This window comes from Perca flavescens, chromosome 3 (genome assembly GCF_004354835.1).
Source record: "Perca flavescens isolate YP-PL-M2 chromosome 3, PFLA_1.0, whole genome shotgun sequence".
Lineage (NCBI taxonomy): Eukaryota > Metazoa > Chordata > Actinopteri > Perciformes > Percidae > Perca > Perca flavescens.
The window spans coordinates 20528787-20672965 of record NC_041333.1 but is presented as its reverse complement, the minus strand read 5'-3'; the positions used below and the strand labels follow the sequence as shown (position 1 = coordinate 20672965).

The window sequence follows — 144179 nt, the reverse complement described above, 5'->3', positions numbered from 1 at the left end:
CCCTCTGCCCTGGACATCGTGTCTGTTGTAACACCTGGTGACTTATAGCTGTGCACTATTTACTGCTGTTGCTTTGCACAGATTAGGCCAGCCCAGCAGCATCATTTTAAGCAGGGACTTCCAGCTCTAAAAAGATTTCCATGATTGCACTTCAAATACATTTATAGTCTTTTTTTTTAACAATATCTGCTTGTGTATGCCAGTGAAAACATGGTCTTTAAAGAGGTCAGGAGGGCTATAATCATAATGGATTTGCTCATTTGTCTTTTTGTTTAAACCTTACATTTTTATAATATATATATATATATATATATATATATATATATATATTTCTTGATATGAGCTTGAATATTTCCATGACAACTGCAAAAGAAGCAGCTGACTCAAAGGCTCGTTGTGAGTTCAGGAAGAGAGAGGAAAAAAGACGGCATGGAGTAGTAATTAGTGTGTACTTTAAAGGCTCTGAATATAACAGGATGGGTATGAAAAGGAACATATGCATTGTCAGCCCTCCTCTCTCTCACTTTCTTTAAAATCACATTATATCAGCAAGACTAAAAGTCTATAGCTGTGCTAGTAGCTAGTGAGACTGTAATGCTAATAACAAAAGACAAAACTGTTGTGGTGATGAAAAATGGAGAGACAACTTTGCAGCCCACACAGAGACAAAAAAATAGCAAACTATGGCCTAAGTTTGATGCTACAGGAAATACTAATAAATTAAAAGAACTTTGTCAGGCTCTGTTTTATGTTAAATACTTGACGTCTAAGCTGTACATTGTGGGCCTTAGCTATTCTTTGAGCTGAGCTGGTACCGTGCTGACTTTAGCATGTTCATATACCAAAAGTTACCATGTTTATATGTATGTTATCAAGTATTTGGGTATTTGAAGGAGCTGGAGGGAGTTTTCTTGGAACCAGGCAGTGGTGGTAGCAAGCAAAGATATAGTGCAGAACGGTTGTGTATGTTGAAAGGATAAGCACCAGCATCATTTATAGACCAAGTTGTTTATATTAAGTTGTGGTATTATATGGCTGGAGAATGTATGAAACACGTGACTATAAAACAATGTCTGTGCCTGTCTGAATGACTATACGGCTCCATTACGTGAGTTAATTATACTCTGTCGCTTTCTACATTTGAGGGCCAACCAGTGGTGCTAAGGCCTAAAGGCTAATATAACAGAGGAGTAAAACAAATCTATAGATGTAATTGTCAAATATAAATCGGCTCACCATTGTGTGATTTTGTGTGAGGACACAGGGAGGTAATTTGCATTTATCGGTGTTTTAAGCACCCATTGCCTAGGATTAGGCAATGGTTATGGTTATGGTTAAGGTTAAGGTTAGGTGCCTTGAAGTCAACTGTGGGGGGGGCTTAAAATACCATTGAGCGTAATTTGCAGCCAGTTCCAGTGGGCAAAATTAATCAAAGAATCACCTTTTTAGGCTTTTAAATTCTGAATAAACCATCATGTTAAAATATCTTTTTTAAGCTGTAATGTTTTAACTAAATTATGTCATCTGTCACACCAATGTTTTCTTGAGAGTGCAGCTGCATGTTCATAGAAAACTGCTCTCAAACTAGTTTCTGAAGGAAAAATAATCATTCTTGCCTGCTGGGTGGTTTTCTTTCACTGTGATTGGTGCCCTGCATGGTGAGTCATTCCCATCTACATGTGTGCTGCTTTAGGGGCAAATTAAATACTTTAAGGCCTTCTTCAAACTCTGCACTGAATGAATCCTTGCCTTACAAGGTTTGCTGAAGTCAAAATTCCATAAACCAAAACACAGAGGAGGGCATCTCTTTCCACAACATCTACTTCTGCTCCTCGTAAACATGTTCTCCTTGTTAAAATACCACACGCCATTAAAAACTCACAGTCAGTGTGATGGAAATTGATCAACAGATTTATGTTATGTGTGTACTGTGCCCTTCACTCAAACTCGTCAAAATCAGATCACATGCTCCTGATGTTGCATGCCATGGCTCAAAAATGCTATGCCATTCTCTAAAATGATGTGTTAAGAATGTGAACAAATGAAGAATTATGAGTATTATTCTGATTATTCGGAACTTAGTTTGCATTTGCATCCATAAAGGTAAACATACACTCACAATGTGTCTCTATCTCTCTCTAAACCCATACACATTGTAGTATGTATTATTTTGAAGCCCCAACATGCTGAGAAAGACACTGTGTTTGGTTGCTTATGTGTGTATCTGCTTGCAAATTTGCATGTAAACGGTGTATAATAATGCAGTCTGCAGTAGCACAGCTCTCAGAATCTGATCTGAGGCTCTAGCATGAATTTTCTGTTTTGACAACTTAAGAATTTAAACCACGATCACACCTCTTAACACTCACATGAGTGCACACACACACACATACACACACACTGTCCCCACATGCATTCGCGGGCATGTGCATGAACACATTCACACAGCAAACGCAAGCAGTGCCAAACAAAGGTATGAGTGCAAATGCATTAGTGCAGTCATGCACACACAGGCTTTTGCACTACAAACAAGTGCGGATTCCCTGTCAGGCTGTTGGGCTAGCTCTCTCCCTTGGCTACACACACATAAAGAGGGAGAGTTTGTGCCCGTCCCGTCCTCTCTGGTCTATTTCTGAGGCGACGAGAAAATGATCAAAGCTATGTGACCAGACTCCAGGAATGACCTTCTAACTGTATCAGGTGTCTCTTATTACACACGCAAATACACACATGCATATACACGCACCTTCATTTCTCTCTTCCACATGCAGGCTCATACACAGGTAAGTTCTCTGATAATTACAGTGGGAAACATACTCAAAAAATGTCTCTATTGTACATAAACTGCATTCATTTGTCTCTGTAGTTCAGCCACATTAGCATCCCTCCACAAATCCCTCACCACGTCTGGAGTGTAGAGATAAATTTAAGTGGAGGTTGCCGTAAGGACCTGTCGGTGTCAAGTATCCCTAGCTTGCACAGTATGTCAGTCATTTTTCTTCACGTCTTTACTTGGTTTCAGTTGCGTCCCCTTCATCTACAGCGCTTCAGTCCAAGCACACACAGGAACATACAAAAAAAAAAATTTATTTCCCATTTCTACACCTTCCTTTTCCCTGCAGCAGCTGATATGCAAAAGATATACTGTACATGTACTGTTGTATGCAGAAAATAATTGGATAAATGGCACACAGCTGTTGCAACAGCAATTGCCAGAGGTGATAGATTCCATGCATCCACAAACACACAAAAATACACACACACACACACACACACACACACACACACACACACACACACACACACACACACACCAAACGGCTTGATAATGTTTCAGTGCCATAATTTACATATTTTTAGTATTTGCTTGCACTAACATCTACATACCTGATATTGTTTTGCTTAAGGGTTAAACTGCATATCTGCCAACATAGTTTTGATTATTCACCGAAAAAGATTTGAAAACATTACACTTGTTGATTTGATTCAAACTATACAATGTATTGCTTATGATATAACAGAGGAAGAAAATAAACACCCCAAATTAGCTAAGTTTTAGTTATGGCCAATTATTGTACACTGGAGTTTCATTGTCTGGTCTCCAGTAATCCACACTGTCCGTTTAATCCACACTGACTTCCTTATTTACGTGCATGAAGAGAAAAGCAAACAAGCCAAGACTCTGCAATTTATGGCTGTGCAGTTGCCTGCTGTGTAATAGAAAATGTCACAGTAACCAAATAAGGTCACAGTAGAGGAATCTACACAGTAATAGGCTGTAAAATGCAAATATCTATCCTTGGTTATCACACAGTAGAAAAGTATTGTGAAACAGCAAATAGCATGACATAAGATGTTGTATCAAGTAACAAACATCATGTTATAGCGTGATGTCACTTGCAGTCTTTCACAACACACATTAGAAATACTTTTGATGGTCTTTGATGTTCAGCCTCTGCAGAAACATGAGGCTGCCAACCGTCCGCAGCCAACTGGGCATCTTACCCACCAATCTCTCATGATGGTCTCTGTTCTTCTTGTTGGCTCCCCTCATACGATCCTCCCACGAGACAGTCGGCTTTAGCATGATCACCTGTCTGAGTGTTTCAGGCAGCGGAACAATGTCTAATGTATAGTTTTATAGATAGATTCTCTGAGTGTGTGTATGTGTGTGAGGGTGTCTGTGTGCAAAAGTAAAGGTCACATCTTAAGCAGTTCTATATATATATTCAAAGGAGATGTGACTTGTCAGTGTTTGCTCAGATTTCGCTTATCAATGCACACACACACACACACACACACACACACACACACACACACTGTACGTATTGAGTTGTAGCTTAGTTGAAAAAAACCTTGGCCAAAAACTCCTTTGGTGTATTACCAGAGAGGTGTTAATAGTTCTAATGGGCTCTGAGCCAGCAACCATTCCTCTCTTTCCCAACTTGTTTTAGGCTCTTTCAAGTCTCTACTGATTGTTTTTGGCTCAACCAAAAGCAAGACCACACATAGATACTGCACCGGTCTGGCAATGTTTTCATCTTCTGACCAAGAGAAATATTACCATTGATGCACACTCACAAAATCTACACTGGTTTCCAACAGTTTCACAAACCTGCCATTATAACTTTAAAGTACAGAAAGCAATTAATCTTTCAGAAATATGCACATTCCTCTCACAAGCAACATAACAAACAGTTCTACTTTACAAATGTATTATAACAAATAACTACTCATGTATTGTTGCATTGGTATCCTCTTCCCCATGTCTTTCTGCAAATCCTCCATGCTACCCTCTGGTGTTCTTTTTCCCTATCTCAGGCCTCAGGTCATGGGTCAGAAAGCACAGAGGTGATAAATGCTTCCAGGTCACCTCTCCTGTCTCTGGAGGTCAGGGAGAGGGTTTCTGCAGTGACAGCAACAATATGATCACTCCGCCTTAAGCACCAGAGCTGAACCTCCTGACCTGCTTGGCCCCTCACTGTCTCTGCTCCATCTGCCTCATTCTGTTGCTTCCAACTACCCCATCTACTAAAGGTATCTGTCAAAATGTACACAAAAGGGGCACACACGCACCACCAAAACTCAAAGCACAAGATAGGAACCCACTAGCAGGTCCTGTAAATCAGGGACAAACAGACAACAACTAAATCAAAGTTTTTAATGTTTTGTGATGCTTTTAACATAAAATGTAATTTTTTTTCACGTTGAGAGTTCCACTTTATTCTGCATTGTTTGCATATAGACCACACACACATTCACATATGCATGCACATGAGCACAGGCACACGCAGTTATCTAAACCAGAGAGATTGAAATGCTTGGTGTTATTATGAGAATGTTAACAGCCCAATCTCCCTCATGCTGATCAGCTCCCTCTCCTGCTTTGAATCAATGTCTTGTACTCTGGCTCCCCGCACTAAAACTAATCTAGTTGACTTTCATAACTAGTATAATCTGATTATAAATCCCCTGGTAGGGACGCCACACAGAACAGTGTGGCAGAGGTCACACGCCGCTTGCTGAGAAATGCCACAGGACTGTGTTCTGACTGAAAAGGTTTTCCAATAAGCAGGAGATTACACTCTGCTGCATGCGTCACTGGAAAACTGAACAATGTGCATAGATTGATCATAATAATTAGATCTACTTTCTTGGCCTTGATTCCCAAGGTGGCAATAATTGTTGATGATTAATTCCATTTGGAAACAAAATGTCAGTTGAAGTTACAATATAGGCCAAGTATTTCTATCCTCTAAAAATATTTAACAATATTCATTGACAAATACAAATTAAATCCAAGGCACTCCTCACTGTAAAAGGTATAACAGCTTTTATTTCAAAGGCTCGATGAATGGAGTTTCCTGTGGCCCAAAAAAAGTGATTTGTAGGTTTTTAACTTGTTCAACAAACAAGGGCATTTTTTATTGTTATTTATGGACTCCATTGATTTTCTCTGATACAATTGCCCCATTCAAAAAAATATACTTTTGCCTATACACACCAAATTATACAGTTCTCTGAGCTGATTTCTGTATATTCAGTGGTAAGTTTTACCATTAAGACTTCCTAATAGTAGCTCTATCTCATGTTAAACTTAAGTACCTCATATCCTTTTCCAGTCCCTTAAATTGACTAATGTTTATGTTTAAACCAAGTCTGACATGGTGTATTTCATGCTACAGCCACCACAGCCCTCCCTGGTTTGTTTAGGTTAGACAGCAGAGGAATGAGGGAGGACATAGAGATGGGGAGGAGTGGGAGGTGAGGGAATGATGACAGGGGAATGGGTGGGGTGGTGAGGGGAGTTTGGACAATGCTATCTGAATTTTAAAGAGGGGATAGAAAAAGGCGAGGAAAAAAGGGGAGTGGTGGTTCGGAGGAGAGAAAGCGTGGATAAGAAAAGAGGAGAGAAAGGTGGCAGAGGGAGAAATTGGGAGCTTGTGTGTGTGTATGGGGGGGGTTGATGGGGCAGAGGGGAGGATAATTAGAGGGAGGAGAGGAGCATAGGGGGAAAAACGGAAGAAGGAACAGAAGTAAAGTGAGAGGAAGGAGTGAGTTTGTTCAATGAGGGAATAAAAGAATAAAGGAGGGAAAGAAAAAGATGCGGAGGACAGATGTGGGGAGAAGGGAAAAAGAGGAGGAGAAGGAAGGCAGGGACCTTGGGGGTTGCATTCCTGAAGTGCAACCAGCCTGGTGCTGCTCTGCTGCCCAATGTAAACACAGGACAGAGAAGTGGACTGACAGCCTGTCACAGTGACTCATGAGACAGAGATAAAGCAAGCAGGGAAGAAAAATGGAGGTGTGTTATGAAAGAATAAAAAGTGCAAAGAAGGAGCAAGAGAGATGTGGTGGAAATAGTTTGAGACAGAGATGTATATACAGAAAGACAGATTACTGTGATGTGTATTTCTATAATGTTAACAATATCATATGTTAAGCAGATAATCCTCTTGTGTCCTCTTTCATAGACTCAATATGAGCATATCCTTTGATGTCATCTCACATCTAGTCTACAATCATTTCCTTTTTCCTGCACTTATTCTCTTCTCCTTCAGTAAAGCAGGGTAACTCATCCTTCCCCTGGCAGGTGACCGCATATTGAGGTCAAAGGGACATCATGTATCCCTGTTAAAAAGGATTGTGTTCACAATACTCTGAATATACATCATATGCTGAATGCATAAACATGGTTTCATTACCAAAACCAGTGGAAAGGAAATCACTTTTGCAGGCTAGCTCACAAATGTGATCAGTCTCAGGGATGTGGTACTAATATTTAGATGTTGTCGTGTACACAACACCAATCAGCCATGACAGCAGTCTGGACTCTGATGCTAGTACCACATCTAGTGGCAATAAAACTGCATTGCAACTGAAAAAAAATACTATATAGCCAACCCACTGCAACAGAATACAAGTATAATTACAAGTTTAATCTATTATACATTTTAGTACCAAAGAATGAAAATAAGATATAGGACAGGATTGCGAAGTTATGTAAAATGCCACATAAACATGAAAAAGTAAGCAAACAGCCATCTGACAAGAGTCTTTCTTACAGATGTAGGAAACAGAAGCAGCCCTTTGAAATGTTTGGTAATTCATTCTTTCATAGGAAGGAGGAATAACAGCCTAAATTACCCAAAAAGTGTAAACAGGGTAAACAACACACAATTTAATATTAAGAAAGAAAAACATGAAATAAAAATAAATAGCAAAATAACAATATTTTACATGAGAACAGTCACCTGAGAAACAAATGTCAGAATTGATAAGAAGACCAAAATATTAGTTTTAAGGGTAACGGTAATTTAATTAGCAAAAACAAAAACCCTTTCCGTTTGTATTTAATATTGCACCTTACCTCATAAAATACTGGAATCTATTGCAGAAAAAATCTTCTGCATTCACATATATTTTCCTTGCCAATGATCATTTCTGATAGACAAAACGAATTGGAGAATAAAACCCTAAACAAAATTAGGGAACCACAGTACATTTCAAACACTTTAAAAACAAAATGAATTGTAGGCCTATACTGGCATGACATGAGTAACATTGACTGTTCTGTTATGTGGAATAAATAAAAAAATAAAACAATTCCACAAAGCCAAACACTAACACAACATAATATTGTAGACTGTGCTATACCTAAGAAAAGGCACAAGGGGAATTTTAAATTGCAACAACAACAACAGTCCAAAGTGAAACTTGCAGCATGTCTAACAGATTCAACTTCTGCCCGTAGAGGTCAGTATAAAAACAAACAAACACCGTTTTTGTTGTTTTTCCTCCACACAGAGACTGTTTTCCAGTATACAACAACAATCTCACCACAACCATTGGAAAAGTCTTTATCTATTTTATTGTTGTTGTTTTTTAGAAGTAAGCTACTCTCAGTTGAATGATGCACTGCACATCACCAGTAAAGTGATACTCATAAGGAATACTTCCTCAAACACTTAAAAGTCAGTGAAATGTCAACAGCATTCCCCAGTGATTCTGATTCACAGACTAGTGCCAATGAGTCACCAAACACTTTGGCAGTTCCTGGCTTGTATATAGCTAGTCAGTCACAAATGTAATGTACACTTGAATGACATATAGTTTTAGTTCTAGATTCTAGAACCAAGAAGAAGAAGAAGTACTTCATGCATCTTCACCAATTCAGCACTCAAGAGGCCTCTTTCCCTTCATTGCTTTCAATGTGGACTGTTGCCTCTGTGGGGAAATTGAAAAATAGAAAGAAAGGGATGGCTAAGGTCAGTTATTACAATATTTCGATATAATTTACCGAAGTTACAACGAACATTTTAGGCAACTGGGAACTGTGCCTCATGGAATATATATATATATATATATATATATATATATATATATATATATATATATACACAAATATTTATATAGTAATTATAAATATCCACTTACTCCTCACAGCCATTTACTCGCCTAAAATCTACTGCTGCCGCTCCTGGAAACCACATAGAAACTGCTGTGACTTATGCCCATTACTGAGTCATTCATACTTCTTTGTATTTTTACAAACAGATAGGCAAATGTAGGTAAAACCACTACATTCTGACAAACTTAATATCTGTCCTTACCTCTCTGTCCCTTCTTGCATCTCCACCACAGCAGCAATACCAGCATAGTGAAAGTGATACCCACCACTGCACAGATGGCTTCAATCATAGGACAGTGAGGAACAGGTGGGTTTTCAATGGGTGCACCTTCAGATGAGAACAATGTTTATCAGTCTCAAAAGCATATGAAGTGGAACAGTTGAGTTTATACCATAACCAACATGTTGTATTTTTTCTTATTGTCAAAAATCCCATTAAAAGACCAAAACTGATAATGTGTGAGTCCTTCTCTCCACATTCACTCATGTCAAGCTCACTGAATAGTTAAGTTTGTGCCATTTTTTAGGCCTTTATTATGACAGGACAGCTTAGACATGAAAGGGGAGAGAGAAGGAATGGCGTGCAGTAAAAGGCCGCAGGTCAGAGTCGAACCTGGCCTCTGTATATGGGCGTGCACTCTACTAGGTGAGCTACCCAGGCGCCCTGCTGAATAGTTTTTGAACAATAATGGAGCTCTATGGTGCAGAAGAATTGCCACATTCCTCACATTCCCAACTGCCACTTTGCCCAGCGTCTCATATCATAATGATGCACTAGCTCTGCATTCACACAATAAGTCAATATGGCACCTTACCGCAGGGTCGGAGGTGTGTTTATTTGTTCTTTTTAACTTAACCACCGTGAAACAATCTGTGTAGTATATAGTTATATGTTGTACAGAATAAAGAGAATGTTTGTATTTGATTAGTCTAAAGCACAAAAATTATGAGAAACGAGAAAGCCAAATATGTGTGATCCAGCCGCATGTGGGCTAAAGTGTGAACAAGCTAAACCTCTTTAGCATTTTACTAGCAAAATTTTAGCGATATGGCTCTAGGGATAGCAATGTCGGTTGGTTGGTCCATCACTTTGGCCAAGATGGGAAAATCTCAACATCAACTAAAAAGATCGACAGTAACTTTTGTACAGACATTCATGGTTGTCAGAGGATAAACTTTAAAAACATATAAAATAAACTACGAAAAATCATTAACTTTTCCGCTCAGCGAAAGAATAGGCTCATCAAGCTATCATCCTTTTAAAGTGACCAAAAAAGGATTTAAATATCTTATTATATATTTTAGTGCAGATTTTTCAAAGTTAAACATAATCTTTTACCTGTAATAGCAAAAATAAAAACTGACCTTCTAAGATGGACTAATCTTTCACTTTCTCTTTTGGACCGTATAGCTATAATTAAAATGAATGTTCTCCCTCGCCTGTTGTATGTTATCCAAATGCTACCTATTTATATTCCATCCAAAATATTTACAAAAATACATAGTGCGGTAGGAGTATTTGTGTGGAATAATAAAAGGCCAAGGATGGAACTTCGAAAGCTTCAACTACCAATCAAAAAAGGAGGACATGGCATCCCAAATTTCAAATTTTATCATTGGGCCGCACAATTAAAATTTATGGCAGATTGGATTAAAAAAAGCCATTTCTGCTTCTCAGATTTAGAAGGTATAGGTCTGGATGGGGTTCAGTTAGAACACCTTCCGTTTATATTTTTCACAAAAATATATACCAAGATTAAGCACAATTATATACTGAAAAATATCTGTAGATCTCTCAATGCTGTTCGTAAATATTTTGGGTTTGACAAATACTCATTATTGGCTCCTATTGCTAATAATCCAGATTTTAGACATACCTGTATTGATGCTGGCTTTAATGAGTGGAGAGAAGCTGGTATCATAAGAATATTAGATGTTTATGCAGATAATGCTCTCAAGTCTTTCCAACAATTACAGTATGAGTTTAATATCTCTCAGGTCCACTTTTTTCGATATCTACAAATAAGAAGCTATCTTATTTCTATTGAATACTATAAACAAGGTGGGAAAATAAATGTGCTTGATAGCATTTTATTAAAGGCAGCTGCATTGAAAAGTAAAACAATGACATATATTTATGACCAAATTACAGATATAAAATTATCAATAAGCTGCATGTGACTCCCTTAACTCGAAGTAAATACGACACATATACAAAATGTTGTCTTAAATGTAAAAAGGATACAGGAACCTATTTCCACTTAATATGGTCCTGTCCTTTAATTGTATCATTCTGGTCTTCGGTTGTTCATGAAATTGAAAAATCTTTTGGGATTAAAGTGCCACTGGATCCCAGCTTGTGTATCCTTGGTGTAAATAACTGTGTGCCGGAAACAAAAATAATGTCCATAATGCTATATGCTGCTCGCCTTTCCATTCTTCATGTTTGGATTAAAGAACACTCTTCTACTTTAACTATTTGGCGCAAAAAACTTTTGTCACTGCTACCTGAAAGAAGGGATAATGTACTGGATGGAACTCTGGATACGTTTGTAAATGATTGGTCTCCCCTTAAAGATTATTTTGGCCATGAATGGCAAGCAATAACATGTATTAATATGGATTGAGAAGAAGAAACCCCCCCAAATAATGTATTTAAATATGGTCTACGGTCTGTATAAAACCTGTGTAGAGAATGTATGTATATATGTATATATATATGCAATGTCTGTGTATACATGAAGTACAAAATTTACACTGCTAACTAACTAAACGAAGGCGTAGTAGACCTGTAAAAATTACTTATTTGTTATTTGCTGGTTTTTTTTTCCTTTCTTTTTTTCTGCTCTTTTGTTTTTCTATGTTAATGGTAAGAAGAAAAATGTGAAAATAAACAATTTAAAAAAAATAAAAACTTTAAAAACTTTTTTTTGAAAATGAAATTTTTCATCATAAGGTAAAATCTGAGTTGGTCCAATAGTAGCTATTTGTCAAATACCTACACAACTAATGACAGGCTATTCCCATCAGCCTCAGCAGTACTTTGTGTTTATTGATAGTTAGTAATTGTTAGCATGCTACCATGTTAAACTAAGATGGTGAACGTAGTAAACACTAGACGTGCTAAACATCATAATGTGCTCAAATCACAGCTGTGCCTAACCTTCTCACAGACCTGTTGGCTTGTCTTGTTTAAGCTTTAAAATCTCTTCACAGAAACTTTGAACTCTTCCGTAAAAGTCAAATATTAACAGGATGTAAAAGAGATGCAAAAAATTCCCTTACATATTCCTTAAACAATAGCCATCAAAGGGGATTTATGCCAAGGGGTTTCCATTGCCTTTCATACTTCCCAAAACTTGCCCATTGTGTTGAAAGCATAAAATATATTTTGGTGGAGAAACCATTGGGACTGGTCTTTTTTTAGTTTTATTACTCACAGACTGAGAACACGTCTGAGCTGACGTTGCCCACAGAGCAGCTGATTGACGTATTTCCATTGGAGCAGTTGAAGTATGCAGTGCTTGAGATGTTGACCATCATGGTTTTTGGATCGTTCATTTCACTGCTGTTCAAAACCGTCCACATCTGACTCCCTGGTACGTTCCACGTCACCTTGTCGACTGGGTACCCATCATGTGAAGCACATGTCACTAGGCAACTAAAGCGATGGTTTTCATCACTGCAATGCACTGTGGGAGCAGGTTTACTGTAGTTGGCTAGGAGAGACAGACAGAGAAAAACGAGCACTGTCAGGAAGCAGTAGGTTGCATTTCCAGCATGTCAAAGGTTCTAAAAATGTTTAGTTCAACAGACCATTCATCTTTTTAATGATAGAAGGCGTTTTCATAGAGCCTCCCTAAGTCCAAGATCACAGACAAATCACCTTTACTGAGAGAGTGATGGATTAGCAAAGGTTTTTTGAGAATTATACTGAAGGGATTTTAAGTCTATTCATATGGTTGTAATAGATAACCTGTTGAGAGTTTAGTTAAAGGACATGCTGGGATGGACTCCAGACTGCTCCGACCCTGAATTAATGGGCTTGGGAATACACATAAAAAATTGGTCTGTGAATGAGATTGCCTTTACCTCAAACAGCACATTGCGCTTTAATAAGTATATTTGACAGTAAAATCAAGGTTTAATACCTGCTTGGCAAAGTATTTCCTGTAGACCTAGCTGGCAAGGTCATATGCACAGCCTACTCCTGTGTTCAAATCAGGCTCCAGGGCATTGACTTTGTCAATGGGAATTGTCATTCCAATCGTTAAAATCTCTATGGTAGAATAGCTCAAACATCTGCGATTGCGCAGGTATTTGATAAGTGGTAACACTACTTTCAGGAGGAAAAACTATTCTTCACCTATGATGTTAGAAATAATCTGACTGCCTAATTCAGAATACTGTCTGTATATGGTAAATGGACTGCATTTATATTGCCCTTTTCTAGTCTTAACAACTACTCAAAGCGCTTTACACACTACAGGCACCATTCACCCAAATCACACACACATTCATACACTGGTGGCCGAGGTTGTTACCACCTGCTCATCAGATAAACATTCACCCACATTCACACACCGATGGTGCAGCAATTCAGGGGGTTCCAAGGACACTTCGAAACGTAGACTGCTACCATATGAGCCACAGCCGCATATACAGTATTTTTCTGGTTAGAAACAAACACTCTGAACAACCTTAAACTCAAACAATCAAATACATTTTTAAATGTCCACACACTCATACGTACATACCTGTGAGATTGAGATGTATGACTTGTTTTTGAGTTGCACTACTGTCAGTGTACTGGAAAAGGCACTGATATTCACCATGATGTGAGACGTTCAAATTGTACATGTGCATAGTTGTCTTGTCGTGATCCATTATGGTGTTCTTCCATGCCAGCTCTGCAATCTCTGATGCTGTTTTTGATTGATAGTAGCCATTCACAAATATCTCAACCCTTTGAAAGTACAAAAATTTTAAATTTGGTTTCGCAGTAGGGCAGGAAAAGGTCACATTTCCACCAACCTCCCCTCTGAGCTGAATTGAAGCAGCACTTTCTGCGGAAAAAAAAAGTAAGTGAGAGTAACGGGTTAGAGCATGCTGGGAAATGAAATTGTCTTCAGGAATATTATCTTAAATTATAGGCAAATTGTGTTTCACAAAACATCTAGGTAGCATTTTTGTAATGTACATTATATGAATAATGCACCATGAACGTTTAGTTGCCTAATTGTGGATTTAAAATCTAAAGGTATGTGAATGAAGTGTAATATGAGAAACAACAATAAAATAAGTAGAGAACAAAAGTTGTTTGCAGTATTACTTAGGTGAGTCAAACCATTGGTTTGTTATGCTTTATGTAATTTAGTAAAACCATTAACAAAATGGTTTGACATCTTTATGATTTGACTTGAAATTTATTTAATTTATTTAACCTTTATTTTACTCCTATTGAGAATACAAGGGAGTTCTGGCCAAGACAGCAGCATAAAAAGTTTCACATAAAAGAACAAACAACAGACTTAAAACAAAACAACAAATTGCATCAAACAGTGGATTAGAATAGAATAGAATAGAACTTTATTGTCATTGTCATTTGTACAACGAAATTTTCATAGTACTGATCAGGCAGGGCGTCATTCTTAAGATATAACCAAAAGTAGTAAAAAAAGAATAAAGTGATACATAGTATCTAAAAGCAGCATGAACAGGCATTCATACCTACATATATACACAGAAGCACAAGCAGGCATACATACATACATACATACACACAGTCACACTTATTAGCAGTGTTCAGTAACAGGACATGTACATTAAGTGGTCAAATAGCCCTTATATACCTAAACGGATACGACACCGTTTGTTGAAATAGGGTTTATCACGGTCTCCCCTAGCTGTAGATAGGTGGGCCAACGCATTTTTTGTGTATGTATCGTTTTAGTCCAGTGCAACACCGGCAGCGCCACCGCTAGTTAGCTTAGCGTAGTGAATGGAATCCTATGTTGCCGGTTAGCATGTTGTGAGTAAAAGTGAGCCAACAAAAGACAAAAAAATTAAAAAAAATGTAAAAAAAAAATAAAACAAATTACCTAATTACTTGCACTGAGACAAAAAATGCGGGTGAGTGTGAAGTTCAGGGGTTTTTGTTTAAGTTTTTTGAAAGCTCCTCTCTTATGACGTAGTAGACAAATCTCAGTTCCTCTTTAGCCTATTTGACCTTTTGTTTTTTGTGTAAAATACACAACTAGTAGTGTCCCTTTCATGTTTTACATAATCTAAAGGTCACTCTATCGAAAATGATGTTACAGTGAGCTTAAGATTTTACTTTTCATTTTCACATTGTGTGTCTTTGGCCACCCAATTAATGTTTCAGTGTTTAAAGCTATAGCTATAGTGAGCAACTATTTTATAATGATGAACGTCTGTTACAGTCAAGCCGTGGCCAAATGAGTTGATACAAAGCTAATTAAGACAGCTCCACAAAACTCTCTCTGTATTTCTCAGTATAGCTATGTTTACAAAATGGTATAGCCCGCTCGAGTGATGCTTTTTACGTCACCGCTGAGAAAGGACAACAGCAGCGTTCAGCTTTGGAGATGAAGCTGGACATAAAAATTACAAGATAATTACCTCTAATGAAGACTGCATTATGTTTTTTTAATCATCCGTGTCCTCCTTGATTTGACGGGTTAAACGCTACTTGCAACTGTGTGTAGGAGGGGTGAGGATGGTGCGCAATCACCGAAGCCTTGCGTCATGTGGACGCGTCGACAGTGTTGTTGTCATTACTTAGAATTGCTCACTTAGATAAACAACTGGCTTCACTGTAAAACCAAGATGAAGGTGTGTTGTTGATGCACTGATATGCTCACCTGTGACAATAGTGACAAAGAAAGTCCCAACCAGAGCCAGCAGCTGGAGGGAAAGCCTTGGGTTTCTTGAAAGATATGAGGAAACAGAACTAATTGTTTACATGGTTACCCAGGTAACAGTGACACAAAGATGCATAGGCCTACCGGTACGTACAATTCAATAGACAGCAATACGTCATACTTAAATTCCACTGGCCCTGCGCCCAGAGAGTTCAGCAGTGTGAAGTCATAAGAGTTACAGATAAAAAAAACGTATTACAGGAAATACATTTCTGGAGCTTCAGTTGATGACCCTTGACACAGGCAGCAATAGCTCCACTGAGTGATGCAGGGTCACAAATAGTGTTGAATGGATATTTTTGGTTGTTTTCTGACAATCCTTTGTGGCTGGCTTACAGTAAGACTTGAATGAAGAGGCCGTTTAAATGAGAAAGTGTTCCGTGACTTGACTTGGAACAAATAAACACTAATTTGCATGACTTCATCACTGTTCCGTGGAAATCATCAGGTGCCCCACCCACATAAAAAGTGCTGATGAGTTCAGGTCATGTTGTTTACTGATAATGACATCATTCTCTAATGCTGTGAACATGGTAGATGTAGTATGCAGACAATTTTAAAATAGACTCCAAATGAGTCAATGTCTACTTCTGCAGGTAATAGAAAATGGCAGGAGTACTTACAGAAAATATTGGCGGTTGCAATGTGATGCCTGTTGAAAAGACAAACAAGTTAATCACTGTGATAGGATAGAATCCAGAATCATATTAGGCCATTGGTAGCCTGACGTGGTCATACTCAGATTCTAGTCAGACCTCGAATGTTGTGGGCGGGGCTAAGTTCGGCTGGCATCCAGGCTAGGCCATTGGGGCATTTTCTCTAAATCTTTCATAAATCTAAATTTCTTTTTTTAAAGATTATGTTTTGGGGGTTTTCCCTTTATTTTTGAAAGTAGATAGACATAAAAGGGGAGAGAGAGATGGGGGATGACATGCAGCAAAGGGCAGCAGGTCAGATTCAAACCCTGCGCCGCTGCAGGACTCAGCCAACATGGGGCAAACGCTCTTACTGGGTGAGCTAGAGGTCACCCTGAAATTTGTTTTTGACTGTTAAAGTTAGTTGTAGTTGTAGTTGCCACCAGGGTGGCTGCAATAGAAAATACGCCCTACCAGTTCTTTTCAAACCACTCCTGATTTGTTTTAAATTGACATACTTTAAAAATGGTCTTGTTTGTGAAATCTGGGTTCATACAAACAAAATCCCATCTTATCTGAAATTTATGACTGGCCCTTCACAGTCAGTCTTATTGGAAAATGGTTTCAGTCATCCTGAAAGGAAACATCCAAACAGTGTTTTCAACAGACACAAAGCTAAAGGAAAGTCACTGTGATCATTATCAGACAGTGCCTTCTAGTATTCTACTATACTGTTTGTGGTAGGCTATTATAGAAACCAAGTGCTGAAAGTATCAGTTAAAGCTAGCATTTAGCTAGACCTAGAATCTCAGGAAATTCCCAGACAGAAACCCATATCTGCATTGTTATAGTTGGAAGCTGTAGTGTAACAAGATAAGGAAAGTACTTTCACAGTCTAGAAACAGGCTATTTTCACTCTTTTGAGAAAAGCTCCTTGTACTTAAACTTTGCTCTTAAAACACAAATTCACAGAATATCAAGTGCTTTGCAATAAAAAAATAACCTTGCATACAGGGAAAACACCACTGCCATGCTTCATAATGATCAGCAGTGTCAACAGAAACCACATCTAAGGGAATTCCCAAGGGCCATCATTACCTAAAGTACTGTACTGTACATGTGGTTTAGTTACAGGAAAAGCAATATGATAAAAGTCATATGAATAACCATGGAATTCTTGATTTACTGGGAGGCTAAAATAAACAACAGGCACCATGTCTTCTTCAGTGTTAATTGACCGGAATATAGACATTTTGATAGAGGGTTTGTTTTCCCTCATTTCTGTGACTCTGTGTCTGTTTGTTACACCAGCACCAATGCTATAGCAATTTCCCCATCTAATATAACAGTTCTTTGCATTAAGTATTACCTTTGTGAGAGCATATGTAGAATTTCTTTGACAACCACAGAGAGGTGTTGATGGAACTCTATGGCAATTTTGAGGCTATACTTTGAGGTTTTTATGTATTGTGCAATACAATGTATACAAGTTAGTAAACTTAAGAGAGCAATGGTAGAGAGCATTGATTGAGCATCATGATTGACTGTGTGTTATGTGTGTTTGCGCTCTTCTATCACTTCTAGCTACTATCACCAACAGTTAAAGTCATAGACGTTTACACAGTGAGGCTGTATTAGTCAGGGGATTCCCACATGATGTAATATGATTTACAAATCATGACTTGCTGGATTGTTAAGAGACAATAAAACGCATGCCTGCCTTCAGATAAGCTACAAAACCACAAACCAGTTCCACACATTCAATGATTATCATCTCACATTGAGTTTCCTTCTTTGTAATGTGGGAGCCATATGACACTTCATGTAGGTAAAATAGAGAGGACTGTAAAGATTTTTTGTTGGGTGAAACCGATTAAATTGATGTGAGAGACTTGTGGCAGTAGAGGTGTGTATTTGTTTAGCTGCTCCTGCTACACCCTTTCAAGATAGACAATACACAGGCTAACTTTCTATTTTCTTTCTGTTTTGGATGACAACAACTGGATGACTGTTTCATAATCAATTCTTATTCCGGGAATACATGTATCCTCAACTCTAGTCACTTGGCCACAATGTCCTTTTACTAAACCAGTCATAGATGAAATCAGCAAATACATGTATTTACACAGGCAGTAGGGATTTACACTCTCAACACACTTGATATAATTTGCTCTCTCTCTTAGTCGCACACATTGTTATACACACAAAGCTGAGTAAATGTCCAGGTTTATTTTTAATCAGCAGCACATATTTGCCCATATCATTCCTCCTCTAAGATAGATCAATCTTGCAGAGGCTATACATATTTTCTGATATGCATGCAGGTTTTAGTTAGTTAGTACTCATGGCTAAAACTACTAGAAACTTACTAGATTTTTGTGTTAGTACTTCAGCTGCAACCTACGATCTAGCAAAACATGTGTAAAGCACTTAAATAACAAGCGCTTCCAGTGAAGATTTTGAAGCTATGAGCCCACAAAAAAATAATAGCCTTATTCACAACAACAAAATTAATTGTTCTCAAACGAAACAAGAAAAAGGAAGAGGACAAGACAAGCTCTTACCATAGTGCTGTGTGTCTGTGTGAGTACTGAAGTGAGTGGAGTAGATAGTCTACACGTACTTCCTCTAAAACTAGATGGGTGGAGCTGAATGAGTCATTTGATCGTTTACAGATACATTTGTATAATTACAGCATAATAGGCATTTTTCACAGCAGGCATCTTGACTTTGTAGTTATAGTAGGAAAAGCACAGGTATGATTAATAATATTAACAATGGCTTCATTCTATTCAATTGCCCCAGTAAGCCATGACAGTGTTATGGTGAGCCAACATGCACGATATCAAAATCCTGAAGCTGAAGCAGCCAAATGGAATTTAGCCTTCATTAATTTTGTTATTTACACCTGTGCTTTTCCTACTGTGACATGCCATGTCTTATGTAAAAAAAAAAAAGGCATGTTGTAACAAATGTAATATTTTATGTAACTAATGTTTGTTTTGGTGAGATTCAACTTAAATATATAACTTACTGTTGAGCAACTTAAAGAGGGCATCCACAGAATTGTGTGGGTGTGAGGGTTGTGTGTGCACGTGGGTGTATTTGAGTGTTGGTGCTACGTTTATGGTGACGTCAGAAGATATCAGGAAGCTCGATGAACTTCCCCCTTGGCTTACCAATTCAGTGTCACCTGACCATGTAGTATGAATTCTTTGGAAAAAATCACTATCATTTAACATGGCAGACAATAGCAGTGTTGTAGCCATAATATTCTGCTGCTATGTTGTTTTTTTTACATGATGTGTATCACATGAAGTCACAGTTGACAGAACTAAGTACATAACTAACAACTAATGCTCTGAAAGGGAAAAGGGAAATAAATATCATAGTTAACCTTAGTTTAATGACACGGTCAGCCACTATTACACAATCTTTGGACATGAGACTAGGTATGTCATAAAATAATGTTCTGTTGTGAAAGCATAGAGTCTTAGGCAAGGCAATAGTAAACATGCCATCTAATGTGTTTCAGGGTAATAAATCATACAGCAGTAAGATGCATAATATAAGATTGTAAGAAAATGTAAAATTGCATTATGTGCAGTTTATTTATCCATCACAGCTAATATACTCTTTCACTTAAAAATAAATAAATTATTTAACCTTTATTTATCCAGGTAAGTCGATTGAGAACAAATTCTCATTTGCAACAATGACCTGTCACATTCACACAGTTACACATTCTTTACACATGCACTTTGTAGTGATTGGTGTAAGAAGGGTGCTACAAAGTGTGCTTAAATGTCACACAATATACGCCGCCTCTAATCAGATTTTCACAAAACGACATTGCTCCATTCTGGCACCAAAGTGGGCACTACGGACATTTATACATAGTATATATTTATACATATTTACCTACATTTGAGGGTGAAGCATCTTCCAAATGATGGTTTATCTATGAAGATTTGTGTGTGTGTGTGTGTGTGTGTGTGTGTGTGTGTGTGTGTGTGTGTGTGTGTGTGTGAGTGAGTGTACAATTACTGTGAACTGTGGCTTTTGGGTTGTAGTGGCCTGTCTATGACATTTTGTTTCTCAAATACAGGTGTTCTGCTATTTTCAAGTTGGTTTGCTCGTAACTACTCTGCAGCTAACCACATAGTGTTTCACATACAAGTTTTGTTCTTCCGTCACATTCGGTAAAACGTCTCTTCACTTCTGTTTTTCAATAACATTGTTTTAGCACACATCTAACGACAAATATTAAGTACTGTAACTATTCCAATTTCATTATTGTTAATCCTGCTTGTCAACAATAAAGATAAAGGCCATGATACTGATTTCCTGAAGCTTTAATTACATGCAGTTAGGTGTGAGGACGCTGTGTGACAACAGAGTTTCCCTTCTATCTATATAAGGTCAGTGACAGAAATGAAACTATCAAGGGAATCCCTATTCTTAAGTTGTTGTTTTTCTGTAACATTCGGTAAAACATCTTTTCACTTCTCTTTGTTTCAGCACTTTGTCTGATGACAAATATTAAATTAAGTACTGCAATTATCGATTTTCATTACCTACTTAATTCATGTTTATTGTCATTCAAAAAAGCTAACTAAACTGACCTGAATATAAGAAGTGGAGAGTGTCTCTTTGATTTTAATATTTAATTGAATATCTACTTTGACATTTGAGGAATAAAGATTTACATAATAAAGTGTTTCTTACCCACATGCATGTTAATGTCACCCAGTGTTAGCGCAGCTCTATTCTTTTCATAGCTCCTTGTAGTTCTCCTTTGATGCTTTTATTGATCTTATGATACTTTTTCCAATGAAGTCAAGGAAAAGTGTTTGGAAAACCAAAGCATTGGTTTCGTTATTATGCATTTGTAGCCACATTTCAGAGTAGGTCTATCCTGGGTGGAAAGCAGGAGAATGTGAATGAGATCAACAGTGATTGCCAACTTTTGAAACGGCTCTGGTTCATGAAGGGATTTTTCCCCATTCAAATCTCACTTGATGTTTCAGAAAAATGCTTATATATAGAGTTGTAAGCCTGCAACCAAGCCATCCAGTACGAGATGAATCCTGACCATAAAACATTTGATTTGGCAATTAAGGCAAAGGTACAAGACTGTGTACATAAACTATCAAAGACTTCAATCATAGATGTACTATATATAGACTTCAATGGTAGCTGCTCGCTAGCTATTTTGTGGGTTCGGTAAACATTTCATTGGTAACAGTGAGGTCCACCAATCAGAGACATCACTTTTATGTTAGGGTTGTGGGTAGTGGGAAATCCTAATTACCAGAAAACTGTGCCAATCCTCGATTTAGCCACAACATATAGGGAAAATACAGTGAACAAGGAATATGGGGGATTTTCCATGTGTATCCCTGACAAATTTGACAAAAGTACCCAGAAAGTAGAGCCTCCTCCTCACTTTCCCTTGACTCACCCCTCTAATTTCCATTTCGCCTTTCACAACACATTTTAGTATATTACTAGATGTCTGGTGTCCTTTTGAATCCATAGACTGCAAATGCTTCCAGTAAAGATATTTAGGACAGAATGTGTTCAGTCACATCAGGAGCTGTGGCATTCTGAATAACGTAATGTGGAAGTTAACACCCACAGGCTTTCTTACATCCTTGCTTATGTGGTGTACAGGAATCTGTTGGCCAGTGGGCAGTATGTGGGAGGAAAGGCTATGAGAGTAAAAATACCAAAAGGAGTTAATAAACAAATCTGCTCTCATTATTCTGGGGGATTTTAAAACTCAATCTTTTATTAAATACTAGCAGCTTTCTTCAGTAACGTTCTGTCTGAAAAGTCCCACCCCCTAAACTGAAGCAAATACCCAATATCTTTGTTAAAAAGAGTTTCACAAGAAAATAAAAAGCACTGCATGGTGCTGCAAAGTCTGCAGTTGGTAACTGTCTATTAGCCATCTATGTGTGTGTGTTATTGTTAATCCTGCTGGTTAACAATAAAGATAAAGATTTCCTGAAGCTTTAATTACCTGCAGTTAGGTGTGGGGACGCTGTGTGACAACAGAGTTTCCCTTCTATCTATATAAGGTCAGTGACAGAAATGAAACTATCAAGGGAATCCTCATGAAGTTGGTGTGAGTGTTAAAGGTCATTCTTTATTATCTGACATTAAAGCCCTGTCTTGAAGGGGGACCCTATGTTAAATTTTATAAATTTTTTAGACCATTATTTCAATTCATTATTTGTTCCTACATGGTGCATATTCCTGAAATACATTGTGTTAAAAATAAAGTATCACACAGAAAACATGAGGCCAGGTTATAAATCCATTATAGAAATACTATACACAATGCACACAGATAATTGTTAATAGGGTCATTTTTGCCCTAGGGCCCTGTGGTAAGTTAACCCGTCCCTGATTACAGAGACATTTTGACATGCCATCATGGGCAAAACACAAGTGTAAAAAATAAATTCACTGACTCCCTGTATGCTGGTTTACTGGACACATGAATAATACAGAGCCATCGTTAATGTTATTAGTATCACATGTGCAACTGTGACAAGTCAAAATGCCTGCTTCGAAAAAGGCCTATTGAAGTTATAGACAACGTGAATATACAATTTATAAACATTCAGAAATAGCCTACAAGTATCTTAAATTAAAAACAGAGAATTGTCTATTATTGTTGAATTAAAAATCCCTGACATGACACAATCTCTTTTTAGAAGCCACGTACTACAGAAAAAGAAACAGGTGTCTTGCTCTTTTTCAGATTTAAAAGTGACTTAGTTTGTATGTCAGCCATAAGATTTGTTACATTCATTCGTAATACATACTGGTGCCATTCAATTACTCTGATACCATGAGCAACTGCCACGACCTTAATGTATTGTGGTTGAGTTAGACTGTGATTGAGTTAGATAATGACAAAGACATCAGGAAGCTTGATGAACTTCCCTGTCAGCTTACCAGCTCAGTCTCACCATGTGGTATGAATTATTTGGAAGCGATCACAACAGTGGTATAGTCTATGTGATATGCAGATATAGAGGAAAGGTCACGGATTTCTGTATACCCACTTACAAAAGCGTGAGGATACGCAACAATTGTTTTGTGTAAGAACTGTAACAGAATCTGTGTTGCGAGTCGCCCAGTAACAATAACAGTAGCTTGGCGGTCATTCTCTGCAAATCTTTTTTTTAATGATACATTTTTTATTTAGTTTTTTTCCTTTTAAAGAACAATAGAACAGACAAACACACTTGAACCGAACCACCACCCTCTCCAACCCCCCACCCTCCACGGTCTCGAGGAAAATAAAGCAAAAACAAACAAACCTAGTCACCCTCCTCTACTTCATGTGATGCTGAGGTCATTAAACTCATGTACTTGTCAACACTCCCAGACCATGTGCAGGAATGTTCCAATTTGTTCAGGTTGACAGAACATGCAATAGGGAATAGGAATGCATTTAGAGACGTATCTCTTCTGAGGTGTCCAATATGTCCTTTCATTCTCTGCAAATTTGAAATTAACTTATTTGAATAACTAAAGGAGATATGAAACGAAAGCAAATTTAAACTACACTCTTTCAGTGTTTTCGTGAGCCTGCCCCGGAAGCTATAGGCTACTGCTGCTTCGGGTGACACTCTGTATTCTATATATTCTTTGCACATTTTGCACTCAAGCCATTCAGCCTTTTCTGTCCTTTCACCAAGGCAAATTCCACATAAGTGTAGGCTACTCGTAGTGGCAATAAAACCTTTTCTGATTCTGATTCTGATTCCCTGCAGCAGATGTTAAAGTTACAGAAACTACACATAATGAGCCAGATGAGGCACTAATGTTACAAAAAGCGTATGGGGTTGTCGCTCTGGGACACGAGTATGAAGCTGGGAGGGAAAAATCTCAGTATACTCACTATGAAAAACTAGACTGCACCCCTGGATCACAATCATTTAACATGGCAGACAACAGTAGTGATGCATCCATAATATTCTCCTGCTGTGTTTGTTTTCTTGAAATGACATGTTTTGGAATTGACGGAACTCAGTAACTCACAAAATGAGAGGGAAGAGGAAACTAAAGGTCATTTACCATAGTTAAATGACATGGTCAGCCACTATTACACAATCTTTGGACATGAGACTGGGTATGTATTACAATAATGTTCTATTGTAAATGCAGAGTCAAGGCAATAGTAAATATGCAATCTAGTCTGTTTCAGGGTAATACATCAATAAATATTCATCCTTTTGGAGCTGTAAATGTAACCACTTGGGCCACTAAGAGCAACTTTAAATTGTGGACTACTGCAGTAAGATGCATAATTTTAGATCGTAAGAAAATGTGAGATTTCATTATGTCAATCAATTAAGCAATTCATTTACTTATCATGTGAAATCATATAAAATACAATTTCAGTAAAAATTGCAATTTGTTCATCCATCACAGCCAATATCTCTAATCTGTCATCTTCCACTTTGTATTGATTGGTCTAAGAAGATGCTACAAGTGTGCTTAAATGCCCGTATGTCAGACGCCACCTTTTGTCAGATTTGCTCCATTCTGGCACCAAAGTGGGCATTACTGACATTTACCTAATACATATTACCTACTTTCTCAGATACAGGTGGTGTCCTTTTGTCTCAAAATTATATATATATATATATATATATATATATATATATATATATATATATATATATATATATATATATATAAATAGTTTTCAGACCATTATTTCAGTTAATTCTTTTTTTTCTTACATAGTGGATATTCCTGAATTAAATTTGTGTTGAATGCTTAAATTAATTGTTGTTTTGTCTTTGTTAAAATGACAAGTTAAATGCATGGTCAAATTTCCCTAGCCAAAAAAGTAGTAATACCAATTTATCTTGAATACATTGAGCTTCTCAGAAAGACCTATGTGAGAAAACCTTACGGAGATAAACCACGGGTAAAAACGAACCAAACATGCCTGGCTGGGCTGTCCATCTATTCTAAGTAAATGGCGTAAGTTAATTGCATAGGGTTGCAGTTCTGCTGTGTCGGCTGTGTCACGTGGTACAATGGATCGTAGTTGCTACGGTACCCACGCAAGCATAATCTTGGAGACACACACACACACACACACAGGCACGAGTAACAGATTGCTACAGCTTCCCTCTATGAATTGCGTTACCGAAAGCTTCGAGTAGACTATTTGGGACAAAACGGTATGAAACCAAGGTTTCTTTTAGTGTGCTAGCGTGCTAAGGTCAAGCCAGCTAGCTAAAATGTTTAACTTTTAACACAGAGGCGAGCTAATGTTAGCTAGCTAACGTTAGTCATAGCTTCGTTATAATGCTGCACCATAACTTTGTAGACATTATTTTAGTCCTTCCTATGTAAATGGAAGAAGCTGATTAAGCATGCTGGTTTTATAAACTAACGTTTCAGCGCTAGCACATTTAAGATAGTAAAGTTATAACGTTAATGAGCTAACAGTTACGTTAGCACTGCCCTACGCATCACTTCAGAGACGGGTTAGCTTAAACGTCAATGTAAGTTACCCAACCATCTTCAGGGCAAAGTAACTAGCAAACGTTAGTTACAGTTGCATAGACAGTGAACCGGGAAACTTGAACTGGTTATGTGATTGACGGAAGCTAAGCTGGTCTAATACGGGTCTATTTGTTTCTAGCTCGGCAGAATGCAAAGTTAACTTAAATAGCGTATTAGGGTAAAGCGTAACCAACGCTAGGTTTAACTGAAAAGCCTGATACGGCCGCTGTTTTATTCTTGCTTGATGCAGAAGTAATTAGCATGGTTCTAAGATGGTTTCACTTACTACAATGAGGAAGGGTTGACAATAGAAAATTCCCAAGTCTAATGAATCTGTAAAAATAACCTTGAGACTTAAAAAAAGATATGTTGTAACTGTTTTACACAATAGCGACCATATTAGGCCATATTCCTCTCTGTGGTTCTTTACAGTGTTGTTTTCTGTTTACTATAGCTTTCTCAGCATCAGTACATCACTGCAGCTGAAAGATGCCCCACGGTTTAGATGATGCTCGCAAAAAGTTTATCCTGACCACAACTGGAAACTTCTATGGAATAAAGCCTTCTTCGTCCCTGGCTGACAGCCCAGAGCTCAATAACTTCTTGGATGATGGAAATGAATTTGTCCTGTCCATCAGCAGACATGACAATGACCTTCACTTGTCAAATAAGGTAACACAAATGTTTAAAGCATCATTACAATGTTAAATTGTACTAGTGTGGAGCAACATATCCATGTGAAAGAATTTCCCTTGATTCAAAATAGCATTTCCTTTACAGTTTTACTGTATTTGTGCAGATCATGTAACTTTAATCATGCATCATACACAAAAAGAAAATTGACTTGACAATAAAACTCTATTTTTCTTATTAAACATGAATCTTCCTTTGTCAGATTGATGCATCGGGGGACAGCAGAGAGAAGGTGTTGGTGTTCTTCAAGCTGCATCCCACAGTGATCACAGAAGACAACCTTCACCAGAGCCTGCTTGTGTCGTCCATGCTGGAGTCTCCCATCAACACCCTCTACCAGGCCATAAGACAAGTCTTTGCACCTGTACTGCTGAAGGTGAACCTGTCTCTGTGTATTAAATACATGCTTTTTGAAAGACGTAGGCTTTGGTAGTAACATCAACCACAAATTAGAGATAATTGAAAACAGATTATTGTAAATAAATACTACATCACCATTACACATACATCATTTCAAGAGTTTGTGGGTGCCCAAACAAGGCAGGAGAAGAGAACAAGACTATTTAGTCTAAAACTTGAGAAAGTTTTTTTCACTTTTATCCAGGATGAGCACTGGCGTTCAGCATTTGACCCTAAGCTGGCAGGCCTGCTAAGTGAGCTGGAGCTTGGCCTAGGCTCAGTGGTCCGCCAGTCTGGAGCACAATCCTCTGCCAAGAGGGGCCGCAAGGAAGAAGATGTCCTCGGTATGCATACATATATTTTTGCAGAAATAAATACACGTCAGGCCCTTAGTGTTTACAGAATGATCATAGGTAAAAGATATAAATATTAAAATATATATAAAATATTTTTCAAATATTTGGATTTTGACGGGACATACAATAATCATGCGATTTGGTAAAATGTCTTGCTAGTATGTATAAAAGGATAGTTAATCCTAAACGCTGGGAGCTGTGGTGACATGCTCTCTCAGCTAAACTGTAATGGATAGCTGCACCTGAATTTATTACTGACTTTTAACCTTTTGGTTTAAGACTATATTCAGTACTGTTTTTGACTAATATGTGTGTAATCTCAGTACACCTATCACGAAATGTTAATTAGCATTGCATTTGTTCACTTCATAAAGTGAAAACTCATAACTGCATCTGATAAAAACAAGGATACATTATAATTTTCAAACAATGTACTTGTTCTTTCCACTCTATGCAGGCATCCTGATTGCCAGTGATGAGTTCCAGTACTGGGAGGATCTCTCTGAGTCTGCAGAGAAAAACAGTGTGCGAGAAAGGGCTACGTATTTCACTGATCAATTTAAACCCATAAAAAAGGTATGCATGCAAACATGTATGTATCAAGACTGGCAACATGAAAAATATAAGATATTATGTTTACTACATTTGGTTTTTGTATGTGTACAGGGTGGTTGCTAAGTGAATTACAATTATTGAGATAAAGATCCAACTATAATATGTAACTGTACTAAGCAATAATTCTACAGTGAATTTGGTAAAAGAAAGCCATTACATCTTGGTACATTTAGTTGTTTTAAGTTTAAAAACCTTGAAATTGTGAGTTTCAACCTTAACATTATTTCATTATTTTGTTAAATAATTGTTCTAGAAGTTGATATTTCAAATTCCAGTGAACTAACTGGGAACCAACGATGTGTGTCTTTGTGATTTCCCCAGGAGTATGGTGGTCTTGATAGCTTGTCTATGCCTGATGTTGGGGATCTCGTGGAACAGAGCAAAGACACTCTGGATGATGTTTGGAGGCAGACTGATTTTGAGCCTTATCCAGAAACACGCATGGTCCGACTCATGGATGTTATCGGTGGGACTCTCACACATTCACAAACAAAAACCAGGAAATGAAAACAAATATTTGCTGATGTTTTTAATATACAGTGTGCGTCAAGAGTTCTGATCATTTTGCTACTGTGGTTGTTGAAAAAAAATGCTAATTTTTCGAGAACTGAAACCAACTTTGTTTTCCGAGGAAATCTTGAGTATACAGTATATTACCTAGTGTATATACAGAACACATGTTGGTGCATCACTGTGTTTTGGGTGCTTTTCTATGTGGCAATTTTGTCGTCTTTTCTTTTGTTTGTGTACAAGGTGGAACCCTTGGAAGATATGTGCAGAGAAAGCTAAGCGGTCTTAACATTTTTGAGGAGCCTTATGTATCACTGAGGGAGAACCTGAGAATGGGTGTTGCCATCTGTGAACAGTGGGTGGTAGCCTGTGAGCATCTGACTGGACAGGTATGGAATAGATGAAAAAAGGGGGGAAAATTGTATACAGAATGGTCTCAAAAATCAATACCTTTACCATTTCTCTCACAATAAAACACCTTATTTCAATTCAACTGGAAATAATGCATTTAAACATAAAATGTGACTGGAAATCTATCACCATCTTATAAAATAAAAGCTAGAAGGAGATCATCTGTTTGATTGTGGTAAACACTGAACACATTTAATGGCCTTTATTCTCAGGTATGGAAGAGACATGCGCCACACCCCTGGAAGGGAAACAAGCACTGCCCGCAAACCCTTCATTGCCTTGCAAGAAGATTGGATGAGGTAAAATATGTTTCTCATCCAGGGTCAAGGATACACTTTCTGTAGAAAAGACATTCAATAGTGCATATTTCTGTGTTTTTGTGCTACACTGGTTGCATCACATTCAGTGTTTAAAATATATCTGCAATCTTTGTTTGTCTTCGCTTTGTTTCTGCTAGTATGTTCAAGAGCAGACGTCACATTTAAATGGAATTTCCACTTCATGTTTATTTTGAAATCAGAACAAGGAAGGAAAAGTGAATCGTAAATGGATTAATACAGAGACTTGTTAAAGGGATACGCCACCGTTTGTTGAAATAGGGCTTATCACGGTCTCCCCTAGCTGTAGATAGGTGGGCCAACGCATTTTTTGTGCATGCATCGTTTTAGTCCGGTGCAACACCGGCAGCGCCGCCGCTAGTTAACTTAGCGTAGTGAATGGAATCCAACTTTGCCGGTTAGCATGTTGTGAGTAAAAGTGAGCCAACAAAAGACAAAAAAACAACATAATTGCTTGCACTGACACAAAAAATGCGTTGGCCCACCTATCTACAGCTAGGGTAGACCATGATAAGCCCTATTTCAATTAACGGTGGCGTATTCCTTTAAGCACCTTATTAATCCAGAAAGTAACTTACTCACATTGGACATTCATGAAATGTTCATATGTACAGATCCTAACTTTTATCTTTACTTAAATTGTGAACCTTTGTGGGCTTAAAGGAGCCTATGAAATTGGTCAGCCTTATCACCCTTTTATGACATATTTTGTCGTGAAATGTAGTTTATGAAGAAGTGAGGCCCTGAATTGGGACATGGGCTATGTTAAACTATGTGCACCTAATAGCTGTTTGTACGTGTGACAGTGCAGACCAGGATCATTCCCTTGTAACCTCTGTAGACAATTGTTAACTGTGGTACAGTACGATGATGCTGTTAAAACCTTACTTGACCTGGCAAAGTGCTTTTTAGCCTATAAAGGCTACTATGGACTTGGTGAAGTGGCAACATTGATCCAAAGGCATATAGCCACTCTCAAATAAAAGCAGATGACTCTTTCCTCTTTACAATAAATTGTATAATTTCCCTTATGCATGCTTATGGACATCTCTGTTCTTTTAGGCTGTCCGATACCCATACACACAGTAACACAGAATTAGTGCCATAGTCTGATAAGTCAGTCACAAATTGTAGGTCATGTTGATCACTCCTGTGAGCCTAATAACCAAAGACATCAATAAAACAGTTGATATAGATAACATGTGAAAACATTATTTATGTCTACCAGGTGGTGACTCTACGAACAGTTCATGAGAAACTGCTGCATCTTCTACCAGGAGGGAAGCAGCAGGCATTGACTTCAGATCGTGTGTTTGAGCCTTTTTCTGGGCTCAACCCTCTGCATTACAACCCCTACACTGAGGTTAGTTGTCAGAAATGGTGAGTGTGCATGTGTATGTGCATGTGAGACTTCTGAATTACCTTGTTTGAGCCTTCCTCATGCCTGCACTGTAGGTTTCTCATTGCATAGCTTGATATCACTTTCAACAGATTACTATCCCACTTAAGGGGATTCCCAGTCATGCTCACACCCACCAGCTACAGCCATCTTGTGAATATTTGGCTGATGGCCGCAGTAAATCTTCCACCCACCTCATCCTGAGCAATAATGGTCATTTGAACCTTTGAAGTTTCATTTTCTACACAATCTATTTAGGCAAAGATGAAAAATCCCCCCTTAAACTTACAGTATGACTTTTATTTTGTATGTTCTTTTAGCCTCTTTGGAGAGCAGCGGTGGCTCAGTTTGAGCGCCTAATGGCTCCGTCAGAGCAGGAAGTCGCTGGCAGACTAAAGAGCTACATTGCTGATGTACAGGACAATCCACAACAGGTAGTGAAACACAAAATATTGTGTGTGGGTGTGCGTTGATGGGAAAACTTACCGCATGTACCTGTGGATTTGTTAACTAGCTGTTGCAGGTGTTTCAAAAGCACAAGGAGTTGATCAGACGTCCGACCATCAGCAAAGAGCTGCAGACAGAGAGAGAGACCCTACTGGCCAGACTACTGGATTACAATAAGGGTACACAGTTCTACCTCAAAGCATTTATGTCTAAAGGCATTTATGCCGAATTTTGTCTGAGGGGGGCCCAGTGTCACACTTTTAAAAATGCTAGGTCCAGACTATAAAAGAACATTTCACTCTCCTAGATTGTTTCAGAAATGCTTTAGTTTAAATGGGTCAGTTAGATGTCCTAGTGGTTAGAGTAAATGTCCTGTCATGGAAAGGCTTTGTCCCTAAAACATCAATATATCCTTTAGCTGAAGCCCTACCTGCTAACTCATAGTAAATGACTTGGGGAAGAAGTGTTAGCTTAATGTTAAATGTAAAAATTATCTGTATGATATACGGAGAGTCAGTGTTGACACATTGTTGTTTCCTATCTTTGACCCCTCTCGACTTTATTGATTTTCTAAGGCCTGAAGACTGACTTTGAGAGTCGATGCCATGGAGGCCCTGGAGACAAGTGTGGGCCACTTATTGGCAGGAACCTTCCTGAGGTTGTCAACAAAATTGTCTGGGTCCGACAGATCATACACAAGGTAACTGTTTGTGTATATATGTGTGTGTGTGTACACACATCCTCAATGTGACTGACCACCAAATAGCACGGACCTTCTGGTCTATTGATTTCCATGTATAAGAGAATGAGCTTTCATCATATAGTTAGACAGATGGTGATCATATTAAATGACAATAATAAATGATAATACAACAACAGGTTTCATTTTAATGTTACAAATACATATAATTCCTATGATGATGAAAATAATAGTGTGTACTGATTCCCTTTTTTTGTATTCCTTTGCTTGCATTCTTACATTAGGTTGAGGACTCTGTCCACATAGCGGAGGCACTGCTTCCGGACCTGTCTGGGTTCAAGGGGTTCCTGCATTTCTGTGATGACCTGCTGGAAGTTCTGAGGGCGTATGAACAGGAACAATTCGAGGACTGGTCAAGAGATTTACTGTCCGGACTGGCTGACCCAAAGTCAGGGATCAGGTTGGAAACACTGCACACTGTGACCTCAACTAACAAGACATCCAAGAAAAGTTCAGAGCAACACTAAATTTCATCTTATTTGCCAATGAAAGCATTCAGGTTAATTTATATGTCATAGTTTCACATGGCACTTGGATGTGTCTTGGATGGCACCAAACATACATTTTCTTCAATAAAATCTTTTTCATTTGTGAATATATATACTCCTGTTTTCTGCTGTTGTTCTTTTCGTTTATCATTACCTCATTTTGCACATTGATGAAGGGCTATCCGTTGGAATGGGTGCTGGTTCAAGTGGATCTAATTATAATTCTCTCCCTCTGTATAGTCTCCAGGCCAGTAACTGTGTGATGGACCTGGACCATGTTGATGGCAGGCTAAAGATCCAGTATTCAGACAGGCTGGTCAGTCTGCTCAGGGAGTTCAGACAGCTCTCTGCCCTGGGCTTTCCCATCCCAGCCAAGATACAGCAGGCTGCTAATACTGCAGATAAATTCTACAGACACGCCATTGTCCTAAAACAGGTGAAAGTGTAATTCAATGTAGGACACATAAATACAGTTTCTTTCCTTTTTTTCATTTCTGTCTAATTATTTCTGTTTTAGCTTATCTCAAGCTCATATTGTAACAAAGTGTTACTGCACTGTAGGTGGCCCATTTCTACAACACCATTGACCAGCAGATGATTCCCTCTCAGAGACCTATGATGCTTAGTCTTGCCCTGGCCTTTGAACAGGTCATCAAGGTACTGCGTATTGCTGGAAATTATGGTTTTTACGTTCTATGCCTTGCACACTAAAAATGTTGTTATAATTATTTTTATTTTTCATAAAATCGTTCTGCTTTTCCTTGTCAGAATCCTCGTTCTCAGTCAAAGGAATCGGGCGGTAAACTGCAGATCACCTGGGACAACCCCAAAGAGTTGGAAGTTTACATCGCCAAGCTGCAGTCTGCTGCTGAGAAACTCTCTACAGAGAACAGGAAGTTACGCAAATGGCACACTGACTTCATTGACAAGGTTGTAGCATGCAGTTATGTTTTGACTATATTTTGAGAGCTGGTTTGATGCAAATAAACTAACACTGAACTTAAGTAAAACTAAATTTATAATGTTTTGGAATCGTGCGACAAATTTACACAAAAAACTTAAATAGAAAAAGTAAAAGAACTCATATTCCGATGAAAAATTATGTTGGAAGCCACATGTAAATCATATTAAGGCCAAAATATCCAAATCAATTACAATATTGCATAAAATCAAATACCTATTAAATCAACGTTCATTGTACACGTTGTATTGTTCCTTCATACTGCCTTAAAGTGTGGGGAAACTCTTACAAAACAAACACTGAACCTATATTCATCCTTCAAAAGAGAGCCTTAAGAATTGCAAAAAAACAACAACACTTATAGAGCAGCAACTATCCACTTTTCATTAAACTAAAAGCACTAAAATTTAAAGATCTTGTTGACTTTAAAACTGCACAAATCATGTACAGGGGTAGGACCAGAAACTTTTTTAACTTCTTCCTACTCCTTTTTGAACATGGGAATTTCTTATGTGAATCACTTACAATAATTTTGGAAGATTGTGCTGAAATGTACATATTCTTATTTATCTGTTATTATATATATTATATATATATATACACATATATTTTTTAGACTTAAGTTAGTTTACTAAATGATTGAATACAGAGGCAGTTAGCACTAATTTGAAATTATTTGTTACAGGCACATTAGAATCATAATCAGAGTTTAGTAACTAAAGTCTTGCTGTGTATTTGTTGCACACCTCTGGGTACATTTCTCAGGTGGTGACACTGATGAATGTGGACCTTCTGAGACATCAGCAGCGGTGGAAGGATGGCCTTCAGGACCTCCGTACTGGCTTTGCCACTCTGGAGGCTCAGGTATCGATTACAGGTTTAGGTGTCTTAGCTTCTGGCCTTCATATAATTTAAATCCACCTGTTTGTACTTAAATTTTCTATATTCATTACTATAAATGTGATAGGAGAAAACACCAGGTTACGTGGGAGCACTGTGCTTATTGCGATTATCATTGTAAATAAGCATGATATGAAATTATTTTAGTGCTCAATACTTTTGGAGGGAGAGGGAGGGGATTTATTTTCTCTAGTGTGTAAAATTTCAAAAAAAGTAACAAAATGTTGAAATTGACAGTTCAGACTAATATTTTTACTGAAATCATTTTTTTTGTTATTACACAGAGAGTAAAGTACAGAAAATAGGTACTGTTGGGTACCGGCAACAGATTTCAGGTAGCGGTCAAAATGTAAATGGTACCCAACCCTAATGCGTGTTTGTGTTTAGGGCTTCAGGTCTGATGACATGCGCGCATGGCGTCAGCACTGGAACCATCAGCTGTACAAGGCTCTTGAACACCAATACCAGACCGGACTGGAAGCTCTAAACAAGAACTTGCCTGAAATACACATAGACCTCACTTTCAAGTCAGTGCACACACGTCCATTAGGTCCAAATTTCTGTCCTACTTTTTGTTTATTCTCTTATTAATTTTCTCTCTCACCTCTGCATTGTAACCCTTTTTCTCTTCTCCTCTCACACATACAGTATCTCACAAAAGTGAGTACACCCCTCACATTTTAGTAAATATTTTATTATATCTTTTAATGGGACAACACTGAAGAAATTACACTTTGCTACAATGTAAAGTATTAAGTGTACAGCTTGTATAACAGTGTAAATGTGCTGTCCCCTCAACATAACTCAACACACAGCCATTAATGTCTAAACCGCTGGCAACAAAAGTCAGTACACCCCTATGTTAAATTCCCATAGAGGCAGGCAGATTTTTATTTTTAAAGGCCACTTATTTTATGGATCCAGGATACTATGCATCCTGATAAAGTTCCCATGGCCTTTGGAATTAAAATAGCCCCACATCATCACATGCCCTCACCCTACCTAGAGATAGGCATGGTTTTATTTCAGTTAGCCTAATAGCTTGTTTGATTTGCATTGAGAGATAATTTTATGGAAAGTACCACATGCCAATCTCTAGGTATGGTGAAGGGTATGTGATGATGTGGGGCTATTTTATTTCCAAAGGCCATGGGAACTTTATCAGGATGCATAGTATCCTGGATCCATGAAATAACTGGCCTTTAAAAATAAAAATCTTCCTTCCTCTATGGGAATTTAACATAGGGGTGTACTGTACTGCCAGCGGTTTAGACATTAATGGCTGTGTGTTGAGTTATTTTGAGGGGACAGCACATTTACAGTATATTGTATTTAGTTATACAAGCTGTGCACTTAATACTTATATTGTAGCAAAGTGTAATTTATTCAGTGTTGTCCCATTAAAAGATATATATTTACTAAAAATTTACTAAAATGTGAGGGGTGTACTCACTTTTGTGAGATACTGTATGTAGCCTTTCGCCGTTATCTTGAACCACTAGCATCAACTTCTGACTTTATTTCCCAACCCCTTGATTGTCTTATGCCATAATTTCTCTTCTTGCCTGTTTATCTGTCTCTTTCTCCATCTCTCTCCTACAACATTATTGATTAAATACATTTTTAACCTTTTTTTTTTTCTTAATTTTTGCTCTTCTTCTTGTGAACAGGCAGGGTCGTTTGCAGTTCCGTCCTCCATTTGAGGAAGTGCGAGCACGCTATTTCAGGGAGATGAAGCGGTTCATTTCAATCCCAAACCAGTTCAAAGGGGTCAGTGCCCAGGGGGAGGAACTTATCTTCAGTGTCATGATTGATAGAAATGCCTCCGGGTTCCTCACCATCTTCAGCAAGGCCGAGGACCTCTTTAGCCGTCTGCAGGCTATACAACACAAGTTCAAGGTGCCTGAACAACAAATTATTAGTCAACTGTCCAAAAGCATGTGTATAATGTTAAGAGAAGTATACTGAGGGTTTTTGTTTGTAGGGTAAATATCACTATACAAAATGAAACTATTAATGAATGAATGAATTGCATTCTGTGGTAAGCCTGCTACTCGTTGTCACTAAAGAGATTTGAGTCCGGTCTTAGAGGTCCATGTATTTTACATGAATGTTAACTAATGAACCTTTTTTCACTTTTTGCTTATTGAAGCATTGCAATGAGCCATTGCTGTACTAATTTCTTTGAAAGAATGCAACTTGGATTAGTCATGCTTCTCTATTTACATACTGAGGCTCTGTTGTTTTCATTGTCAGCATTTCCCCCTTTTTACACTACCCCAATAGAACACTGAGTAGCATAGATATCCTTTCCCTTCTGTCTGCAGCCATGCATATTTATATCGTAGGGGAAAGCCCTCAGCCAACACCAGACTTCTGTTTTATCTCCCCTTGTCTTTACTTCTGTTTTTATTGAGTCATCTTCTTGTTACATGTAGTTTTTGTCAGCTTTGTTATAGAAACATGTAAAATTGGGTGTGTTGTAGGAGTGGGTGGTGCTGGGCCAGGTTGATTTAGAGAAGTTAGTGGAGAAGCATCTGAACTCTGTGCAAGACTGGGAGAGAAACTTCAAGACCCTGAAAGCCAGTGGGAAGGAGTCCGAACGTCTGCCTAGGTATATATCGCACATAATAGACAAAAGTAAACATTACAATACATCTCAATTTTTTTTCAAAAACAATGTTTACAATATTTATAGTACTTTTCTAAACTACATATTAATTACAAAACAGTGAAAAAAAAACACGTAACCTGGAAGCCCGAAATTTAACCAAGATGGTCACTATCAACTATTTTAATATCTAAAGGCAGATCACTTCACAAGAGTGAAGCATGGAAAGGTTTGTTTTGGCTCTCTGCTATGATTTAGCTTTTGCTAATGTCACAGAAGTTCTTCTTTAGCCATTTGTACTGTAGCTGACATTTTATTTTTCCTACCAGGATTAATTTTACGTCATTGGTTCACTTCATATACATTTTACATCAAAAGTCACAGGCACTGATCCTCTTCTTCTTCCTCTGTCAGTCAGGAGAAGGTAGACTGTATTACAGTCAACTGTGAGCCAGTAAAAGCCGTAATTGATGACCTGATCCAGAAGCTTTTTGACATGCTGCTCTTATCACTCAGGAAGTCTATACAAGGTAAAAACAGACAACACAATTGTCTTTTTAATTTTGTTTTCACACCTTAACAGCATTAAAATTGTGTTATTAGGGTAATTTACACCAATCACATGCCAAACATTTAATTTTCTTTCTCTGTTCTTGTTTATTTTAATTTTGTTTTTCATTCTTTTGGCCCAATGACATCCCCTTGCTCTTACTTTCTCTTTCCTTTTCTGTTTCCTTTGTGTGTGCCATTTCCCTCTTGCTTTCAGTGCACACCCAGGCCATAGACAGTTTTGTTTCAGAGTCAATGGAGGCCTTGTCCAATCGACCAGAGAGCATGGAGGAGATTGGTGCTGCCAGTGGCAAACATAGCCAGATATTAGCCCGCAAACCAGAAGTAAGACAAACACACTCCTCTGGCCAGAAACTTTTTTCTAGCTGTCACGAGCCAAAGCATTAGCAAGAGTTTGTTGTAGCAACCAATGTAATTATTTATTAGAACTGCAAGCAATTTCTTTTCTGTGAGGGCCCTGCCCCAGTATCAGCTAGAGATGGTCTGATACCATTTTTTGCTTCCCGATACCGATTCCGATACCTGAACTTGCGTATTGGCCGATACAGAGTACCGATCCAATACCAGTATGTCATATATTTTATGTTTTAACAACTGTATACTACTATCCCTGTATGAATGTGATATGATTTCTAGGGCTGGGTACCGAACGTTGATACTTTTATGGTATCGAAAAAAATACTCCAATCCTATGAGTATCGAAAAATTCTTTATCTTTTGGTGCCAAATTTCGGTTCCAAAAGCGCCTGAGCGCGTAAGCTTATCTGTCCTCTCTGCATATTGACACAGAGGGGAGCGCCGACACACACACACACACACACACACACACACACACACACACACACACACACACACACACACACACACACACACATAGAGAGGTGCGGACGGAATAAACTGCCTGCAGTTTTGTTGAAGTCACAGAGAGTCACGGTTGGTTTCAAGTGTGGTTACAGTTTTTTAAAACTTCACGCAGACAGCGTTTGCTGCGATATGATATTAATGGCGAGCCGAAAGCGGTCGCGGTGCTGTTGACGTTACACTTCCTCTTACAAGCAGCCACAACAGTGGTTTCTCTGCCCTGATGACCGACTGACAGGCTGAGCTTGCAAGGCAAGGCACTTTTATTAATTTACTCTGAGTGAGCAGTTTACCAGAATTTTTTAATTTTGATAACTGTTTTGATTCACAATTAAGGTGGAAAATAAAAGCGTTGTGTTTAATGTATTTTTGTTGATGTTGAAATGGAGATGGTATAACATATGGTATCGAAAAAAAAAAAATCGTTAGGAATCGGTATCGAAACTGAGGTATCGAAATTGGCACTGGATCGAAAGATTCTGAACGATACCCAGCCCTAATGATTTCTATCTTTGTTGTTGGTCTGGCTCAGGTTAAACTCTTTGTAAAACATGAACAAACACAAACAATGAATGCCACAGAACTTTCTTTTATTATCCAGTTTGACAGTCAGTTATAACGGAAAAAGAACATAAATAAACTACTTTAACATAGATTTTCTTTAGGGCTTTATTACGTGGTATCGGATCGGTGCATAAACTCCAGTACTTCCCGATACCGATACCAGTGTTTTAGGCAGTATCGGAGCCGATACCGATACTGGTATCGGTATTGGACCATTTCTAGTATCAGCCATAAATAACGGATAACTTCCAAAAAAAATTTTAAATACAGTTAGGTCTGTATAAGGACATCTCCTGCTACCTTTTATCTGGCTGGGTACAGGTTTTTCCGGTGTTACTGGAGAGCCAGTCTGCCTGCTGTAAATCATTTTTTGACTTTGTGGGAAAAATCAAACCCAGACAAAGGCATTAATAAAAACTATATAAAATAGCGGTCTTTTCACGGTTAGTCTTGATCGATCGAGATAGAAACTCAAAGAAACATTTCACGTTTCAGAATCATTTAAAAGTTCCTCGTAGCTACTTTAATGAACTTTTCATATAATTATATAAATTATGTTGGCCCCTACTGTCAATACCATGACATTCCTGGATTCATAAGGTTATGGGCATTTATGCTGTATGTCCTGTTATATTTCTAATGTTTGACATGAAAGTAAACATGGAAATAAACTAACTATACTGTATATATGTGTATAGATCCTACCTCAGTTCCAGTGTGCTGAGGAGAAGAACCGCTTGCTGCGAGCAGTGGCTGGGGGCGGTCTGGACTCCCTGTCCTCACTGAGGGCCAAGTGGGACAAATTAGAGCTTGTCATGGAGAGCCACCAGCTCATGATCAAAGATCAAGTAATAGAAACTCACAAATGCGCACATTTTTGATTGTGGTTATAAAACTACATCTCAGTTTTTTTTTAACAGCAGCTTTCTGCTATCTAAAGTCTCTTGTTTTCTCCTGTCTTTATTCTCCTTTGCTCATTTACCCCAATCACCTTCTTTTTTGTCTCTGGCTGTGTTCTTGTGCTACTTGCTTTCTCTTGTTCTGTTCCTCCCTTAGGTGGAGGTGATGCGAATAAATGCAGCTGGTCGTATCAACGCCTACAGGGCAGATCTGGAGCGGTTTAAAGCCCGCTGGGACCAGCTGAAGCCTAAAGATGAGATGCTTGAGAGTGGTGATCATGCTGCCCTTCTTGTGTGCCTCCAGACCATCAGGGACAAGCAGCAAGAGTTCCAGGAGCTAGAGTTTGTGCGCAGTAAACTGCTGTAAGTTGTTTTTAATATGCAGAATTTCTAGCGTTTTCTTTACTGAGAGAGTCAGGGGAACTGATAAGGATGTTTATTGCCTTCATCTTATTCAAACATGCTGTGGTTAGATAAAATGTGGGTATGCTGTGGCCAGAAAATAGCTTATATACTGTACATTCATTTGATGGGATTGTTAGTAACTAAATCTGATGTGATGATAGCCATTTAGACTATAAACAAACGTGAATAATTCAGATAACTATACACTATAAAAGTCTGGGTCTCAAAGGAAACTGCATCCTAATTTTATTTTTGGAAACCTTATAGCTCCTGCTTTCTGTTATCTATACATGTATAGTTTTTTCTATTCAAAGCTACTCAATATTATAACTGATGCATTTCCATCTACACACCTAACCTGAAATTACGAGAAATTTAGGTTAGGTTATTCATGGCCTCCTCCCAATTACATTACAGCCCAGGGCACCGTGCAGAGCAACCGCCCAAGACTAGAGCTTCTATGAAAGCCTCATGTTCACTCTACTCTCCTCTACTCTCCTTTCCTCAGTGAGGACTGTGCCTATTTTGACCTGGGCTCTCCAGATTTCTCTCTGGCGGAAGAGACAAAAAGAGACATGGAGGATTACAGCCAGATGTGGGGTCTGTATGAGGAGTGGCAGCAAGGCTTTACAGAAAAGGCCCAGGAGGACTGGATCACATTCAGGTAGGGGGTTAAGTTTAGGCCTGCTGTAGATGGATTTCAATTTTCTTGATTTGGAACTGTTCTTATTTTTTAAGAACAGTTTCTTTACAGTTGTGTGTTAAATGTATGTTTCTGTTGTTTTACAGGAGTAAGACGTACGTGTTTGAGGAATTTCTTTTTACATGGCAGGACAGACTTAGGAAGCTGGAGCAGCCTACTGCTATGTCTGTTAAACTGCAAGGAGAAGTGGACAAATACAAGGTAGACCGTAGTACAGTTGGTGGAATAACATAATCATCTTCTTTTAAGTTTGAGTATATTTATTATAGAGTATCAAGACTACAAATATCAAGCAAGACCCTCAAGCAGGGCTTAGAGTCTACAATGTTTATTAGACTCAACAATGCACTTTGGACAATATAATGACAATTCAGCTATTCTTAGAGCCTGCAGGGTGTTGAAATCTTAGTCAGGGTAGCATTATAAGAGAAGTAATTGAATCACTAAATTCAACAGGGTTCTTCTTTTGGGGAGCAAACATTTGTTCAAAAATGTCATGACAACTAGCCTTATGCAATATATTTTGTCCAAGTAAAGACTTTTTGTGTAATTGTGGCACAATAAATCAATGACATGATAAATGATCACCAAAATCAAAAGGGTTTATCATGTGGCGACCATAATATGTACAGCAAATGTCATGGTTCTGAATGTATGTTAGACAGTAACTATATAAAACAAAAAGAGAACATCATGTAGAACTGTAGATGAATGGTGGTGGTTGAAGTATTGTCTTTGAAGCAAGAATTGTTTTGATCGTAGTCAAATTGTCATTACACATCTTTGGCTAGTTTTTAGTACTTTTATTTGAACACTTTTCTATCTGCTTGTCTAGAACATGGTCCCAGTGCTGAAGTATGTGCGTGGGGAGCACCTGTCCCAGGACCATTGGTTGGACATGTTCCGTTTGCTTGGCCTTCCAAGAGGGACAACTTTGGAGAGACTTACCTTTAATGACCTCCTCGGTGTGGCAAATATCATCATAGAAAAGGCCTTGGAGCTCAAGGTATGTGCACACACACTCATGCAAATAGATATACATACTGGGTCATAGCATACACTTCTATAGGGACACACACTTCTATAAATTGTTGTTATCAACAACAATGTGACTAGTGCCACTAGGGGGCAGCAGCAAGTAATACATAGCTCCTGTATTAGTACAGGAAAAGCTCATGGCCATATAGGTTTACAGACATATTCACATACAGTATATAATTAAGTTTAGCATGTAGATGAAATGTAAGCATTTTTTGTGTTTTTGAAAAAATGCATGACAATTTTTTTAACTGCTCTTCTTGCAAACTTTTGTTATGTAAATAGATCTTTTAACTGAATCAGAAAACAGTGATATCTTGGACTTAGATACTACCTATCAATCAGGCCTGCTCGGCCAACCCTTTTGTTTTCATTTTGATCTCAGATATTGCTTTTGATGTACAGTACTGTACAACGCAAAAACTTTGTTTACCGTAGTGTTTAGGCCATTAAGTAATGATTTAGAGAGAGAATATCTACATCTTCATAGTTTGTTCTTGCTTATTGAAAATTTGACTAAATAGTGCACACGGGTGATGCAATGCTAAAAGGTCTTGCTCACCAGCCCAGAGGAGTTATACAGGTGGATCTTTTAGGATGCTTTGTACTGGTTTTATAAAAGGTATATAAAGTGGTGTGTGTGTGTATGTGTTTGTGTGTTTGTGCACACGATTCCATTTAGGACCTAAACAGTCGTGCTCAGGCAGAAGTGACAATCAGAGAAGCACTGAGGGAGCTGGATTTATGGGGAGCTGCAGCTACCTTCAACCTCACAGAGTACACGGACAGTAGCAGCCGCACTCTCGCCCTCATCAAGGACTGGAAGGATATAGTCAACCAGGTAGACACAGAGGCACATCGCAACTAACAAATAGGGATATGTATAAACACTAAACACACTTGTGCATTATGTCACACTGAGTCAGGGTTAGTTGTAGGCCCTAAAGCTTAGTCAGGAAAGTAAATTACAGTTTATTGTATCTGGTTATAGTTTTATTAGCCAAACTTTGGCTATAACCGACTTGTACAAAGCAAATAGCATCCACCCAAATGAGTTGATGAAATGTTTTAATTCATTCTACATCCCCACTAACTGCTCTGAGCCTGCCTGACATCCCTGCGACCAAGGGATTCCTCAACATCTGCCTACTGTTTTGATTAACTGCCAAAAATCTTTTAGCTTTTTTACACCAAATATTACTTTTTTAATATCCCTGACATCTGTAGTAACTGGTAACATGATTGCCTTTCTGCACATGGCTCCTCTGTGATGAGAAATCTCATCCCTATTCAGCCTGATCCTGATTTGTTCTACTGTAGTAAATGAATATTTTCTCTGTCAAGATTTTATTGTTTTTTAAATAAACTGGACTTTTTCTTGATGATTGAATTCAAGCTGGCCCCTAGATATATATGAAGTATATATACATGTATACTGAGAAAGTGTGACCCAGGATGTGACTGCTTTAAGGTATTAGTTCTAGATAACTTGACCAAGTTGTTTATTCATAGGATGGGGAAGCTGAAAGCGATGGTCACAGCCTTGGTTATCTAATGAGAGAATGCCGTAAAGTTGAATGCAGTCCGAGAAAGAGTCATTTAAATGTTCACTTTGATGCGCTAAAAAATTTACGAAGCAATGTAACACAGCAGTTAAATGTGAGCTCTCAACATACCCATGATTGTATTGGACAGAAATACAAATAACTCTGTTTTGCTTTTCTGATTTAAGCGCTGTGACAGAGGTCATTACATTTTTGTGAAGTTTCACATTATTTCACCGATAACAACAACACCCCAGTCCAGAATCCATGCTGGAGACCATGGTCTAGTTGAAGCACTTCTTCTGCTCTTTTGACATTGCCCCAGACACATACTTTAAGGAAATTGCTGCACACAGTTTCTGTTCTTGCTCAATTTAAATATGCGGTTGTTGAACCCATTTTGAAGAAACCCGTTCTTGATGCAACAACAGTCCTGATTTAGCTTTCCTGTTTTGTACATTAGGACATACTGTATGTACTTTCTGAGAAGTTTTAGTCATGATTCAGAACTGGTCATGATGCAGAGATCACTTTACACAATATTACTGTGGCAGTTGACACTGATCAATCCTCTATTTTAGTTATTTTTGATAATGCAATGAGGGAACATGTCCTGCTGATTTAGCTACTGTCTTTACACTGGCTACCTTTTGAGTTTTGGAATTGATTTTAAGGCGCTGCTTCTACTTAACACATCTAACACGCATCTGTGCCTGGTCCCCAAGTAGGCTATATTTCCTTCCTAGACATATGTGAGCATATGGGTGACTTGTGGACCACAAGATGGTCTGATATGGTAAAATGTAAAAATATAGTGATACAGATAATACAGAAACCGATGATAGCCTGATTACTGAATGATGTACTGTATTTCTTTATGGGATGCCTCTTACATGTTTGGTATGTATTTATACTGTATATAAATGTATTTTAAGTTATCTCTAACTCTTTACCTTTTGTCTAGTAAAGGTGTGAGCCAAAACGCTTGGCTTTGACTCAGCATAATGCTGTTTAATAAGATAGTAAACAAAAATAAAGTCTACATGCATAGCAAGGGTTTTAAAAACATTCCATCTTTTCAGAAAGGCTCCTTCAGCTGTTTCTCCCATTGTTTCACTATTTTTTTTGATAATCATTATTTCAGGCAGGTCAATTAAAGTGACCACTTGGTAGATAGACTTAGAAGGCACGTAACTGTCTTCAGGAAAAAAACAGGCATATCTACTCTCACCATTAAATGAAACGTTAAGGATTAGCAAACATTGGCTTTATCACCACTCTGTGCCCATCCAGGTGGGAGATAACCGCTGTCTGCTGCAGTCTCTGAAAGACTCTCCCTACTACCGCAGCTTCCAAGACAAGGTCAGGTCAAAGAATCTATGCATACACTTTTATACTCATTAAGTGCTTCATTTATATTTTGGAAAAAGGTAAATCTCCCCAGACACATAGTTTATTAAACATACAGCATGTGTTAACTCAGCGAAATGAACTGCTGTAGTCTTGTATTGTTGCATGTTATTTGTGGTTCAACATTATATCAATATTTACATATCCTAATAAAGAGCACTAACCCATGTTACTGTTTTTACTTTGTGTATGTCCAGGTCAGTTTGTGGGAGGTTCGTCTATCAGACTTAGACGAGTACCTGCTTAGTCTGAATGCCATCCAGAGGCGTTGGGTTTATCTGGAGCCCATTTTTGGACGAGGGGCGTTGCCCCGAGAGGAGGCCCGCTTTAAACGCGTTGATGAAGATTTCAGGTACTGTGTTTGTGTGACTGTATCACACCAGCAGAGACCAAGAGATTGCAAGCACACTACTCCCAGAAATTCCCTGTCTGAAATGAAGCACCATCCATCGGCTGTGAATATATACACCCTCAAATTGAAGCTTAAAGGAACACGCCGACTTATTGGGACTTTAGCTTATTCACCGTAACCCCCAGAGTAAGACAAGTCCATACATACCCTTCTCATCTCCGTGCGTGCTGTAACGCTGTCTGACAGCTCCAGCTTTAGCTTAGCCTAGCACAGATCCTGCAGGTGAATGGTTCCAGTAATCCTACTGCTCCAAATTGTGACAAAAGTGACAAAATAACGCCAACATGTTCCTATTTACATGTTGTGATTTGTAGAGTCACAGTGTGTACACAAAACAACGTAAGATGAGACACAGCCATCTTCTAACAGTAAACAAACCGGGAACTATATTCTCAGACAGGCTTTTTGCGTGCATATCACTCCGCCAAAGTACTATATTCTTCCGCCTAAGAATATAGTTATAAAACATGTTGGCGTTATTTTGTCACTTATTTGGAGCAGTAGGATTGCTGGAACCATTCACCTGCATGGTCTGTGCTGGCCTGATGCCGCTGGAGCCGACAGCATTACAGCACGCACGGAGATGAGAAGGGTATGTATCGACTCTGGGGGTTACGGTGAATAAGCTAAATTCCCAATAAGTCGGCGTGTTCCTTTAAAGTTGGCATTTAAACCTCAGTCATGGACCATATCCACTGCTATACCGATCTCCTAAACCAGTGGGCATTTTCTTTCTTGCTGCACAGCACATATGTTTTGATGTACTATTCATTTTTTGTTTAAATTTCAGGTTTATTATGGCTGATATTCAGTATAACACTAGGACCAAGTGTCTTTTGCTGGGATAAATGGACAAATATAATTTGTATTACAGGCAGAATGTGTTTTATGCACATTCAGGAACAAAACACTTTCTCCATATGTGTAACAGGTCTATAATGTCAGACATTCAGAGAGACAACCGAGTTGTTTCTCTGAGCTCGAGGGCTGGCATCAGAAACTCCCTGGTCACCATACTGGATCAGCTGCAGCGCTGCCAGAAGTCACTTAATGAGTTCCTGGAGGTACACGCATGTGCATTTTTGTGTGCAAAGACCACATATGTATAACATGAGTGGTAAGCATCACAACTTTTGTATTGTGTGTGGTTGTCGCAGGAGAAACGCTCTGCCTTCCCACGGTTCTATTTCATAGGAGATGATGATCTGCTAGAGATTCTTGGTCAGGCAACCAACCCAACTGTCATCCAGTCACACCTCAAGAAACTCTTTGCGGGTAAGAAAAAATCAGTTTTGTTCTATTCTGTTTTCTTTTTTTCCTTATGTTGTGCTCTTCTCTGCTTTTTTTCCGTTATGTTATTGTTTGCTTTGCTTTTCTCTTTTCCTCGTTTCCTTTGCATCACAGCATATTCCGTGCTGAATTCCGTACAGTGAATGCAATCTGTCTGTTAATTAATCTGTGCAGGTATCCACAGTGTTCAATTTGATGAGCAGTGCCAGCACATTGTCGCCATGTGTTCTTTGGAGGGAGAAATAGTGCCACTCAGAAACATCATACGCATCTCCAGCTTTGTGGAGGTAAAGCTGCTGTGCAGAGTGTTGTGTGAATGATTTATAACAATTATAATATACTGTTGTAAATGTAAAGTACAATTGATTGGACACTTTCCAGTTCAGCGTGTGTGTTATAGTGTGTTTAAAAACATTGCATATTGTATTCATTTTTTAATGAAGGGTTGATAACTATCCCCAGTAGGGCTGGGTACCGAACGTTGATACTTTTATGGTATCGGAAAAAATACTCCAATCCTATGAGTATCAAAAAATTCTTTATCTTTCGGTGCCAAATTTCGGTTCCAAAAGCATCTGAGCGCGTAAGCGCAAGCTTATCTGTCCTCTCTGCATATTGACACAGAGGGGAGCTCCGACCGACACACACACACACACACACACACACACACACACACACACACACACACACACACACACACACACACACACACGGACACACACGGACACACACACGGAGAGGTGCGGACGGAGTAAACTGTCTGCAGTTTTGTTGAAGTCACAGAGAGTCACGGTTGATTTCAAGTGTGGTTACAGTTTTTTAAAACTTCACGCAGACAGCGTTTGCTGCGATATGATATTAATGGCGAGCTGAAAGCGGTCGCGGTGCTGTTGACGTTACACTTCCTCTTACAAGCAGCCACAACAGTGGTTTCTCTGCCCTGATGACCGACTGACAGGCTGAGCTTGCAAGGCAAGGCACTTTTATTAATGTTACTCCGAGTGAGCAGTTTTACCAGAATTTTTTAATTTTGATAACTGTTTTCACAATTCACAATTAAGGTGGAAAATAAAAGCTTTGTGTTTAATGTATTTTTGTTGATGTTGAAATGGATTTTAAAACATATAGTATCGAAAAAAGTATCGTTAGGAATCGGTATCGAAATTGGCACCGGATCAAAAGATTCTGAACAATAGCCAGCCCTAATCCCCGGTTACCTGCCTGGGAACTAGGGTCTTTTAGCTAAATCTCTGTATAATGCATCAGATTTCAAGTATTGACATTAATGTTTATTATAGGATGTTTCTTGTCAAATAAACTTTTAAAATAAATAAAATATAATACTTTTTTTATATTACCTCATTTAAGAGTTTTACTCACTGTTTTTTGTTATACATGTTTGTGGCTGTGTGTGAACTGTTTTCCATCTTTCTAGGTGTGGCTAAGTCAGCTCTCTGTGGAAATGAAGGAGACCCTGAAGCACCTACTGTATGAATGTCTGTCAGCAGGGAAGAAAGGGGAAGTGGATCCCTCACACTACCCATCACAGGTACACACCACCTTTCTACAACCCACAATACTTTGTTCAAGTTGAGATCCAAGACCACATATGTCCCAGGATGTGAAAAAATTTAATTGTCTGAACTTTCTTATTTTTGGTGTAGATTCTGTGTCTGGCTGAGCAAATCCAGTTTACTGAAGATGTGGAAAGAGCTCTAAAAGGGCAAAGTATGCAGCAGCTGGAGCTGGAGCTCAAAGCCAAATTAGAACACTACACTACGGTGGACACTAGCTCTGACGATCACGCTAACACAGGTAGTTCTGTCTGTGTTTGTGTGTATGCAGTGGTGAATGTATGTGTGTCTTCTCAGACTGGTGTAACTTCAATGTACTGACTTTAAAGACGTTAGCTGTAGCTGTAGCTTTTTGAAGTTGAAAGATTTAGTATTTGTGTGGATCTGTCTTGACCTTTTTTTGCACCACCCAGAGAGAATATGCATGTTTGTGTCAACTCCCATCTTTTTAGTGCATACAACACCCTCTTACCTTATTCTTAAATTTATTCAGCCATATACTGTATCTCCCTGCCCTGGTAATGAACTAAATTCCGATTATTATCTGGGATGTCATTCAAAATTGAGAAGATTAAACAACTTCTGATGAGAGACTAATACAAACCCAGACTGGAGAAGCTGAGAGAAGCAATGCAATACCTTGTGTGATGTTTTTTGTTCATTCAATCTTAGACATATTTGTAGCATGCCAAATGATGCTCAGGATTTTGTCCCTTTCTCTTACTGTACCCTCATTTGTTTCTGCTTTTTCTTTGGTTGCTGATCACATTCCTGATAATATTAACCTTCCCAAAATGCCATACTCTATAAACACTTGGCACTTGCCATTTGCGTTTTGTTCCACTATCAGATTCCCTCTTGTGTTGTTCATGATTGAGGTCTGATCAAAATCTTGGGTTGTTACTTTGGACTGAGAGATTAATGCCAAATGACTGCTCTTGTATGAATCTCCTGATAGCCACTCATACACAAAAGGCTGCAGAGTACCCTTTAAAGCTGCAATTGCAGTAGCTGGCAGGCTAATGTAATGTCTTGGGCTGAATATGTGGCTAAATAAAACATGACCGCTGAGTTTTTTCACAGAATTTGAATTTGTAAAAAGGACTTTAATTTAAATCAGAGTTTCTTATTCATGCATGAGATGAAAAGCTCCTCCATAATTCCGGTAGAGGCATCATTTCACAGTACATTGCTGCCAATTTCCAAATTTCTGTGTCATTTGAAAATGTATTTATAAAATCGAAAACTGTTACTGGAGCCACATTTTCCTCACCAGTTACATTTTTCTGGACATAATTGTAAAATACCAAATATTTCAGCACACGACTATGATGGACGTTATTATATTTGCAGAAAATATGGTTCACCCTGTGACTTTCTTGCATTTAAAACTCTACCATCCACACTTGAAATAGAACCCATTTCCATGATAACATCTCATTAAATTACTGGCTCCTTTAAAACAACCAGGTAGGCTGAAGAGGCTTCGGAGTGGCAGTACTGATTAAAGTAGCTCATGTAATGGAAAGAAGGATAATCTAATTACCCAGTCTACTTAATGGGCCATAAACCCGGATGGGGAGTGGTAGTGATCTCTCCTTTGGCACAGAGACAAGACAAGATGGTGTTCATTTGGCAACATATTTTTCATGCATCTGTGGCTAGGCTACACTTATGCATTCCTACACACAAGGAATTCTTAGCCCCTACATGGTACATTACAATTGGACCCACTATAATTTAGAATATGAAATCCCAACTTCAGAGATGTATGTAGAAAAGTAATCCACAGTGAAGATGTATGATTCAAAGATCTTCTATGTAAGATACTTTTGAACCTACTGTTTTTGTTTTTGGGGTTGTTTCTGGAAAAGTTCTGTTGATCATACTTTATATGGGCCATTAAGTTAGTAATTTTATGTATCCATATTTCTGTAGTGTGTAAAGCGCTTTGAGGAGACTAGAAAAGCTCTATATAAATGCTGTCCATTTACAATTTATTCTCAAACTACACAGGGTACTAAATAATTAGCTGTTGGGCTCAAGCCTCAAGTGCATATTTCTATTATATGACTTTCTTAATTGTTGTGTGTTTACACAGTGAGCGGTCCCGATTCTACTCACCAATAAATACAATTCCGCATTTTTACTTTAAACAGCTTTCGTTACAACTGACAAAAGCTATTACTTTATTATAATATAAAAAATCCATTGCCATTCTGTATGCTTACAATGAATGCCTACCATCTATTTCTAGCAATGCAGCAAAAAACATTTAGAATCAAGTATGTTATTTGCATAACTTTACCAATTCTGCCATCCTGATATGCATGCATGTCTTCCTGTACAGAGTCCAGTGTCCTGCAGCTGAAGCTGAAGGCTTTGATCCTGGATATTATTCACAACATCAGCGTTGTAAAGCAACTTAACCAGGCAGAGGTTACCAGCCCTGATGCCTGGGCCTGGAAGAAGCAGCTTCGCGTCTACATGGGAACAGACAAATGTTGCCTTATACATATGGTGGATGCACAATTCAGCTATACATATGAATACCAGGTGTGTTAGCATGTAGATATCAGTTGGATACACTCTTTTTTTTTTTTTTTTTTATGACCAAATGAACACTCCAAAACACACACTTTATTAGACACTTCTTTCCTGATCATCCAGCATTATAAAATCCAAAGTGGTAATTTAATATTCTTAATTAGTATTCAATGACTTGAAAGGGAGGTAAGCAACACACATTTGCAACTTATTGTAAGGTAAAAATTTGTGTAATTAGAAAATGTGTATTTATTTCTTGATAAATAATTATTATTATTTATAATAATTGTTTATTTATCGCCTGAATGGGATCAATTCATTCTTTGTAGATTGACTTTCTAATTAGTTGTCTCACATTCATAATTCACATTTCAGCCACCTGTAACATGGTCAAATACTGTACATGCAATCAATATTTTCTTACTGCAATTCATCAACAAATGTGAAGAAAAAGTGCTCATGCATGCATGTCTATTTTGCTAAAATAGTGCATACTGTACATACCATAGTCAAGTTGTAGTACCACACAATGTAGTATAAGGCACCCATACACATTTCTACATGCCTGAGTTATAGATAGTTCTGGGCATCAGTGTTGCGTGACAAGTGAGGCACTTGAAAAGACAAGAAAAGAAAAGAATTTGCAGCTTATGTCTTTTCAAGGCCTCCATTGATGCTACCACAATCCCTAAAAATAATTTAGGATGGTGTTCTGTAGTGCTGGTTTCAGTAGTGAATTACATTTTTACAGGAATTTGAATGCTTTAAGACATTGCCACCTTGTTACTGATTCAGGGTCTCACACAAAAAAGTTTTATGTTCCAGGAATATAGTTGTACTTATTTTTTTACCTTTGGGAGGCACTGTTTATGCAAAGATGAGGAGCACGGAAGATACCTTACTTTATTTTCCCTCTGCAGTCCCTTTAAAATAACACAAGCTCGACTCAGTCTCACTAATATTCATTTTCTTTGACTGCTCTTCATTTGTTTTTCATTCCTTCCTCTCTTAATCCATCATTTGTCTGTTTGTCTTTATCCTCTGCTGACTTCTTTGCCCCCTTTCTTGTGCCCCTACACCCTCACTTGCTATATCTTTACTCCTGTCTGACTATCTCACTTTGTTTCTGTCTCTCTTTTTATCGGTCACTGCCTTCTCAAACCTATCTCTCTGGTCTTCCAGGGGAATGCGGCTAAGCTGGTGCACACTCCACTGACTGATAAGTGCTACCTGACTCTGACCCAGGCCATGAAGATGGGACTTGGGGGAAACCCCTATGGGCCCGCTGGCACAGGCAAGACTGAGTCGGTCAAAGCTCTGGGGGGGCTGTTCGGACGGCAAGTGCTGGTGTTCAACTGTGATGAGGTATTAAGATGCTCCGAAAGAGTATGTGACGGGTTTAACAGCCCAAACTTTCAAGTATTAGTAATAATTATTCTGACATACATATGATGAGAACATATGCCTGGTATGCCAATGTACACTACATACATCTGATTATTCAAGTTGTGACCACACAGAAAACAAGACTGGTAATTGAGAACAACTACCAATGAAAATGCATCCATCTGTTTTTCAGGGTATCGATGTGAAGTCAATGGGACGAATCTTTGTGGGCTTGGTGAAGTGTGGAGCATGGGGCTGCTTTGACGAGTTTAACCGCTTAGAGGAAGCGGTATTGTCTGCAGTTTCAATGCAGATTCAGGCCATTCAAGACTCCCTTAAACATCACAAGAACACATGTGAACTGCTGGGGAAGGAGGTAAGAAAATAAGAAAAGATGCAGACAAACTCATTAATGTTTCCAAGTTCTGATGCCAAAAAATAATTACTTACTATTTCTCAAGCCCACTAATTCTCAATTATTATATCTTTCTGTTTAATTCACTGGCTTGTACTATATATACATGCATACTTAGACACACAGTGCAAGGTTTTACCTTTAGACTTCAGTCCTTGCCTTTTTGTGAAATCAGTCTGTCAATTAATCAGTTATTTATTCATCCATAGTGGAAAAGTTGGTTGGGTCGTTAATTATCAAGCAATTAATGAAAATGCGTTCATGCTCGTATACAACACATATTAATGAGGATAATGTTTCCTTCTTCTCCCGTTGTCATCCAGGTGGAACTGAACCCAAACTCTGGGGTCTTCATCACATTAAACCCGGCAGGAAAAGGATACGGAGGCAGACAGAAGCTTCCAGACAACCTAAAGCAGCTGTTCAGGCCTGTGGCCATGAGCAGGCCAGACAATGAGCTCATTGCTGAGGTCATCCTCTACTCTGAGGGCTTCAAAAACGGAGAAATGCTGGGACGCAAACTGGTTGCAATTTTTAACCTGGCCAGGTAGAAATTGTTTAGTTGAGTCTTTTCGGTTTGGGTTGAGGTTGGATGTCGTAAGAATATAAGATTTATTACATTGTCCATAAACCTATCACCAGAGCATACATTATGTATGTGACCTGTGTTACCTATCTGGTCTTTATGTCTGTGTGGTTCACAAAGTGGTGTTTTTTGGGTTCCAAACTGAATCATGCTGTGGGTGTTGAATTTATTTGAAATTATTTACAATGTCACTACAGTCGATTGCAATATATTGATTTTGTGGATATGTTATCCTCTACCTCCCGCCCTTTAGCACTACAACCAATACTACAGTCAATTTAGAGTGTGTGAATATGTGTGAAAATATGCTTTTATGTTTGTGTCCAGGGAGCTGTTGACTCCCCAGCAGCACTACGATTGGGGTTTGCGTGCTCTGAAGACGGTGCTAAAGGCCTGTGGCAGTCTCCTGCAGCAACAGAGGAGGAGTCATGACAAGGACAAGAGTAAGACCCCTTTTGGCTATTTTTTTGTTTTTAGGTAAAAATTTTCTGTGAGGCTTTTCAATAGTGGAGAGTGACAAGAAAGTTATGAGGAAGAGAATTTATTCAAGCTTCGTAGGTGGAAAAAACAATAAGTCCATGAAGTAACACAATTTTTACAAAAGACTAAATGGCCATTTTACATGCAGCAGTGGTTCAAATCAAAAGATGTCTACATGTGATTTTTCTCATATTCACATATTCCTTGTTTAACAGAACAGTCAAACTGACTGTACTACAATATATTGACATAGCTAATAATGCCCCTTCAATGTATTGGTTTGGTTTAAAGGTTCCAATACAATTTTCCCCCCCACAAAAAGTCAATAATCTAAAAGCGTACTTTTTGGTCATTTGGTGAAAGTGTCTCTAATATGTGTCCCCTGAGAAGTGCTGAAACGGTTGCACTGATAGTAAGCTTCTGACCTCAGAAATAGAAAGCTGATGAGAAGGATTAGAGGATAAGGTGATAGTGAAAATGCAGGTGGGTTAGAGATGCTTATGCTGCAGTTTGATAAAACACTATGCATGAGTGTACTTGAACATCAAAAGGCTTTATTGACCAGCACTTCCTCTCTGTACACCGGCTGTCCTTGCCCTCTAAATCCTCTAATACAGACACGCCATCAATTGACGCTTAGTCCTTATGTCTCCCCTTAAAAAAACTTTCTTCCCTTCAGCTTTTCAATTGTCTGTACTTTTGTCCTTCTTTCTGTCCTTACCATAGACTGTATAATATTAATGGACAATGCATCCGGTTCGGCAAAGTGCTGCGAATGCGGAAGTGCCTTTAAACCTGCTTTCTGTCTGAATTCCAGCAGGGGGCGAAGCGTGCGGTTGCAAAAGGAGGTTGGTTTCTGTAGAGGTCTATGAGAAAGTGACCCACTTCTCACTTGATTTATTACCTCAGTAAACATCTTCATAATGAGTTTATGGTCTCAATCGCTAGTTTTAAGTCTTCTGCAACACAGAATATGTTCATTTTTTGAATTATGGTCTCATTGATTTTAAAATCGTCGATAAAGCGGGGGGGGGTTTAGGGCGTGGCTATGATGTGATTGCCAGTGAAAGAGTGTAACGTAACGTAGAGTGTAAGCAGCTCCTCCCTCACTCCTCCCTCTTGTCTCATCACATCCGCAACCAGGATGACTCCCGTAACGGCAAACTCGCCGACTGTTAGCAGATCTCCACAAACCAATGAGTGACGTCACGCATGCGCTGTCCATTAATATACAGTCTATGGTCCTTACCAAACACTTTGCCAGAGTTCAGTTGTTTACCTCTTCAGTACCTATTTCTCCACCTCCTTCTGACCTCTTGGTAGCTCTCTCTCTGATTCCTGGCTGTCGTTGCTGCTCTCATCTCACTTGTTCTCGCTCGCTGCACTCTGTTTCCCACCCCCATCTCCCCTTTCATGTTGCTGTTTTTCACTTCAATACTCGCCCATATTAATTTTCCTCTGCCTTTTCTTTAACACATCCCTTTCTCTCTTTCATATCCCCCCCCTTTTATTTTTTCCAACACACACCGACACATACACATCTTGGATGTACATACACACGCAGCACCTGTCTGTCGATGAGTCCCCAAGGTTTTCTTCTGTTTGCCTCTGTGTGTAGTCTGGCAAAGTGTTCCTCTCTGCAACACATTTGTTCCTGCAGGGGAGGCCAGCATCTTTGGAGAAAAGAACAACAGTATTGACAAACTCTTAAATCATGACAGGCTTGGGTAATTAGCAGGGTGCATGTGCAAGAGCAAAAGAATAATGACTGGACACGTTAATTGTCATAACCTTGTGATTTTCTCCATCAACCCTGTGTTGTATTTTTTTTATTCTCTTTTAGCTGATGGTCATTTTGCACAAGTATAAAGCAATTTTATATTTTTAATTATATCCTTATTGAAGTATTTTTTTACATGCCTATCCTATTTAAATAAATCAATCATTTTCATCTACATGCAGTTCAGGAGAGTAGTCTGGTGGTGCAGGCATTGAGACTGAACACCATGTCCAAGCTGACATTTTCCGATTGCTCCCGGTTTGATGCTCTCGTCAGAGACGTCTTCTCTGGGGTTAATTTCACCGATGTGGAGGACCAAATACTAATGCATGCACTGGAACAAGTCTACAAGGAGGCACAACTTGAACTTATACCCAGCCAGGTGTGTGTATGAAGACATTGATTTATTAGCCAAACAGACACATACTATTGTCATGATGATACATGACATACACACTATTCTGCAAAAAGTCTTTAACATTAACAGAGACAACAGTTGGATAGTTTGTTAGAAAGGTGGTGAAAACATTGTTGATTAATTCATTTTCCTCTGCGTAGCTAAAAAAGGCATTGGAGCTGAATGAACAGCTGAGACAACGCATGGGCGTAGTCGTCGTAGGGCCAAGCGGAGCAGGCAAGTCTACACTCTGGAGGATGCTTAGGGCTGCTCTCAGCAAGACAGGCAAAGTGGTGAGTAAGAGACAAACCACATACCTGGATTTTCATTCATCGAGACATACTGTTTATTTAACCTAATTCAGTATAAAACTTATAATAATATATTCAAAATGCTGTAAATTTACATTTTGTAAGGCTTAGGCTTTAAAATGATTTAGCGTATGAAGGATTATGAAAAAAAAGCATGTATTTGAGAGTATATGGGTCAGTTAAATTTTTTTTTGACTTAATGCTGTATTTTTGTAGGTGAAGCAGTACACAATGAATCCTAAGGCCATGCCCAGGCAGCAGCTGCTGGGACATATAGACATGGACACCAGAGAATGGGCTGATGGCGTACTCACACATAGTGCCAGGAATGTGGTCAGAGAACCACAGGGTAAGAAAGAGAGACGCCACTCAAATGTTGCAAATTGATTGATAGTCTGTCTTGCTTAACCAGACTTTTGATAACTTGGATGAAGTCTACATTAACTGGAAAAGTTAAATTAGACCACTACACTTTACAATGATTAGATACAGTAAGCCTAAACATTTGTTATACTCTGCACTGTATGTATTGAGGTTGATGTACTAGATTATATATGTAATTGTGTTTTCTAGGGGTGAGCTCATGGATTGTGTGCGACGGTGATATTGACCCAGAGTGGATTGAGAGTCTGAACTCTGTGCTTGATGATAATCGGCTGTTAACCATGCCTAGTGGAGAACGCATCCAGTTTGGACCCAATGTTAACTTCCTGTTTGAGACTCACGACCTTAGCTGTGCCTCACCAGCCACCATATCCCGCATGGGAATGATCTTTCTCAGGTCAGTCAGCCTATGCAAACAGGGTTTTAAGTGTGCCAAATTCCATTTATTGTAACTAGCTTGTCTCACTGTTTTTACCTCCCCTTTTTCCCCCACTTATAACTTTAGCGATGAGGACATTGATGTGGGTGCCTTAGTTAAGTCGTGGTTAAGGGGTCAGCCAGAGGAGTGTTGCAGTAACCTAGAAAACTGGCTGGGAGACTACTTTCAACGAGCCCTGGACTGGGTCCTCAAACAGGTAACCTTTGTCCTATCTTACTTCTACACACTGGCTCAAAAAGAGTCAAACTGTGTCATTGTGCTGAATTAAACACACTTTCTGAAATGCACACACTGCATGCACTGAACAACATGTAGCAATGTTTTCTGTGTATGTCAACACATGGCCATACTGGTGACCAAAATATAAGACTTTCTGAATAAATGACGTCAACATATACTGACCAATGTTCATTATATTGGATTTAATTGCTGACATTATAAGAGTGTGATGAATTCACAAAAATCAGCAGGCTTTAGTTATCAGGTCCTGTTTAGTTAAGTAACACTTACATAGTGTTTTTCTCTTGTTTTCACCCCATTTATTCCAAAATATTTGTTGATTTTTAATTCAAACTTCAAAATTCCCTTTCTTTTCTTCTCTGCTTTCATCAGAATGACTTTGTGGTGGAGACTAGTCTAGTGGGTACAGTGTTCAATGGTCTTTCACACCTCAATGGTTTGACAGAGAGAGGTCAGTTCATCGTTGGTCTTCTAAGGGGTTTGGGAGGAAACCTCAACCTCAAAACAAGACAGGAGTTTTCCAAAGAGGTGAGGACCCCTGTGTGTTTTTTACACGGGCAGCGGGTGACCGTAAGAATAGTTTAGTTTTAGATTTGATATGTTATTCATGTCTCAAACTTAAATACCTGTACAGTAAGTCTTCTTAGCTGTAAGTGATGAAAAATGCCACTACTCAGAAAGATATCTAATATTTTTTTTGTTTTTATTTCTGTAGCTGCTGAGCTGGGCCAGGGAAAGCCCTCCAGACACCAAAAAACCACTTGATACCTACTATGACTATGACAGAGGCCATCTAGCAGCCTATACATTCCATCGTCCCGAGGGTCTCTCACTGGAACAGCTCTCTCATACACACACACTACCTGTTATTGAGACTCCAGACATGCAGAGAGGTCTGCACTGCTTCTCCCCGTGGCTCACCGCTCAGCACAGGCAGCCCTTCATGGTGGTAGGGCCAGAGGGCTGCGGAAAGGGGTAATTACACACAAGCAGAGATGCATGCATGCACACTTTCTATATGATGTATAAGGGGACATATACATACATACATAATCATAAAGATTGCACACAAACTCAAAAACAAAGTTTGCATTATGGATTGTGAGGCAGAGGCACTCAAATGTGGACACTTAAAATGGTACAAGCACACAGTCACTAACATCAAGGCTTCTTTTATTCAAGACTTGAACTTTTTGTGTAAAAGTGTTGACAAGTCAGAATAAGGATCAGATCTGTGTGTGTGTGTGTGTGTGGTGTATGTGCTCAGGCTTGTGTATGTGTACACAGAGTCGTTGCCTCAGAAATAATTGCTTTCCTCCCCAGGGGTTTGATGAACAAGGGTCACTTAGTTTGCCTTTTACACTTCACTTGAGTCTCACTCAATGTCTCCTTTTCTCGTCCTCTTGTCTTGCCTCACTTTGGCTGAAAGGTCACTGTGCCATTGAGGCACTGGGTTTGTCAGCTTACTCTTCTGATAAAAGACCATCTAATTAATTTACACACACATTCACTGGTCTGGGTGTACATGCACGTGAATGCACAATTTATTTTCCAATTATTTTCTCTCTTTGTTTGCGCCCTCTCAAAATGTCTCTCTTTGCCTTTGGGTTTGTTCTGACAGACATTGTTCTCTAGATCCCAATAATAACTAAAGCACTAACACTCATTTCTTCCTCTCATCATTTCATGTGGTCCTGGCACCATCCCAAACATAAATGAGATGTATAAGAACAACATGTATTGATTTAGCTGAAGTTGTTAGACCCTGTCTGGCCACACCTTCTAAAAAGTGCCTGTGTGTTTCTTGACCTTTTTTGTATTTATTGTCTTCTGTCTAGCATGCTCCTGCGCTACGCCTTTTCTCGTCTGCGGTCCACCCAAGTTGCCGTGGTTCACTGCAGTGCCCAGACCTCATCACGCCATGTCCTACAAAAGCTCGGTCAGACCTGCCTGTTGCTCAGCTCAAACACCGGTCGAGTCTTTAGACCCAAAGACTGTGAGAACCTGGTGCTCTACTTAAAAGACATCAACCTACCTAAACCTGACAAATGGGGGACCAGCAACCTCACTGCCTTCCTGCAACAGGTAGAAATGATCCATGAAAAAGGCATACAGATAAGCAAACAAATTAGTAAATGGAGGGGAAAAAAGAAGATTATGACACTGATTCCTAGCACATCAGTGAGGGTTCAGGGCTGTTTCATATATAATCAAAAGTACTTGGAGTCTCTCTTACAGTCGTTTTGAGCCCTTTAATAAATGCATTTTTTCTCTCAAGTGTCCTATTTCTTCCACCTTCTTAATTCCATTTGTCATCTCTTTCTCTCTCTGTCTTTCCTCCAGGTTTTGACATATAAGGGATTCTATGATGAAAATCTGGACTGGGTGAGTCTTGAGAACATCCAGGTGGTGGCCTCCATGTCAACAGGGGGTGCTGTAGGGAGCCATTCGCTCACCTCCCGCTTCTCATCTATAGTTCGCGTTTGCACTATAGAGTAAGTATGTTGCAAATGTACTTTACACTTTACATATTGCCAAACAGCCTGCAATTACACATGTATTTACATACATGCTTTCTAAATTTACTTTCTCTATTTTTATTTTCCTACATCCATCTGTTTCTCTGCCTCTTTGCCTCTGCCTTTAGCTATCCAGACAGGGAGCAGCTGCAGACTATCTACTCAGCATACCTGCAGCCAGTTCTCCAGCATAGCTTGGGCAGCCAAGCATCCTGGGCCAGCACAGGGAAAACACACCAGCTGGCTGGGTCTCTTGTGCAGCTCTATGAACAGGTATTGACTTGGAGAAGGTTTTATCTTGTTCACATTTTTATTTGTAGCAATATAGTCAATTTAAAGCATAAACATTAGCATATCTGGCTCCTTAATTTAACTTCATGAAGTTACTGTGTATCACACTTAATTAAAGTAAAAAATGTCACATAATTAATTATGTGACATTTTCAGGTGATAATTGGATACATTTGTTTGTTGTCTATCAGGGAGCCTCTTCCAGCAAAGGTTGTACTGTATGTAAAGGTTGGGTGACAGGGCAACACAAAATTATATGGTATATTATATTATATAATATACCACTAAATTACAAAGACATTTAATAGAACCTAGACCCATGTTTTGAAAAGTGTGGTGATCTGCAGGAGAACCGTTTAATTTGATATAGGACATTGTACAGGCAATCAGTAAATGAAGCCTCATATGGCTAGTTCCATATTGCAATTATGGATGGCACACAGATTGTGCTTTTAGAAGTTAAATATTATAATATAATATGCCTTTTATGCCAGGGATCACATATGTATGTATCCTCTATCTCCCTGTGTATCTTTAATCTCAGGTGAAAGCCAAGTTTACAGTGGATGACCACAGCCACTACCTATTTACCCCCTGTATCCTCACAGAATGGGTCCTCAGCCTGCTGCGATATGACCTTACTGCAGGTAACCAAACACACTTGCAAGAATGCACACATGTTAATATGTATAAGATTGATGTAATAACCAGGGAAACTTAAACCTTCTCTAAGTTAAGGAACCAGTAAGAACCTTTATTGGGACAGAGGCACTGCAGTATGCAAAAGTTGTATTGAATGAAACTACTTATTTCCTACAAATTCTCCTCACAGTTCTTACGTAATTTTGCTGCCGCTGAGGAACATAAAGCATTAATAACTCTGTCAGTTTTTATGCAATAATCATATGTGGCTTAGTTTCTTGTCAGTATTCTTTTAGCTCAGAGCTACTGTCTCCAACTCTCACCTTTTTCTTCATTCAATCTCTCCTCTCTTCTCTCTCTCCTAAATTCCTCTCTGTCACTCGTCTCCGTCCCCCTCTTTTATCACCCTCTCCATTTGCTGTCCTTTCAACTTTTCCTCTGTCACTCTTTCTCTCCTTCTGCAATGTGTTCCTGCTGTGATAGTGAGTCCAATCATTTATTTTAATTAAACACGTCAGCGGACAAACTTCTCTTTTCCTATGCTCATCATTTTTTAACTTGCTCTTGCTTCTTCCTCCCTCTTTTCCCCTCTTGCTGCTTACCTTCTTTTTGGTATGTAAAAAAACCCTCTCTTCATCCTTATTCTGTAAATGTGTTGTTGTTTGTGGTGAGTCTGAGTGTGCATGTGATCTCTAGAAACCCAAGCACCTAAACAGTAGGACACAGTTAGCAGTTAGCTACTAGCTGGTGAACATAGTGGAGCATTTAGCAGCTAAAAAGCCAAATATTTTCCTCTAGAGTTGGTAGAGACCAAAAACAGAGCTAAAAGAGAGTAAACATTGGACTTACATTTGCCAGGTGGCCAGAAACATGTCTCCAGATGAAACCTAATGTTGCTCCGGAACTGCTGAATGTGTAACTAAGCTACCTTTGCAAATAAGTTCAACACATCAACTTAAATGGTGATGATATGTCAATCCTGTGTTCACAACTTGTTTCTGCTGCAATGAAACATCGACATAGAAACCAAATGCAAAGGTGAAAAGTGCGGGCCGAAATTTTATTCTCTTTTCTGAAAAGAAAAAAAAATTCTGTGTTTTAAGTTAAATTTCTTTTCAATTTAATGGAGATGACACTAACTTTGAATTTGTGCCCAGGACCAATCGTGACTGTGTACGTTACCCAATGTAAATGATAAGGAGGTCATGTATGATGCCCAACTTATTGGAATGGCTGATATCATCAGCCAATTTAAGCATATCACAGATATATAATTATCAGAGGATATGTCGGCCAATAAGTAATACAAAATTACATCACAAAAGGCCTAAGAATAAATGTCTGAGGTCATTTAGAGATTAGTGTTGCCTCATCCACCAAAGAGCATGGACAAGTTTTTCAACTCTTGGTGCCTTTTCTTTAATAACCAAATTTAAGGGATTCTTAGAAAAAAAAAAATTATTTACGTAATTATGTTTTTATTTAAAAAAACAAATATTGTAAACATATTTTTTGAACTCTCAAATCCTGAATCAGCCAGTCCCTATTGGCTTTTATAGTAGAAATCACCAGAGGTGGGTTTTGGGCAAGGAAATCATTTGAAAGCCAAAGGCACAACTTGGCACTTTAAGTGTTTTCTTTTCCTTCTTGGTCTTTAAAATTGAATATGCCAGGAAAACCCTGGGGTGTCAATTGTGACTCTGTTTGACTCTCTTCTTAAGCTCTTTCTATATAAAGTGACAGACACCGTTGAAGCCAGTGGCCTATAAGACCACAATTCTGGCCTCTCCCTGTAGCACTCTGTTTAGCAAGCAGCCCTCTGCTGATTCTTGAGGGAATTTAGTCTTACCCTGGGAGGTGCTTTTGTCATGACTGATCTCACCAAAAAACAGCCCTTGGACTCATGTTAAGGCCTATGTCACAGTGTAAATACTATGCTTGTGACTGTGTCAGTCATTTTTTTAAACTTAAACAATTAAAACTGATATGGACGGACAACAAAATACTCATTGTGCTAATTGCATTATGGTGTGAGTAACAGAAAAAAACAGTTTCCCTTTGCAGATGAATCACTGTACGTGTTTAGTTAGTCTTTGTGCTGAATGTTGTTTTAAGGTTCTAATTAGATACAAATTTAAAACAAAATCAACAAATGTCATCTTGTGTATATACTGTTGGTTATTAATCCAAATTTGTGTGTGTGTGTGTGTGTCTGTGTGTCTGTGTGTGTGTCTGTGTGTGTGTGTGTGTGTGTGTGTGTGTGTGTGTGTGTGTGTGTGTGTGTGTGTGTGTGTGTGTGTGTGTCATGCATTTCTTTTTAGCTCAATCTAATGTGACAGACAGCGTGTTGGAGGTGGTAGCATATGAGGCCAGGAGGCTGTTTAGAGACCGGCTAGTTTCCTCCAAAGACCTTCACACCTTTGATAACATCCTCTCCTCCATCATACGGGGAGACTGGGGCTCTGACACTCTAGACAACATGACTGGTAGGAGTTAGCTCTATTCTTGCTGGCATACACCTTTATTCAAATCAAACATACACATAAAAAACTGGTTTGCAGGCTCTAATTCAACAGCCCAACATTAAGGCAAAGCAGGAACAATTTAATTACAGATTGAGTGCTTGATGCAATCATGCCAAGATTTTCAGGTTGCCGCTCATCCCTGAATGAAAGCAATATTTGATTGGCTCTGTTCTTTGACAGCTCTGCATTTATGACAGTTTCTTAACATGACGTTGATAAAATTCAATTGGTTTGACTGCTCCAAACCACTTCAAATTGTAATCAAAACTCATGTGATGTTGGCAACTGGTTTTAAATCATGGTTGGAGCTTGCAAGACTCCAATGCTACACTTGCCTGCCAGCTCCTATTGTGACATAAATAAGAACAAATGCATACAAGAATCATGAGTCATACCAGAATGATATCTAAGTTGTCCACACTGTACAGGAGGTCCCCTCAGGACCTAAAGAGAAATGAGAGTAAAAGATAAATGCAGATCCCGCTCTCCTTACATATACATGTATGTAGTAATTCTAATATATACTATGCTTGGTAATGATCTGTAAAACATCACTAGAAATACTTGGAAAATGCTGGCAAGAGCCAGCCATAGCCAGTTTTCTTCATCCAATCTAAAATTGGAAGCCATTATAAAGAAAACATCCAAAGAAAGATGGCTCATCTTAGAGAGGTGTAATGATCAAACACAGGTCCTGGCTGCTGGAACAATACAATGACATATCTATTACCAAGGCCCAGTGGACACATCAGAGAGGCCTAAAGAATGACTTATTTTTATCACAGCAACACAACAAAGCGTGCTTCCAGCTACAGGGTCATGCCAAGAACCAACTCACCAAAAGTTTAAACTCAACATTGGAGGAGCATACATACTGTATAACACCAGTGCTCAGTAACTAAGAGACACAAAACTGCAATATCTCAAGTGCGATTTCTTGAACATCCCATCGTCCTCTGCTCACCCTTCTAGGCATAAGCAGTCTGCATTTATATCTAACCTGTGAGAGAGCATTGGCTAATGCTGGTATTTGTAACCTGAGTGAGAAATGCCTCTTCCAAATTATGGCCAAAACTGCAGTAGGCCTGCAAAACAAACACCGGCATGCTTCTCTACAACATCTGGTATGTTAGCTGTGGGATTTTAAACAATTCAAAATGCCTACCGAACAACTTAAACATTCAGACACACATTTTATCTCGTTGTAGTTGACTGGTATGAGTTCATTTTTGTGACATTACTTTCCTTTACAGTGCTCCTTCTTTTGTATATTTTGTCTCACCTCTGGAGACAGCCAATACTGTATGTAGACAGAAGCCATTTGATGTGAACATACGTGGATGTGTTACGAACAGTCTGTAATATTTCCCCTGTGTGCAGATGGTTTCTATGTGACATGGGGAGCCTCGGAAGGGGCTGTCATGGCTCCAGGCCAGGCTCTACCTCCTCATGGTAAACAACTGGGACGTCTGGATTCTGCTGACCTAAAACAAGTTGTACAGAAGGTACTCAGTGAGGAACTGTTGTCTTGTGGTGGTGTTCATGTGGTTAGACCTGTTGGATTCAGAATGCACACATACATATGTGTTCACATACAGTAGTACAGTAGCTAAATAGCTCTAAGTGATGTACTTAAGTATGTTTATATAAGTATCTTTTTACTGCTTAGGTAAAACCTTATAATGCTGTTATTGCATCATTAATATGATAAAAAACACTTGTATAGTAATACGACTCTGAAAGATAGTATTCTGCATAATGAGAGCTTTGCTTTCATTTGTACTGTAATTAAGTATTTTTACATTGTGGTACTACAACTTTACCTTAGTAATTTAGTGATCTGAATTCTTCTGCTTCTCTTTATCTGCTGCTATGTGTGTGTCTCATTCATGTGGCTGTTTCTTTGTATTCTTATTTTAATTTCATTGTATATGTTGCTATATCTGTGGTGCAGCTCCTCACCCATGTGTGTTCCTCCCTTTCCTTCCCCTAGGGAGTAGTGCTATACAGCCGTGATAACAGGGAGCTGGATCTTCTCCTGTTTTGGGAAGTGTGTGACTTTGTGTCCAGGGTGGATCGGGTCTTAAGCCGACCCGGCGGCTCTCTGCTTCTGGCAGGCCGGAGTGGAGTGGGTCGGCACACAGCCACGTGCTTGGTGTCGCACATGCATGGATACACGTTGTTCACGCCCCAAATCTCCCGGGGTTATACTCTTAAGCATTTCAGCAATCATCTCAAGACGGTAAGAGTGAATAGTCTTTTTTTCTTGGCTCAACTGGTTCACATTGTGCCAAGCTAACCAATTTTAGCAGAGAGCGCTTAGAGATAATTGGATTGTACTGACAAGCTTTTTTTTTTCATTTTTGAACTATCTTCCTATCAACATTCTATAATGTTTTGTTTTCCAGATTTAAATTGCCAACTTGATTGTTGAATGAATGTCACCTGAGTGTAACAATTAAAGCGTAAATGCACAGATAGTTAGTCTCAGTATACCTGTGGTGTGTCCTCTTTATATGTATATCAAACATATAATGTCATTTATACATACTGTATGTGTAGGTGATGCAGCTGGCAGGTCTGGAGGGCCAACAGGCGGTTCTACTGTTGGAAGACTATCAGTTTGTTCACCCAGCTTTCTTAGAGATGGTCAACAGCCTGCTGTCATCAGGTGTATATCCTGTTTTTGTGTTTGTTTTCCCTTCCATTTTTATGAGAACATATTTGACTTTTTTGATCTCAAGGTGGTACAACTTCTTTTAAGGGTTAAGGTTAGATTTTGGATTAGGTTAATGTTAGTAATTAAGGAAAAGTTTAACATTTTGGGAAATACATGTATTTTTCTTTCTTGTTTGTATACTGTGTGTGTGCTGAGAATCTGTATCAGACACATTCCCATTGCAGCCCTTGTTTTGGTCTGCATTTCAGGCACCATGCACTGGTAATTTTAGCAAAAATGATACTGCAACAGTCCTATTTTCAATGGGTCCTAGCCCTACTATTTTGTATTTAGTTTCTTCTGAGAGATGTTAGTGTGTAAGGAAACATTTCATAATTTCTTTGTGTGTGTGTTATATTACAGGTGAAGTTCCAGGTCTGTACACCCCAGAAGAACTGGAGCCTCTCCTCGCCTCCCTCAAAGATGCTGCTTCCCAGGATGGATTCACCGGACCACTCTACAACTACTTTTCTCACAGTTAGTACCTTTATATTTTTTGGCAGCCCAGTCCCTCTTTCTGTTTGTTCATCAATTATTATTTTGGTCCATCTATATGTTATATGTGGTACTCTGGTCCTCTTCTCACTGTCTACAAAAGTAAAAGTCTACGACACGTGTCATTTTTTCCCACTGATTGTTTCATCGGTTCTCTTCTGTGATTGTATCAGACTGTATTCCTCTGCTTCCCTGCTGTGCAGTGGTGTGTTTACTATAGAATTGTTGTTTCACTGAGGTAGAGGTTGCTGCTAGAGAATACAATCAGTAGGACTATTGTCAAAGTATACCCACTAGTACTACCCACTGTCTGGACAATATCAGCGACACAAAAATGAGTGCCTGTCTTCACATTGCCCCTTACTGTCTCTGTTTCCCGCTCATTTGCTGTCTCAAATGACATTTTGTGATTAACTCCTCCACTCTTTTTATTTCCCAACTATTGCTACTCTTTGTGTATCACACCACCTTAGGAATCCAGCAGAATCTCCACATTGTTCTGATCATGGACTGCTCCAACTCTAACTTCACCATTAACTGTGAGAGCAACCCAGCTTTCTACCGCAAATGTTCTGTCCAGTGGATGGAAGGATGGTCTGAAAGCAGCATGAAGAAGGTCAGTGGAGGAACAAGTACAGTGACAAGATCAAAAACAGATATTGCATCAGGCAGCTATTGCTGATGAAGTTCACACCAGTATTTAAGATTAATAAATCCTGCTAAAAGTGTATGGAGAGTATGGAGATTATTCTCTCCTTGCCCAGAGAGAAAAGACAGACTTGCGCAGCCCAGACTTTGATAATATCTCTTTCGAGCTAATAGTTACTCTGCCATAGCCCTATACATACTTGTATTTTTTTTTTTTTACAAGTATCCTGTGGCTTCGTATTCAATATTAACCCTAGAAATGTAGGGCTGAAGAAGAAAACTTGCTTAGCTGTGGTACCTGATATTTAAAACAATCCAATATTTTTTAAATGCAGATGAGATAAGAAAGTTTTTAATGCATGCGTCAATGCTTTCTATCTACATTTAACATCTGGTGTGTAAACCTGTACCTTGTCAGATTCCTGAGCTGCTGTTGGCAAAGACTGAAGGAGGAGGGGAGGAGAATGAAAGGGCCACAAAGGGGAAAAGCTCAGGTAGGAGCACATGTGCTTATAGCAAAGGTATATAATTATTTTAAATTGTATGTTGGCTTTAAATTATGTTGTAATTGTACTGCTCTTCTGTGGATTTAGTTTGTAGATAATGTAATCTTACAGTCTTCCAGTTCTCATAATTACAATTTCAGTACTGTAACTTCAAAAAGCTGAAAAGGGCTTTTTTTGGCAAATAATAATTTCTACCACTGGCAAGAAGGTATGTTAACCATACATTCTGCACCTTTAAAATACAACTATTTATTCTTTTTCATTTTCTGATAGGAAAGTAACTCAGAAGCCCACTAACATTGTTTTTAGCTATGTTTGGTTATGCTTTATATTATGAAGTTGACCTTGTAAATTTAAATCAGTTTGTGCTTACAATCTACCTCATCCTTTGCTCCCAGCAGGGCCTGCTCAGGGAGACCTGTGCCGTTTGTTCCTGATGGTCCATGAGTCATGCAGAGAACATGGTGCAACACCCAGACAGTACATGGCCTTTCTGCATGTTTACACTGCATTATTTAGCCGGAAGCAGAGCCAGCTCACAACAAGACAGCAGCATCTGCAGGTACAATATATTGTACATACATACATACATACATATATGTATAGTAATTGTACAAAACGTAAAATATAGTACAAGGTCCATATGCGCAAAGACCAAAGATGCATGGAAAAGTACTCACACCAAGTGTTTATTTGACCCTAACCCTTAATTTCAAAGAAGTCAAAGATAAAAAAAAGTTTTTTGTGCATCTAAAAAATAATAATAAGAGTAAAAGTATGGTGTTGTTTATTAACCTGGTTAAGAATAACTTATGGTGTGAAACACAGTTATTGTATGTATGAGGTAAGTAAAACTAAACGAAAACAGTCATTCGTAGTTATACATCGAATGATAACCGTCAATTTTCATACCACTTGAAAACCGGTATATTCCTCCAACCCCATTAGTGTACCTGTAGCGTTTTGGCAAAACTTAATTTATTGGCAAACAATAGCAGGACAATGTGTTTTTCAAGCAGCTGATTTCAGTCTGTCTTGATTTATTAATTACTGAATGTTCCTAATAAACATAACAAATAAAGGCTTAAAGGATAAAGGCTTATCTTTATTGGAAACGCATTGTCTGTAAGTGGGAAGTTGCCCTTAGAATTAAAAGCACTGTTGAACTTGTTATAGAGTTTTCTAGGTTGTTCTTTTTAACTTGCACATCTGAGTCATATTTCAAATCTCTCACACCTTACATTTGACTTTGACTTTGTGTCTGCAGGCAGGCGTGTCTAAGCTGAATGAAGCTAAAGCATTGGTGGATGAGTTGAAAAGGCGGGCTGCAGAGCAGAGTGCATTGCTGAAGACTAAACAACAGGAGGCAGATTCTGCCCTGCAGGAAATTACCACTTCCATGCAGGTGTGTGTGTGTGTGTGTGCTTGTGTGTTTATGTATGTTTGTGACTCTGTGTATGTCAGTGTGTGTAACTCAGTGGCAGGCAGGTCAGAGGTTCTGCAGGGTTTCATGTCTCCTCCAAGTTATAGCTATCCTCCTATAAGCTCTCATTGCGGCCCTCCTCCCTGCTAGCCCTCTTCTCTTCTCTTCTATTTTATTCTCTTCTCTTCTATTTTCTTTTCTTCCAGTTTCTTATTTTTGCCTCTTTTCCATTCACTCTTCCTCCTCATCTGCATTGTATTATACAAGGTACTTTTCTGGATTTCCCATGACTGTCCCCCCTGCTGTGAATATGATATTTATTTAGTTTGTGTGTCTATGCGCATTCGTTTGTTCTGTGACTTCTCACCCAGAGTCTTCTATCTCCTGATATCCACCTTTCCATTTCTTTCTGCTGGCTCTGTCTGGAGGGTGTATGGATGGAAAAAGAAAGTTGAACCCTGTTCATTAGTTATGATATCCTTCAGTCTTTCTCTCTGTGGGGAATTGCCGTTTTGAGAGAGATGGAGTGAAGGAGGGAGAGAGAAGTAACAAGAGAAGGAAAAACTGTCACCAGAGTCAGTTTGCAGAGTGATAATTAACGACTAGACTTGTCCCTTTGGGCTGTAGCAGCTATGTCTCCTGTTGAGATGGAGACAGCAGGGAGGGGGGGGGAGGAGGAGGACTGGGACAAAGAGATGAAGAATGGAAACAAACTAGATGGAAGAGTGAGGCTTTGGGAAGATGGAAACATTCAGAGGAGGAAGCAGTGGAGGAAGAAGGAAAATGAGATTTGGAGAGGGAATAGGAGAAATGTGAGCAATATAGGAAGAGGTCAAGGCTTGACAGGGGAGAACTGAAGGGATGGGATTCAATGGATATAGAGGTGTGAGAGAGAGGATAATTGGGCTGCTAAACATTCATCCTCTCTCTCTTTTCATCCTTAATCATGTCTCTTACTCTGAATGATCCTAAACCGAATAGTTCACTTGTTACTAGGAAGAGAAATGGCGCTATATGTCTGACCCATCTCAAAATTGAGGTACCTAAGATGTACTCCTTTACATCTTAAAAGGTTGTTACAATAAACATTGCATGATCTTTTTGGTTATCCAGAATGCCAGTGACCAGAAGACAGAAATGGAAAAGATAAAAGGGAAGATGGCTCAAGAAGTGTCCAAGATTGAAGAGAGAAAGGCCAAAATAGATCATGAGCTGAAGGAAGTGCAGGTGAGTTTGACCTGTGCAGTTAGTATGACATTATTTCTGGAAATAAACATACATACAACTGCCCTCTACCTTCTCTATACTTGTCATCCCAGCTGTACTTATCCCTTCTTTACTTCTGTATCCCTCCTTCTTTTTACCATTGCCGCACTCTAGCCTTTGGTAGATGAAGCAAAGCGTGCAGTTGGGAACATCAAGCCTGAAGCTCTGTCTGAAATCCGCTCCCTTCGCATGCCCCCTGATGTCATCAGAGACATCCTGGAGGGGGTACTGAGACTGATGGGCATCTTCGACACCTCCTGGGTCAGCATGAAGAGGTGAGAGGGGGAAGAGATGGCAAGAATGTGTAAAGGATAGACAGGAGAAGGGAGAAAAAGAAGGATGGATAGATAAATAAAGAGAAAGTTATGCCGTTGGGAGTAATTATTCTGACGAGGATCTTCAACACCTTTTGGGTTACCAAAAAGAGGTGTGAGGAGGTGATGGGCTGCTAAGGGATTAATATGGACAGAGGAAGAAGAGGATGAAAGGTTTTGCACAGCTAGGAAAGGATGGAGAGAAGGAGAAATCTATATAATATTTAACTAAAGAAATATGTGGGGGGCGACTTGTCATGAAGGAGAATACATTGTAACGGTTTGTGCTCAATAAAAACTTTACGTCTCATTATATTAGGCTTGAATTAACATTAACTTCCTAATTTTCTCGATAAAAAGTTACTTTATTCTATCGTCCTTTCTGATGATCTATCGCTCGATTTTTTTCTCGACTTTGCCTCATTGCCATGGCATGTAAAATCAAACTCTCAAACATATGTATTTGCTTTGTTCGTCACCTGCTCATGTTCAATCCTCTCTCTCTCTTCCTTGTTTTGTTCTTTTCCCCTTTTTTCTGTAGCTTTCTGGCTAAGCGTGGTGTGAGAGAGGACATAGCTACATTTGAGGTGAGGAACATCACCCCTGAAATTCGCCAAAGTGTGGAAGAACTGCTCAACAGGAACAAGGCCTCCTTCGATCCTAAGGTCAGCTAGCCACAATAGCAGAATAAGAATTAGATGTATTGTTGGTGGGTATGTTTACAGTATTAACCTCTTGTTGTTGTTTTTTTGTTGGCTGAAGATGGTCTTGTGGCTGCTGTTATAACTGCGTTGTTTCTGACTTGTGATGCTATTGTTGTGGCCAGAATGCAAAGCGTGCAAGTGCAGCAGCTGCTCCTCTGGCTGCCTGGGTCAAAGCCAACGTCCAATACTCCCACGTCCTAGAGAGGATAGAGCCACTGGAGAGAGAGCAGGCCGGACTACTGGAGTAGGAACACACACACACACACACACACACACACTCACACACGTTCCCGGATTTATAGATAGAATACACATACATACTCTTCATACATGAGAAAGACATAGACACACACATGATAACTTGTGTGTGTGTGTGTGTGTGTGTGTGTGTGTGTGTGTGTGTGTGTGTGTGTGTGTGTGTGTGTGTGTGTGTATGTGTGTGTGCGGTATACTGTGTGTCCAGAAACCTGAGGAAAACAGAGAGTAGGAAGAATAAGCTGGAGGACCAGCTCAACTCTGTTGGAGCCAAAGTCAACGAGTTGAAAGAGAAGTATGTCTCCTTCTAACTTTCCAACTATTCTTCCAGCCTTTGATCCTTCCATTTCCACTGTATTTTACCTGTGAAAAAAAATCTAATGGTTGTTACCTTGTCATAAATTACCTTTGTAATATTGTTGTATTAAACCATAATTGAAATTATTCCACCAATCCCTTATGACTAGCCCTGACTTCAAGTTCACTAAAGTAGAAAAAAACTAAAACAAACAGAGGCAATCAAGGACAGGACAAGAACTTGCTCAATCTGTTTAATAGCGTGGCCAGGCCAAAACTGGCAAAGCAAAATTTACTTTCAAGCTCTGGTGAAAAGCAGGTATGAAATTATGCAGCAGCTTGCAAAATCTTCTGGAGCTAACTCGGCTAGCAGGCTAACAACAGCATTCCACAAGAAAATTAATTATACACTTTTTCGTAGTTGCCCTCCCTTTCAGTTCCTGTCAGCCATGCAGCATCCCTCCTTCTCTGCTGCCTGTATTCTTCCACCATGAAGTTATATAAACAAGGATACAAACAATCAATAATACCTAAAGGGCAGGTCTGTTCTACTTTCTTTTGGCTGGACATTAGCTATCGCTACTTACTTATCAGGTCATAGTTCAACAACTTCACACCGAGCCCTTTTGCTCTCTCTGTTGCTCTTTTCTTCAACATCTTCAACCTTTGCTTTCTCCAAATGCCTGTCCTGCCATTTATCTTCGTATCCATCCCTGTTCCCATGATAATTTCTTACTGTGTGAGTTGAACTGAACGATTTCTTACTTGCACCATCAATTCCTTTCCTCTCTCCTCCCTTCTCCTTCCGTAGTCTCTTGTTGCCTTGCATTACCTCACCTAACCCTACCTCACACACTGTATTGTCTGTCAAATTTCACGGCATGTGTACACATTTTTATTCTACTTTCAACGACATGGAAGAAGCTACAAATGGTTTATACATCAGATAAATTATATGTTTTCAATCTATTTAATCTATCTTTGGTAGACTAAACAACTATCAGAGTGTCAGTCAGATCCCACATCAAACATATACCTATAACTCACTGATCTCTTTTCCCCCCCTTTACTCTTTTCCTCAGGTTTCAGTGTCATACTACAGAGGCAGCTAAGTTGGAGGCTGACGTAACAAAAGCTCAGGACACGATCACTGCTGCCCAGCAGCTAATATCACAACTGGACAGAGAACACACGCGGTGGAACGCACAGGTAGTTTGATGTATGAGTGTGTTGATGTATATTGATGTTTGAATTGTTGGGGCTTTGGAAATTATAGAGTGTGGTCTAGACCTACTCTATCTGTAAAGTGTCTCGAGATAACTCTTATGATTTGATACTATAAATAAAATTGAATTGAATTTGTGTGGGAGGTTACACAGATTTACAAAATATAAGGGGCTCATTTACCATGTAAGAGCAACAGGAGGTGTGTGTGTGTGTGTGTGTGTGTGTGTGTGTGTGTGTGTGTGTGTGTGTGTGTGTGTGTGTGTGTGTGTGTGTGTGTGTGTGTGTGAGACAGGGGGATGTATCCTCTTGTCTTCAGTCCCTTCTGGCTGTTTTTACTCCTCTTTTCAGCATCTGTCTGCACCTTAATTAAAACACTCAATCTTTTCCCGACGTACACCCTCGCGCACACACCCTCACACTCACTGCCTTCCTCAAGGCCCGCACCAAAGAGACAGTTTACTCTCTACTCACGTATTTCCATAAACACACTTCATCCCTAACTCCTTTACACACTATGCAGTAGCTGTGGTTCCCTATATGTTAGGGATGCACCGATCTGACTTTTCAGTCCCGATACCGATGCCTGGGCTTTGTGTATCTGTCGATACCCGATACCGATCTGATACCGTTGTTGAATTAATAATACACTGTATACATTCCACCTTATACCTTTCTTCCACCATGTGGAAGAGACTAAAGGCACCAGACTTTCCTAACTAAACATTACTTTCCTAACTAAGACAAAATAACATAGATGTAATGTATTGAATTCTTATTTATTTGTACACTCAACTCTTCCAGCATGCAACACACATGCGACAGAGGGAAAAAAACAAACAAAACTGGATCGGCCCGTGGATCTATTAATTTTCTGATCCCCGATCCAGCTATTTTGTCAATATCGGGACCGATATCCGATCTTAATATTGGATCAGTGCACCACTACTATATGTTGATGCTTCTAAGTTGTGTAAGTGTTTCAAGGGAAGGAAGTTCCACTTAGAGAGAGGGGCACACACAACTACAAAGTAAGTGGTGCAGGAATAGATGCATCTTTGGAGTTGAAGTTCAAAATGTGGCAGGATGTTTGACAGTATTAATACAGTGGACCAGAGATCACATGGTACTGTGGGCATACGTCTTGACAATTAAGCCTGATGCATAGTTATTTGCCAAACATGCATGTGCATTTGTACTCCCCTGACATGCCAATAGACTCAAAGGAATCCTGATTAACATAGAAATGACAGCAGTAATGTCACATTAGCTCATAATGTGCAAGTGTGTGACGGTTTCTGCATATTTAGGTTACTTCTATCTTGCGTTCTTGTCAGAATCAGTATTGATATTTTTTTTATTATTTGGGCTGCAAGTTGGGTTTACAGTTCTTCTGTTTGGAGGAGGGTAAGAGGAGCACGAGTGGGCATAGCGCCCACGCACCTAAGTCAAGTTACTTAGACTTATCTTTTTCTTCCATCTTTTCTTCTTTAATCCCTACCTTTTGTTGACATTCTTCCCTCTGATTCCTCTCAATCCTTGCGGTGCCCTTCCCTCTCTTGTCTTTCTCTTTTCATACTTTGTTCACCCTAATCACCTACCTGTCTCTTATTCTATCAGATGTCTGAGATAAAGAATGAGTTGGATACGCTCCCTATGAGGGCCATGCTTGCTGCAGCCTTCATCACGTATCTGTCTGCAGCTCCTGAAGACCGTAGAAGACACTGTCAAGAGACATGGATGGCTCAATCTGGACTACAGAGTAAACATACTGTACTACTACTTATACTTGACCAACACACGAGCACCGGCATATGCCAACTCCTGTGCTAAACAGCTGACACAAGCAAACTACTACCCACACACATGGTGAAATTCACTGTTGATAAATATGGTACAACACTTGTCAGCTCCTAGGTCTACTAAATATGAGTGCTGATTAAAAAATAATAATACAGTGTTTGAATTGCTTGATTGCCATTTAACTAGTAAGAATTTGACACTCCAAGTCTACAATTTACACCAAAGTCACTATCTAGCTTCCCAGTCATGTTGATGTTTTGTCTTTAATCTCTCATTTTAAAAAAGCATCTTAATTTTCAATCATAAATGTAAAAAAAAAAAAAAAAAAAACTCACTCAGGATTACAGTACTTACTATTAAGTACTTAATAATCCTGTTTTTTAAGCACTGGATTTTACTTCTCATCTGCCAAGAATAATCACCATAATTTGTCAGCTCCTATTCAGATATTAATATTCCATCCACACAAATGAACCTGTAAAACGTGTAACAAAACATGTAATTGTTGTCTTAATAGCTCTGACGATATAATTCTGCTTGGCAGCCTATTTCCCAGAGGGCTTCAGATGTGCATTTAAATTCCAAAAAGCTGAGTCATCCAGTTCACCCACTATTGTTCCTAAATCCTTATGTCCTTCAAATGGCTTCTCCACAAACTGGTTGTCAAGATTTACCCAGTGATCCCACTTAAAGTGTAATATAATGTGTTTAGGCACAACTGATGAATTGGGACTTGTTGTCAGTAACTGCAATATCTGAGGTTTGATTAAAATTACCAACAATTATTTCAGTCAGTAAAAATAAAAGCGACAAATAAGCTGGTTCCTCAGGTGTCAGTGTCATACTACAAAGGCAGCTAAGTTGTGTTGTGTGTGTTTGTATCAGAGTTTGACTTGCGGTCATTCCTGTGCTCGGAGAGTGAGCAGTTGATCTGGAAGAGTCAAGGGCTGCCATCTGATGACCTCTCCATGGAGAATGCACTTGTCATACTACAGGTTAGACATTTTCTGTCAAATCTCATTAATTTCTCTACTTTTGTTTTAATTCTTTTGATTACAGTTCTGCTTTGACACACAAGGATATATGTTATGAAAGCAGTTTAATCACGAATTTATATCTCTTTCTCTATCCACTCATTTTTGTCTGGCTAAAGTTATTGCAAACTATTCTTTTATTAGCTTACAATAAGTGTTTATCTTAAGCGTTAAATGCACTTAAAAAAAAATACATGTACAGTACAACTACAGCATTTACTTTTAACCGCCAATCTCCATATTATCAAGAATTCTGCCCTTGTTACCATTCATCTGTCCTCCATTTGTCTGTATTGTGTTTTGTTTTTACCTGCCTTCAGATCAATGCACTCATGTTAAGGGTAAGAAGTTGTTCCATCGTTCATTCTTATAGCCCACACTTAGTGACGTTCTTTCACTGTCTCTGTGTGTTTCTCCTTTACAAGTTTGTGATTATTGATATATACACTTAAACTACAGTACCATGCACATTATGAAAATGAACACACACACATTTTTATCTATACACACACAGACACACACACACACACACACACACACACACACACACACACACACACACACACACACACACAGACTGTATAGTGGACAACTGACAACAGAGTCATCTCATTCAATCAGCCTCTTTTGCAAAAGTAAAACTATCCCTTAATCGGCAATAGATAGTGACTTAACAGACGTTTATTTAAATGAAAATCTTCAAGATTATTACTTCAAACTGAAACACAGTTCTTCACCGTTGTTCTATACTCAGAGTGTTGCTTGTCCATTCCTGATCGACCCGTCATCCCGAGCTACAGAGTGGCTACGCACACATCTCCAACAGCATAGACTAGAGGTTATCAACCAACAGGTGAACGCACACGCAAACACACACACACACACACACACACACACACACACACACACACACACACACACACACACATCATAAAGAAGACACACTAGTGGTCATTAACTATTTTGTTGCATTTGCAAACTCATTTTCACACAGGTGATATGTTATGTTCAAATCAATCAACTCTAAACCTAACCTTTTATTATTTACAATTATGCTCTCTATAGGATAGTAACTTCATGACATCCCTGGAGCTGGCGGTCAGATTTGGAAAAACCCTTATCATCCAAGAGATGGATGGAGTTGAACCTGTGCTCTACCCACTGCTGAGGAGGGAACTCATAGCACAGGGTATGCACACATTCACAAACACCATGCAAAAACACCATACAAATGTTCATGCAAAGTGTGTGTGGGACAAATAATTTATTCTGTACCAACCACTGATTTCTAACTAAAAAGCAGACTACTCGCCTCTATCTGACAACCACTTTTTCTAAACTGTAGTGCAATCCTATTTGAGAGATGTTGCCTGAACTTCAATTCAATTTTCTTTATAGTGTCAAATCACAACAGTAGTTATCTCAGGACACTTTCCAGAGTAGGTCTAGATCACACTTATAGACACCCAACAATTCCTCCAAGAGCAAATGCACTTGGTGTTGCGGCAGCAACAGGCAGAAACCATGAACAGAACCTGGCTCTTTTTTGTTTACACTTCTGCTTATGATATGTAAAATATCAATGCAAATTAATTCTTAATTGTTGACTATGTTACTTTTTCTGTTTGACAAAATGCAGCCATGAGGGAAAGTCACTAGATTCACAGCTGTACAGAGATTGGACATACATGTGAAAATGAGGGTGATTCATAAGGCTCTGATTCATAGAGAGAGGAGAGGTGGTTGTCTATTTGAATCTGAATTGAAAAGAGAGGGGGCAGAGAGAAAGTGTAAGAAAGGGCAACTTATCCACTTAAAAGTAGTGTTGAACAGGTTTGAAAAAAGAGGCAAGACAAAGCATGGCAGTACTGCATTGCAGACATCGAGAAGACAGCATAGGATTTGAAGTGGACACTGAGGACAAAGTTACAAGACTGTATGATACAGTATACGTTGTTAACAGATACTTTTTCTTTCTGTCCAACTTCAACACACACACACACACACACACACATACGCACACAGGTCCTAGATATGTGGTTCAGATAGGAGACAAGGTTATTGATTACAATGAGGACTTCCGTCTCTTCCTGGCAACACGGAATCCCACCCCTTTCCTCCCCCCTGATGCCATTTCCGTGGTAACTGAGGTCAACTTCACTACCACCAGAGCAGGCTTGCGAGGACAGGTAACCCATGTAACCCACACTCACATACACAATCTACTATAATACCCTAGCAGTAAGTGGTTTCTTTGTGAATCTATGTTCATTTTTGTTGACACTTTGTTGGAGCAGCATTGATTAAACTTCATATGTGTAAGGCCATAGTCTGTGCTAGTCTTTGGTAAAATAAACCAGTACAATTGAATAAAAGGTTTGGTCTCCCTGTATTGTGACCATAACTTCAAATGTGCTGCAGAATTTTCTGTTTTTCAACAGTTTGACTCAAGTTAGTGCTTCACAACAAAATCCATGTGGAACAAGTGCTTTTACAGTGTAATAATGCAATGTATATACTAGAGATGTTCCGATACCGATACCAGTATCGGTATCGGCTCCGATACTGCCTAAAACGCTGGTATCGGGAAGTACTGGAGTTTATGCACCGATTCAATACCACGTAATAAAGCCCTGAAGAAAATCTACATTAAAGTAGTTTATTTATGTTCTTTTTCCGTTATAACTGACTTAACAGTCAAACTGGAGAATAAAAGAAAGTTCTACGACATTCATTGTTTGTGTTGTTCATGTTTCACAAAGAGTTTAACCTGAGCCAGACAGACAACAGAGATAGAAATCATATCACATCCATACAGAGATAGTAGTATACAACTGTTAAAACATAATAAAAATATATGACACACTAGTATCGGAACGGTACTCGATATCGGCCGATACGCAAATTCAGGTATCGGAATCGGTATCGGGAAGCCAAAAATGGTATCGGGCCATCTCTAGTGTATACAGAGCATGTACTGTATGTTGTAGTCATACTGTGTCTGTTTCTGTCATCATAACGTGTGTCCACTTGCCCGTTTGCTTTTGTGTGTGTCTTTGTGTTAGCTGCTAGCCTTGACCATCCAGCAGGAGAAGCCAGAATTGGAGACTGAAAAAACAAGACTATTACAACAAGAGGAAGACAAGAAGATACAGCTGGCTCTGCTGGAAGAATCACTGTTAGAGGTACACATGCAGACATATAGCATACACTGTGAGAACAAAGAAGAACAAAGTTGAGAATTCTTAACTTTTGGGGTACTTTTAGAGCCTGTTGCTGGGACAGTAACCTTTGCTGCATTATGTATATTACAGTATGCCTACCATTTGTATTTACAAAACGACAATCATGTATCCCAGTAATAAAACATTTAGCTTTATATGATCATTAGACAGTGTTGAAAAATCAGTGCGACTACCTTTTCTCCCAATTCAGAGTGCTCAGTTCTTCCTGCACTGCAGACCATGTTGTTGCTAATTTTGACTGTTGGTTTGAGGAGGGTGTAGAAGACAGAATGAGACAATAGGCTCGTTCAAGAAATACTGGGCCTCTGTCAAGTCGGACAGTTTACCGCCGTTTCCAGCAGCCTTCATTTTGAACAGGAAGTCACAGAAACACTCGCATCTTGTTGGGTCAGATTAGGGCTGGGCAATATATCGATATTATATCGATATCCTGATATGAGACAAGATATTGTCTTAGATTTTGGATATTGTTATATCGTAATATGGTACATACAGTAAAGTGATGTCATTTTCTTACTAGACAGTTGTAACTGTTCTATTATTTGCCTTTATCCACTTAGTCATTATATCCACATTACTAATCTCATTGTGTAAATATTTTGTGAAAGCACCAATAGTCAACACTACAATATCGTTGCGGTATCAATATCGAGGTATTTGGTCAAAAATATCGTGATATTTGATTTTCTCCATATTGCCCAGCCCTAGGTCCGATTCCGATTTATTAAAATATTATCAGACCCATATATCAGCTTGTACGCAGTCTCCAGTTGTTTGTACTATGACAGAGTAGCTGTTAAAATGCTCTCCATGCAATCTGTTGCTGATGTTAATAAACAACAGACTGTAGATGATCTATAATCTCAACAGATTTAGTCTCTCTAATTTTTAAACGTCACCATCAGCCACACATGTGTTCTGTACAGAATAAGCTTTTCAATCAGACAAATAGCAGTTAAAATCCCTCCAATTTAAAAACTATAAAAGGTTTATATTATAAAACGTTATCATGTTGAGTCGATTCTGAACCAATCAGCTGTTAGATCAGCGGAGAGCCAGCATTCCCTGGGTCCACCTGCGTCTTGCAGTCGGTGAAAAGCAACTGCGTTTCTTGTGTCTCAAACCTGCAGCCGCCTTAATCTCGTGAGGTTATCGTCCACGTGTCGCGTGGCGATCGCCGGTGATCGATTCTGCAAAGGCCTGGCTCATCTCGAACGAGCCTATTGTGTACTGACCAAGCAGGAGGAGTTGCTTGTGCTGCAACATGAATGTGATCTGTCACTGGCTTCCCTCCCGTGACTACTGCCAGATGAGTTTGATTGAGCACTCAGCCAAGTCCCATGTCAAGAACCCATGTCTCTGTTGTTGTGGTCGAGTGTTTTTTCCTCTGCACCATCCAGCCTTCTTAAAACTATAATATGTAGAGTTTCAGCATTAAAATGTCCTAAAACAACTAGACCTATGTTATATATTTTGTATATGTTTCCAACAATGTTCAAACCCAGAGAAATCTGTCATTTTAATCAAGGACACAGCCCTCATTTGGTTGGTATCTCCCTAGCGCATGGTTGTTTGCTAGAAATTGACTTTTTACCCAGTTTTAAGCCACATTTTTTTGATACACTTTTTAAATCTTAGGGTTAGTGTTTGGTTTTTAAATATATATTTTAACCGGATGAGGGATTTTAGTCATCGGGCCTTTGGATCTTAAGTTATCATAGAAACAAGCTGAGCAGACGATAGCAGAAGCTCAGCTAGCAGCCCCTTAACCAAAGAGCCAAACAGCGTTGGGAAAACAAAGATTTTTAACATGAAATTATTAAAATAAACAGTACTTTTAGCATATATAGAGCCAGCGTATATTCACATGTAAATGGGTGAAATTAGGGTTTATTTTAACCAAACCAGAGTGGTGATTGTTGGAATAGTGGATAGACGAAGCAGTACTGCTATCGATAGTTTAATTTAGTTTCTGTCGACTTTGAATGAAACATCTTTTACGATGATAAAAGTTCTGTTTATTTACATGGAGTCTGCTGGGTTTGGTGATGGTGATTTCGGGGCTGTTTTATGTTAAACAAAAAGGATCTTACTCGTTAACAAAAAGGACTATCTCTCTAAGGATCCTCTCCATAATGTCGCCAGACAGAATAATAATCTGAGCCTGTCAGTGGCAAATTAGCACTTTTAGTGGACGCCAACTGACGGTGTGCATTTTACATTGCAGCTTGTTTTGAGGCTGCTGGTTACAATACTGGACCAAAGATTTCAAAATATGTCAAAGATTTTGGTTCACATTAGTCACTTAAACGCCAATGCATGGGAAAATAGGGTCCAAGTTGAAAAATACTGAAACACCATTATTTATGCAAATAAGCACTTATCTAATTTAATTAGACGATGCTTAATTTGCATAATTAAATATAAAAGTTCAGAAAACTTGTAATAGAAAAAAGTATTGTCTTAATGTAAGTAATCAACTGGGGAAGTTTCATGGAGATATCTGTTAATTAAAATATTTTCCCTATTCACCTGTGTTGTCTCCCTTTAACATGGGCTGCAATGGGAAATTGGCATCGCCGATTTCAGTATTTTTCAATACTTACCACCACTTGGATTTGTTAAGACTTTTTATATGTTATAGAGGAGACTTTTGTGAGTAATAAACCTACATCTCTTTTTTTCCTGTGTCAGACCCTGGCTACAGCTCAGGGTAATATCCTTGAGAACAGGGAGCTGATAGAGAGTCTGAACCAGACCAAGGCAAGCAGTGCCCTGATCCAGGAGTCACTGCTGGAATCACACAGGCTGCAGGCATCCCTTGACCAGGTACAGTACCACAGGCACACACACACACACACACACACACACACACACACACACACACACACACACACACAAATCTGAAAATTGGTCATAAAAAAATGAAAACCGGGTGTCAGAAGAGAATTGGTATTACCCAGTAGATCACTGTAGTGTAATAACCACAATGACTGCTATACTCATCTAATTCACTGATAAGAGAGAGAGAGAGACACAGACAAAGAGAATGGAGATTGAGGGCTGTCACGGAGAGAGAGACAGACAGCGAGCACACATGGCAGATATACAGAGAGTACACAGTAGTACACAGATAATGACAGTCAGAGATTCAGACAGAAACAGAATGTGTTGAATGTATAATGACATTTATTCCCAGTCTGCAAATGTAAAATGACCCCACTTTTGTAGTTTTGTGTACTTTCTGGAACAAATTATCATCATGCGTACAATACTTTTAATGGAATTTAAAAAAGGGGTAGGCTATTAGTTTCAATGATGCAGTATAATCTAGTTTTTGGCCGCAAGCTTTGTAGCTCATTTGAGTGGTCTACAGATAAACAAACTCACAGCACAAACTGCTACAGATATCAGATTGCGCAGATGCACAAGCAAGGAGCTATTGCAGATTCATTACATCATTATCCTCTAGGGTGCAGTGTTACACCAGAACTGTTTTTGTACTTTTCGCTCAGTCGCTTTTAATTATTTATTTATCTCTCCCGTTACTGTCTTTCCCATATGGACATCCCTGTTTTTTCTCACATTTCCTGTCTTATCACACCTCATGTCTGTGATCATTTCTCTCTCTCTCTCTCTCTCTCTCTCTCTCTCTCTCTCTCTCTCTCTCTCTCTCTTCCATCTCGATTGAAATAAACATTTTCGATTCTACTTTTCTTCGTATCCATCCCCATATAAGTCCATTTCCCTGCCATGTATCCATTTGTGGTATTTTCTGGAACTCTCTAAAACATATTTGGTTATTTTTCAGTTGCCTCTTGGTTTCTTCCCTCCCCCTTTCTCTATGTCCTTTCTCACTTTCTTGTCGCTTTCTCCTTGCTTTTTTTAAGGAGCGGGATGCCTACCTGCCTCTTGCAGAGAGTGCCAGCAAGATGTATTTTGTCATCACAGACCTGTCGAAGATCAACAACATGTACCGTTTCAGCCTTGCTTCTTTTCTACGCCTCTTCCAAAGGGCTCTTCAGGCCAAGAAGGTGACTGGATGACACACAACTCTTACAGTACTTCCATTTTCATCCAATACAGCAATGTGTTAACATGTTTATTTTGCAATAGGGTTCACAAACAATATGCCCTTGAACTGAAACCAATATCAATACCACACCTTTGTGTAACTAGACTAATTAATAAATCATGGAATACATAAACAAAAATACTAATATGCAAATTCAAAAGGAAGTTTTCCGGCGCACACATTACAGTTTGGCAGTCATAGCATATAGGGTAACACAATCTGAACAATATTGTAAAGCCAATTCTTCTCCTCCACATATTTTAGGAAACTGTCTAAAATAGCAGTGCCCCTTTCCTAAAATCTGCTTCAAGTATAAACTGTGTTTCTGTTAGTATACTTAATGGAATACAATGTCACAGTTTGAGTTAGTTGACCTCACTCATGGGGCCATGTGTGCCATCATTGCTTTGTAATTAGTCCAAAAGAAAAGTACAACAAACTTTTTTTCTTTTCTTTGTACATCGTTTAATCTGTACAAAAACCAGGTGTAAAAACAATAATTCACCATTTTACAGGGGGTTATGTGCTAGACTATTTCTTTCGAGGTATAGACATTAATTCATACAGTATTATTAATCTACAATGTTATTTGTGTTAGTTCTAGAAGTAGGGCTTTTTGTACAATTGGTACAAAATAAATGCAAGATTTTTTTTGTTGTTTGACAATGTTTAGTTTAACTCCTTTTAACTTAACTCCATTTACTTTATTTCAATTATTTTAGACGATTTTATTTCAGTTTAGGTCAGCTTGATTTATTTCAGCTCGTTTTGTTTTTAGTGTGTTTATCTCAGTCTGACCTGTGCAGCTGGAGACCATCATGGACTGTCTATCACACTGCTGTTCTCCATCTGAGCCTTAAACAGTGTCTGATAACCAGAGCACATGCACACACACATGCATGCGCGAGTGACACACACACACACACACACACACACACACACACACACACACACACACACACACACACACATTGGGTTGAGAGATTGAGCACTGATTCCCCAAATCCTGTGTGGGTTGTTAGAGCCAGTGCTGTCATCCAAGAATGTCACCAGGCAGCTGTGTGTTTGTTTGTGTGTGTTTGTGAGTGTGAGAGAGAGAGGCTTGTGGACAAATTCAGTGAGTGTGGTCAGAATTCTGCATTGATGCATGGACTTTCTCTCCGTTTGTATCTTTTGGTTTGTTGTATTGAATGAACAAGTTTAATTTGCCATGAGCTGCAGATGGTTCCCGAGATTTGGAAGAGAATTTTAACCTCTCATGTCTAACATAACACATTGAAAAGTTTTCTTTTCAGTTTACACACACTATACATAATACATTAGCATAAACAAACAACGTACTATACGCTCAGGTACTATATACACAAAGTGCTAAATTGCACTCATTAAACACAGGTTTTTACATGAAAATACATGCTTGCAGAAAACCTCAAACAGAGATCCAGGCAGGAGCAACAAAGGGACAGACATGATGAACTTTGAATAGGGGACAGAAACAGTGAAACCCATCATAATTTTTCTTTTTCTCTGCATTCCCTATCTATTTCTCTGGCATTTTCTCTGTGTCTGATTCTCATGCTTAAATTCTTCTGTTTCTCTATTGCTATTGGATTTTTTTCTTCTGGTCTGAGAATTTTTTTTCTAAATCTCTTCAGTGACAGCATATCCTTCATACCTCATCTTCCCACTTTAACTTCCCCTTTTGCCTTTTTCCCTCTCTAATTGGCTGTGTGTGTGTGTGTGTGTGTGTGTGTGTGTGTGTGTGTGTGTGTGTGAATTTTAGGAAGCAGAGAATACTGATGCCAGGATTGCTGCTTTGGAGGCCAGCTTGAAGAATATGGTGTATGAGTACGTTTGCCGGTCACTTTTCAAGGTAAAACACACACTTATACACAGGAATAGAACAAATGTTGTTTAAGCATCTCTAAAAATTCCTGTCATCACTCCGATAAGTTGTATAAGTAGTAAGTGGGTAGTGATAACAAAGTGAGGCATTTTGCTTGATGTAAACCATCAGATTAGTTTGCTCTGCAAAACAGGTTCAGTCTGTTTTGAAGTAGACCCGCCAACAGTTTTATTTCTGCCTTGTTGTTTCTTGTTAATTCAAATGATCACTCATAATGAGCCAATGAAATGTCTCCACTTTTTCTACTCACAGCTTGCTAACTAACGTTGTTACAAATAGGATGTTGTGATCAGTTGACACATCTGACTAACTAAAGAAGGTTTTCACAGACTACAAATTACACTTAATGAATTTTTACAAATACTTGTTTTAAACTCAAACAGACAATCTGGCATAGCATAGCCTAATCTGAAATATGTAATTAACAACTAAAATGCATCAGGAACCTAAAACAAATATTAAGATGTATCCAAAAAGTGCAGGTATTATAATGTAATGTTGATTTCTTCACCTGCATACTCCTGCTTTACTCCCCCAAATCCTTTCTCCCTTACTGCTACCACAACGTGTAATGTTTGGCCTTTCAAGCAAATCATAATGTAAGGTTTAAGCTGCTTTAATAGTAACAAGGTTGGTTATTTTTCTGCAGATGCACTGAAATATTTGTAATATACAGTAAGGCCGGTTACACACTGCACGCGTCGCGCGAGCGTGTCAGCCGCGTGGCGTGTCCGTTTATATTTCGGCTCCCATGTTAACAGGTTAGAGCTTACACACTGCCGGCGTGAGACGCGTGCCTGCTAGAAATAGAACCAACGCCTATTTTTCACGCGAGACGCGAGCATGTTGGAAGCGTTTCCAGGCAAAATAGAATAGGAAAATATGTGTATATGTCATTTAGACACGAATGCACATTAATAAATGACATCTTGATGTTTGAAAGTCTAGGTTTTGACATCAATGTAGATATAAATGTAATACAAAATTTCAGAGAAAATATTTTCAAATATTGCACCTGTCATACAGAACAAAATATTCTGTAACATATTTTGCAGTCAATACTGCCGATGTTGTCTTGCTTTAATTAATTCAGTAGGCTATATATAAAGGGTAGGATAGGCTACGATAACAACGTAGTGTGTGTTCTGAGTGACGGTCCAACATCAGATAGGCTATATAGGCTCTTTACAGCTACACAAAGTTGTTATAAACAGACAGCCCACTTACCCATTTTTCAGAGTTTGAATCTGTCAGCACTATGTCCTGAGATAGCCCTCCCTGTATCTAGCAGCAGGAGCAGCGCCGCGTCAGACACGCTTCTGGTGTGTAGGACACAGAAAAATCCATGCAGCTGACACGCAGCTGAGACGCAACAGAAACGCCACGTTCGCGCGACGCGTGCAGTGTGTAACCGGCATAATGGTGGAAGAAGTATTCAGATCCTTTACTTCAGTAAAAGTACTAACACTACACTGTGAAAATACTCTGGTACAAGTAAACGACCTGCAAAATGTTACAACGTAACTCTTGCCAAAATGCAACCTAGAGTCTTTTTGTGAATGTACCCGAGTCAAACTTTGGTTTAAAAGCATAATAAGGACGAAAACGCCACTTTTAAGATTTACCGTATTTTCGTTTTTTTGGTCAAATGGCCTTTTGAATGGGAGTGCTAGGGGCACTGCTATGATAGATTCAAAATCACTATTTTTAAAACACTAAGAAGGCTCGACACAACATGAAACTTTGCTCCAAGTATCATCAGGGGCTCTACACATGAGCTCCAGCATTGAGAACATTGTTTGTGTACACAGAGTTTACTAAAAAGAAAGTTTTTGAACAACTCACTTTAGCAGTTGGGTTTTCCGGTCGCCGCTATCTTGCCAGTCAAAAAGAGTTGATTTCCGATGTTTTGTTGTTAGTGAAAAACAATCTTGACCTTGTATTTGAAAAAGGAGCCTCATATAAGAATGACATTTCCTCCTATGGAGTCAGTTCATTTGCATTCGGAGATCACACTTTTAGTTACTTTTACCAACAGCTAAAGTGAGTTGTTCAAAACCTTTCTTTTTAGTAAACTCTGTGTACACAAACAATGTTCTCAATACAGGAGTTCATGTGTAGAGCCCCTGGTGATACTTGGAGCAAAGTTTCATGTTGGGTCGAGCCTTCTTAGTGTTTTAAAAATAGCTATTTAGAGGCTAGCATAAAATTGCTCCTAGCACTCCCATTCAAAAGGCCATTTGACCGAAAAACAAAAATACGGTAAATCTTAAAAGTGGCGATTCCGTCCTAAATATGCTTTTAAATGAAAGTTTGACTCGGGTACATTCACAAGAAGACCCTAGGTTGCATTTTGGCAAGGGTTACGCTTTAAGTATCATCAGGAAAATGAACTTAAAGTATTCAAAAGAAAAGACAAGTAGAGGTAAAGTACAAGTACCTCAAATTTGTACTTAAGTACACTACTTCAATTCAATTCAATTTTATTTATAGTATCAAATCATAACAAAAGTTATCTCGAGACACTTTACAGATAGAGTAGGTCTACACCACACTCTATAAATTCCAAAACCCCAACAATTACAGTAATTCCCTCAAGAGCAAGCATTAGCAGTGGCTATTGCGACAGTGGCAAGAAAAAACTCCCTTTTAGGAAGAAACCTCGGCAGACCCAGACTCTTGGTAGGCGGTGTCTGACGGGCCGGTTGGGGGCGTAATGAACAGTGGTGATAACAGTCACATTAGAAGTCACAGTGACTTCAAAGGTTATCGTGGAAGTTCATGTCATAGCAGGGCACATCGTGTCACACTGAGTAGTGCAGTCTCCTATACCGGATCCTGACTACTCTGTGCATAGGAACATCACAGCAGGGCGTTGCGGGATGTAACGTGGCGCTGCAGAGCACGGGTGGGTGCTGCGGATGCAGCAGGACGCAGCAGGATGCGGTCGGGAAATGCAGAGAATCGCAGAGCATAGCTCTGCGAAGAAGAAACATAAGCACTCCGGAGAGTAAACTCCCCAGAGCTAGATTAGTAACAAGCATTTCTGGGACAGGATGCATACAAAAGTAACAAGTAGAGATGAGAGAGCAGCTCAGTGTGTCTTTAGGGAGGAACAGCCTCCCCGGCAGTCTAGAATTGTAATAGCATAACTTAAGAGAGGCAGGTTAAAGAGAGGTGCCTGGTCGGGCTAGAACTCTCCCCAACCGGATCGGGCTGTACTGGCCTGCCTCCCTCTACTCTCGCTAGATTATTTGAGTAAATGTACTTAGTTACATTCCACCACTGTATAAAGTAGTAGTATAGTAGTATTCTTATTGCAACTAACACAGTAATGAAGGTTAAATATTGAACAACAGAGCAATCATTGTATCGATCAGGCAGTAAATGGTTAATGTAATTTGTGTGTGTGTGTGTGTGTGTGTGTGTGTGTGTGTGCGTGCCTGCCTGCCTGCCTGCCTGCCTGCCTGCCTGAATGGTAATGGCAGTTTCAAGCAGACCCAGGGTGGCTATTAACTGCTGATCACATCTATAGGCTATACCCAACACTTGCACACAAACACACACATGCACCCACAACATGTAGACAGCAGCATTCCAGTCATTAGCAGATAGGAAACATTGGACTACATTATCAGTGCTCCTGTCAACAGCCCTGTCTGTGCTACAGAAGACATTACTTTAAGGGGGAGAGGAGAAAGCTGGGAGAAGGGGTCCAGTTAAAAGATAAAGGTGGATAATGAGCGAGATAGGACAAAAAAAATGATGAAAGCATAATGGGAGAAAAAGAGAAGAGGAGAATCTGAGAGGATACAGGATTAAAACAACATGATATACTGTATACATCTTTGAGGGGAAAAAAAACATGCCATATTTTTGGAATATCGATTTTGTATGGCCGTGGTAGGCACTCAAACTATTCTATTCCATTCCCCCGCAAACACAACTGATTCAGCTTAATAAGGTATTGATTGAGCATGGCTAGACACACATCAAAGTTTGATTAAGAATCAGGGTTCAGTGTTTCCTTTATGTTGATTTGACCGTGGCGGCCCCCCACGGCAACATTTCTGCCCCCCACGGTATCAGAATTAGGGCAGGTGCACTTTGTTAGAGTGCACCTGCTAGCTAAATTGCACGTGGCTGTTGATTCGATAGCGATTGCTGAACGCCCTTGCTCACGTTTGTATTTTAGGTGCATTATTTACATGATAATGTAATTAATAGTGGGTTTATTGTTATTTGCTACAGAATGCTTAGCCTATATGTCAAGATCAAAGTTGGCCTATATAGCAACTCAAAAAATACAGTTCAATCACAACAGAAAATATGCCTTATTGTGTATGTGAATAGAGGTGAATAAATATATTTGTTTGTGTTGCAGCGAAGTGTCAGTTCTGTTTCACTGGGGGCGGGGGGGTTCGGACTAAAGGAAACACTGGGGTTACTCTACCAAATATACAGTAGATTGTTGAACCTCTCATGAGCAAAGACTGTTTCTTTATTTAGAATTTTTTGTATGGGTGTAAACTTGTTAAACTTATGTTATTTGAGTTATAATGAGATGTTTTATATTTTGTTGTGTGTCAGTCCATGGGTGTGAGTGTTTATGTGACACACTACCTGCTCCGTGTCCTATACTCTTGTACATCTATTAGTTGCGTATTACTTTAGTATTCTTGCTAGTAGTCTAAAGTTTAAGATGCACTTTAAGGTGGATGTAAAAGACCACTGGGATTCCACATCATCTCACTTGATCATTAGATTGAGGTGCCCTTTGGATGCGGTCTTTGTGGCTTAGTGTGTCTAATCTCATCCAGTAATGCTGTAATTCAGTAACTATCCAGGGAGCACTGTGGTTGCAGAATATATTTTCTCAGAAAGATTACCATCTCCCTTATGTACCTGATTTTTCAGCAACAAAGCTCACATCCAGTAGCAGTGATAGCAGCTAATGTGAATAGCCAAACTGATTTACACATCACGTCATTTGACTTTTTGCCATTTTACAAAACACGACATTAAGAGGTTTTACTGAATTGCATGCTACTGCCAATTTGGTTGTCCTTGTCCTTTGTGGTATTGTTACTTGGAGCAAAATGTCATGATGTGAGAAGGTTATGTACTGTAACTGTAGAGAGTAATAATACATTGATATAATGCTTTCGGAGGCCATTCACACGACAGTAAATTTCATTTACAGTAGTTGGTCAGGTAAGGAAAGGTATGATAAGTGTTTGTGAACATTGTTGTCACAATATTGTTATATAGTCTAAAAGTATTACAGGCAAGCAAACATGCTTGTGACAGGAAATTGAAGAACCAGATTAGCTGTACTGCAGTGTTGTGGTTACTGTAAAATGAGTGCAGGATTATTTTGTCCATCCTATATCCTATATGTATCTATCTTTCCACATGTCTTTTAAATAATTAACAGCATATATTTGATTGTGTACACATTTTCTTGTTTATGAGTTTGTTAAGATAGAAAGAAAACTATGGCATTGGAGGAGGGTTTAAACTTGTGTATATTTGCTTTCTGCATTGTTTCTCGCTGCTTTCTTGGTCACTGTCTTTCTGCTTCACTCTTTGGGTGGTACTGGGATAAGCATCTTATTAGTTGCTGTTTTTTGTTATCTCTTTCAAGCTTCACCGGTGGATGAGAAAGAGAGACAGACACACAGAGAGAGAGAGAGAGAGTGAGAGAGTTAGTGTGTATATAATACAACAGGCAGTGTAGTTCTTGAAGTCCCTGGGGCTTTTTTGTCAGTGTGTAGCAACCCTTTACAAGCCATTTAGTTAGACAGACTGAGCTGCATATCATGCAATGGGAATATGAGTGTGTTTGTCCTTGGTCTGGAAACGATATTAACATTATGTGCTGTATTGTTTGTAGGGGGTTTGTTTGTTTGTGGGTTTTGAGAGGGGCAAAATAGCATGTTCTCAGATGCATATTCCATCTATGTATCAATCTCTCCTTTCTTCTCTCTGTCTCAGGCTGACCAGTTGATGTTTGCTATGCACTTTGTGAAAGGCATGTACCCTGAACTCTTTCAGGAGAGTGTGAGTATCTTTATAGATTTAGTATCTGCATATTTAGGATTTCATAAATACTGATTTCAGTGACAAATTGAAAAATAGCTAATTTCAGCTTTGAACCTGTCAACTGTTAACACTACTTTTTGCTGTAGGAGTGGGATGTCTTCACTGGATCCATTGTAGGAGAAATGTTTAAGAAAGAGGTAAACCTGTAGAGAGTAAGTTTTTTGAGAAAACACAGTACTGTGTTTGTATTTGATTTAAACCTCTCCTCTCATTGCAGGACTTCCGTTCTTGGATTGATCAGGAGAGGCAAGGAGCAGTGGCCATTTTTAAAGTAAACACACAAAATAATAATACTTTGAATATAAAACTTTTGACCTAAATTGAATACCAGTAAAGCAATCCTTACTAAGCTTAGGATTGGATCTTTATCTAACATTATTTCTGGACCTGTTTTTCACCCTTTTAACTTTTGCCATCCCTTTTTCACAGACTACATTCCCAGCCCTCTACCAGTCTCTGTGTTTGAGTGACTCAGACCTTTGGCTGTCCTTCTCACAAAGCTCGCAGTGTGAACAGGAAATCCCATCCTCCATTGCCAAGAAGATTACTCCATTCCAGCAGGTCAGCTTTCAATCAATTTTTTTTTTCGCCAATCAAATGAGTTATTTCATCAGCCAAATGAACCAAGTTATCATAATTTACAAAGTATATAAAAAGTCTACACACTTAGAGACTTTATGTATTTGTTACCTCTGCCAAAAAAGTTGTGTTTTAATCTCAGTTTGTTTGATTGTTTCTCTGTCAGTCAGCAGATTTCAGTGAAATCCATTGTAAAGTTAGTCCATGGGTCAGGGAGGAACTTATTAGGCTTTAGTGCAGATAGCGCCATCATTTAATAAAGCATAGCAACAAAGATCTCTTTCCCCCTATGGATTTATTGTTTCAAGATGAAACTTTCAGTATAGGGCACACCCATTTCTGCTTAAACAGATTGTCTGCTATTTCAATTTTTTTTGCAAAGCAGTTTTTGATGAACACTCCTAAAACAGTTTATTTTTTTTTAGATGTCGCATCATTTTCTTAGAATTGTTCCCAAATTCCTCTGGGTGTGGACTATATTCTATGAAGTCGCATCACTTTTAAACACATTGTGTATCTGCGACATGATCTTGATGGTGTTTTGCCTATTGATGGTGCTACAGCAGGATAATCAGTTATGACCATATCTCAGTTGCCATGGCGGTAACTTTGAATTTTGCAGAATTTATCTTCCTGTGCAAAAACTAAATATAACCAAACAATATTTTATCCAAAAAATATTAGTGATATTGTCCATCACAAAGTTTATTTACAAAATAATACATTAGGGCATAGGGCATCCTTGCCAGAGGTGTGTGTCCTTTCTAGTTATTACTGTAATTGACTGTAATGACAGCCCATTAAATCTATTGTTATTCTGTTCAGTATTAAGGAGAAGACATTGTGATAGGAATTGAAATTAGACAGTTTGTTGTGGCTTTGAGCACACTCCTTCACATGTGGTTTGAGATTAAATAAAGATTAAGCTAATCTAATTTAAAAGCATGAACAAGACAGTAGCCATTTATCATTAAAGTCAAGTATGCACACTTGACTGTCACACCAATCCAATTGACTTATTCATTGTGTAATGTGTTCTCAAAAATATGAAAGAAGAAAAAAAAGAACATATCAAAGCCTCAGTGAATTTGATAATGGGCATTTATCCAAATTCAACTATTTTTTTGTGTGGATATGTAACATTTCTTTATATGAATGGGTTGACCTTCTGTCTAGAATATTTTAATGGATATCTGTTGTTTCTTTCTTCCTCTTTTTCTCTTTGCTTTACCCTCTCCCCAGCTGTTATTGGTTCAGGCAGTCCGACCAGACCGACTGCAGAGTGCCATGGCAACATTTGCCACTCAGGCCCTGGGTAAGTGTTTCATATTAGGGCTTTTCATTTTTATTTCAATCACCTAGCTGCTCTGGAAATGGGTCTCCTCTTTAATATTTTTCACAAGGTTTCCTTTACTTATTTGCTCTCACTTTGTCAAACCAAGACCCTAAATATGAGTATCATATGAATGAATATCCACGTTTCACTTCTCATGCACACGTTTAAAGTATATTCTAGATGTTGAAGGTAAACAAACCAACACATTAACTCAAGCTCTGCTTTGTACAAGACGTTTGATGAGCTGTTGAAAAATGTGAACATGACTTCTGTGTTTGTTCTGATAAAGGTTCAGTAAATATTTGCCCCTCTGAATTTGAGTGTGATTACTCTGCTCTGAAAAATAAACATCACAAATTACTAAATCCTTCTTTACCCCCTTTTGATAAACTACTTTACATCTGCACTCCATCTGCTCTGTATAAGATGCTTTGTTTTTTTACACCTTCTGCTTTCACACTCCACGAAAGCTAAATGTTCTCAGAAAGGCTTTTATTCTGAATTTCTGAGCCTTACTTGTCAATGGGTTTTCACAATAGTCCTCTCTATACTTTCTCTTTAGTGTCTTTCACCACTGTGAGAATGCCACTGTTGAGTAAATGCCACATATGCTAACAAATACACACACTTCTCTCTGTCTGTTCTCTTTTCTCATTGTCTCTCTCTCTCTCTCTCTCTCCCCCACACAGACACACATACAAGCATTCATTTGAACACATATACACACACACACACACACACACACACACACACACACACACACACACACACACACACACACACACACACACGCAGTTATGATGTTGCTAGAGAGTGGTTAATTTATTGTACTTAATGAGCCCATTCATTCAGTCCAGATAATCCTAATAGTATGTTGGCTTCTGACGGCACTATCTGGGACACTGCTAATTGATGTCAGGTGAAACTAATATGCAGGTGTCAATGTATGTGTATGAAACTCATTTTCAGTTGTGTATGCTGTGTGACAGGACATGCTAATTGACTTCTGATGGTTTTAGGTTTATAGTTTATATTGTGCTTTTGTTAGCTATGTAGTCTGGGTCAACGGAAGTACATTTCCAGGATAATTGCCTAACATCCGGCGCTTGGCTCACCCAGCATATGTCCCTCACCTTCCACTCTCTGTGTGTTGCCGATATCAAACTTTGATTCAGGAGACAACAACAAACTTCAACCTAGCAAGCTAAATGCTGAAAATGGCAAGTTTTGAAGAAAATGTATATGTGGAAGGCAGGCTTGCTTGGTTCTTTCGGTGGAATGATTGTAAAGCTTTACAAAGAATATGTTCACGGCATTTACTATCTAACTGGGACGTTTTGGGACTGATTGGTGGGGATTGCTATGGATGAAGTACATACAGCAATACGCTGATAAGAGCAAATTATGTTTAACCATGTAACCAGCTAATTTAAATATCTCACGTTACTGTATTGTGTGAACAGTAACTTCCTTTAATATTGTATTTGGCGTTTTTTGTTGCGGTGTGCAAAAAAAAGCTCCTTCCGGAGACCATTCTGCAGAGCCCCCGTCACTGCGTCTGCCGCCCAAGACGATTGTTTTTGGTGATTGGTTTAAAGAAATGCAAACAAACAAGGAGCGTTTTTTTCTCATATCCTGGAATGTATTTTTGGTAGAGCCAGACCTTACTCCACATTGCTGTGGAGATAGATCTGGTAATGCGAGACTAGCTATGTAGAATTTTTTTTTTTTCTCAAAACAACAGCTTTGTGTATCTGTGTGTGCGTCTGTGTGCGTGCGTGCGTTGTCTGTGTTTTTGAGCTGCTCACTATCCAGTTAACCACTTATGCCAAAAGTATTTTCCAGACAATTTAGTTTTCAAAAACAAAGTTGCTACTCTGATTAGCTTAGATTAGAAAAGTTACAAAATAAAACCATTTGGAACACATTTATACCACACATCAACATAACCCCAGCTGACTGTAATGACGCTTTCTTTGCATAGTAAATACTGGGTTGTCCAAATGTTAGGCCTATGTCTTCCCCTCTGATCATCCCATTGGAAATATTGTGAAAGTGGTCTTACTAATATACTAATATAAAGGTTAATATCAACCTTTGTTACAGCTTACATAACACTACATTTATAATATAAAGGTTTCAGTTTTAGTTGATACAGTTTTGTATGTTGATTAAAAGAACACACTTTATTTCCTTTACTCTCTGGTGCTGCACCTGCCTTTATTAGTCATACAGTATACCAAATACAAACATGCATTTTAAAATTTTACTGGGTGTGTTAACCTTGGGAAAATGTCTGTGCTTTGGACATCAGCATCTTTGTCATATGAATATTCATTAATGAATAAACAATAACTCAAGGCCAAACATTTCTTATTTTAATGAGAAAACCCACCCCAAAATAAAATTCATATTATGCTGTTCCAATAGTTTTTGACAGTAAGGTAAACCTGTATGAATGTATGATGTCATCAGCTGGCTAATAGGGGCCCAGTGATACTGAGTCATTTTGTAGGCTCAGTTTAGGTTTGAGACTGCAACCACATTAATGTTATTCGAATATTGAGTTTACAGCTCTTAAGTAGAAAATATAGCCACATCCCAGTACAATCACATGTGATGCTGTTGTAGTGACCTAGGTTTGGTTCCATTGATCATTTTCTATGGAGCAGCTTCAGGATGTGTCTCTAGTTTTTTTTTTTTACTATATTATTACTTTGCTGATCTACATGAGGAAAGCACACATCAAATTTAAATTCACAAGATAAATCTGAGCTGTATAATATTACAGGAATAACTGTAGCATTTATCGGTCCCTTTGGAATTAATTTTAATAAAATGCTTGCTTCATGTGAGGTTTGAACTCAACCTTCAGATTATGAGACTGACACACTGCCTACTGCACCAACAAGGCCACAAAAGGAACTGCAGTCATGGAAAGGAATATTGATGCTTTGTGTCATGACCTAGAACTAAAGCTGTGGAGTGCAGGTTGAAGGAAACAAGATGAATAGAACCGAACTACAACAACAAAAATGATAATACAGTGCATGTGGTAGTCTATTTAGTCAGCGGTAGATGTGTGTGCTTTGATGAGTGTGAGGTACGGTGTCAGAAACTTAACGCTGAACAGCGAAAAAATAAAACAAAGATGTGCATGAGAGATGTTGGACTGAGAGGAGCTCTAGGGCAATCACAGATTCACAACCAATGAGGAAGCACCACTGAGGTAATGGTGATGTGGTAACCTTTTCAAATACAGTGGGGGAAATAAGTATTTGACCCCTTGCTGATTTTGCAGGTTTGCCCACTTACAAAGAATGCAAAAATCTACAATTTTAATCATATGTACATTCTAACAGTGAAAGACAGAATCCCAAAGAAAATTCCAGAAAATCACATCATATGAATTTATTAAAATTGATAACCATCTGATGAGGAAAAACAAGTATTTGACCCCCTGGACAAACAGCATGTTAATATTTTGTAGAAAGCCATTATTGGCCAGCACAGATGTCAAACGGTTTTTATAGTTGGTGACAAGGTTTGTGCACATTTCGGCAGGGATGTTGGCCCACCTCCCTGCAGACAGCCTCCAAATCATTCAGGTTCCGAGGTTGTCGCCTGGCAACTCGAATTTTAAGCTCCCTCCAAAGATTTTCAATCGGATTCAGGTCTGGAGACTGGCTAGGCCACTCCAGAACCTTGATGTGCTTCTTCTTCAGCCACTCTTTTGTTGCTTTGGCGGTGTGCTTAGGGTCGTTGTCGTGCTGAAACACCCATCCTCGACCCATCTTCAGCTCTCTCACTGAGGGAAGGAGATGTCGGTCCAGAATTCCACGATACATGGCCCCGTCCCATCCTCCCCTCAATACGATGGAGTTGTCCCGTCCCTTGGCTGAAAAGCACCCCCAAAGCATGATGTTGCCACCACCATGCTTGACGGTGGGGATGGTGTTCTTTGGGTTGTACTCGGTGTTCTTTGCCCTCCAAACACGACGAGTTGAGTTGAGGCCAAAAAGTTCTATTTTGGTCTCATCTGACCACATCACCTTCTTCCAGGCCTCTTCTGAGTCGTCCAGGTGGTGAATGGCGAACTTCATGCGGGCCTGTACATGTTTCTTCTTGAGCAGGGGGACCTTGCGTGCGCTGCAGGATTTCAATCCATGACGGCGTGTGTGTTACCAACCGTTTCTTTTGTAACTGTGGTCCCAGCTGCCTTCAGTTGATTCATCAGTTCCCCCCTTGTGGTTTTGGGATGATTCCTCACCGTTCGCATGATCAGGGACACCCCACGAGGCAAGATCTTGTGTGGAGGCCCAGACCGAGGGAGGTTGGCGGTGGTGTGGTGCTTCTTCCATTTCCTGATAACTGCACCGACAGTTGATCTTTTCTCTCAAGTTGCATTCCGATTCTCTTGTAGCCCATCCCAGCCTTGTGCAGATCAACAATCTTGTCCCTGATGTCCGTAGAAAGCTCTTTGGTCTTGCCCATGGTGGTGATGTTGGATGCTGGTTGTTTGGGTGTTGACAGGTGTCTTTTATACAGGTAACGAGGTGAGGCAGGTGTATTTGATGTAGATAATTGGTTCGGATTGGGGCTGTGTCTTAAAGAAAGACTAACTGGCTTGTAGGAGCCAGAATACTTGCTGTTTGTCCAGGGGGTCAAATACTTGTTTTTCCTCATCAGATGGTTATCAATTTTAATAAATTCATATGATGTGATTTTCTGGAATTTTCTTTGAGATTCTGTCTTTCACTGTTAGAATGTACATATGATTAAAATTGTAGATTTTTGCATTCTTTGTAAGTGGGCAAACCTGCAAAATCAGCAAGGGGTCAAATACTTATTTCCCCCACTGTAAATACCCACTTTTGGCAGTATGTAATTTGTGTCTCCACAATTCTATATCGTTGTGAGGTGATACGTTTTTACAAGAAAACTGCCCCACGTAAGATTCTTACATTTCTGATATCAGATTAATGTTTCTCGTTATTATGCAGATCTATTAACAATCCCAACCCTATGTGCTATATACAGTATTTCACCCAATGTTTTTTTTGTCATCCAATTTCAAAACACCTGCCCTGTGTGAGACTCGAGACTTACGACTGACACGTGGCCTACTGTGCCAACGAGGCTTACAATTTGATACATTGTGATTCATAATAGTTTGCATATACATATTTTCACAGTACATTACATTACTTTTACAATGAGACCTGGAAAATGAGTAGACATGTCACAGTTGCAACTATTTCACTTGTACTGTCAAGGCATTATTAATGTGTGCAGCTAAGAGAAAATTTCCCTAAGGGGACAATAAAGTATATTGTATCGTATCATGGAGCTTAACTTGTTTTCATAAAACTAAATTACCCATGTTTTTTGAAAATGATTGGCTGTAATTGTAGTGTAGTATTTATTCTAAACTCTCAAATTATTTTACAAATTTTGTTAATAGGACATTCAATAGAGCCCCAGCCGAAAAGACGTGGTTACAAAAAAGGATGGAAGGGAGAAGATATAGACGGAGAGGGAGAGAGCACTTTGGTGAGCCAGAAAACTCTGACTGCCTTGTTTCCGACTGATAGCAAAAGCTCTATTGACTGAAACTCAGTGTCAGCTGTTGTGCAGCTGCTCCAGAGGGCTAATAATAATACTTGCTCATTGAGGGGCACACTACATACTTTGTGCCTGCCTATTTCAGTATTTATTGGTTTTTACATCAACCCATCTCTCCATCTTTGAAGGGGTGTATTATATTTGCACAACTGCATAGTAACTTTCTCTGTTCATTCTTTCTTAAAAAATGACACGGTGCTCTTTGGATGCTTTTATATAGACCTTAGTGGTCCCCTAATACTGTATCTGAAGTCTCTTTCCTGAAATTCAGCCTTGGTGCAGAATTACAGCCACTAGAGCCAGTCCCACAATGAGCTTTCCTTAGGATGTGCCATTTCTGTGTCTGTAACTATTGAGGAGGAGAGAGGGGGGGGCAAGGTGGAGGGTGGGGGTGTGGCCTTGACCAACTGCCACTTTGCTCGTTTGAAAGCCATGATGTCTCTCTCTCTCTCTCTCTCTCTCATGGGTAGGCCAAATTATCTGGGTGGGCAAAGCAGAGAAAGGGGAGGTAACCTTGATTCCAGATCGCCCCATCTGAGCTTTCATTTTCTCAAAGGCGGAGCAGGATACCCAGGGCCTTAAAACACCTTCTCCGTGTGAGACTCAAAGTCACTGCCTTCAGATTATGAGACTGATGCGCTGCCTACAGCGCTAGCGAAGGTGTATATCTATATGTGTCTACACCATTAAGAGCTTTTGTCAAATATGGAAAAAGTGAAACAATAACCATTCAGGATGGCACTCCAACCTTAGTGTGTGTGACAATTTGTTTGTCTAGGTGTCTTTGTTATACATCTCATCTATATGCACTCCTGAGTTTGTGGGAACAAACAGCCCATCTCTCTAAGATCTCCAATTCTTTGAAGGTATGTGTCTGTGTTTCCATTTGAGGTAATACCCTGAAAGTACAAGTGTTTTTGTCTTTTTTGTCTTTCTTCCTTGTTTGTCTTTGAGCAGTTCTAATAAAACACAGACTTACGCTATCCTAATAGAGATATAGCTCCTTGAACGCCAAGGGAACCCATTGACTAAGGTGTAGTGTGTGTACAAGTGCATGCTGTGTGTGAGAGTGTGTGTCTGAATGAGAGAGCAAGAGAGAGACAGACAGATACAAAAAAGAACAGAAGAGAAGAAGATTTTGTGTGTATGTGTTTTTGGCAGTAAATCACTATGCTAATGAGGCATGGTCTGTAATCCTCTTACAGCTAATCTCACTCAATCCCCCCAGTCCAGGCCTGGGCACTGCTCACGCACCCAGGCATGCCTGGTTGAACACAACCACACACACACACACACACACACACACACACTCTCACTCACTCTCACTCACTGGCATGCTCTCTATTTTTCAAAATACAAACCCTGTTTCACATATGCATAAAACGCATATCTCTCTATCTTTCAGCTTTTTTTTTATCAATCATACAGCTAAGAAGACATCCTTTTTTCTTTTAACAGTCAATCTGGATTTAAATGCAAATGTATTCTGTCAATTTTTGTAAGGTCAAGTATTGTGTGCAACCAAGTGTCTGCTGATTAATTCTTCGCCATTCTGTGTTTCCTCCACTAAGTGTTTGAACCATAGGGAGACTGTAGCACTGTCTTTTTGTAGGCTCCTCTTTGCCCTGATTGTGTGTCATTAAAGCCAAGGTGAACTGTGCTATTCACAGACAGAGGATGCTGGTCTGCAGCACGAATACTGATTACCTGCCCATGTCAAAGGAAGTTATGTATGTGTTGTGCACGCGCATGTTCTGTAAATGCTCCCTCTTTTTTTTTGCAGTCGGACATCACAAGCCATGTGGTCAGATGACTGTTTTTCTTAGTGTTGCCATGGTGATGCAGCAAAAGGTCGCTCTGTGATGTTCTCTACCAAGACCTTGTGCGTGTGCATGTTTGTGTACTTCTAGTGCAGCAGATTTTATTTGGCAGCAGACACCAAAAGAATGTTCAGGCTGGGAAAGTCGTCTCAACCAGAAAAGACAGCACTGTGTGTGCGCGTGAGCGTGTGTTCATGCGCACGCACACATATGTATGGGTGTGTGTGTGTCTGAAAGAGATATCTGCTGATACATGTGTGAATAACAACGGAATTTCTTAGCCACTCATACTGTGTGAGCCTGTATCGCTGCTTGTGTTTCACTATTAACCCGTATCTGATATGTCATTCATAATATTACAGCTGGATTAGAGCCTAATGCTCAGTGAGGAAACGCACACATGCAGCCACACACACACACTTAGGCACATACACAAAGAGCCTGGCTTCTCGACACCAGGGGGCTGATAAGGCATTATTCTGCTATGTGTGGTGAATACTGCTGCATACCTAGTAATCGGTATGCACAGCACATCATGCTCCTAATTTCTCTCACTCTCTCTTCCTCTTCTGCCCTCTCTCTCTCTTTCTCCATCAACGCCTCCCTTCTGCTGTCCCTCTTCTGCTTTTTTTTCTTTTCCCCAACCTCCCTTCCCCTTCACCCCCCTTTAGGCACTGTCAACCCCTCCCTATTCATGTCCACCCTCTGTCTCCCTGTAATCATTTCCCTCTCCTTAGACTATCTACTCTCACCAAATGCCCATTTGCTTCTACTTACTAACATGTAGCGCCATTTCTTGTTTCCTGCTGTCTTTTTGCCTTTTATCTGTCACCTCCTGGTGTACCCTCTCTGTGGAGTGTACTGTATCTATTCACTATGATTTTGAATGGCATATCACCTTTAAATACGATGTTCAAACACTCTTTACAGATCTGTCTTTCACACCCTTCATTCACTTCTTATCTCCCTCTCTTCTCTGCAGGTATGAAAGAGCTCTCCCCCCCTCCTCTGAACCTGCGCCGTCTCTACACTGAGACATTGGAGTGGGAGCCAGTGTTGATCATCATCTCTCCAGGGGCAGACCCATCCCAGGAGCTTGCAGAACTAGCAGCAGAAACCGTGGGCAGGGATAACTATCATGAGGTAGAGAGTAACATCATTAAATTGGAGAAGTCATAGCAGATTAGCAAGTGCAATTACACATTTTCAACAGAATACCAAGATCAGGTCTACAGAATAGTATATTGTGCACCTAAACAGGTAAAATAACAATGCTACAGCTTGTTGAATGTTGTATTGAAACACAGTTTTGAGTCATAGCTCATGGTAATGTTTTGCCTGCGGAGTTCATCAATTATAATACATTTCAAAACAGCAAGATGTCTGAGAAAACTGCCCTTGCACTTGACACTCCTACACACCTGCAGTTATTCAACATGTGGTTAATACAACTATGTAAAAACAGTGCTGGTATTATTGTATCTTTTTATAATTATCAACAAATTCACTGAAGAGACCAAAACCCACAAATAAATGTATCTTACAAACAGCCTAAAACTCTGGTCAGGCCAATCACATCGTGTATAGAGTCGGTGGGCGGGCTTATGCCTGCTGCTGCTGGGAACAGCGGTCTTCTGGAAGATTTGGAGTTAAACTTTTCTTTGAGAAAAGAACAAAGAACGGCACTGAAATCATTCTTAAAAAAGGAAGATGTGTTCGGAGTTTTGCCGACCGGATACGGCAAAAGTTTAATCTATCAACTAGCTCCGCTACCTTCTTCGTTGCTCTGCCTGGTTGTAGCGCTATCCTATTGCGTGCAGAGGGAATTTGAAAGACAGCCGTTTATCCCGCGCCTCGGATTGAGCCCTGTCAATGGTGAGTTCCCAGACCCAACATCTTGATGTGGGTCTGGCTTGTCAGGCTAGCCTAAAACAGCCAAAAGCCTGAAACTCAGTAGCCTCTGTCCCTGTGCCATAGAACTCCACTGTCGTTAAAAAACTATTGAAAACACATAACAAGAGTAATTCCATTGTTTAGCGTGACAAGTTCCTTCATTACAGTTTGAGTTGTATTTTCAAAGGACTTTTTCGCTCACCCTTCAAATTACTGTGACAAGATCGCTTGCCAAGTTAGAAAATGTAGCTAATATGTGTATTATCCAAGAATATTCAAATAGTTAACAGAAAAACATATTTTTACTATATTAACAACTAATTATATTTTTGTGAACCCCTATACGGGGCACTAAAGATGTACAGGCTGGGTTCCACACATAATCGTGCTACATATAAATCAAATTAGTTATGAGTTACTAGCATCAATGTGTGAATACTATTAATAAATATCACATTGGTAAACCCACTTTGCAAGTATTTCATTTACGTTTCTCCCGCTGAGGAGAGAGACAAATTCACATATTGAATCAGATTATCTGCCCCCTAACTTCTGAGAAATTACAATTTAGAATCAAATTTTCCATCCCACTGCTTCTGTTTCTCACCACCTACTACCTCCCCCACTATCTCTGTCTGTCTAGATCTCCATGGGTCAGGGACAGGCTGATGTGGCCTTAGCTACACTTAGGGAATGTTCTCGAAATGGAGACTGGCTTTGCCTGAAAAACCTTCACCTTGTCACTATATGGCTACCGCTCCTGGAAAAAGTAAGTACTCTGTGTGTGTGTGTGTGTGTGTGTGTGTGTGTGTGTGTGTGTGTGTGTGTGTGGTATAGCTTTTAGGGACAGGTGTTAAAGTGCTCATATTATGCTCATTTTCAGGTAAATAATTGTATTTAGAGGTTGTACCAGAATAGGTTTACATGGTTTAATTTTCAAAAAACACCATATATTTGTTGTACTGCACATTGCTGCAGCTCCTCTTTTCGCCCTGTGTGTTGAGCTCTCTCTTTTAGCTACAGAGTGAGACATCTCATTTCTATTCCATCTTTGTTGGAAGTCACACATGCGCAGTACCTAGGTAAGGACAACTACCCAGTCAGAAGGAGAGTATTAAGTGAGTGCCACGCTAGCAGCTAGGCGATAGGTAAGTGTGTTACCAAGTGACGCATGTTTGTCACGGTAATAAAGGCTGGACTACAATAGAGCTGTTTGTGAACAGTGTTTTCCCTGGAAGATGGTAGGTCCCTTTGGGGTAGACTTTGGGCTTTTTCACTTTGTAAACCTATAACATGCACAAAAAAAGATATATAACACAATAAAGGAAAGGGAAAAGCATAATATGAGCATTTTAACATTTAGCTGTGCATGTGTGTGTGATTTTTGTTTTTCTCTGTAGTTTGTTTAAGAGGGGTTGTTTAAAATATTATGCTATTTCTAATTTTTGGAGAATAGCATCTGACAAGGACCTTTATTGATCAATTCCGGTTATTCTACAAGGATTCTGTATATTTATATCTTACGTTGTAAGGGTATAGCTAACCTGGGCTTGTTGAACAACAAAACCGCTACTAAACACTAACCTAGCTCGTAACATTAATGGTTATTGGTCTCCTCTCCCTGCGTGATGCATTTAACGTGACAATGAGACCTATGCTTGTCTGGATGTGGGTATACTTTCCTCTTTAGAGGGGTTTTGCTGTGTTAAACTGATTCACCCAGCCGCTGTTTCGTCTCATGTTCCAAAACCAAGCCTGCTACCGTCACCAGCCGCCGTCGACGCGCGTGACAGACTCCCAATCCGCCTTCCAACGACTCTCTCCGCCATTCTCCGCCAGCCCGCTCTCCTTGTTGTTAGTTCAGGTTTTAAAAGGTGTATCTACAAATAGTTGTATTGTGGGGTAACAATAATAGTCTTTCAGCGTCTTTGTCTTCAACAGTCTTTCCATGTGGTAGCGCATGGTTTCCAGCGTAAGCCTGTCATCCATAGTGCTCATGTTGCTCGTACTTTATGTTTTTATTATAGTGTACATGTGCTTGTGTGTCACATTACAGTAAGTGGGTTAATATGTGTCTTCCATGTCCTTATGTGTTTGTTATTTGTATCTGTGTGCTTTTCCTGGGGTTCTGTTTAGTGCTGTGTCATTGTAGCAGGTCATATTTCAGTTGGAGGCACAGCTGTTGGCAGTGATTGGCCTATGTCTGTGTGTGTTCCCTTATCTGTGTGTGAGTGAGAGCGTGTTTCTGTTTTTTGTGTGACTTAAACCACAGCTCTCCTCTTCTACTTTTGTCCTTATATGTTCGAATCACCTCTTCTCTCTTTCTAGTATTTAATTTTGTATTTGTTTTCACCTCTACATACTGGCTACATCCCACATTTTTTCAACACTTCTCTTGTCCCCCCTCATATTGCATAACAAAAATCTCTCTTTCTGTCTGTCCCTCTTCTTACAGTTTCATTGTCTCGCTCTTTGGCCAGAAACCAATGAGTTTGCGGTCTCAGCAGTCAAGCTTGAAATGGAAAACTGACACAACAAGGGGAACGAGGGTGGCAGGGAGCATAGGAAAAAAAGAATTAAGACAGTGTATGTAAAAGGAGGGAAGTAGGGAAAGATAAACTGAGTCTCAGCAGGCAGGTGGAAATTCTACCAAGAGAGGGCTTTGTTTTAGTATCTGTTTCTGTATCTGTGTCCATCTGCTCAGTCTTACTGTATCTCTCAATGTAGTTTCAAAATTTTCCGGCTTCTTTTTGCCATCTGTCTCTCCAGTCCTTCCCTCCTTCATTAAACCAGTTGGCCAGTTAGAGAGAGGAGAATGAGGGAAGAGAGACAGCGAAGGAGTGCGGTCAGTGTTGATAATTGAAGTTGGCAGTGCAGATGTCCTCTCATCCCTGTTTATTCATATTCTTCCACTTCCTCCCTTGTTTTCTTTCTCTTATTTTTCACATCAACCTATCTATCTATCTATCTATCTATCTATCTATCTATCTATCTATCTATCTGTCTATCAGTCTATCTATCTGTCTATCAGTCTATCACTCGAAATGTCTTTATGTCTGCCAATCACAATATAATGAAATAATGACATATTTTGTTGCAGAGCTTTGTATCACAATAGCTAAATGAAATAATGTCCAGAATCTCATATATTGTGGTATAAGCATTATTAATGGTCAAATCATTGTGATAGGATTATATCAGGAGTTACTGTATCTGATTTCTAGTATGCAGATACAACTTTCCTTCAGCAAAACATTGTGTATGTGTTAGTATCTATCTGCGTATGAGTGGTGTGTTATTGCACTCTGTGCATCTGTACTATATGGATATATTCTAACGAAGAAAGGTTTTGATGTAAAATCAATTTGAACTTTCTCTCTGTCCTTTCTCTGTATCTACCAATCAGTTTCTTCTTTGTCAATGCATCTTCTCACAATACTATAATTTGTTCAAGAGGAATTTTGGTTGACAACACATCCGACACACACACACACACACACACACACACACACACACACAAAACACACACACTCCCCATGAGAGACCGAGAAGTTTCCTTCGAGAGTTGTCAGTTCCTGTGTATTTAGATTTTTTTTTGTAATCATGTGTGCTTCCACAAGAATGAGTTAGCTTTCAAATGATGCAGAAACACATTGATTACAATTCTGTGTGTGTGTGTGTGTGTGTGTGTGTGTGTGTGTGTGTGTGTGTGTGTGTGTGTGTGTGTGTGTGTGTGTGTGTGTGTGTGTGTGTGTGTGTGAGAGAGAGAGTACCCAATCAGACCCTAAGGTGCAAGCATGCTATTTTTAACCACAAGTCTTCGAGACAGATAGAGAGTGAGGGGGAAGGAATGTAAAAAGAGAAGTGAGAGAAAGATAGCTGGAAATTGAGATGAAGAGACAATGATGGAGACAGAGAAAAGAAGAGCTGTAGAGAGAGAGAAACAAATATTTTGAAGTGAGGTGAATGGGTTATCGTTGTGGAGAATCTGTCATTGTGCAATGACTCTAATGGAGAAAGAATTACATTAAAAAACAACAAATACTATAATGGTTATCCTCCTTATATTATTTTCCTATTTACTCTATTTACTGATGTAAAGACGATCCCCATGCAAAAGAGAGTTAACAGCTCTCATTGGACCACACTGTATAAATACAGTTTGAGTGAATAAACCACATATGCTTACAAAGATAAAAACTTGACAAAAGGTTTTACAAGGAAAAAAGCTATTGTTTTAAATGGGGTTTTAATTGCAACTCACAGTTGCTTAAACATCAATTTACCAATTCGAAATTTGGTTTTAGGGAATCTATGGAAGTCGGTGGATTATTTCAAAGTTACGAATTTGAAAAAGCGCAGTATAAAGTTATTACTCTACTCTTGTGTGAACTTTGTGGTTTGCACTTTTACCTCACATCAAGAAGGTCCTGTGTTTAAATTCAACCCAGCTGGCTAGGGTCTGCATTTGTTTATATATTGGGATAAACTCCAGCCCTTCGCCACCATAAACAAGATAAGCAGTTTAGAAAATGGAAGGACCTGTGTGATACAGTGTCTGAACAATGTGTGAAATCAAAGGATCAAGTCTTTTAGTGTTCCAATTAATGAGTTTTATGCTTTTAAATACTACACTGTGTGTGTGTGTGTGTGTGTGTGTGTGTGTGTGTGTGTGTGTGTGTGTGTGTGTGTGTGTTTGTTTGTTTGTGGAAATGAAGACCTCAACTAAGAGCTGTATCTACAGACAGAGACTACTGCAAAAGTAGTCTGGTCTCATATAACTCTCTTGTGATGATCTCTTAATGTGTTCAACGTGTCTAATGTGTGTATTGTCCTTCCTCCACAGGAGTTAAATGTGCTACATCCTAAAGCAGACTTCCGTCTCTGGCTGACAGCTGAAGTTCACCCCAGATTTCCTCCCATACTGCTGCAGTCCAGCCTCAAGATCACTTACGAGGTACTGGCACACACACACACACACACACACACACACACACACACACACACACACATTCCACCAGCACACATACAGGCACAGAAACAATAACACCATAATACTCCTACAGTAGCTTACAATGAAGTTTATGTTGGGTAGCATTGACCTAACTCACCTTTACACACAAACATGGACCTTACACATTTGTGTAGGCACACTCTGCACAAATGCTCATTATCTGTATTGGTTTAGTTCCATATACAGTGTTGACATTATACAGTATTGAAACTTTCAATTTCCCAAACATAGACTGTTGATCTCTGTGAATCTCTACAGAATGCTGTCACGTTTGTCTGAGCCCCAGTGGGCCATGTTACTAGGTTGCATACTCACTAGACTGTAGAATGTGTAAGGGCTATGTTTGTTTGAAATGTCATGTGTATTCATGGTAATGTGTGTGTCTTTTATCCTCTATATATTGGCTACAAATGCAGTGCAGCCACATATACTGTACATTTGTATGGAGATGCAGAAGCCTGCAGCTTGTGTGTTAGTGATGCGTGTTTTAGTGCTCAGTGTGTTTCTGGGAGTCATGCTCAAGGGGTTAGCTGCTTCGACAGCCAAGCATGCTGCACAAACAGCCTCTCTCTCTTTTTTTTCTCTCTCTCTGTCTCTGCCTGTCTGTCTATTTTTTCTATTCGTTCTCTGAGACACACACACACACACACACACACACACACACACACACACACACACACACACACACACACACACACATACTCTTTCATGGACAAATGTATTGATATACTTTGTATTTATGCACACACATCCTGAACACATCCCTAGAGAAGTTACTGTAATACTGTATATCATTTCTGGACTGCAGGACAAGTGTCAGAGCCAATAATTCAAACTAAAAATAAATAGTATACATACAAACTGATACTCATAGCTTTTGTTTTTGCTAGTGTGATTGTTTTAGGATTATACAGAGCTGATCTGCAAGACTGGTGCTGGAGCTGATCCATGTCAAATATAATCTGTTGTAGTAGTAGTATTCATAGTAACACAGTACATGTGAACTTACAGTATATGACATTGCATGACACACACACACACACACACACACACACACACACACACACACACACACACACACCATGACTTCATTTCCACACTGACCCCCTTGTCTACAACCCACTTTTCAAAAATGCCTAGAACACAAGACTTCAGTGTAGCAAAAACACATTTTTAAGCTACAGTCTAGACTTGTATCCCAGTGACTGTAGCTCCTCCACCCAACCCTGAACACCTAACCCCACACTCGACTCCCCTTTGCAGTTTAATGTTGAAGCATCAGAAAGTGAATATGTTTAGTGCCTTGTATTGTACTTACAGTGCAAACCAACAGCTCAAACATAGAGCAAATATTGAATTATACAAATGTATTTTCAATGAAAATACACAGAACCAGAAGGCAGTAGCTCAATTTAAGAATAAAAAGTATCAAAAGGGTAATTTAATAGTTAGTTTCTAAAAGGAGAGATAACATAATACTTGGGGTGAATAAAAGCTCAAGATGTACCTTCAGCACTGTTCTGCTGCAGCTGAAATGAGTAAAATTGATGTTCAATGTAAAAAAGTAAGCATCCAGCAAATACACATATCTACTGAACATATGTAGTGATTTTGGCAAATTTAGTAAATGTGCATTACTGGTTGTGTGTGTTATCAAAACCTCCAGATGGAGGTACCAAATGTTCAGCAAAGCTGATGATGTGTGAACTAATGTCAATGTACGCTTATCTACACAAACTTTCTACACACCCGAGTAGTACTTCATGCAGACTGTTTTCTGAAAAATTATGCTTATTGTTTCTATTCTAAAAAAGAACATAATGTTGTGAAATGTACAGACAATTGTTCACAAATACAATATGTGCTGACTAATGTAGAGAATATACCAACTAAAGTACAGTATACCATAGGAACATAGGCGGTAATGGCTATTGGGTGACCACTGACCAAACAATGTTTTGTTTTTCAGTTTATTCGAAGACTCTTGTTGTAATTATAAAACTTTAGAATCTAGATCTGTAATAGCATTTGTGTCTAGGTAGTATCCTCTTAACTTTTTTTAACAAACATTCTGATAAACGGTCTTGAATTCCTAATATGACATACAGTACGCATCCATACATTTGATACATTATATATATTATACATTATTACATACATACATTCACTTATTTGTGAATGTGTTGCAAATATATATCCATTGTTCCAAATCTTTCTACACTTGTCATCCACTCGGCGCTGTGGCTTAGTTGGTTAAAGTGCCTGTCTAGTAAACAGGAGATCCTGGGTTCGAATCCCAGCAGTGCCTTTTTATTTTTGTCCCATATCTCCTTACCATGCAGCACATAAGTCTTGCACACATGTTCAATGTCTCCCTATGCCTTGCCATTTTTCTATGCGTGTATGACAGGACTATGTTTGGACCTTGCAATCTGAAGTTGCATTGAACATTTGAATGTTGCCGGAAATTCCATCATAGTAAAACCCTTTCTTTCTTTCCCTTTCTATCTATCCTTATTTACCTTGTCCCTTTCCTTTCTGTCTATTTGTCCTCCCTTTCTTTTCCCATCTACAGGCTCCTCCCGGGTTGAAGAAAAATCTTCTGAGAACATATGAATCGTGGAGTCCAGAGCAGATCAGTAAAGGTTGGCTCTTCTCTTCTCTTCTATTCTCTTAAACAAAGAAATTCTAGCGAGCTTGCAAGTTCTGGGACAGAAATTGAACAGCAGCAAAATGGGGCGACAACACAGCATTCAAAAGCATTCACGGCAGAATACAGCATGCTTAATCAGCCTCTCAGTCTTCTCTGTTGTATGTTGTTTGATGAATAACAGATAACTGCCCTCAAGGCTTATTGAGCACGGACACTGATAATGAGTGCTCATTGTAGTTATTTTGGTTGTGACATGCTGTATAATGTGTGCAGGAGGCATCCTGGCCAGAGCCCAGTCTTTGTTCTGTCTGGCTTGGTTCCATGCTGTCTGCCAAGAGAGGCGCAAATACATACCACAGGTAAAATACACAAACACTCCAATGTAGACCAGAGTGGTCATAGTTCTATAATTTCATCTACTGTAGCATAAAATGAAAAAGAGGAAGAATACAGCACTTGTTTAAATGTTGTAATAGTCCTGTATGCAGAATGAAGACAATGGCATAAACAGAAAACTAACCAGCTCCTTATTCCCGTCAAATTTTCTTGCCATTGAATTAATGCTTTTTTATGAATGCTACTAGCATTAGACGCTGTCGCATATAGATACCTAACATCGATACTTACTGCACAGCATAATACGCTTCAATGCCTTTTGAAATCACAAACTTTTGGTAGTTTTTACTTAGGTGAAAACCTAAAGATGTATTTACACACACTCATATGACCTTATTTCCACACTGGTTATCACAGGTACATATTTACTGGATAAAATAAGTTTATTTGATATAGCACCTTTTACAGACAGAGTGCTTCACATGATAAAAATGGTTAAAATACAGTAAGACCCAAACAGTATGATATATACATTATATATAATGAGCAAACCGTTGTACAGTTTATATTCACAGCACACATTTAAACATAACACAGCTATACAAATGCATGATTTATTTATTTCCTGGGCAGCTAATGACAATTACAAAAACCATACCAATTGATATTCAAAGAGAAGCAGTTACACCGACATAGCAAGTCATCGTCTAGAAAGGGTAAAAACCTAACCCAGAGTTCACTTTTCTTTGTCATTACTGTGCTGTGCCACCGGCAGAGTCTTTGTTTGTGTATGGCTATGTATGTGTGCATGCAACTGTGAATATAAGTCTTTGTAGTAAACTTTCCTGCTAGTCAACACGCACATGGAAAACTGATTGTAGACCAAAGGTTTTGCACTTATTAGTTAGGACAGTGGAAACGTCGGAAATACAAGTCCTTCTGTATGATGTCATAAACTGTCAAGAGATTTTACAAAAGAGTCAACTGAAAATTGATTTTATTGACCCACTGCATATAATAGTTACTATTATTTTTAAACTGATGTATATCTCAGCTTTAACAGTCTCACAGCAGCTCTAAATAAAGCAAAATGGTGTGTTTTACCTGTGCCAGAATCAACTCAAGACGTTTGGAGACTGAACACAGTATTTCCTAATTTTGAACAACAGCTCTATTAATAAATCATCTCTACATAACAAGCAAGAGGGTGTAAAGAATGACATTATTTGCTTCCCTATAGAAAACCAGACTATTTATTTTCCATCCATCCATCCATCTTCGTCCACTTATCCGGTGTCGGGTCGCGGGGGGAGCAGCTCCAGCAGGGAACCCCAAACTTCCCTTTCCCGAGCAACATTAACCAGCTCCGACTGGGGGATCCCGAGCTGTTCCCAGGCCAGGTTGGAGATATAATCCCTCCACCTAGTCCTGGGTCTTCCCCGAGGCCTCCTCCCAGCTGGACATGCCTGGAACACCTCCCTAGGGAGGCGCCCAGGGGGCATCCTTACCAGATGCCCGAACCACCTCAACTGGCTCCTTTCGACGCAAAGGAGCAGCGGCTCTACTCCGAGCTCCTCACGGATGACTGAGCTTCTCACCCTATCTCTAAGGGAGACGCCAGCCACCCTCCTGAGGAAACCCATTTTGGCCGCTTGTACCCTGGATCTCGTTCTTTCGGTCATGACCCAGCCTTCATGACCATAGGTGAGGGTAGGAACGAAAACTGACCGGTAGATCGAGAGCTTTGCCTTCTGGCTCAGCTCTCTTTTTCGTCACAACGGTGCGATAGATTGAATGTAATACCGCACCCGCTGCGCCGATTCTCCGACCAATCTCCCGCTCCATTGTCCCCTCACTCGCGAACAAAACCCCAAGGTACTTGAACTCCTTCACTTGGGGTAAGGACTCATTCCCTACCTGGAGAAGGCATTCCATCGGTTTCATGCTGAGAACCATGGCCTCCGATTTAGAGGTGCTGATCCTCATCCCAACCGCTTCACATTCGGCTGCGAACCGACCCAGTGAGTGCTGAAGGTCACAGGCCGATGATGCCATCAGGACCACATCGTCTGCAAAGAGCAGCGATGAGATCCCCAGCCCACCGAACTGCAACCCCTCCCCACCCCGACCATGCCTCGATATCCTGTCCATAAATATTACAAACAGGATTGGTGGCCGTGAAAGAGGCAAAGCAGCGGGTGTGGGAGAAGTTTGGAGAAGACATGGAGAAGGACTTTCGGTCGGCACCAAAGTGCTTCTGGAAAACTGTTCGCCACCTCAGGAGGGGGAAGCAGGGAACCATCCAAGCTGTGTACAGTAAGGATGGGACACTGTTGACCTCAACTGAGGAGGTAATAGGGCGGTGGAAGGAGCACTTTGAGGAACTCCTGAATCCGACTAATACGCCCTCTATGTTAGAGGCAGAGCTGGAGGATGACGGGGGATTGTCGTCGATTTCCCAGGCGGAAGTCACTGATGTAGTCAAACAACTCCACAGTGGCAAAGCCCCAGGGATTGATGAGATCCGTCCAGAAATGCTCAAGGCTCTGGGTGTGGAGGGGCTGTCCTGGTTGACACGACTCTTCAACATTGCGTGGAAGTCTGGAACAGTGGTGGTTCCCCTTTTTAAAAAGGGGGACCAGAGGGTGTGTGCCAATTACAGGGGTATCACACTTCTCAGCCTCCCTGGTAAAGTCTACTCCAAGGTGCTGGAAAGGAGGGTTCGGCCAATAGTCGAACCTCAGGTTGAGGAGGAGCAATGCGGATTCCGTCCTGGTCGTGGAACAACGGACCAGCTCTTCACTCTCGCAAGGATCCTGGAGGGAGCCTGGGAGTATGCCCAACCGGTCTACATGTGTTTTGTGGATTTGGAGAAGGCGTATGACCGGGTCCCCCAGGAGATACTGTGGGAGGTGCTGCGGGAGTATGGGGTGAGGGGGTCTCTACTCAGGGCCATCCAATCTCTGTACGACCAAAGCGAGAGCTGTGTCCGGGTTCTCGGCAGTAAGTCGGACTCGTTTCAGGTGAGGGTTGGCCTCCGCCAGGGCTGCACTTTGTCACTATTTATTTTGTCATTTGCAACCTTGGGTGGAAATGAATCAGCCTGTCTCCCTGCCTAGTCTCTCTCTCTCTCTCTCTCTCTCTCTCTCTCTCTCTCTCTCTCTCTATCTCTGTCTCTCTCTCGCACTGAATCTCTAGTAAGTGTTTTAATTTGATATGGTAATGTTATTCCTCATCCAAGAACATGATCGCCTAATTATTCAAAGTCACAGCTACTTTCGTCCACTCGACCATCGCTTACTTTCTACTCACTTCGTCTGCTGCCCTTTCTCCTTTTCTCATTTATTCTCTCCCTGTTTTCATCCTTTTTACATGCTGAAAAGGCAGAAACCATTTAATTTAAAAAGACATAGGAATAGACATCGAGATGCAAAGGGAGGGAAGAGAAAAGAGGAGAAATGAAAGCAGAGAGACAGACAGGTTTTCACATGTACAGCCTAAATAAAAGAAAACATGTTTTTGTGTGTGTGTGTGTGTGTGTGTGTGTGTGTGTGTGTGTGTGTGTGTGTGTGTGTGTGTGTGTGTGTGTGTGTGTGTGTGAGAGAGAGAGAGAGAGAAGAAGATCAGGGTTTTTGTTTGTTTGCCAATGGCCAATTGTGTCTGGTGAACTACTGTAGGTAGCTCACTGTCTCAAGTGCTCACAAAGTAATTGAAAACATGTACACACAATCAATTAACACACATACGTACACATACACAATCACCTTTAAAAGACCCATACAATGAATAAGACTATATTAAGACTTTATATGAATAACTCATACAACTGAATAAACAGTCAATGCTATGTACATACATACATGCTTGAACACAATCTGAAATCTCACTTGCACATAAATAAGCATATTCATCAAATGTAGTAGAAACATGCCCCACTGCCTGTGAATACACAGTCAAGCACAAAATTGCTGAACAAACAACATATACTTAATCATTCAAAGAATTACTGAACATGCCTACACACGTTTCCTCCACCCCTCATCCACCTACAGCATCAGTGGGCAGATTACAACTGCTGATTGAATAGCAGTGAAGTGCAACAAACACACTAACTGAGACTGCCTCACACTCAATTATTTTTGAACACGTGATTTTTAGGTGGTCAATGTTGTTATACTCTGTGTGTGTGTGTGTGTGTGTGTGTGTGTGTGTGTGTGTGTGTGTGTGTGTGTGTGTGTGTGTGTGTGTGTTCTGTTGTGCATTTGTGCATATGTGTTGTTGTCTGATTGCAGCAGACTAGTTTTCTTTCCTGAAGCCTCAGTGCTAATGTCTTCACTCCCTGTGTCTCTGTATTTGCAAAAACTGGACTGATCTTAATTTTGTGATTTACTAACATTATGGTAGGTTTGTTTGTGACCAGACGGTAAAAGTCGAGGAAGTGAATAGTAGTCTAACAATAGTATCCTTCACTCAACAGCTACTGGGTATTTTCCCTTCTACAGGTTATTAAGTAAGTTTATATAGGGGCTGTATTACAAATTACATTACATAGGGTCTGGTTGCTGAAAGGTATCAATGAGTGTAAATGTGTAATATCTGACCTGATCATTACAGAGGCAAGTATATGTTTTAATGGTCTCAATTATTGCTTATACACACGGTGGATAGTTACCCTAAAAATGAGAGCCACAAGAGAAATTATATTAGATTGAGGAGATATATCAACGTTAATCACACTCTTAACTGATAAGTATTCATGTGATTAAGACTGTACAGCTTAAGAAGGACAGGGAATATGTGTGAGGGATGATACTTCAATCCTCAAACACTATGTGTGATGTGAGAATACTGTTTGGTTGACAAATTCTAAAAGTAACCCATTAGTACTTGAGCTTGTGTCTTTTACATGTAGTAAAATAAATATATTATATATATATTAAATGCTTGTAATTTCTGTACTTATTCCCCCTCCTCTGTGGTTTATCCAGGGTTGGACTAAGTTCTATGAGTTTTCTATGTCGGACCTCCGTGCTGGCTTTGAGATCATCGACAGGCTTTTTGAAGGTAGGAGGGCTGGTAACAAACATTACAATGCAGTGGAGAGCTCTGCTCTGTTTATTTGCAATTACCTCTTTAATTTAAACTTCCCCTGATAGAGCATGAGCATTTGCTTTTCTATGCAGTGCACATGTAATCCCTTCATTCTATCTCTGTCTTTCTGGATGTGTGTGTGTGTGTGTGTGTGTGTGTGTGTGTGTGTGTGTGTGTGTGTGTGTGTGTGTGTGTGTGTGCGTGTGCGTGTGCGCGTGCGCGTGCGCGTGTGTGCGTGTTAGCCTACGTTAGTGTTCTTTTGTTCTGTGTGCACTCATTACATATGTTTATAGCTTTCTTTGTGTCTGTTTGTCCAAGGGGGTAAACCTTTCCAGTGGGAGTTTGTCCATGGCCTGTTGGAGAGTGCCATATATGGTGGACGGATCGACAACCCCTCCGACCTCCGCATCTTACGCTCCTACCTGGAGCAGTTCTTCTCTGCACGTCTCCTCTCGTCCTCCATCTCAGCTGGTCAGAGAAAGAGCAAAGGAGGAGCGTGCTTCTTTCCACCTCAGATTAGCCTCCCGAACTCTTGCTCAGTATTGGTAGGTTGTCAAGTTGACACAGTGGTGTAACACATGCAGTTAGCAAGCACACATTTTATTTTGCAGTTGCAGGCATACAGTAGGTGGTGTATGTATGGCTCGCAAAGATTTTCAAGAAATTAATTGCTTGGAAGGGGCATCATCTCTGAATTTTATGACTTACTGAAAGACTTCTCTCCTGATTCTTCTGAGTCTAAATGTAATGCATGGAAAACCGATCTACAGAAGGATCTATTATTGGAACATTGGCGTAACGCATGTAAAGCAGCCCAGACAGGGTCAGGTAATACACGCCTAAGACTCTTACAATATAACTGGTTAATGAGAGTGTATATTACTCCAGCAAAATTAAACAAATTTAATTCTAATATCAGACACCTCTAATAGATGCGTGGTAAATAAGGGCACTTTATTTCACTGTCTCTGGCAGTGTCCAAGAGTGAGGGAGTTTTGGGAGGAGGTTAGACTAGTCTGTACAGGAGATTCTCTCAATTAAATTAGATCTGGAACCTAGGATCTTTCTGCTAGGTCTCTATCCAGAGGGTCATAGAATAAAGCTTAAGGAAAAAATGTTTAGAAACATATGTTCTCTGCAAGCAAAAAGGACAATAGCCTTATGGAAAAAATGTGGTAAACCCACTATCGCTGTGTGGTTTAGGGAACTAACTTCTTGTTTATCTCTGGAAAAAAATGTCCTACATTCTTAAGGACAGACAGGAGGTATTTCAAAATGTATGGGGTCGCTTCATCAATTATATGAAGGACAATGATTTGTCGCACTTGATGGACGGGCCTGGAACAGTATAGGTGCACCCTCTGCACGGCCCAGTTTTTCCTCTTCTCCTGCTCTCTGGACTTTATGTTAATGTATCTTCTGTGGACCCATAATTACGGGCCTTCGTAGGGGAGGCCCCCTGACTGCCGTGTTCTGGGTTTCATTTTATTGGTAAGGTTGTTTGGAGTAGGTGTGCATAATGTGAAAAATATGTTCTGACGGAGTTTGTTTGTACACTTATGTACCATTTTACACATTTCTCTGCTTTTTTGTTATTTTTTGTTTTTGTATGTCTTTTTATAAATTGAAAATCTAATAAAGATATTGTTAAAAAAAAGAAATTAATTGCCGCAGAGAAATAAAAGGAGCACTATTTTTTTTCTTCTGTACTTTAAAGCTTAAGCTGCTAGTCCTAGGTTTACTGTCAGAGAAGCAAAAACAATTCAAAGAAAGGGTATGGAATTAATGCACCCAGCTTTTCACTGACTGGATTTACTATTGGTGGTTTGGTCAATATTGAAGTTGTGTGTTAGCTTGATTTTAAGTTGGTTTATAAAGTAGCCACTACAAATAAATCCATTTAGTTAGCCTTAAGTTCACACAATTGGTTTTGTTATTCTAATGCTTTGCCGTCTGTTGATGCAGCTTAGTATACACAAAAAATAAGGGGGCACATGCCCAAAACTGTTCATAAGATGTCTTTTCATTTGAAGTACAGCCATTAAAAGACCATTTGGTAAGCAAAAAAAGTCAATACGGAAATCTATGAACTTTTTAAATCAATTTAACAGTCAGTAGTAAGTAGGAGTTCAGTTTTAATATTTAAAGTACTTGTTTGTGCCAAACGGATTATGTAAAACAATATAGTACAAACAACACACTTAATAAAGGACAATATAGCATTCATTATGCTATACTCCCACATTGCAATCTAACAAGAATGCTTCACGTTTTTACTATTTCACTATAGTGGTATGTGTTGGTAATGTGTCTTAGAGCCATTCTAAAAATAGGCAGCATGGTCACATTCTGTCTCTCTTTATATGGGCAAGTGGGTGCATTTCTGTGTGTGACCTGTACAGTATCTGTCTGTGTGTCTTCCCAGGACTATCGCAGTGTAATAGAGAATCTCCCAGAGGATGACAGACCTGCATTCTTTGGTCTGCCTGCCAACATAGAGAGATCCTCCCAGAGAATCATCAGCTCTCAGGTGCACCCACGCACACACACTCATACACATGCAGCTAACTGCTTTTCCCACAAAGACATCACACACCACCACCACAACCTTCATCACTTCCTCAGAATTGCAGAGATGCAAACACAAAGGCACACACACACACACACACACACACACACACTTATTCCCATGCACTCATACAAACTAACAGGGAAATTCACATATATAGCGGGAACAAACAAGCATGTGGATCTGGTCAGTACAGATACTGGTGTTTTCCAGCTCCACTCTGTGAGTCAGGTCAAAGTAGTTCTGCCAAAAGGAAGTCTCAGTTTCTCACTTTTTCACTTTCACTGCACTCTTTGTACAGGAAGGCAATTTATCTCCTAAGTAGGATTTCAGTTGTGTTCTCATTTAAAGGACAATTCCGGCGCAAAACAAACCTAGGGATTATTAAATGATGTGTACCTACTCTGTCGCTCTCTGGGACATGTTTTCATGCTAATTGAATGAGTTTGGAGGTTTGACGAGGCTACCGCGGACTGCTGGTTAGCTTACAATGCTAATATTTGGGGCATGGGGACACTCAAATTAAATCGTTATTTAATACCACTAAAAAGGCTCGAAATATCACCACACCATAACGTTAGCATAATGAGGGTCCCTAAATGTGAACCGAAGCATTGACAACATTGTAAGTGTACAGATAGTTTATTAAAAAGATCGATTATAAAGACAGTTGCGTTCATGTTTACTTGCAGGAGCCATCTTGGAAACCAGTCGTGACTAGTCGAAAAACGAGCGCCGTGCAAATGAGTCTGAGATTCCCATACTGTCTATGGAGATTCCACGTTGCACGGCGTTCGACTAGTCATGACTGGTTTCCAAGATGGCTCCCGCAAGTAAACATGAACGCGACTGTCTTTATAATCTATCTTTTTTTCGGTTAGATCTGGTGGGGTTTACCTCTACGCACAGTCTCAGTTCTGGAACCATACTCATGGATAGGGGTTGGACTCTTTTCTTCTCCGGAGCTGCCCAGGGTGTGAGGCGCCGGGCAGGTGTGGGGATACTCACAAGCCCCCGGCTGAGCGCCACTACGTTGGAGTTTACCCCTGTGGACGAGAGGGTCGCCTCCCTACGCCTGCGGGTTGTGGGGGGGAAAACTTTGACTGTTGTTTGTGCATATGCACCAAACAAGAGTTCAGAGTATTCGGCATGTCATGGATTGTCTATAACAAACACCATGTTTGAACATAGGTATGCTCATAAGTGTACTTAGTACCAGAGCACCCTAGGCCAAAGGTCAATGATCAATTTTATAATCGTTTCATCTGATCTGAGGCCGTATGTTTTGGACACTCGGGTGAAGAGAGGGGCGGAGCTGTCAACCGATCATCATCTGGTGGTGAGTTGGGTCAGGGGGTGGGGGAAGACTCTGGGGACAGACCTGGTAAGCCCAAACGGGTAGTGCGGGTAAATTGGGAACATCTGGAGGAGGCCCCTGTCCGACAGACTTTCCACTCACACTTCCGGCGGAGCTTTTCGTGCATCCCTGTGGAGGCTGGGGGCATTGAACCCGAGTGGACAATGTTCAAAGTTTCCATTGCTGAAGCTGCGGCGAGGAGCTGTCTTAGGTGCCTCAAGGGGCAGTAACCCACGAACACCGTGGTGGACACCGGTGGTCAGGGAAGCCATCCGACTGAAGAAGGAGTCTTTCCGGGATATGTTATCCCAGAAGACTGAAGAGGCAGTTGCAGGGTACCGAAGGACCCGAAGGGCTGCAGCCTCTGCCGTGAAAGAGGCAAAGCAGCAGGTGTGGGAGAAGTTTGGAGAAGACATGGAGAAGGACTTTCGGTCGGCACCTCAGGAGGGGGAAGCGGGGAACCATCCAAGCTGTGTACAGTAAGGGTGGGACACTGTTGACCTCAACTGAGGAGGTAATATGTAATATAGGAAGGAGCACTTTGAGGAACTCCTGAATCCGACTAATACGCCCTCTATGTTAGAGGCAGAGCTGGAGGATGATAGGGGATTGTTGTCAATTTCCCAGGCGGAAGTCACTGATGTAGTAATACCTTGAGGTCTTGTTCACGAGTGAGGGGACAATGGAGCGGGAGATTGATCGGAAAATCAGCGCAGCGGGTGCGGTATTACATTCAATTTATTGCACCATTGTGACGAAAAGAGAGCTGAGCCAGAAGGCAAAGCTCTCGATCTACCGGTCAGTTTTCGTTCCTACCCTCACCTATGGAGTCATGAAGGCTGGGTCATGACCGAAAAAACGAGATCCAGGGTACAAGCGGCCGAAATGGGTTTCCTCAGGAGAGTGGCTGGCGTCTCCCTTAGAGATAGGGTGAGAAGCTCAGTCATCCGTGAGGACCTCGGAGTAGAGCCGCTGCTCCTTTGTGTCGAAAGGAGCCAGTTGAGGTGGTTCGGGCATCTGGTAAGGATGCCCCCTGGGCGCCTCCCTAGGGAGGTGTTCCAGGCACATCCAGCTGGGAGGAGGCCTCGGGGAAGACCCAGGACTAGGTGGAGGGATTATATCTCCAACCTGGCCTGGGAACGCCTCGGGATCTGCCAGTCGGAGCTGGTTAATGTGGCTCGGGAAAGGAAAGTTTGGGGTCCCCTGCTGGAGCTGCTCCCCCCGCAACCCGACACCGGATAAGCGGACGGCAAAGCCTCTTATTTATATATATATATATGGCTGTCAAACGATTAATCGCGGAATTTCTATAGATAATCGCTGATTGATGATTAAAATTCTATTATTTTGCATTTCAGAACTGTTTTTAAGTACATATTAACAATGGAAAGCAATTCTTACCAGTGTATATTGATTGGGAATCAAATGAATGCAAAGAACATGACTTTATGAACTTGATTTTAAGATTTGTATTTGTTTATTATTTATTTATTTACTGTAAACAAAAGAAAAATGTGTGAATCTAGTCACACATTTTAATCTAGAATCAATATTAGGGTTGGGTATTGTTTGGTTTGGATACCGGTGCTAAAGCGGTACTTTTAAAAAGGTACCGATGCCTGAACCAATACTTTTTAAGAAAGTAAAAAAGAAAAAGAAGGGTACTAAACAACAGTTGGCGACATTAAAGAACGGCTTGTTTAAGGTAAAGACCATATGGTCAAAATTAAATGATTTAATAATAATGTAATAACTATAACAATAACTTATTTTACTAGTAAATAGCTGTTGAACGACAAAAACAACCACCAGATGGGAAAAGTGCATTTAACAATAACTTGTTAAATGCACCACGAGGCTGTAAGTTTCATTGAACAACAGCAGCTGCAGATTGTTACATCCCGGTGTCAGAATCCTCTACAGTGAAATACAGACAAACTTTACACCGTTTAGCGTTAGCTGTCAGCATTGTAACCGTGTTTAATCCAGCTATTAGCTAGCGATAGGCTAACGTTAGATGCTGTCGAGTGTAGTGTTAACTAGTGTCACGTGCAGTGATGTTTCTGTTGCTTGTAACGTCTGTTTTAGAGCATCAGAGAGAAGCGCAGGCATATCAGTGGAACCGGAATGAGGCACCGAAATCTGCGTTGCTATTTTTGCAGCAGCAGCATGTGTTATGAAGAAGTATGGCAAAGGGACAAAATAGTAGCCTGTTAGGCACGATGCGAAGCCAAGTGAAGTGAAAATAAATTAATAAATGGCGGCATGCTCGGTCCTTAATCGCTTCGCGGTTAATGTGTTACAGTTTTTTTCAATTGCTAAACGACAGTGGGCACAACTGGAGTCACATGTGCAAAACTCTAACTACAGTCTGCACAGCAGCAGTTCATGTGGACCAAACTCTAGTTCGTTTTTCATTGCTTGAACACAGTTTTCAAAACTCTACACACTTATCCCATGACTTTAACCACAACGTGCACAACACTGTAGATTTAAAGCACTTTGTTCAAATGCTAACACAATGCTGTCAAAACTGTAAACCACACATTCAAAACAGAATAGATTTCAGTCTGGTGCCTATCAAACACTGCTGATTGCAATTTTAGCTGAAAGCCTAAGCAGGTGTCTTATTTTAGACTAGTTAGTGAGCATATATGGTATTTATACAGAGAAAGATCAAAAAGCCTTTTTTTGTATACAAACACCAAATAAGAATGAAACAATTATACACTGTATCGTTTGAGAGAAACAGGTAAAAGAGCAAAGATACCAATATGTCCAGGTAAGATGTCTGAGGTTATGTACACAGCTATAAAAAACGTGAAAAACACAATATCTTTATAATAGTAAAACTGTGTTCTTACTGTTTTTCAGAAAGTAATGGAGGTGAAAGCAATAGAAACACCTACATTCATTTTTATTTAGAGATGATGCAGACATCCAATGTGATGAAGAAAACTTGCCACATGATGCTGGAGAGAGGCAGGATTAGTCACACTATTCTTTGTTACTGTTATCTATCTTTAGTTTTTTTCCCAGTAATTCCATAAATTACTAAAGACAAAATACTATATTGAAGAAAACTGCTGATTTCCATTCCTTCTTGTTTACCTTATGTAAAAATTGGTATGTTATACAATCTATATTTTTTCCTTAAAGAAACTATTGAGTAGTGTGAAGTCACTCAAATTGTTCAAACTGTAAAGATGAAAAAGTTTGTAATTTCTGTATTGGTGTTTGATGCTAGTGTTTTTACTCTGTGTGTTCTGAGTGACAGTGTGTGTTATTTCAGTGAGGCTTGTGCAGAGTGTTTGGCTGCACAAGCTGCACCTGGTTTTGCAGGTGATGTGAACTGTTTAGGTGCTCAGGTGACTGTTGGTAGTGCAGACTGTAGTTTGAGTTTTGCACATGTGACTCCAGTTGTGCCCACTGTCGTTTAGCAATCGGAAAAAACTGTAATGCTGACATATATATATATATATATATATATATATATATATATATATATATATTACAGTCACTATATATATATATATATATAGTAACAGAACATATAGCTGTTTGTGGCAATATAGCAAAAATGAAAGGGAGTGATAGGATGGACTCAGCAAATATTTAAACCATGCAGAACCATTACAGCTTATGTATACAGTCGTAATGTGGGTGTTATGGCATTGAAGTTCATTCATACTGTCAGTGTGGTCTTCTGATCCCTGGAACCACCAACCTAGTTTCACACAACTCCCACAATGCTGTGTGTGTGTGTGTGTGTGTGTGTGTGTGTGTGTGTGTGTGTGTGTGTGTGTGTGTGTGTGTGTGTGTGTGTGTGTGTGTGTGTGTGTGTGTGTGTGTGTGTGTGTGTGTGTGTGTGTGTGTGTGTGTGTGTGTGTGTGTGGTTAAGTGCCCAACCCACAGACAGTTACAAGGGTCTTTAGGGAGAGGAGAGGGCAGAGAGAGAGAGCATGAATGTGACAGTGACAAATGACAGCAGGAGGGGAGATGATCACAAGTTGGGGAGATAGGTGGAGAGAGGCACAGTAACACACACAATGGAGCGTGTTGGTGGATGCCATATAAAAAAAAAATGCATAGGCTCAGTGGGAATTACCTAACATGGGTCAGACGGGTCCTTAAATGTCTACAGAGGATTCCCTTGGGCTTACAGACGTGTTCTTTTGTGCAATGCAAATGATGAGTGAGTATTTTGAGTATTGACTAGCAAGTGAAAGTGTATCCTTGGGATATTATCCTACTAAAGATAAGACAAAAACGTGTTTCAAGAACGTATCTCTTCCCCCATCTTATCCAAATAAATGACCTGTCTCTGAATGTACTTTTGTTCAGTGATAGCTCCATTATATAACTGGGTATAATAGCATCCGTGCTTGTGTTTGTTACTGCTCAGTAGATGTCTTTATTGAATTCCATCTGAGAAATAGTCCCTTGATAAAACACCCTGAACCACAATCCTGGATTACATTGAATTAAAGTGAAATCCTTAACTAAAATGACTGCACCCAGTGCGATTAAAACTGTGCTTCCTTGCACATGAACATTGTCCCGTAATTTTTTCTTCCCAGTTGGTTATTACGGTGAATGGAGTTGCTGCCTGGTAGTCACTGGTAGAGATAAGAATAAATCTCGACATATTAAAACCCCAATATATTTTAAATCTCCATCCTCAACTGCCCTTATTTTTTACTGCTGTCAAGGTGAAGTTCTAGATTAGCTATCTATCTTTTTATCCCTCTCTCTCTCTCTCTCTCTCTCTCTCTCTCTCTCTCTCTCTCTTTCTTTCTTTCTTTCTTTCTTTCTTTCTTTCTCTCTTCCATACATACACACACACAAACACAAACATAGATACACATATACGCACACTTTCCCTCCTGAGCGAAGAAGATAAAGCAGGTGTTAGTAAAGAGTTCTCCTGGACCAAATGAAAGCCATTTGCCTTCCCCACAATAGACACACGTGTATAGAAACTCACACTAATGCTCAAACACACACTGCAGTCATGATAAAAATACTATCCAAGACTCTAAGCCCAAAGCTAACCATGCTTGATTAGGTGTCTAAGGAGCTGTTAGGAATTGTGTTTGGGGTTTGAGCTTTTTTCACTTGGATCTTGGATTCTCCAGGATCTGAAACAGTGTTTACTGTCACTGGAGAGTGTAGCCACTAGTGATGTCAATGTCATTTGATTACAGTCAAGAACTAACAGATTTTTTTTTTTTTTTTATGTCATACATTGCTTTTGTGTGAAATTAGCAAATGTGCATATTTATTCTATTGACATTTTGCAATTTTTTCTCAGAAGACAGGGGTGATTTAGTAAATACCACACATACCTTTTATATATGTTTAAATTGTGAGCTTTTTATCATTATTCAAAGTTCTACATCTAATTATATGAAGGGAGTTGCAAAGAATGACCATTTATTTTTGGGCAACCTTTTATAACAGGACCTGTCTCATAAACAAATGCAACACTCACTGCTAATTTAGGAAAGAACTGTGCCATTTCTACAACACCTTTGCTAAATAATAATAATTTTTTTGTTTATAATTTATTGACTCACAGGTGATTTCCCAACTGCGTGTCCTGAGCCGCTCAGTAGCAATAGGTTCAAAGTTCGACAGGGAGCTCTGGTCGAATGGAATTTCACCCGTCCTTTACTTGTGGAAGAAACTCAACCAGGTCAGTTATTTTTTTCCAGTTCATGTTTTTTACATTTCTTATTGCTTTCCCTAAACTGAAAACTCTCCAGCCAGAATGAATCCCTATGCTAAGCTGCCCCTACACATTTCAACTAGATTAACCCTTGTGTTGTCCTTGGGTCGAATTTGACCCGTTTTCAAAGTTTTTTATATCAGGGTTTCTTTCAACCAAATTGCCTAAAAAATCACATGGATGCATGGATTACGTTGTATTGAACCCATCCTCTGATCTTAACTATTATTCAAAACAACGCATAATAACTTTTTTCAAACTGAAAAATTAGGTATAATGTCATTTGAATTAGGTTTATTGAACAGGAATATAAAAAGCGTTGAAATAAGTGACAAAAACATTTAAAAACAGCGTCAAAAGCATCGAAAAAAGCGAAATAAACATTGGCTAGAGCACAAAAAATTCAACTTTGACCCAGAAGGACAACAAGTTCATGATCAATGGGAAGACAACACAAGGGTTAAAATGTTTAAAGCTCTCTCAGTATGTTACTCTTAACCTCATGCCCTTAAATTGGAATAGCAATACTGTGTTAAGATGCCTGGAATGAGTGATTTACTTTTGCTGTCAAAACCTCAAACTCTGTAATTGCTAAATTCCCACATATCTTATACCATTTGTCATATAACTCATTATAGTACCTGCTAAGTATTTAGAAATAGATTCGTAAATCGTTTTTGTAGTTCTTTTCGAGCTTTAACAGTTCCATGCTAGTCTTTATTTGTATGTAAAACCTTGTTTTAACATTGCCCATACAGCAGCAACTAGTCTGTGAAAGCTAATTGAAAATTAGTAGAGTCAAATTGAGCACTGTGTGTGATAGCCACTGGCTTGCCTTGTCAGGCAACACTGCTGTGTTCGGTTGCTTGGAGACCGGCACCTTTTCAAATCAAAAGGACATCTACCTCTACATTAAATAATTTAGCCACCATATTCCCGCTCTCTCGCTCTGCCTCTCTTTTATTCACTCTCATGCCGTAAATCACACATGCTCTCCCTCTCCTTTTCTCTCATTTGCACCTATTCCTCTCTCTTTCTCCCCTCTCTCTTTCTCTCTCTCTCTCTCTCTCTCTCTCTCTCTCTCTCTCTCTCTCTCTCTCTCAGTCCCTTGCAGTCAGAGTTGTTTTGTTCCCACTGAGAAGAGAATGATTGACTATGTAAATTGTTGCCATTGTATCACCAGCTAGCTTCCCATAGATCACAATCTACCTCTGACTGCTTTCAATTAACAGGCCCTTTGTCATCAGCTAACCCTCTGTGTTTGACCATCAGCTAATGTGTTCCCAGAAGTGTTTCGGGTGTGTGTGTGTGTGCGTGCGTGATGTGCGAATGTGTAAAGGTTGTTGTTCAACCTAAGTGTGCGTGCATGCTTTTGTGTAGGTATGGTCATGTGCATTTCTGCATCTATAAACTCTGCGAGTGTGAAGATATGTATGTATTTATTTTGACAAATCTTCATGTAGTCTGGATCGCAGGGAGGAGCAAGAGAGACTGTTTATTTGGCTGTTAAGTAACATTTTTGAATACAGACAATAGCAGAGGTGTAGTCAAGCTGAATCCCGCCCTACCAGCTTTTTTTCTCATTGTGTCATTTATCTTTCGCTCTCCATGTCTCTATTTCTCCATTGTCACAGTCCTACCATCTTCTCTCTCTATTTCCTACTCTGCCTCTTACTGAGTAGATGCAAGGTAAACAAAATAGGAATCAGGTACAGAGTGTAATATCTGCAACAGAATACAACAAGATATCAGTGTGTGCATATTTGTTTTTTTATCTACGTATTTGTGTTTGTACACAACTGCAAACAGGAACACCAATGTTAACTAATATGAAGAAATTGCCCCCTGGTTTGCACTGCGGATAGAAAGAAAGAATTCCCCATTTGGTTGCATTTTAAAAGTGTGGAAGAACCAAAAACGGTAGAATTTAGCTTATGCATGCTGAGCTAAGGAAAGCTATATAGTAGGGGTGGGAATCACCAGAGGTACCACGATACGATATTATCACGATACTTAGGTCACGATACGATATTATTGCGATTTTAAACATATTGCGATATTCTGCAATATATTGCAATTTATTACCTTTTTTCCCAACTTCATTATTATGTCCCCAAAGGAAAACTTTGTCAACATCTGTTTGTTCATCTCACATGAATTTTATTGCTGTAAAATGTGACTGTCAAGCTAACTAACTAACCAGCACTTTAATGAATATGTTATAAATGTTGTATACACCTGGCAAACTGACCTGTTTGCATTTTTAATTAAGGTGGACTAGACTGTAATACCAACAGGTATGCACTGCTGTGCTACTACAGGTATTTTTTACAATTAAAATGAGTACAAAAACGGCGCGACGGAGTCACGTACCTTGGTTCCGGTGTTTTTAGCAAGTGACAAAGTCCTTCATTTTCCACAACGTTGTATGGACGCAGGTCTTTGCACATGAAGTAGGCGATGGCTTGAGTTATTTTCTTAGCTCGCTCTGAATTGGGAGGTAGCTTTGTCAAGCTAAGTGTGTCCAGTGTTGGTTGGTTTTTCGGCGGAGCTGGTTTAGCATTAGCTTTACCGTCCTCGGCTAACGCTAACTCTGGATGGTGGCGTGTGAGATGAGCCCTCATGTTTGTGGTATTCCCTGAGTATTTTATTTGCATACGACACTCCTTGCAAATCCCATGTCTCATGTCCATCTCAGTTGTCCCCTCCTTGTTAAAAAATCCGAAAAAAGTCCAAACACTTGATTTAAACGCAGATGGTGCATTTCTGATTTCTTTCTCTGACGCTGCCATGTTTATTTTATCTACATCCTCCTGCACGCTGACAGTCACCCCGCTGACCTCACCAGAAAACAAACAGCGCCATCTGGTGGACTGAATAAGCAATTGATTTTATTATTATTATACTACCAAAAAGTTAAATTCTGATGTGCAATTTAAATAATAAAAGATCGATACTTGGCGCCTGTGTATCGATACAGTATTGCCACGAGAAATATCACGATACTATGCTGTATCGATTTTTTCCCCCACCCCTACTATATAGTCAAAAAAGAGGAAATCATTTAAAAGAAAACCGATAGCATGGTGATGCACAGCAGCAGTTACAAAATGCATAATATGTCTTACTCTTAATAATACTATGGCTGTGCTTGTGTGTAGCCACCAATTTGAGTAGACTGATAAGTTAATGTAATACTAACAATGCTCCAGCGATATGAGGGACATAAAGTAATGCTAGGACGATTGTACAATATTATACAGCAATCCTTGAAGCACTATAGCCCAAGGTAAAAAAAAATACCTATAACTCTGAGTTAATTAGTATGAGGGTCGTCTAGCTATATTTACTGCATCGTCTGTACACCCTATTATCCCCCTTTTTTAAACATGACTCCAGCAATCTATCCGTCTATCCTGTCAATATGCTGATATGTCTTTCTGTCTGTCTACTGTCTATCAGGGTTCTACTCTGATCCATCAAAAAGTGGCCCCACCTACAGAAGGCCAGGGATCACCGGTCCTGTCATTTATCGCTCTGGAGCAGTTCAACGCCATCCGCTTGGTCCAGGTGTGTCAGATAACCAGTGCTCTTAATAACTACAAACATTTTACTTCAGAAACGATTGCTACCCCTGCATTACATTGTCAAAAAGGAAAACATTGTCATTGGGTGGTGTTTAATGAACATTTGTAATTTGGCACAACTTTTATCAAATAGCATAGGTCTCATACTTTGCAATACTGTATACTGTAAATGAGATGGACATGTTAAAATATTAAGAGTTATGGAAAATGGGCTTTGCTTCATAAAAATGCATGATATTAGTGTGAATCATGAATAGTTAGATAATGTAATTCATCTTCTCCTGGACTGCTCATTTTAAACAGCAGTTTGTATGTAACTTGTTATTCTGGGTACTGAATACTTTCCTTAATGCAAGACACTACTTGCATTTGATTTTTTTAAGACCGCAAAGTAATCCGATGAAAATAAGAAGCCCTATCAGTCAATCACAATGCTGGTCATAATGAACCAGTTCACAGCAATCAGATGGCAGGATGTCAAATGACACCCCAGGTACCAATGCACTAAATCTTTGGCACAGTATGTAAATTTAACTGTAAGTGTTTTCACAGAGCATTCACCAATCCCTGGCTGCACTGAGCAAAGTCATTAGAGGGACCCAACTGCTAACTCCTGAAGTCCAGAAACTGGCCACTGCCCTGCTCAATCAAGAGGTAAGAAAGGAGAAAGAAGGAAGGGGAGTAAAGGTGAAATACATTCAGATACATATCATTTATATTTTCACAGTGTGAAGTGAATCTTTCTCTTCACTATATGGTTTTTGAGGTGAAGTGTAAAACCTTCCTATACTGTGAGGAAGTTAAGACTACAAGAGCATACGCGCTATACAGAGCTAACTTGTAGTCATCTAGCAAACACTGCATGTGTCCTCGTGTGTGTCCCCAGGCTTAGATGAGGATAAAGGGGATATGATGAGGTTAAGAAGGAGAGATACGCAAACAACCTTTAATTTCTTTTATGTTTGTAATCTCATGAGAGCAGCCTTGGGCATAATTCCCTCTCCTCTCTTTTTATATTAATAATCAGGTCTTTAGTCTCATCCCTGTCTCTCTCCCAACCAACTTTCTCTACTCTTAATCTCTCATGTTTTCATCATTCTCTTTCCCCTCTACATATTCATATTCCAACATATTCCTTCACTAGTACAATTAGTACTAATACCAAGGCTATGAAATGTACCAGGTAGGGGCTTTGTGATATAGTTGGAATCAATATTACAATATTGATAAGAATACTTTTCCAATAAACAATATATAACATGATATGGAAATTGTATGCAAAGTGGTATATTAAAGTGGTATTCAATGCATTTAACTATATCATATTTGAATGCATTATAAAAGGCACAATACTTCATCTGTACACTTAAAAACTAGGTGTCCATTATAATTGTTTATTTATACATTACCCCTTACATATCACACCACCCCAAACATTGTTCCAATACACTGTTTGCTTACTCTGCTAAATCCGTGCGCGTGGTCACAGTAAACCTAGGATCCACCTGGTGAGTTTCTACAAATAAGGACACCTCGTCGTGCATTATGACTGATCTCCTGTAAGCTACTCAGGATGTAAAACAGATGAGCTCTCATTTGTGTTTTACAAGTTTATAAATGTTTTATTTAAACACTTCCTGTGACCCAGCAGTAGTGTGCACAACTTTTTTCCTTGATGATAATTTCTAGGACCCACTTTTAGACGTTCTTTCTGTTTGTGTTATGCATAATCAAATTGCAGCATTCCAATGAGTTGTTTAATAATCAAACAGATGCATTTTCTTAGTTTTGTAGGGCAGTGCAACTTTGTAGAGTTTTACCATGGCCTGTTTTTTAATTTCCGATGATTCGTTATGACCCAAAATATTGGCACAGGTCTTTTTCTCAGCTATCCTCTCCCGGAGAAGAAGTGTTTCAACAGACCTAGATCACAGTGTATGAACAGAGGTTGCCTCTTGTATCCTTGGTTGGAGTAAACCAGGTCACAGTCACTGTTTGTCTGCTACGGCAGGGGGGAGATTTACGCTTCTACTGCTTTCCAGACCCCAGTTTATATAAAAATTAAATATACATATAGCCTTTCTTCCATATGATTATAACGTTTTCTAAGTTTATGTGTAGATGAATAAAAATATTTGTTGCATGATCTACAAAATAATTTCATAACCGTGAAGCTGGCGATGGTAACGATAGCCACAATAATACTCCAAAACATACCATACATTGCAGAGCCACCATAGAGAACGTAAGCTGTGTCCCAATTCAACAATTCAGACTATACGGTTGTTTTGCCAAAGTTAAATTGCATTTTTCATTATTAGGAAGCCAACTTGCAGTTAGAGATAGTCCGATACCAATACCAGTATCGGTATCTGCTCCGGTACTGCCTAAAACGCTGGTATCGGTATCGGGAAATACTGGAGTTTATGCACCGATCCGATACCTCGTAATAAAGCCCTAAAGAAAATCTACGTTAAAGTAGTTTATTTATGTTCTTTTTCCGTTAGAACTGACTGTCAAACTGGATAATAAAAGAAAGTTCTGTGGCATTCATTGTTTGTGTTTGTTCATGTTTCACAAAGAGTTTAACCTGAGCCAGACCGACAACAAAGATAGAAATAATATCACATCCATACAGGGATAGTAGTATACAGCTGTTAAAACATAATAAAATATATGACCCACGGATCGGTACTCGGTATTGGCTGATGCTTAGTTACCTGTTCAGGAGGAAATTATCCAACTCAGCATCCTTTTGGGTTCAAGCTGTCTCCATCTTTTAAATGCATCTCCAATATTTATCCGTGTTTTACCACGTCTCTGGTCATGCAACTGTTAAGAAAGATGCTGAGTTTTTTTTTTTAGGTTGGGTAGAATGAATCTATCACTGGTAATCCAGTTTGGTTAGTTTCTGCTACAGCTGCAGCCAGCACGTTGTTTTAGCGTGTTTGCGTTTCATGTCTGGCAACCCAGGTGTCAAAATGAGCAGTTGAAAACAACACACAGACCAGAACAAAAACAGCCACAACAGCAGTGTTTTCAAAGGAGAAAATAATGACTTTAGCATTGTTGTCAAAGAAGATAGTATTTCAACTTAGCATGTTTCCTTAATATCTGATGACATATTGTGGTCATTCTTTGATTTAATACAGTAAATATATTACATATTGGACTTTTAAGTTATCTTGACTGCGTAGTTATGGAGAGGATTTTAGCCTTTTTTTCCCCCACAAAAGAAAACGCCACATACATTGTTAAATGAAGTTACTGATCACACATTTAAATTAGCTGGATACATGGTTAAAAGTAATTTGCTCTTACCAGTGTATCGCCGTGTGTACTTCGTCCATAGCAATCCCCACCAATCAGTCCCAAAACGTCACAGTTAGATAGTTAGTGCTGTAAACATATTTTTCCTACATTTTTACAATCATTCCCCAAAAGAACCAAGCAATTGCAATTGTTCCAGATTTTCTTAGAAACAAGCCTTTTTCAGCGTTTGGCTTGCTAGCTCGAAGTTTGTTGTTGTTTCCCTAGGCGAACAGAGTTTAAAGGTCCCATGGCATGAAAATTTCACTTTATGAGGTTTTTTAACATTAATATGAGTTCCCCCAGGCTGTCTATGGTCCCCCAGTGGCTAGAAATGGCAATAGGTGTAAACCGAGCCCTGGGTATCCTGCTCTGCCTTTGAGAAAATGAAAGCTCAGATGTGCCGATCTGGAATCTTGCTCCTTATGAGGTCATAAGTTATAAGAAACATCATGGCTTTCAAACGAGCAAAGTGGCAGTTGGTTAAGGCCACACCCCCACCCTCCACCTTGCCCCCCGCTCTCTCCTCCTCAATAGCTACAGACACAGAAATGGCACATACTAAGGAAAGCTCATTGTGGGACTGGCTCTAGTGGCTGTAATTCTGCACCAAGACTTCAGATACAGTATTAGGGGACCACTAAGGCCTGTATAAAAGCATCCAAAGAGCACCATGTCATGGAACCTTTAAGAACGTAACACAAAGAAAGTAGAAGGCAATGGATGTCACACAATTTTCCTGGAAATGTAATTCCGTTAAACCAGACTATATTAGATACAATTCTGCAGATTGATGTCTCCAACCACATTATGTGTTAGACTTCTGTTTTAACCAACCATCACTGATTAGACAAGCTTCAACCAGAGAAGAGGAACAGAAACAGCTGGTGATGTGATTTATATATTTGGAAAATTGACCATTTTGGGTTGTTATATTGTAAAAGTATGGCAGGCACAGCTCTGGAGGGATCAGCTTCATTGCCCCTCTGCTCAGCTGTGCAGTAAAAAATAATTAGATGCTTGGAAACTACTTAAGCATCACAAGAGAGTGCTGCAAAACTTAAAAATAAATATCACCACAAGACATTAGGACTGATCTAGAGATGGCTTTTTGATTTAAGGTTAAACAATCTCTAGTATCAGACAAACATGTACTAGGCCTTTAGATTTTTTGTTTTCACTAAATGTAGCTGAAAATGATTAATTAAATATATTGTAATCTATACTTGGGTATGCTTTCCAGTGTTTCCCACAGATTAGAAACCAATTTGTGGTGGGGGGATGCCCCATGTCAATCAAGTATCAAAAACTGAGGAGGACACGCTGTTGGATGCTGTCCTCCTTTCCTACTCTTTCTTCAATGCCTAACAAATCTATCTCTTTCTCTCCCAGTGACCCTGTCTTTCTGCTCGAGCAGCACTGGTTGAAGCCTGAAAATATTATAAACAAATTAATAACATAACTAATTACACTGGTCAGACTGTTCAGCTCTGTTTCAGACTGAATACGCTGCGTGTTTTAAATAGCGTTAAATAAAATTACGCAATATAACGCAATATGTGGCGGCCGGTGTTGATTATATGGCGCACCGCCACAAATTAGTCTATGTGTGGGAAACACTGCTTTCAGTGGGTGCCAATAGCTTTGGAAGAATATTTGTTTTCTGGCGTCACTGACTGGAAATTATTAACAAATATTTGCAAATTTCAGCTACATAACTTAAGTCTGCGTGCTTATCTCCTCACACACTTCAGTGTGACACACACACACACACACACACACACACAGCAGGAGAGTAACTGAATGGTTGACTTGCAGCTGAGAGGCATGCAAGGTCCCTTTTTATTTATATTATGACTTTATAGCTTGAATGATATCAATTTCTTAATCCTCAATCTCCCACTGTGCATATGTGTGTGTGTGTGTGTGTGTGTGTGTGTGTGTGTGTGTGTGTGTGTGTGTGTGTGTGTGTGTGTGTGTGTCAAGCATTACTTTGATCTTTGTTTAACAGTTTAAGCAACATGGACTGCCAGACCCGTTCCAGAGTTAACAGTTGTCTCCTGAGGCAATTTTTTTGCCACCTACACACAAATATGGCATTTGCATTGCTTTCCAAAAATTTACGCATATGAGTGTTTTGAAATCTTTGATTAATGTATGGTTACGGTTAGGCAACTAAAACTACTTAGTAAGCATGTGGAAAGGTCCTTGTTATTGTTAAAAGAAATCCAACATTAACTGTACTCTTGTGGGTGGCTGTGGCTTAGGTGGTAGAGAGGTCGCCTACCAATTGGAAGGTTGGTGGTTTGATCCCCTGGCCCTGCAGTCCCATGTCAAGTGTCCTTGGAATGGCCCCTGATGCTGCGCCATCAGTGTGTGAATGTTTATCTAATGAGCAGATGGAACCTTACATGGTAGCCTCGGCTACGTATGTGTGTGAATTGTGAATGGTGCCTGTAATATGTAAAAGCGCTTTGAGTAGTCGTTAAAGGTCCCATGACATGGTGCTCTTTGGATGCTTTTATATAGACTTTAGTGGTCCCCTAATACTGTATCTGAAGTCTCTTTCCCGAAATTCAGCCTTGGTGCAGAATTACAGCCACTAGAGCCAGTCCCACAATGACCTTTACTTAGTATGTGGCATTTCTGTGTCTGCAGCTATTGAGGAGGAGAGAGGGGGGGGCAAGGTGGAGGGTGGGGGTGTGGCCTTGACCAACTGCCACTTTGCTCGTTTGAAAGCCATGATATCTCTCTCATGGGTGGGCCAAATTCTCTGGGTGGGCAAAGCAGAGAAAGGGGAGGTAACCTTGCTCCTTATGATCTCATAAGGAGCAAGATTCCAGATTGGACCATCTGAGCTTTCATTTTCTCAAAGGCAGAGCAGGATACCCAGGGCTTTGTTTACACCTATCACCATTTCTAGCCACTGAGGGACCATAGGCAGGCTGGGGGAACACATATTAATGCTAAACAACCTCATAGAGTGAAATTTTCATGCCATGTGACCTTTAAGACTAGAAAAGCGCTATAAAAATACAGTCCCTTTTACAGAAAGCAATATTTTTAGTCTCTTGTCACTGTGAAGTTTGGGGTGGATTTCAATTACTGTAAGTCAAATATTTATACAGTATTAATACAGTAAGACAGACACTCATCTGGGTATCTGCCAACTCTAACTCTTAGAGATCAGAAGTTTAGAAGGTAACGTCACCACTGACATGGCAGAAAACATGGACATAGATTATATTTTAGCCAAATTTTGTTTTAGCCAGACCACAGTGTCAGCCAAGTAGAGTGTATGTCCTTTAATGACTAAGGCACAATGTTGTCAGGTTTATCTCTCTTTTCCACAATGTAGTGACTATGGTAGTCTTAAGTGACGGGGAGAGAGGGAGACAAAATGCAACATAGGGATGGGGATGTTGTAGTATGCGGTTTACACCAATAGGCTATCAGGATATCCCACAATTTAGTTACTTTTAAGACTTTATAAAAAAAATTAGCAGAGGGACAACTCTAGCAACTTTTTGGGTAGACATTTGCTACATCCCCATGAAGAATGTCTTTAACACACAGCTCAGTGAATCTGCAGTCCTCCTGCATGCTGTGGCTCTCTGGGTTGACACCTGCGTTTAGTAAATGAGAGAGAGGCCCGTTCAGTCATCCACACAGTAGCCTGACTGAAGCACGAAGCTTACTGATTGCAGAACGTCCACAGCTAAAATATTATGGTTTACTTTACCTTCTTGCTGACACTTGTTTTTTCTTATGTATTTGTTATGACCTTTTTCATCTCTATGCTTGTTTCCTCAGTGTCCTTTAACATGGCAGAATAAATGGGAGGGACCAGAAGAGCCAATGCAGTACCTCAGAGCTGTAGTAACACAGGCTCTCGCCACACAGGTAACACATGCATGTGTATGCACAAAGAGACATTCTGTACTCTCTTTCTCTCTTCTCTGTCAGTCTATCTGTCGCTCTCCCTTTCTCCCACAGGCACACACAGAAAACTTACAATAAATAGACCGGTACACGTGTACTCATGCACATAAGACAAACAAACCTACAACCATCTTTAGCTGTGATGGTACCTTAGACTGTATAGGATAGTACATTTTAATTTTGGAGAATCTCAAAAAACTTCTTCTTTCCTATAACCATTTAATATTTCTGAACAATTTTGAATCTGGCTAGTGATAGTTTTCATGGTTTTATTTTTAGTTATTCCTACAGGAACTGAAAGTCACACAGGCCTGCACTATCAGAGGAATAACTGGTAGTCAAGGCATTTGCTGATGACCTCACTGGTTATTAAAAAACCCAGATGCCCCTGGGAACTTTCTGTACTCTCACAGGAATGAGACTTAAGAGGCCTAAGAGTTGCCTAATCAGCATTAGTATACTGATTGAGGGATCCATTTAAATCCATCATGCTTTTAAATATCCTACTGGGAGTCTTGTCCTCCAGTTGTGATAAATATTATGGGAGGACATTTTTGAATTGATTTAGTTTCAAACGATTTAAAAGGGACTTTGTACCTCAGACTTTCCATCCCACAATGGCCCAGACCTTCAGTATTTTCTGGTGTTTCCCCTCATGACAAGAATCTTTTGGCTGAGCCTGGGTCCAAGGACCAGACTAAGTACTTTTGGCTTATGTCTAAAATTATTTTCTGACTGATTGAGGCAATGTGTTGACTAAATCCATGCCTGAAAAATTCTAATGTTGTTTTCAAAAGCTCTTCATAAATAATAGCATATTATCATATAAAGGGATGAGTTTCTAGCAAGTGTCTGCCCTTGGTTGGTGCCAGGAAATGAGGGCTCTGTCTGTGTCTGACTGTATGTCTACCTCAGTATGTTCTGGCAGACTAGAATACACACACACACACACATGCTCAGAAATGTTTATTTTGATGTGAATTTGATGCATTTCGTTATTCATGTGGGCGAGCCTCACTGCCTGTGTCTGTTTGTCTGCGGGCCAGCTTGCCTGCCTACCCATCTGTTTGTGTGTTAAGAGTGTGTCTCCCTGTCTGCCTGTGCCATCTCTCATTCTTTCTGTCTGCTACCCTCCCTGTCTACCTGCAGTCCATCTGTCTTCATGTGTGTCTGTCTGGAGGCTGTTCTGTCCTTAACTGTCTTTTTCTGCCCATCAGTACTGAGTGATATCTCTGTTAGCAGTGTGTCTGTGTCCTGTTAGCTAATCAGCCTAATAAAGGCGGAGACGGCCAGAGCTGCTGCTGTGTGGAACTGCTGAAGAATAAAGAGCTAACAGCACAGCAGTGCACCCCAGACGAGCAGGACGACCTTGAAAACCCTCAAATGCTAACACACACATTTGCACACAAATACTATGCATAACAGCACACACTGGCTCGCTGTATTATTAATACCCAAAATTATTGGTGCACATCTTCCTCTGTGTGTGTGTGTGTGTGTGTGTGTGTGTGTGTGTGTGTGTGTGTGTGTGTGTGTGTGTGTGTGCGTGTGCGTGTGCGTGTGCGTGTGCGTGTGCGTGTGTGTGTGTGTGTGTGTGTGTGTGTGTGTGTGTGAGAACGTGCATCTGCCTGTGAGCATGTGCCTGTGTGAATGTGGGCATGGGCTTGCAATTGTGCATATTTTCTCTTGGCATAATGCTCATCCCAATTTATCTCTAAAGCCAGTGGAGATAGAGAATGGATCAGATGTTTGCTCATTCTGCCTCTATTTGTCAGCAATTTTCTTCAGCTGACCTCCAAAATCCACTAATTTATATGGTGATTTAGAGAAAACTGCCTACACATGTTAAAAAAATAAATGCAAAAAAAAAAGCCCAGAATAGATCAAAACATCAATCTTAGGTCAACACTCAAAGCCTCAATCTGGCCACTGCAGCCATACAGGCTTATGGATATCACGATAAGCTTGGGTGTAAGTGTAAAAAGGACAGTGAGATCAGTTGTTGTGCCACTCTGCAACATTTTCCAAAAAAGAAAGGAAAACGTAGAACGGAGAAATAGGGTTATATTGTGAGATATATCGGGTTTAGTCCTGAGCTATGCCTTTGACAAAAATAAGTAGTTTGTGCAGTGACACAGAAGGAGGCTGCTTACATGATCAAAGAAGATGTTTCTGAATAAGGAAGAATGGATCAACACATTGGAGAATGCTTGAAGGGGTCTATCTCCAGTCATCCATATACACACTGCGTATATGGATACAGTGTTTGTTGACTTTTAGTCTTTTGTGTCCTTGCACATACACATCTCTGTTTCTGCATGCATGTTCCTGTATATGTCCAAGTATATTGTACAATATATGCACATGCTCAAATGGGATTGTGTGTGTGTGTGTGTGTGTGTGTGTGTGTGTGTGTGTGTGTGTGTGTGTGTGTGTGTGTGTGTGTGTGTGCGCGCGCGTTTATTGGGGTTTCAATGTTATCAGCTTGTTGATATGGTGATGAAAGGACAAGGGGACATTAAATACTCTATTGGCCACACATTTTTATTAACTTTGTGTTTTGTTCTGTCTGTTTTTAACTCTTACTTTTTATCTCTCATTAACAAATACACACTGACTCGGATAGGAATTATGATCATTCCACTCACAGATCGATGTTCTCTATGAATATTTAACGAGCCAAATACAATACAAAATCAACCATTTGTATTCTTTGTAAAAAAAAAATAAATAAAAAAAAGCTATTAAAACAAAAATATTCAGGCTAAGAGGGTGAATATTTAGAGCAAATATTTTAATATTTAGAGCCGGCTCTATTTGTGTCAAATTTCTCCACTTGAACTTAAACTGAAATGATCTTTCATTGAACCACTAAATGTTTTGCCTCACTTTTGTGTGAAACTGATGCAATTTTATGCCTGAATTATGTGTTATCTTTAGGTGCTTATTTGTGATTTGCTAGATTTTTGCTTCAATTATCTGTGTGCCTGTTTTATTCTATATGTCTGTGTATCCAGAGTTGGGTGGAGCGTGCAGGCAGACAAGCTCTTCTATCAGACACCCTCGATCTGTCTGAGCTCTTCCACCCTGACACCTTCCTCAATGCTTTGAGACAGGAAACTGCCAGGTACACTGAATGCTTGTGGGTTTATGTGAGATAGAAAGAGTATGTGTTCTAAGGTTAAATACATCTTTTTTTGTGGTTTTAGGTCCATGGGTTGTTCTATGGATAGTTTGGTGTTTGTTTCATCATGGAGGAGTCCTATTGCACAGGCTAAGCTACAAGTCAAGGTAGAATTATGACAAGCACACATTATCATACAGATCATGCATGCAGACAGCAGACACACACTGCTCCCATCCCGCTGCAGAATACTGGCACTATATACATTGCAGACTCTGGCTGAGTGATAATTGGAAAATAATGGAGTAAAAGACAGCAAGAATAGAATACTGATGCAGATGAGAAGGCAGGACCTGAACAAGAGAAGAAAGTTAGAAAGAAAGCAAAGAGTTTGCTGCTATCTATTACTGTAGAGACAAGTCTGTTTCCTTTGACAGCATCATTCAGAGACCAGGCCTCTCTGGTCTCCTCTGCTTTTTTCATGAATTTGATGAGAACAAATTCAAACAATTAAAAGACAGAGACGCACATATTGTACAATACCACAATGAGTCTTAATTTATTTCCCTTTTGTGCTCTGATTTCAGGGTGATGTAATTGTATTGTCTACAATTTAAATACTTTTAGGCATTTTTTTTCTTTTCTGTCATGGCAATAAAATGTAGCACAGCTTGACTTGCACTTAGTTAACATATACAAAGAGAGAGGGTAAGGGTGTGAGTGCTTAAAAAGAGGCTGCAGCTGCAGGGAGGGACAGGAAATACTCAGACTTCTGACCGAGAAAAAGAAAGGGGATAATTGTTGGGAAGCAATGAGTTCTCTCTCCACACACACACACACACACACACACACACACACACACACACACAATGTAGCCTTTTCTGGATTTTTCTCTCACTCGCTCTCTTGGTTTTTCTTGCCCAGATTGTCAAGAAATGATGTCTGACTTGACGCCAGAGTTCCCTTTATTGTCTGCTCTACTGTGGAAAATCCCTGACTCACTAGACTGAATTCACTCATAGAAACACTCTCTCATGTACAATGTGCATAACATGCTAGTTCATCTGGTGACAACAATGTGTCTTCCTCTCATGCTCTGCATTTCTTTCTGTTTACATGCGCTCTTCTTTTCTTTACTTTTTATTTCTTTCCTTCATCTATTTATATCTCACCAGACTTTTAAACTTTGTCATCCTGTCCCTCTGTTTAATTTACTTCTTATAATCTCTTCTCTCTGTTTTTTATCTCCTTACTTTACAATCACTTAGTCCTGTTTTTGTCTTTGCCCCCATTACTTTGCCTCCTTTTGCTTCTTACACCATCTCTTAACTTCCTTTTCCAGGTCGGAGGTCTCCAGTTGGAGGGTTGCAGTTTTGACGGCGTTCATCTTTGTGAGAATCAACATGACTCCCCCAGTGTGTCTGCTGTCCCACCCTGCTACATGGCCTGGGTTCCACAGGTATGTGTTTGTGTTTAAAACAGCAACACCGAGGAAGTTAAGTCTTTTGTCTGTCTGACATTCAAATTTGTGTGAAACGTGGGTTCTGTTAGATTGTTTATATTGTCTTATATAATCATGAAACTAACAGTGATAGACTTTTTGTAAATCCTAGGGCATTTAGCTATTCATTCTGAAAAGTTAAGACACTTAGAGTAGACTGATGTATTCAGGTCTAAGCAGTTGTCTGTGTGTTTGTGGGGTAACTGGGTAACATATATTTTATCATTCTAATACATGTCAACTACTTGAATATAGTACTATATTTATTAATTTGTGTGTTCTGCGTTTGATCTCAGAACTCTGCTGCTGACTCCGCTGCATCCGAGGAGAGTATCTGGCTGCCTCTGTATACGAGCTCCGACAGGTTGAAGGTGGTCACGCACATCTGTCTTCCCTGTGGAGCGAACCCCAACCAGTGGATACAGACTGGAGCCGCTCTCTTTCTCAAACAACAGTGAAAGGACAAGCACATTGAGACCGTAACGACGGGGGCTTTCACTGTAAGCCTCAGGTGAAGATAATATTGTCATGAAACGTGGATTTGACTGGGGCATCAAATAACAGGACAAATTATTAACACTCCAAAATGTCAGGCTGTGATACTGACGCCATTCTTCATTTAATTAGGCACCTTAGCTCGGAGACCAAAAACTTAAACATGCAGCTACTGTATATCGCGATTATTTGCATATGTTACAAGGGAAAGCATCAAAGGAGAAGAAAACAGAATAACTCACTTTGCTGAGGTCTGCTTTTTGGTTTAGCAACAATGCTAATACTGGAATGAAAAGTCCTTTCTTTTTCCTTTAATGGACCAGAAAGCAAAATGGAGCAGCAGTAACATCTTTAATAAGACATATAGTACACATTATATTATTTGGATCTCAGGCAATTTTTAATACCTGAATTCTTCTACTGTTAGTGTCATAAAACACTACTCCACTCATTTTATACATTTCATAAAATAGTGTGTAAAACATCAGGGATTCTTGTTACCTTGTTTAAAGAGATTGTGAAGACAAGGCAACATTATCCACATTTCAAAAGGTTTTAGTTTTGAATGTTTGTTTCACAGTTATTTTGTTGCCTGAGCTTGTATTTATTTAATAAAGATGAAATAAATGTCGTTATTGCTGTCCTTTTTCTAGTAGTAGTCACTAACATGTGCATGCTTCCAGTGAGGTGGTTGGTGACGTTGAGAATATTTCCAAAGCACAACACAAAGCTGGGCTGACCCTCCACCTCACACTATCAGAAGTCACAATTGTTCAACAGTAAATAATACAGATTCCAGTTCATTCTGCTCTGTCTGCTCATTCCATGGTGCTGAAACGAGCTTTAGAGGTGTCTGTTCCAAAAGCAAATGGTGGTTCTCTCTCTCTCTCTCTCTCTCTCTCTCTCTCTCTCTGACACACACACACACATTCACAAGTACTCAGCTAGTTCCTAACCTTTGTGTGATTGGTTCTGAGTTGAGGTTTAGCGGAGTCAGTGAAGCTGTGATGGATTGCCACAGAACCCCAAGGAAGGGTGTAAGATGTGTATGTTTGCGTGTGTGTGTGTGTGCTTGAATCCACCCAAGAGCCTCACATTTGTTCGATGGCTTAATTAAGCATTTTATTTCCTGTATCTGGCTTTTTTCCCACCCTGTGTGTATGCATTTGTGCAAATGTTTGTAAGCGTGTCTGTGTGCACATTTATGTGAATGTGTGTGAGTTTGTGGAGACAGAGAAAAGGGTTGAAATGAGGGAGGAGCGGGTATTGTGTGTGCACTGCAGTGTGACAAAATGGGGGTGAAATGGAACAGCAGGTTTAAAAAAGAGAGAGGATTGGATTTCGGCAAAACACAGCCCTCTGGGTCAGAGAGTGAAAGAGAGGCAGTAGGATGAAGGCAGAGAGAGAGAGAGAGGGATGATGCAGGGAGCGAGAAAAAGGCTATAAAACCTAAATGAGAAAATTGCAGAGAAACAGGAAAAACGACGACACAGGTGACAGAGGTTGGGAGGAGAGCAGGGGTTAAAGGGAAATAGTTGGATGGAGAAGGTTGTGACAAGTAGGGTGGGAGTTATGGAAAAATGAACATGAGGGCAGAGTGTGAAAGAGAGGGAGAGATAATGTTCATTCAAGTGATACATTGTTAATGGCTGCTACAATACAGAGCTGATGGTTGATTTGTTCTTCACCTTTTCTACGATCTTTTTTGTGATCATATTTTTATTTTCCATATGCAAATAAACAACCAAAAGTGCAAAATATTGGTTTAGATGACAATATACAGAAAAGTACACTATACATACTTGAGAAAGCATAGTGTACCTTTTCTACAATCTTAAATGATATGAGGAAAAAAAACAAACCGAAAAAGCCTTTGACCTGATCATTTTTCCTGAGTTTAGCAATCTACCAAAAGCTTCTTAAAATTCAACATTCAAAACAGCAAGTGTTGTTGCACAACTATTCCTTAAGTTTTGATTTGACTACTTATCCTGCAGGCAGAGGTGGAAAATTAACATCAGCATTGCAGCAAACAGAAAATGCTTTACAGAGGGCTTGTTTCCAAGGTAATGTGTTTTACAGAGTCCCCTTCCTGAAATCCACCACTCAGACATAAAAACAAAATGTTTTTCTGTCTTCTGAGTTCAAATCATTATCTTCTCTCCATTCCTCTTCTTTTGTGACCCTCTTAAATTCAACTTCCTCCATTCATTCTTCATGACGTCCACCATCCACAGTGTTTGGGGCTTTCCTACTGTATGTTGTTTAACCAACAGTACAATACAATGCTTATATAAAGCTTGCCTATGTCAGACGTAAACATTTCTTTTTCTATGTGATAATCTTTCTAAAACACATATTTGTAACATGTAATCCAAATAAATAAAAAAAAAAAACACAGGATATAAACAGAACAACGCCTGACCTTTTAATTTGTTTTCCTATCCTGTAGATATGTAATCACTCCATCTCCGAATACAGTCATAACAACATTGAGTCTGTCCTTATGCAGCTTGACTAATGCATCAGACCCTAGTACTTTAACTTTTGGAACCCAGCACACTAACTGGGTCCCCATGAAGCAATAGAAGTAAAATGTTTTGGGTTGCTGCATGAGGCGAGATTTCTCAAGTAGGTTTCCGGATTTAAAATGTTAATCACTGCTGCATCAGACTTTAGCCACGTTTCAATGAGAGAACCACAGAAACCTCAGATGTGCCACAGCCATCTGTATGTGACTGACTAAGTGCATGACTCACTTATAATACAGCCAAACAGTAATACCATAAAATGTTTAAATTTGGAGTTTTTTCTTTTTTTTTTTTTTTGTTGCATCTGACTAATGTGCTCCACTTCTAGTATGCACAATGCTATTTATCTTGTTGTTATTTTTTTCACCATACACCAAGTGTGTTGTTTCGGGGATTTTGAGAAAGCTTTGTGGCTGAAACCTGGTCTCTGGGGCAGCTATGGATGACACCTTTGGTATCTCCCACTGCTTCCATCAGCTTCACTGTGGACACGCTGTGTGATGTCCACATTTCACTGTGCTGTTTTTCCAA

General features: G+C 39.5%; 2 protein-coding genes and 1 non-coding gene across 9 annotated transcripts; 2 read left to right on the top strand and 1 right to left on the bottom strand.

Moving 5' to 3' along the window:
• Window positions 1-7027: 7027 nt before the first annotated feature.
• On the bottom strand, window positions 7028-19073 carry LOC114553180 (uncharacterized). The gene is made up of 8 exons (XM_028574360.1): window positions 19052-19073; window positions 16476-16504; window positions 15793-15857; window positions 13666-13974; window positions 12349-12627; window positions 9111-9236; window positions 8935-8977; window positions 7028-8724 (listed from the first exon to the last, which is right to left on the bottom strand). Exons 1-8 carry the CDS (start codon window positions 19052-19054, stop codon window positions 8706-8708), a joined length of 873 nt encoding a protein of 290 aa, XP_028430161.1. The 5' UTR covers window positions 19055-19073; the 3' UTR covers window positions 7028-8705.
• A 6539-nt stretch (window positions 19074-25612) lies between these two features.
• dync2h1 (dynein cytoplasmic 2 heavy chain 1) lies at window positions 25613-141748 on the top strand. Of its 7 annotated transcripts, none has more exons than XR_003691707.1 (97): window positions 25613-25708; window positions 26491-26708; window positions 26932-27105; window positions 27334-27472; window positions 27942-28060; window positions 28421-28565; window positions 28853-28998; window positions 29233-29319; window positions 30587-30721; window positions 31078-31191; window positions 31272-31383; window positions 31780-31904; window positions 32189-32364; window positions 32693-32888; window positions 33014-33109; window positions 33221-33382; window positions 34179-34277; window positions 34701-34840; window positions 35984-36212; window positions 36800-36927; window positions 37339-37454; window positions 37691-37818; window positions 39618-39767; window positions 39976-40181; window positions 40732-40887; window positions 41013-41127; window positions 41762-41932; window positions 42647-42805; window positions 44802-44870; window positions 45116-45270; window positions 46262-46394; window positions 46488-46605; window positions 46795-46907; window positions 48056-48169; window positions 48285-48435; window positions 50545-50750; window positions 51924-52106; window positions 52321-52503; window positions 52866-53089; window positions 53456-53571; window positions 55571-55770; window positions 55947-56078; window positions 56313-56445; window positions 56670-56877; window positions 56986-57115; window positions 57532-57687; window positions 57875-58134; window positions 58998-59244; window positions 59503-59654; window positions 59807-59951; window positions 60514-60616; window positions 62933-63097; window positions 64517-64641; window positions 65130-65378; window positions 65699-65807; window positions 66219-66332; window positions 66824-66966; window positions 67417-67492; window positions 67903-68066; window positions 68772-68909; window positions 70041-70154; window positions 70308-70468; window positions 71049-71172; window positions 71334-71455; window positions 71675-71761; window positions 72846-72972; window positions 74608-74749; window positions 75676-75785; window positions 76145-76165; window positions 76579-76677; window positions 76890-77013; window positions 77850-78013; window positions 78890-79009; window positions 81764-81898; window positions 82960-83103; window positions 84928-85017; window positions 91048-91113; window positions 91242-91292; window positions 91373-91426; window positions 91585-91716; window positions 92977-93049; window positions 101498-101658; window positions 103052-103177; window positions 107255-107365; window positions 109998-110067; window positions 110349-110434; window positions 115400-115475; window positions 115821-116047; window positions 117928-118032; window positions 125010-125126; window positions 128622-128729; window positions 129299-129400; window positions 135869-135958; window positions 139015-139124; window positions 139207-139288; window positions 140046-140157; window positions 140464-140529. XR_003691707.1 is itself a non-coding variant. In XM_028571339.1 (97 exons), the coding sequence occupies exons 2-97, from the start codon at window positions 26526-26528 to the stop codon at window positions 141078-141080; spliced, it is 12927 nt and encodes a 4308-aa protein (XP_028427140.1). In that variant the 5' UTR covers window positions 25613-25708; window positions 26491-26525; the 3' UTR covers window positions 141081-141748. The 7 variants fall into 7 exon arrangements, 6 of the variants coding, with proteins under 6 accessions (XP_028427140.1, XP_028427124.1, XP_028427146.1 ...); XM_028571339.1 differs by lacking the exon at window positions 140046-140157 and adding an exon at window positions 140919-141748 and having other exon boundaries at window positions 67906-68066; window positions 140464-140580; XM_028571323.1 differs by lacking the exon at window positions 140046-140157 and adding an exon at window positions 140919-141748 and having other exon boundaries at window positions 140464-140580.
• On the top strand, window positions 109657-109730 carry trnat-agu (transfer RNA threonine (anticodon AGU)). The gene has a single exon. It is a non-coding gene; the product is annotated as a tRNA-Thr (tRNA).
• Window positions 141749-144179: the final 2431 nt, after the last annotated feature.

Bases quoted from the DNA above. Each gene is read 5' to 3' on its own strand.
- LOC114553180 (XM_028574360.1), bottom strand. The intron at 12,628-13,665 runs GTATGTACGTAT...TGTCTCTCCTAG, and splicing joins CATACATCTCAATCTCACAG to CCAACTACAGTAAACCTGCT. The intron at 9,237-12,348 runs GTGAGTAATAAA...TCTCATCTGAAG, and splicing joins CTCAGACGTGTTCTCAGTCT to GTGCACCCATTGAAAACCCA.
- dync2h1 (XM_028571323.1), top strand. From the start codon at position 26,526: ATGCCCCACGGTTTAGATGATGCTCGCAAAAAGTTTATCCTGACCACA. The intron at 32,889-33,013 runs GTGAAAGTGTAA...ACTGCACTGTAG, and splicing joins ACGCCATTGTCCTAAAACAG to GTGGCCCATTTCTACAACAC. The intron at 57,688-57,874 runs GTGAGGACCCCT...TTATTTCTGTAG, and splicing joins GACAGGAGTTTTCCAAAGAG to CTGCTGAGCTGGGCCAGGGA.